The 144,179-nt window shown below is 35.6% G+C and overlaps 1 protein-coding gene across 2 annotated transcripts; it reads left to right on the top strand.

Annotated features, from left to right (window-relative positions):
- The first annotated feature begins 21,265 nt into the window (after positions 1-21,265).
- On the top strand, positions 21,266-109,894 carry LOC128679385 (TWiK family of potassium channels protein 7-like). 2 transcript variants are annotated; one of them, XM_053761578.2, is made up of 4 exons: positions 21,266-21,410; positions 61,384-61,418; positions 108,116-108,751; positions 109,011-109,894. In XM_053761578.2, the coding sequence occupies exons 3-4, from the start codon at positions 108,211-108,213 to the stop codon at positions 109,739-109,741; spliced, it is 1,272 nt and encodes a 423-aa protein (XP_053617553.1). In that variant the 5' UTR covers positions 21,266-21,410; positions 61,384-61,418; positions 108,116-108,210; the 3' UTR covers positions 109,742-109,894. The 2 variants fall into 2 exon arrangements, with proteins under 2 accessions (XP_053617553.1, XP_053617554.1); XM_053761579.2 differs by lacking the exons at positions 21,266-21,410; positions 61,384-61,418 and adding an exon at positions 106,658-106,762.
- The last annotated feature ends 34,285 nt before the right edge of the window (positions 109,895-144,179 follow it).

The raw sequence follows: 144,179 nt of genomic DNA on the forward strand, positions 1-144,179 counted from the left end.
CAATAGGACTGGTCAAGGACTCGTGCGCCGAGGCGTCCGTACTAAATTGTACGTACATATATCATTGCGGCTTATATAAAGCAGGTAATGCCTTATCTGATAAGTCAATATTGTTAGCTTTTTATGTTCTTGAACAATATCTATGGTCGTAATAAATTAAACTCTTGTGTAGTGGAAATTAAAATGTAAATTTATATTGGAAACCAAAAATACAACTCAACTATCGGCGGCAATTTTCTTGACAGTGAAAAATATTTGAAATTAGAATAACGTTGTCAACTTATTTCTCTAATACAATTTTGGTGGCCAGTGCAGTTATTTTATTGTTAAATCCTGGACAGTTCTACTAACTGACAAGTCTACTCAGTAGTACTACTATAAATTCAACTGCATAAGAGTAAATGACGTCACTCTATTAACAATAATGTCGCCACATGAATTTATCACTAGCACTGTCACTATATATAACACTTTCATTAAAGCAATGACATACAGCTGTTTAATCTAACATAATAATATGCAACATAAACAGAAACGCTTACTTTATGCCCTTGTTTATAGATATTTTATTACGGGTCGTGTGTAATGCCTTTTTTTATGAAAGCGGAGTATAAAATAAAAAATATTACGGCGGGCGTGTTCCAATGAATGGCTTGTAACATTGGTTAATGGATGTCTTTTTTTTATAGCAGGACTTGTATTTTTATAAGTTTTTATTTAACTTGTCCTGTTATATAGCACAAAAATTGAAGCCATATGTTCGTATGGGTTAAATTTTGTATGCTTTGATCTCTTTAGGAAATCATTTTCAAGACGAATGCTACGTGGCTCTCCTCAATTCAAAATTTAAATTCAAAATTATTTTTCAAATACATCACTTATTGTCGTTAAAAATTTACTTTATGTCTACCGCCGACTTTCGAAGAAGCGGCGTAACAAACTTCACCGGAGCCATTTCTCGAAAGACGTCAATTGACAATAATCAAGGATTTTATCTAATCATCACAGCTTCGCTTAAAGTTAAATTTATAAAAAATTACTACTTTTATGGCTTTTTATAAACAAATATCACTACTATTCAATTTAAGATTGAAAATAGGGATACGAATATAAAAACGAGGCGTTTCATCCACCCTCGCCTTAAACTGTCAATTAGTTTAAAATTGGAACTCCTTGTGAGTCAGTTCGTGAGTGCAATTGAAATCGAGCGCTCTATACAGAGCTCCGTTTGCACTTTGTTACACTAATGCTTAGCCATGTTGGTTTTTATACTAGAAATACTCTATCCGCTAAAAGTTCGAAGAAAGTGGCGATACAACGAACATTGCTGGGTTTACCTTCCGATAATAAAAAGCTCACATGCAAACTATACAATGTATTATTGATTCGAGTCCGCACACGTCGAGTGCAACGATATCTGTGTGCTGTGTGCTTTAGTACCTACTAGACTTTGTAGACGTGTCTTATTTTCAAAATGACACAGTAATAATAAGATTGTGTTACTGATGTAGCGTATAACGCTACATACATGTTGTACAGAATTACAAAATATTAATTATAACTCAACTAGCGGCTCGTCCCGGCTTCGCTCTGTTAAAACAATAATAAATTATACACCTGAACCTTCCTCAGGAACTACACTATCTATTGGTGAAAACCGCATGAAAATCCGTGCAGTAGTTTTTGAGTTTGTCGCGAACAGAGAAACAGACGCAGCAGAGGTCTTTGTTTTATAATAAATGTTAGGATGTTATGTTATTATCTTTGCATACCCGGTAAAACATGTATATTTAATTTCTTTTAGCACCAATTTGTATGTGTAATGTTATGTATTAAATAATAAATGGTAATAGTACTACAAATTATATTATAATTTGTGTTAACAAAATGATACTACTTTACAAATGACAAGCGTGTCCCTTGTCCATACAAGCAGAGGGGGGAAGAGGGGCACATACTAAGCTGCGTTTAAACATTTTATTAATGATTCGTTCCAATACAATATACTTATCATGTTTTTGCAAATAAATTTTTATTTCGTTTTGTCTACGACTTCTTACGGTACAACTATAATATTTACATAATATAAGCAAAATATACTCATTTTTAACCTCTATAATATTAAAAAGAAATTGTTAAAATTAGGTTTAAAAAGCAAGTACTTTAAGACTTTCAGAATATTCAATTACTTCCATTCCCCACCTGACTTAAGTCGGTCTCTGTTATTGCTTGATCATGTTAGTGAAGAATAGAATATAATAACAGGGCCAGACAGGGGGTTGGCTTTGTGGAATTCTATTATTATACAAAGAATCTAATATTGCATGTTTATTATATTAGATTAGAAAACTTAATTAATTTATTAAAATATGAAATAGATTTTATCAAGCATAAAATCTAAGTGCGACTTGTATTTACATGACGATTCCGGAATTGAATTAATAAATGAACATTTATTGCCAAAAAATAAATCTATTCCTTATGGTTTATAGATCTACTCAGTTAATCACAAAAATATAAAGCATACTAAAATGTTTTTATAAAGCTTAAGTGTGTGTTGTCTCAATGCCAAATTTCGTTAAGAGCGATATTGACAAACACACTTTAGCCTAGGCTATCCTTTACATAATTTATCTCATATGCGAAAAACTTATATCAAACAAACAAATATGATTTTGCCAATATATATGAAATCGTACTTTTCTATAAGTGCTCTAGTACTATGTATTCTTTACACAGTTCGTTTCAAGGAAGCTAGTCGACCGAACTACTTTTATTTAATTTGTCCAATTGAGCTCGCTGTTACATGCGCTATTCTCGGGGTGGCCGAGTAGAGCTGTACTCGGCCAAAACTTTTCCAATAAAATGGACACGTTTCTCTCACTAAATATCTCTATTTTGTTCATACGTTTGCTAGTTATTTTATTATATTATTAGTTATTGATTCAGGGCTGTGACATTACGAAACCCGTGGTCAGCGTAAACCTGAAAATTTGACAATATTTTTTAATTTAGAATTTGAAATAAAACAATGGCTGTGAAAGTCTAATCCCATCCCACCATTTTCCCATCCATGTGTTACGTCAAGCTCACACGGGAATTTTTAGAAATTTGGTATTGAACTTTTTATCTTGAAAGTACGCAATTTCCGTGAGATTTGGTCAAAAGGTTGGGCAATGGTGTTTTATAAAGTAGACGGCGCTACTGTGTATAAAATTAACGTATTTTTAAATGTAATTAGAACGAATGATAAATTGCGGGTAACACCGTGTGGGTTGAAATAGTTTCTGATAAAATGTTTTGACTCTGAATGACAGCACATGTCATTCTGTGTGAGCGAAGTAGATGAAGTCGAAGGCAAAAGCGTACGTTTCATTTAAAGTTGGGAACACACCGGGACGCTGTACGTGACTGCAAACTGAAATAATTGACAACTGAAACCTTTTACCTGTAAAAGTTTAAAACACGGATCTTCGGGCTCCAATGACGCTACTACTTTTCATAGACTTCAGAATGTTAAGACATTCTCTCTCTTTTTCTTCTTCGAATTTTCTTGGTTCCATTCTCGGATGTGCAACACTGAACCCCGTCTTCGCTTTTAAAAATAAACCTTTAAACCTGTAATTTTACGACCGTCTAGCGTCTATCTAAAACGAACCACCGTGGCAATAGTATTGTTAATGGCTATAAGATGTTAAAGCTGTTTATCACTTTGTCGTCTAGTACAGCATTTCTAGGTTGATATAGTTCATACACCACTAGGTGTAACTGTTCCACTAGGAATAGTTTATTCTATTTTAGGGCGGGAACCACAAGCATTAAGGTTATGGCATTCAATTGGAATATAAGCTCGAGTGTGTTTTCGACGCACAAATAAGTCATATTTATCTACTAGACTTCCTCTTTTTTATTTAACCGAAAGTTCATATTGTGATAGAAATCAGATACCTTATACCGTATATGGGTTAGTATTTAATAATTACAAATAGGTTGCACCAGTCAACTTTAACTTTAACCTCCGCACCATCTTGTCTAAACTTCGTTGGCACGCAGGTTAAAACGAACACAAAACTAGTTAGTTGTTAGATTGGGATTACAAAAAATTGACAGTTCTAAACATTTGTTTCTCTAAAGTGCCTTCAGTATTTGCTAAAGAGTTGCCTGGAACTACCAAGGACTTATCCAGCTTATCTTGAGGGAGGGGCCGGGGGGAGGGGGTGGGTTTCAAAGCGTACAATTGGATCTCGGATTTAAAAATCTCTTTTTAACATACTAGACTAGTGTTTAGATATACTTACATTTATATATTGTATTCTGTTTTCTCCTTTCGTATAACTAGGCTTGGTTGAATATAAAGTACAGTGAAGTACGCGTACGATATTATTATTCAAATATTACTTTAAGCATTAAGTAATTTTTACTATGTTCAAACGTATCAGGACACATGCGCGCAAGCGTCTTTTCGCGCAATAGTCTTATGCGCGTATGTTTTTCGCGCAAAAGTACCAGATTCATTGAAGGATTAACAATGTTGCCCCCGGTAAACTTCCTAAGTTGGATTCATAATGAGTTTCATTATAGCAGTTGATTCGCTGTTTGTCAGAGGTTAATTTGTTTTTTTTTTAATAAATACAGGTTTTTAGTCTTTTACCGTTGTACGTGATTATATGAAATAGTCTTTTTATATGTTCGTAACCATAACCTATATTCTACTCTATATTGACGTCAAAAAGTGATGTATATCATCCTAAATTGAATAAAGAAATTTGAATTTGAATTTGAACTCTGCATGCTTCGCCATCTGGTATATAATAGTATCTAAATTCCGAAGAAATAAAAAGCACTCGAAACAATAACAAAATCACTTTACAAACAGTGATAGTTTACAAAAATAAACAATATAATTCAATTTGGAACTATTGGTAAGCGGAAGGTATTGGCGAGAAGTTTGGCGGGAACCTGGACAGGTCAGATTGATAAGCATTATTTGTCTGCGAGGGTCGCGACCGCATTCGTCAGGCCCCGGTTGTGACTGAGGTGTAAAACTTAGAGAAGACATAGCTATCGGGGATTTAAAGGCTATATAGAACATGCTACGAACAGAACTAGACAAAATATTTGTCCTTAAAGGAAGTCCTCCTGTCGCGTCTGTATGAACGTGATACTTAAAAACTTAAAACTTAAATCTATTACTGGACTGATTTTTGTACGATATTCACAAATAAATAATGTGATTCCAGAGGAAAAAAAAATTTTTTTATTATGGTTTTACTCGAGCGAAGCCGTGTGAGACCTTTAGTTATAACTAAAAAAAAGGTATTATGTATAGATTTAGTAAGAGCCGTTAAAAAAGGTTAATTTTAATACAAGCTTTCCGTTTCGTAATACAAGCTTGATCGATCACTTGGCTACAAGCTACGAGTGTGCTACGACAGCGCTACGAAAGTGCTTCGTGACTGCAGTGGCTCGTAGCGCCTCTGCGACACACATGAATGTAATTACATCGCCAGTAAAATTGCTATTTACACGTGAAGTGGTCACCATATCCGTCCGCTGTCTAGGTTCTAAGTTCCACTATAACAGATATTTGTCTGAGATTTTGGGTGTGTCGACGTCGTTTGAAATACTAGACGAATACTATTATATAATATTACATTTAGTCTATAATAGCAGACTTAAAAAATCCGCTCTGCTTCGCATAGCACAGTGGGCTGTGATTGGCCCAATTCAATCACTATTATGATAACAACAATAATGTTTTTTTTTTAAATAAAATAAAATCACGTGAAATGAAATCGAAAAATATAACTCGCTTGCGTTCCTCGCTTCGGACGCTCAATGGCTAAGGAAGAAACTGGGAAGACTGTCAGATGAGAGCGAGCTGCACATAGCTATCATGCCTCGCAAACTTCCGACTAAAATTTATCTCGCGTTACATGTATCAGAACAACTTCAGGTAGCTACTTTATATTTTATGCGGAGTTTGCTAAGTTCACAACTTGTACGAGCTACCATCAAGTTATCAGGTTGTGAAAACATAAGCTAAATGTTATTACTAGAATTATATTTATTTACTATTCATTAAGTAAATAAGTAAATTAATGAGGACAAACCACACAGATTGTGTTAGCCCCAAAGTAAGTTCTATACTTGTGTTATGGGATACTGACTCAACGATACTATATTTTATAACAAATACATATATAGATAAACATCCAAGACCAGGGCCAATCAGAAAAAGATCGTTTTCCATCATGACCCGACCGGGGATCGAACCCAGGACCTTTCGGTTCAGTGGCAAGAACTTTACCACTGCGCCACCGAGGTCGTCAAAAATTGCATAAATTAAAAGTGCAACAGGTGTCAGCGGACAGCCACATCTACGAATTGATCAACAAAAAGATATAAATAAATATTCGGTCGAATATGGATGTAAAATTATATGACAAATAAATAACTAATGACTAAACTTTACACATTCTTTTATTAATCAAGATTTGATCAATTATTCAGAAATTTGACCTTTATAGGCACTTTTTCACGTCATATTCTAAATTAAATAATATTTACTAAAGCTACGAACTACTCGCATTTTGGAACTACTACTACTGAGAAAAAATGCCAAAAGAATTTATACAGTGTTGGTCCCTAGAATACCGAAGAGCTTACCATTTTTTTATATAAATATGAAGTTGAATATATGTATAAACTAATGATATAGAAGAAAAAGTAAGAACGCGGATTCTTTGCTCCGAAGTTTTATGGCTGCGGAAGTAACCGAGATTTAAGCTATAGCATAATAGTAACACAAAATCTAATTAATTCAGTCAAAAATCAGTTTATTAATAAAAGTTTTTTAATGTTGGACTAGAGACTCGCATGTGGTCGAAAAGTCCAAGGTTCAAACTCAACATGAATTTGTATGGTATTCCTAGACCACTACTAATGACGGAAAACTTTGTAAATACTAATATTCGACCTAGCGAAATTTCATTCATAGTTCTTCCGTTCATTACTCGTGTTGATTGAGTCCTCAAAACGAAATGGCTGCGAGTCCCGAGTGGACACAACTAGTGCGGACCACATACACCCGCGTCATTCACAAACTGAATTCATAACTTCTCGTCTAAAATGGAGATTGTTTTGTATTCTACTAAGCAGACATTGACGTCTGCACATGTATGTATGTGATTTTGTTTTGTAGGTAATATTTTTGAATTAAAATCTAATTAAATTAATGCTGTGACTTTACAAGCGGTAATTTTCTTGACCTCGATCCTCCTTGGGAATGTTTATGTTACTGATCAACTGCCAAGGTTTCACCTCGTACGACAGGCACGGGAGGTTATGAAGTGGCCCTCTTTTAGGGCGAAACCACATGCCTCATATATAACATATCTACATTTGTTTACAAAATACAGGGGCTATTCTCTGAAAGTACCCTTCTCAAGAAGCTATATTATTCTTGACTGACTTGGAATGTTATAATCTAAAATTGTAGTAGAGCCCCGAAATACGGCTAGTTAAAATAACTAACTTACAAGATTTGAATACGCGAAAACGGAAAAGATTTTTGTAAAGGAAAAAGATTAGACGGGTGTAGTGTTAGTTTCATACGTACTTAAAGTATGAAACCTTCAACTTAATATGACACTCGTCGTGTCTTTCTGATTCAGGACACGCATCGTATTCAACGTCCAAGTCATAAACATTAGCCGTTTTCAAGCGGCGACCTACATAAAGCGGTCGAGCGCAAATTATATATAGTCTAGATTTGGTGCTTCACAAAATATATAAATTACTTTACCCTTTAAAGAGGTATTTTAATTCCCTCGGGAACAGTTTTTTCTTAATATTAAAATGGGATGGGATAGTTGAATTAAAATATACATAGCGTTTTTATATTTGGCGCTAATTATAGTTAGTTAGTCAGTTTTTCGCAAATCCCACGGAAACAATAGTTTTTTCCGAGTTGAAAAGTACCCTATGTCCTTCTCCACACTCTTAATTATATATATTAGACATTTCAAAAATATTGCTTGAGTATATAACGATAGTAGATCATGAAGAGGTAACAAATAAATATAAATAAATAAATATATTCGAACAAATCACACAGATTGAGCTAGCCCCAAAGTAAGTTTGAGACTTGTGTTATGGGATACTAAATACATATATAGATAAACATCCAAGACCCGACTCAATCAGAAAAAGATCATTTTCCATCATAACCCGACCGGGGATCAAACCCGGGACCTCTCGGTTCAGAGGCAAGCGCTTTACCACTACGCCATCGAGGTCGTCAAACGGTCGATTAACAAAATCAAAACAATCTGAAAAGGATCATTTACCACATTGACCAGATCGGGGATCGAAACCAGGGCTTCCAGTCTAGCAGAGACAAGATGACCATTACGGCTACTTGAGGTCGTCACATAACTATCTGTCCGCTAAATAATATATGCTCTAGCGTTTATTTATTCAGCGCCTATTCAGGTGACGCGAAATAGGGCGCGCTGTAAATGCCACGGTTAAATGTTTTCACTGTCGAGTACAAAATGAGGGACTTAATTTTTTTTGCTACAAAATGCAGATAATATTGCTTGAGAATATTGTTTTTTGAATTTGTTTTCACGACATTAAATGAAGGCTAAACACAATACCACCACGCAGATATATTCTGCAAATTTTAAGACGAAACTGCTTTTCCATAGTTGGTCTTATTCACACGCAAACAATACTCCAGACTTATATTATAAATGCGAAATTCTGTCTGTTTGTTCCGCTTTCACGGCTAAACCACTTGACCGATTTTCATAAAATTTGTTATGCATATGATTAAAGTCCCGGTTCAAACACGGACTAAGTTTTTTCTCCCAAAACTCCCAAAAGATTACGAAAGCTTGTATGAAACCCTGATACATTAAAACATCATTAGCAGTTCATAAAGAAAACTTTGATCAAATGACCAATTCTAATATATTCTGTTTGTAATAGTTTCTATAATCTGGCTCTAAAGATTAACCTGATAGTCGAGGTAGATAAATACTATTAAAATTATTAAATGTATGTGTGTGATTGTGGCAAGACATATAAATAATCTATCAATTCAAAAGGTAATCTAGGTAATCTCCGAAATCATCTCTCTTCAACTTAAAACAATTTCTTTAATTTAGTGAATCAAACATCGTGACGGATCGAGAACTTCCTCTTTTAAGTCGATAAAAATTAAAAAAAAAATAGCCTCTGGGCAGTGAGTACGAGTAAAACACTGATTTGACTAAAACTTCTAAAAATATTAAGTCAGAATAAAACATTTGCGATCTGAGATACGCTGAAACTACTTGTAAGGAAGTTGTAACTCCTTCCGACAGCGGATGCAGCGCACGGGACTTACTTAAGCAAATCGAATCCATTTCATCTTTGACTACTAGCGCCCTCTGGAGTCATTAGGATAGAGCTAAAGCTACTGATTGAGTTACTACACGTTCTTCAAGAAAGTTTATATATATAGTACTTTCCAGAAAAAAAAATATATTAAAATTTGTAAAACAATTTAAAGAGAATAAATTTCTCGTTGTCATAGGAACTATACCTATTCTACCCTTAGGGAAGGATTTTCAGAAATTCCTACAGGATATTCCATACGGAAGGATTTTTCTATATCGTTCTTGAACTGTTTGTATAAGATTTTAATTAAGGGCAGATTGTACAACAAGGGAAACACCGCGGTTAAGCAAAACTTATGTCTCCGCGACGGTCATTGAAGTGTTCCTAAGTATGCAAACAGCTCTGCTTTTAATGGCCAGAGTTTTACCAAAATATTGTAATTTTGTGTACATTTTACGGCCATTATGCCTCCTAAGCGAATTCTCCCAGATGCAAATTTTATTACATTTATTTACATGCGGTTTGATAAGATAAAGTTCTTAAGACTGACGTTAGAGCTGTGATTAAAATAAAACTTACGATTTTTTTCAATATGGAGACACTATTGCGTTTTTATATCCGACAGAGGTCGACAGAGCCTAGAATTGGCTACTTTCCAAATCAATTTCTTCCAGGGTAGGAGAAAAATTCATGAAAAAATAGTAAATTGCGTAATTGATAAAACTGATCAATTGTAGTGACGTTCAAATAATGTGTTTGGTTATTTAAATACCATCACGTATTTATTTCTTAAGTTAGTCAATCACACAGAGATTGTGAAACTTGAATGCCTACATATGACTGGAAATCGGAAAATAATCCACAGTTTTTGATTATTTCACCACCTTGACGCTATGCGCTAGTGTGAAGTCTCAGTGTGAAGGTAAGCCATCGTTTCAACTGATTTTACAATAATGTTTGGAAGGAAAAAGGTAGCTGGCACATTCTTTATTTTTCTTTTGACTTTTTAGAGATATCATCAATACGGATTTTTTTCAGTTTTGATTATTTTTTTACATAATTACCGATTCTTTGGGTTTTGTTTTTCTCAGTCTGTAAGTGGTCTCTTTATATTATGATAACATTTTTTTGTATACATTACCTTCTAAAACTATTTTTAGAAATTCATTCGCGTAACTCAGTACAAGTACATTAGTAAAATACGAAAATATAACTGTGTAAAAAGGATAAAAAGCCTTTCGCATTTTCAAAAGAATTACTCGAGAAAAAATTCCTTATTATGGAGACAGTATTCACTCTACTACGTGGGCCACAGAAATAGACTCCTATGACATTGAAGTGAATACTATTATTCTGCGTCAACATACAGTTACTGGATTCACAGAAAATCACAAAAAAAAAGTAAAGTCGAGAAAGTTCAATCGAAAGCATCGATCGATTATGAAATTATGAAATTAGGATCAGGATATCTGATTAACTTATTCTTTCTTCGTCATATCTAAAAATAGTCTATGTAGCGGGTGAGACTGATTGCTATTGATTTGTTGTAAACACATAATTATTAGAAAGGCATTCAATAAAATAGTTCATGACTTATTTTTCACGAAAAACAGCACGTGCACTTCTTTTCGCGTTGTGATTCTAAGCTCTATGTCGTGGCGTGCGAATGTAATTTATTGTTGTCGCTTCTATTGTCAAAAATATTCATTGAAATCATTCTGAATGCATGCCATAATATGCTCTACGTGAATCATAATAATATATTATAACTCTTTTAGAAATTATGTGTAAAAAATATTTAGGTCTATTTATTACTTTTGTATTTATTCTTTACAAATGTTGCCTGATAATGCTTGTAACATTATGAGACAAACCCATAATGTACGATCAACATCACGCGGCTCTCGTCGGTGGAGTTTCTCCCATAGAATAAAAAAATTAAATTCATTTATTTCTGATGTCAAAGATAAAAATTAAATTTCATTGAATTATTATAAAATTATAGATAGGTACATCATACATTTTACATCACCGGCAGAGGTACTGTGAGACTGCTGTCCATTGCTCTCTGTCCATAGCTAATTGCTGTACCTCTTATATTAGCCTGCTCTAACTATCTCTCGGTCTTCTTTCTTTTCGGGTCCTTTTTTTCTTATAGCTTAGAATCTAAAATATATATATACAGAAGGCATCGTGTGTTGGATTACGTATTCTACATTTTTAAATGAAAATGGTGGAATGAATTCTGTTCTTAGCATCATTTTGTTCGTTCATTAATAAAATTAGCACATTTTTTCTCCAGACACGATGTTACCAGTACACGATGATATATCATCGTGTACTTGTTATTGTAATATTATTAATGGTGTTTATTTGACAAACTAAGGAATATAAATAAAATAATAATTATCTTAAACTTTAAATATTAATCTTAAATTTTATTTCAACCGATTACAATTCAAATATTTTCGGCTTAAGCTACGTAAATAATATCATGGTAAGGATCACAAATAACATAAATTATTGTTATTCTCGAAATAGCCATGTTCTACGGCCATCTTTGGTGCTCCAACGCACAAATAATGGGCTGCAAGCAACTACTAGTAACTGGATCCCGTACTAATCCCACTGAACATAATTAATAGTCCGGGAGACTGTGCCCTTCTCTATTATATCTTACTGTTCGCTCGCTAATCTTTACAAATAACTATCATGGAACATAATAATAAAACTGTAGGTATATATCCAATAGCCACTGAATGTTTTATGCAGCTCCCAAATAGACTGTTTATTCTTTCTTATCGAGTGTTTTATTGATATCACTAGTGACAGATTTTATTAAAAGTACCTAAAAACATATTGCATTACTTCTACAACGATCTTCCCCAATCTTGTGACAAGTATTCGCATACATATTTATGAATTTAACATTGGGCTGTCCATGCACTTCCTTGTGAAGGAAATCCCTTCACTGGAAGCAACTGTTGGTTTATGAAAGTCACTATACATAACATACGAGTAGTATTCTAACCTGGGACCTTTCTATCACAGGCGAGCGTCTAATGACTGGACAACCAAAGCTTCGTTTATATATTTTTGAAAGTTCACCGCTGCTTAGAACTTGAGATTACGCTATCGAGTCTATCCGCGTGGTTTGAATTATATACAAGTGACAAGCAACAGCGATATATTATCGTCCTTTTCTATTCTCTAACAAAGCGCAACTACGTCGTGTAAGCTCGATATTGCGCGGGTAGTTGCAAAAAGTATTGCAAATGTTTGGTGCCATTGATTTATAGTTGGGTAGATGGCATGTCGCGCGACAGAGCACGTTCATAACTTGAAGATAGTTTCGAGCAATCATTTTTATCTATCTATTACTATAGTTCGTGTTCGATATCGTAGTTCTACTTATCGGAAACAAAGTAGAATATTAGCAAATGTAAATAGTGTCTTGTATTAGATTCTATTAGATGAAAGTCGCAAGTCGTGTATGGATGATAGAGGCACAGGACAGAGGGTGGCGTACGCAAAGAGGCCTATGTTCAGGATGGGCGGAAAAGGGCTGAAATAAGAATGATGGTAAGCAGATACTACTTATAGTAGTTATATAATTAACTATTTTTACTATAACTAGTTTTATTTGCACACGACCAATGCAACTTATAAAAAACATATCAGGCAAATGCAATACACAAATAACATTTCCGTGCCGTTAGGGCCATAAATATATTTCACATCAAATCAAATAATTTTATTTCGGAAAAAATACATCTTATCGTGTTAGTAAAAATATATATGTTTGTAATAATAACTTAATAACTTATAGTTTTAGTGATTTATATGAACAAATGTAACATATTGAGTTAGCCCTAAAGCAAGTTTAAGACTTGTGTTGTGGGATACTTACTCAACGATACTGATGTCAATCTGAAAAAGATCATTTTCCATCTTGACCAGACCGGAGATCGAACCCGGAATATCCAGCGTAGCTCCGCTCAGCGTAGCTCCGCCATGATGACCATTACACCACAGAGGCCTTTAGAGTATTGATCGTACGTATCGTATTTTTAAGACGCGCTATCTAGGTAATATAAATCTGTGTCGAGTGGCCTTGTTAGCACCGGTTTCATTGTTTCCTGCAACTTCGCCAGTTATAGTTTTACTCCTTGAAAACTATATAAGAATTTAAATTGGAGTTTTGTAAAAGAATATGGCACAATCGTGATACTATTTGCTAGTCTTGAACAAAACAATTGGACTCAAATAATAATGATGTGTTTTATAATTTTCGTGTGTATGTATGCAGCAAAATGTCTGATAATACAACAGTCATCATCAAGGGGGCGCCATCTTGGAATTGAAGTTTGGAGGTCAGCATCTGGAAACCCTCGCGGCTTTGGGCCGCTATTTTCAGTTGTTGGTTGTATCTAAGTCCGGTCCAATCCTTTATGTCATCAAACCACTTTCGTCGAGGGCGGCCAGGAGGTCTTTTGCCAGGGATTTTGCCTTCAAGAATCAGTCTTAGAAATTTAAGCTGGGGTCCCCTTTGTATGTGGCCAAAGAAACCAACTTTCCTCTTCCGAATAGTGGTCATCAGTTTAGATACCTGATGGGCTACTATCATCTCTTAACGAGATCCACTTTACGACTTAATCTGAACTGGATCGCAAATTCGTACCATCGACATAATTTTTTGCATTAATGCGATTCATTTTAGGTTCCTAAATTGAACTGAGTTGCATTGGAATCGTTCTGTAAAAGTTGATGGTAGGCCTGCTGGGCCGTTACTTTACATCCACTTTAGACCACCAAGATGAAATAAAATGTAGGATTGGACAAGCAAATCGGCTTTCGTCAAAATGACCAAGGTATTGTGTGACCCAAAAATCCCATTCCCATTAAGACACCGCATTACGAAATACAACAGTAACCGATGTGAAACAGTGACAGAATTACTTGCGTGATATGACAGCGGGGGAGTGTGTTTCATTTGACTTGACCAATGAGTCCAACCAGTATTAAAAATAACTTACTCTATAAGGAAGATGGAACTGGTCACTAATCTCGCCGCGTTTACCATTGTGTAAATATTTATGATTAAAAAACAAGTATACTTCATTTCTCGTGGAAAAATAAAAGTGAGTATTGGAAAATATCTGTACCAGCAAACATCGGCGGAGCTGCGTTCTTCATACGGAATGCAGCGGGTCTAAGACTAACAACACATGTAGACTAAAAGAAATAGGTCATTATTGAGATCATCTTTTATTGTCGTCAGAGAGATCTGATTGCATTCAGTTATGAGATAAAAAAAATACATTTAATGTCAGACAAAAATATAACGTCCCAGCCATAAAGCATTGAGTATTCCCCTCGCCAGCAGTTAGATCCTAGGCGTTCCACCAGGTCGTGATTATTATAATAATGCATTGTTATTCAAACTTGAAGTATGTACATACAAAATATAATGCTCATTGGAAATATCTGCTTCAAAATGGAGTTGAAAGATTCCACCCGAACAGAGTAGGTCAAAATGTGTGTATCTATTTGTATTTACGTCAGTGGAAAGCTGCATAGTTTTCCGGTTTTATAGTTTAACTTCGCCGGCTTGAGATGTTTTCGAGATAGACAGTAGATGAGCCTGAGGGAATGTGTGGAGTTTTAATATCCCGTATGCGATAATAGTTTCGAAATAACATCTCATTAACAAATTCCTCAAGACTAGAGTCTAGCGATCTGATTTTAATTAAGTAGTTCAACTTCTTCCTTGTATTGGTGTCCTTGGTGTACTCTTGGTGTGTCTGATAAAATTGTATTATCGAATAATCTACATTATAATGCTACTTATATATATATATATATATATATATATATATATATATATATATATATATATATATATATATATATATATATATATATATATATATGTTACAACTTTACATAACAAAAAATTAATTTATTATAATGTCTTTGTTGATAATGATAATATATATTGCTGGATAATTTATTGCGATTAGAGGCGAGGATAATGAAGCGGTTTGTGCTTGTGGTTGCGGTTGTTATAGTGTTGGTATGACCGCAGGTATCTATATTCACAGTTAACAGGCGTCCTAGGTGAGCGGCAAATGATGTAAGGCAAAACGACGCGACGGCTCCGTTGCAAGAGAAAAGCCACGCTGGCCCAGAGCTTCACTAATCCCAACTAATATTATAAATTCCACCATTGCGAAAGTTAAGTTATTTTATATTCATACTTTATCTACTATCTCGACTGATGTTCTTGAAATTTTGCAAACATGTATTAACAGAATATAAATAAATAAATATATTAAGACAAATCACACAGATTGAGCTAGCCCCAGAGTAAGTTCGAGACTTGTGTTATGGGTTACTAACTCAATGATACTATATTTTATAACAACTACACATATAGATAAACATCCAAGACCCGGGTCAATCAGAAAAAGATCATTTTCCATCATGACCCGACCGGGTATCTACCCGGGACCTCTCGGTTCAGAGGCACATTAACAAGAAGGATACAAAAACACTGTTTTCGTGAGAAATTTACACTGGTGGAGGCGCGGGCAAAGGCTAGTAGCTAATAAAAGGTCAAATAAAATAAATTACACCAAAAGTATCACATTAGCTTAACGTTAAACAAAAGAAGCTTTTACTAAAATTACATCTAACCTTTAATTCTTACGGTAATCAAACAGATCACAGAGTTGAAAACAAAACAAATTATTCCAAGAAATCCACCCACTTTGGGTGATCTGAACGATTGTTCGGAGCTGATAATGGCGTATTGGAAAGTATGGTGCTCGTGGACTATTTAATTCTCGACGCTCCTTCTGCATATTCTTTTAATTTTTACTATGTATATGAGTTTAATTACGAAGGAAAATAAGTTCTTAGATTGTTTATTCATATAATATCATCTATATTTGAATAACTATCATAACAGGCTAAAGTGCAAGGTGTGCGTTTCCGCCTTAGAATAGAACCATTTCGTGGATGTTAAAAGGGGCCTCGGGTTCCGGACATCATGGCCCAGAATAAACAGGAATGTGAAAAGAGATTAAATTCAATGCCATATTTTCAACTAACATGTTTAATTATAAACATCTTGTGATGCATATTGTCTTTTTAATAATAATAATATTTCTTCTCATTTTTGAAATCTGCCACCCTGGGCTTCAGCCTAGTCTAGTCATCCTGATAAAAACGCCCCTGAGGGCTAAGCAACTTTCAATCGAGACCCCGGACAATCCATCTAAATCAAGTTTAAGATGGGCGACTTAAGGTATTGTTAAAGTTAGTCACTTAGATTAATTGGTGTTAGTGATTGTGAGGGCGGGAATAGTCGGGCACTAGTCTAAATTGTGCTGGAAACTTAAGTAAGAAATACTGAATGTAACCTTATGGTTACATTCAGTAACCTCATCTTTACATAAAAATAATAAATATTATCTCATTTCATCGACATCTGTTTACAAGATTTTGTTTAGTTGTTTGTCTTTAATCAATCTTGCAAGTTAAATTTTATCTACTCTAGTTTGTCAGAGTTGAAGTTTTCCAAGTCGCTTCAGTTTCCGTGACAATGCATTATTACAATAAGCACATTATTTATTTATAAAATTTTTAATCGTTCCTTCATTACCTTTTGTTTATTATTAGCTTTGAATATTCCTAATGTGTGTGTATTATACAAATAAATCATATACTTTCTCTCAACTGAGCGTTAACGCAGTTTTATTTTTCTCACCCGAAAAATTTAGGAGTCCAGGAATCGCTTCAATACTTTTTCTTTTTCACAAAAACAAACTATATTCTATTCAATAAATTATTATTAACATTTCATTACAAATAGTGAGGCTAAACACGAGCATCACTCCATTAATTGCCAATACCGTGAGCATTACACCGACAATCCATACGCGGATTAGACTATCGACAAAATGCATTACCAAAATGAACCAAACATTTATCATTCGCACACCAATCGATTGCAACACTAATATACAACGGCTTATTGTCAACTGTACATGGAAAAGTCGACTTTAAAATAAAGGGTTAGACGTTAAAATAGAGTGCTCTGGTGTACTTTGCTTATGTTTTTAATTAATTACTGAACTCTTCGTTTCCTAATTAGAAAAGCCTGTAAAAAAATTTAGTTTATTACAGTACTACAGAAGTTGGTAAGGAAATTATTATTTTTCAATTATCATCATCATTATAGCCTCTTTCTGACCTGTCAGTGTCTGCGATGTATTTTGAATATCAAAGATCTGAAAAAATCCACGCTAAAGTCTAATTTCTGAATAAATGATTTAGTTTTGAAAATTATTATGTACTAGCTTTTGCCCGCGGCTTCGCCCGCGTGAATTACATAGTCAAATCAAAAATCTCAGTATTTTTTTTATCGCGTACTCTGTGAGACTGGTAAACATATATGATTCAAATTCTCATTTTTTCTCATATTTAGTTCAATTTTCTGTTTCCCGCTGCGTATCTCGTCTCGTAAACTTGTCCAATCCCGCTTCCTGCTATGTAGTGTAAAGTAGATATCCCGTACCGTTTCCTACATATTATGCCATCATTTTTTTGCAATGTGTCCCGTCCTGTTTCCCACTACGTGTCTCCTTCCCATTTCCCGCTCCTACTCTCACTCCCGCTTTCTACAACGCGTGCCGTCCCATTTTCCATGATGTTTTACGTCCCGGTTTTTTATTAACCACAAACGTAAATTAAACATTTTTTGTATTTACTATTACTGTTACTTAATACAAAAAGTGTCAATTTTCAGCTTTTTATCTTGAAAATTGTATTAAGTCCCATACAATCTTTTACCCCCCTTATGAAGGAGTTGAGGGTTAATTTTCAGAAAAATCTGAAACACGTATTCATTACTATATTGTAAACAACCAAAATCCAAATTTTCAAGTCACTAACTTCAACGGTGTAGAACTTTCATATTTACAGATTTCACCCCTTTCACCCCCATCGGAGTAGAATTTCCAAAAATCCTCTCTTAGTGCTCACCTACACTCACCTACATGCCAAATTTCAACTTCCCGCCCAGCAGTTTCGGGTGTATGTTGTCTGTCAGTCAGTCAGTCAGTCAGTCACTCAGTAACGGAAGAGTTTTATACTGATATATTGATACATACTGCGCCCATTATATCTATATCGGACTTTAATCGATAAAAACAATCTGTTTATATTCTGTTTACACCTCTCTACAAAATTTTAAAGTAAATCGGCTCCGTGGTTTGTTATTTTAATTTTCCTACAGGACCCTCCTCATTTTCCGGGATGAAATGTCTATAAGATGTTAACCCGCGATTCTGAGGTATTTTTGATTCATTATTAGTTTTTCAATTATCCTACGGGAACCTGACTATTTACTGGGATGAAATGTATCTAAGATGTTAACCCGGTATATAAGCAAAACGGTCCAGTAGATTTCAAGTGATGCGCATTCAGACAGACAGACATACAGACAGACAGGCAAAATTTTCCGAAACTATATGTTCGTCATCTATAAAATAAATAAAAAAATAAAATAAAATTCATTTATTTCGGACAACAAAGATCCATATACACGACTTTATAACAATTACATAAAAATAAATACAATCTAATACAAATGAAAATTAAATAACCATAATTTTATTTTCATTTATTTTTTTATTTATTTTTATTATATGTATTGATTTTTTAAAGTGGTAAAGAAGCGTTGTATTGCATACGATTTGGCTTAAGATATAGTATAGTATTGTATTAGAGCGTATAGATTTCATTACAGAAAACTATAGATTAGTATAAATTTATGCCTAGTGTGGAGTCATTTGTTTTAATGTGTTGTTGTAATCATTAATAAATCATTTTTATGTTTGTATCAGAGCTTTCTAATAAAACTTATTTCAATTCACTGACTTATCAGGAATTGTTATCATAACATTACGTGAGCCAATTCCAAGAATAAGATTTCTATAGAAAGAACATGTTACGCGAAAAACGAACCCGCGCGTTGTGTTTAGTTCACCCTCCGCGTGCAGCGCTCACTATTTCCTTATCGAATACGAAACACGACCGAAACATTTTTCTCATCTTGAAGAAAGACTTGCAGAAAGTCACTTTCGCATAATGTTACGTTCACAAAAAAACATTTTCAAACAGCACAATGCCACTGACGCAAATATCTTTACTCTTTAAAGAGAGATCTAACACTGATACTCTGGTACCGTGCTACAGAATCGGAAAAGTAATTCCTATATCAATACTATCATCATTATTTCAGTAACGCTTTACTTGTGGTAAAACTAGCGCTCCCAGCGTCGGTCCCCTATGACCATAATAAAAAGTAGCCTGTTAAGTACTCCTACACATTTCGTCTATCGCTGTGCCAAATTTCACCACAATCGGCACATTAGTTTTTGCATTGATTATTTTTATAATATTATAGTTGTAATGGTTGACTGTAAGATAATACTTTATGCATTAAGTCCACCTTTTTTACTTTTACAAATTGTATTTTGTTCAATAAAGTTTGTAATAAATAAATAGTATGAAATAAATAATAAGTACGTACCTATTTATCGAATCATGGGAAAAAATGAATTAAACATATGTAATATAAATAGACGAAGAAATGTGTCATTTTGAAACTGTAAGGGACAATAATGAAAACATTTTTCCCGCCAGTCTAGCACATAATTTAAATGTCATATGAAATTCACAAGTTCCAGAGCTCGCTAAAAGCGATTGGGTTTGAAACATTCGCTTTGCTTTGCGTAAATTGTTAATTGCTCCAAAAAGGCCCTTATTTCCATTTTACACGGTCCCTGCGGTTTGCGGACAACGGGATTTCATTCCATTTTTGTTTCTTTTTAAGCGTTTTGTAATAAAAATTCGTTTCGTAGTTGAAAATGTTTAGTTAGGGGAACCGTACTTATATACACGAAATTCCCACATAAACGGCAATTCATACTAATATTTTTAACATGAAAGTGTTTGCTCTTTTTTGACATCAATACCTGCTATTAGATTTATTTTATACTACTGAGCAAGCAAACAAGAATGTGGCTCCGATAGGATGGATGAATGCATATTACCAATACCCTATTCATCTTGGACTGAGACAAAAGGTAAAAAAGAAACCTTAATGAGAAATAATGATTTTTTGTTCAAGGTTTGTTTACCTTTTGTCTCAGTCCAAGATGAATAGGGTATAGTAAGACATACAGGAGTTAGTAAATAAATAAATAAATACGGATAAATCTCACAGATCGACTTAGCCCCAAAGTAGGTTCGAGACTTGGGTTATGTACAGTCAACAGCACAACAATTTGCCCTGCATGAAATTCGCTGCGAGTTAGGATTTTGGTAGGTTTATGTGCTATTGACTGTACTAATAAATCGATGTTATAATCTATAACATATAAAAATATATATTGGATGTCATAACATATATTGGATAACATATTTTGGATGTCCTATTTTGACTTGTCAAAATCGAAAATCGAAGTCGAACTCGGTTTCTCCAGCGTAGCAGTCCAGCGTGATGACTGCTACGCTGGAGAAACCGAGCTTTTCTATTGAACTGTAGAAATATGTTTTTGCATAGATATTTATATAATAATAAGGCTTATGTATTTACCTAACTAATTCGAAGCATCCTCCTGTTTTAACTCCCAAAAGATCCTCAACTTTTTTATTTTACCAAAACCCATACAATGACGAGGGTTAATCACAAATTAAAAAAAAGTTTTCCACCATCTCGGCTAATCTGGCTGTGTGAGACATGCGCGCGCAGTTTGCCAAACACGTACCGGCTCACCGGCTCTCAGTGCCCAACGAGAGTTCGGCGAAGCTGCACGCGAGTGTGTGAACTGACCTTTATATTCCCGCGCACCACACTGTTCTGATCACAAACTGATAAAAAAGTGAAATTTTAGTTTAGTTTTCTTTATGACTTGTGTAGTGATGTGACCACGGAGGAAGTTTTTGTAAGTGGATTTTTATTTTATTGCAGCGATGAGTTTTTTTGATGATTTTATTGCCAATTTGTCATATTGTATGGTCTTTTACGGTGCTCTGTTGGGGCATTTTGCTTGGCGTTTAATTTGGTGTTGTGGTGAGATTTATTACCTTACGTTACTGTCGTTCTTTAGAATATTAAGAAACAAAGTTGTAATTACACTATTTTTATTTATTTAAATCATGCTTATGTGTTGAATATTTTAATAGTAAGCTTGGCGGGTAAAAATGTAATGGACAGAGCGTCTCGTTGATATTTTCGTATGATAATACCTTAGTTTAGATATTTGGCCATTGCAAGTTTATGATATTGAAAGCAATAAAAATAATTTTAATTTTATTGAGTGAACACAAGGTTATTGTTGAAATTGAGATTTGTAAAGTGTCATGTGATTGTCCGTTTGACTTTTACAATGTATGTGGAAAGAGAAAAGGTACACAAATAGTATTCATGTTTTTAAATAGCTCAGGCAATCATAGGTTACATGAAACGTCAATTAAAATATTTCTTTTGGAACTTATAAAGTTTTACATGAAAATGACTATTTCCCAAAATACATGCCACATATGTGTGAATAAATAAATGTCACATTTGATTACAATTTTATAAGAAAAAGTGTGTTTGTGTGCTACTTTTAGTAATAAAATATATTTTTCTTTAAAAAACTTAAGTTATGATAAGGATCTTGTATACATACCTATATTTACAAAATAAATTCATAAAATGTCAAAAAGTAACAATAATTAAACGTTAAAAACTTTTTAATCAAAGTTTTAAAAAGTTATAATCCCACAACCCAGTGGAGCTTTTACGTGAAACTTGCAAGCTTTTGCCGCGTCGCGGGAACACGAGCTCCCTTTACGAATATGTCTGTAAACTTCAGCGTATTGATGTTTTCAAACACACAACATGGTAAGTATGTGATAAAACTTCAAACTATGTATTATAATGATTGGTTTTATATAAAATACTAGCTATATCCTGGGGCTTCACTCCCGTAAGAATTTCGCGATAAAAAGTACCCTATGTATTATTCCAGGTAATATTCTACCCACGTACCAAATTTCATAACAATCCATCTAGTAAATTTTGCGTGAAAGAGTAACAAACAAACACATATGCATTCTCACAAATATTAGTATTTATAATATTAGTAGTGTTAGTAGGAAGACTGTAGTAAGCAACTTGTAGCGCGTAGCGTCTCTTCTCATAATTTTTAGACTCTACAATAAACATAGATAAATTAAAAAATAAAAATAAAATACGTAATCGTTTCGTTTTTCCGACTTCAGAAAGGATTACGAAAACCTACGTTTTCTATCTCGCAACTGTTTCATTGACTTAAAAACTGAATTGCGGAAAATTTCAAAAATGTGCACGACTAGCGGACTGGACGGCGTGCGGCAGCCTCCACGAGTCAACCAAATGGATGGATAGAAAGGTGGTGTGATAAAGTGTAGATTTTTTTAAATACATACAATTCAAGATTTATATCTACTCCTCTACTTTTTTGGAAAATTAATCTAAATCTCGAAATTAATCTGAAATACCGCTGTACATAGCGGTATCATATATGTGGATGTGTTAAAAAAATCTTATTTGGATAACGATGTAATTTTTTACCTTTACAAAAACTCTGATTTATAATCAGACAAAATCTTAATCGAAACAAACTATCCCAACTAATATTATAAATGCGAAAGTAGGTAAGTTTGTTTGTTATCTGTTCAAGTATTATCTACTGCACCGATTGTTATCAATCAAAGACCAGGTGCCTGTTCGCTTGCTAAGTAGTATATAAAAAAAGAATTGTAATTAATAAATCAACAATAATATGACTGTTATCCCATAAATCAGGGCTCCCTGCCACAATCGCCGTAATACCTGGTTCCGTATAACCTGAATCGTAAACCCACGTCAACTGTGACATTTATATGAATACTGTGACGCGGGAACAATAATGGCGGCACGGGGTGGACAATGATAGACAACGCTATTTTTACACCAAACGTGCAAAATCATTACTTTTAGTCGATATTTTTAGGTTAGAACTTGTATCCTAAAAACTTTGTTGTAATTACTATTTTTTTTATTAAAGTTTTCAAAAAGTACTTCCTCCTCCTTCGGTCGTGTGCTCACTGTTGAGTGTCGTGACTGATATTAGCCTATTCTAGATCTCCGGAGACCTGCAAATTGGAAGCAATTGGTGTTCAGGAGACCTTTCACTTTTTCGGACTAATGTACCGGGCTACATGCACTGCATCTTCCTCCGTCCACCTTTCCGGTGACCGCAAGTCTCTCTAAATCTAAAAATGATCAGAAAATACGGGATTTTTAAATTATGTATGTTGAGCTATTTTTTCGATATTCTTGTATTTACAAAAAAATATTTTTTGCTCTGTCTGTGCTCAATCAAAATAGTTCTTGTTGTGACACAAAATAATATAACATTCATACATATAAATTCCATCTAATTATAGAAATACATATATAGATCCGCAATAATATGGCTCCACAAACCACCATTAGATTTCACCACACGATAGGATATTTTCATCGAAATCCCTTTCATAGGTCCAAAGCGGATTTAATTATGTTTCGGGGTTTTATTCCATATTGGTAAAGAGCCAAATGCATAGAGTTGACTTTGTCAAAAAAAATTTACATAGTTAACTCTGTATGATATAGAATAGGATAAATAAGCATACAATGACAGAAATGGAAATAATGTAGAAAAATATATTTATGTTGTACCTATCTTAGAACAGAAAAGCTACATATCTAGTTCAACCATTTTCTTTAACTATATGTAATTTTGTTCGGCCGGAAAATTAAGAAAATATTTTCTGTCTGATAACATCATGTGACAGCATAGTTCCCAGCTATGTAACTCATGGTACCAATCTTTACAGTAGACTTCACATCTACCTACTCTATTAATTGAAAATTCTTCTGTAAGGCCTCAAAGTGACGTAAATATAAAATCAGACAAGAAAACTCATACCTGATGTTTCTTCCTGATAATCTTGAAAAGCTGAAAGAATGGTTGGAAGTTTGATACTCTTTCACTCAAATATTAGTTACTACACGAACTTTCTGAGTTGGTTAATTCGGAACTCAATCCAATGAGAATGAAACTTAGAATAAGTCATATTTTCTCATTTCAAATTTCAGCGGGGTTTGGAGTACAAAGCGCTACTGCAAAAATAATTTTACAAATGAGATACCATAGAGAAAAATATAAAAATAAAATACTAGTCAGCTGTTTTTGTCAAACTATCAAAGTCTACTCCATGCTATTTTAATCTATACCACATGCGGCATCTTTATCGGGTCCTCATAATAATTACTTTCGGAGCCGGCTCGTGCCGATGTATGCTGCTGTAGTGTGGGTTGATGGCCTGCTGCGTTCTAAATACATAGAAAAGATTGGGTAGTTGTAGCACGTGGTTCCGCCCTAGAATTCCTCCATTCCATAGTCTCCCGTGGATTTCGTACGAGGCGACTAAGGGCTAGAAGATTATGTTGATATAATAGCAATAACTGACTACAAATTCACAGGCGAATTTTAAAATTTTAAAGTTTTTTTTTTGACCCTGACACTGGGCTTCGTGGCACCACAACCTCGAATAAAACTGGCAACAAGTAAGTTGAGGAAAATAGATTTAAAAAATTAAATTATATTCCAAATATTAATGATAGGGCGCTTACTTTATAGTCATTTTTCTTATCGTAATGTTTAAAATAATAATACAAACACAGACAAAAAGTTAAATCGTTGTCCAGTATTGGGACATAATATCCAGTATTTTGCTAATATAATAATACCTGTTTGTAAATAAACTTATCCTATAATATTCTCCTACATTGACACAATATTGTCACCAAGTATTTTTGTGAATATCATTTCTAAATCTTTATCATTCCGATCGTTGAATCAGCCAATTTGTATTGACAGGTTTTATTGATATATTATTTGACGACCTCGGTGGCGCAGTGGTAAAGTGCCTGCCTCTGAACCGAGAGGTCCCAGGTTCGATCCCCGGTCGGGTCATCATGGAAAATGATCTTTTTCTGATCGGCCCGGGTCTTGGATGTTTATCTATATATGTATTTGTTATAAAATATAGTATCGTTAAGTTAGTATCCCATAACACAAGTCTCGAACTTACTTTGGGGCTAGCTCAATCTATGTGATTTGTCCTAATATATTTATTTATTATTTATTTATTTAGATTATCTTTACGCATATGTGAGTTATATCAAATTACTCAGCAAAAAGAAATATATTTAATTCTATATATTTCTAAAAAGAAATATATAAATATATTTATTCTATTGTAATCTGTGATCCTTCCCTTTAACGTAAATTTACTAAAGAAAATATTTTTTACTAATGAATAAATTTATTTTAATAACACCGTATTTTATTTATCCTAAATAATTTATCAGCTTCACGTGTTCTCAGTTACTCTGACAAGATTTTCTCAGCAGTGGTCGTTCCCAAGTGCTAGTAGTTTGTAGCTTTGATAAATTTACTTATTTTTGAATATGACGTCAAAAAGAGCTTATGTGGGTCTAATTTCTAGAACAAATGATTTGATCTTTCCGGTTGTGATGTCCTAAAACACAGATAAAAAAAATGTTATTTATTTTTCATGATCTACACGTGCTTTTGAACTGCCTGATGTCGAAAATCTCTTTGTGTATGCTGTTGATGCTAATTCACTGTCAAGGCTTTTTATCCCATAAAGTCATATCCCATTGCGCTCCGTTGCGAAGACGAAGCAGATTTCAACGCCGTCAATACTCCATTGTTATCTATATATAGGGTTGGAAACTGACGTGCTGTATGATGTATGTTGAAACTCTATACAATGTCTACGGTGTTCTGCGTTTATCAGACAACGAATGTTACGGAGGACTAAGCATGATTAGGCCTGGGCTTTTACGATATTTATTGTACGAGGCAAATATTTATCAAAATGTTTTGTATCATATTTTCTTACTACAATAGACAAAATTAGGTACTATCGACAGTTGCAATTAGCGATAGGCACGAAAAAGGAAAACATGAAAGAATCAATCGGTGGTCAATGGTGCGTAGCCGGTTATTGCCGGTCGTAGCCGGTTATAACCGGTTATAATTGGTAAGTCCTCCAGGGAGCAGCTATGACCCGGTAATATGTATTCCGATTCACTTCACAATCGCTTTATGTAACGCGGGTATTCAGGAACATTATTACTTGTGTTTATTATTTATATTTATACAAAAAATATAACATTAATTCTGTGAGGCTTAGGGCATGGTTTCCACTTTCTGATAAAATATTATATTGTAATCTGATAGATAAAACTAACAACTAAATAAATCTGCCAGATGTGATTGGCCATTTTGGCTTATCGCGTGTGAAATACAATTTTTAATCCTATCTGTTCTGTTACTCAGCAACTTCCGTTATCAGCAAGCGTTGAAACTGGCCCTTAATCGTCGAATATAGCACCTATCTAGTGTCAATTTAATTTATGTAAAGTAAATAAGTAATATTTAAATCTGTGGTAAACATCTATCATTTTTGGAAATAATATTTTTATAAGTTATGTTTTTGCGTACAGTTCATAGCATATGTCTCTCATAAAAAATCTATACAAAAGAAGAAATATTCAGAAGAAATATGTATTTATTCATCATGCGCTAAAAACTTAACACTGCTTTCCAGTCGAGCAAGAAACGCGATCGAATATTACATTTAATAATGTTCAAAGCTCCACCGGCAAATTGGAGGCAATAACAACCAAATATCATAAATAGGATACATTACATTCCCTTTCACGTAAACAAGCTAAGTCAATATTCGAGTACTTTCCCCGTATAGCGTTTGCTTGTGGTGAGAACGTAGAATAAATAAAAATATTTTTTTTAAGTAATGGAGAAAGTTTTGGATTACTTTTTGAGTTGATTTAACGAGAATCACTTTTATATATTATCACATAATTTTTACCTGTGGTAGACCTTACCACCTGTGACACCTCTAGTGTTGCAGACGTTGATAAGCTGCGGTAACCACTTACCATCATGTGAGCCTCATGCCTGTTTGCTTGCTTGGTAGTATAAAAAATGTAAAAACGCACTTATTGTTAATTAGTCAAGGCAAATTTTTAATATGAATTTTTATTTTACATGCACGTGAGATGATCTTTCTGTACAGATATTTAGCAAATAAACCATTTTATTATTTTATTAGTAAACCTTTCTATTCACAAGGTCACGCCCAAATGCGAACAGTTAAGCTTATACACGCGGTGACGTCCATCAGCTCGAGTGTCAGGTCGGGAGCGATCGGAACTATCTCGACCCAACTCATGTTTTGTTTAATTACTGTTGTTTAGTTTTATTATTTATTTAAATAGTTGGTGTGCATGTTACAACGACAATAATCATACTTAGGTTAAATATATATATATATTGCTAAAATGATTGTAGCTTGTAGCATTGAAATAAGATACTAGCATAGTAATTTAAAATTTGACATAAAAAGTATTTGAATAAATACATCGATTCCGAACATTTATAAATACTGTGTGTGTCATTAAATAAATTTTGTGCATGAGCCCATAAAAGTTATATGGCAATTATTATACTACAATTTATACTCGTATATAAATATATTATATAATATACCATTTAGGCAATTAATATCCCCAACAGCAGTGAACCCACTTTGTAGTGACATTCCACTTCGATGGCGTGCATCAAACAAGATTAATATAATTTAGTCTCCTTGACACATTCCTCCAAATTAGCTTAATTGTTTTATAATCAACGTGACGATATTGGATGCGACTCGCTATGTAGTTTAATAAGAGTGGGTTTCTCTAGACAACTTTGATGTTAACTTCAACCTACGCAGAAAACTATAACAAGCTAATGCTTGCGGCTTCGCTTACTTCTGAAATAATATTTATGTTTCGTACAAACTTTCACCCCTTATCACAACGCTAGGGGTTAATTATTTAAAACAAAAATAGCCTGCACTTTAACTGTATTATTGTAGCTCGGGTGTTTAAACTCTATCTTACTCTCTCATCTGTTATTCTGAGCATTTTCCAAGTTGCTTCCCAGCCACTGAGCGTCGGAGGCCGTTATTTAAACTATATATTCCATATTTCATCAAAATTCGTCAAGCGGTTTAGCCACGGAAGCGTCACATGAAATAGATTTTTTAATATATTTTTTAACATATTAATTACAATATGGATAAAGATGAGATTAAATAATTATTTACAAAATGTAAATATTAATTTCAATAATTAATTATTCAGTCACATCAGTATTGATGGTTTCAGTAATTTAAACCCAACTAATGAACCAGTATTGGTCCAGAGATCTCGCTCTGTGAATTGCGAACGCACACAATACATATTATTATTGTTACACAATATTCACACAGTGTTTACATATCTACGTATTACGAAATTTCCTCAAAATATACATTTAAAATTAATTAGCAGTGATTAATAGCAGGCACTCCCGTACGCAGTAAAGCCAGTTTGGTAGGTATAAATATGAATGCGTAATTTGATTGTCTCTCATGGAAATCCTACTTAATATTATAGTAAACGTTTGTTGTCATGTTCGCGTGTCATTGATCAACAAAAAGATAAACCTGACTCATGTACAATTGATTACAATGTATAATGGTATGTTTACACCCAGATACCGAACGTCACAATGAATGCTATTTTATACAGGGAATTTCTGGTTGTATACAAAATTAGTGGTGTTTCGGGTAGCTGCTCCCAAAATTGTTTTTCATTTAAAATCTTTCTATCTTTCTTTGCTGCACTAAAATTTCTAAAAAAAAGCGTTTGTAGTATGTCCGATTTTACTTTATACTCAATTTATTCGAAATCTCTTTCGAAGATTTTGAAATCTTTAAAAGGGATTTCGCACTATATATATATGCACATACTATGTATATTTTTCACGGTAACTTATAAATAAACAAATATTGGGATAAATCACACAGATTGAGCTAGCCCTAAAGTAATTTCGAGACTTGTGTTACGGAATACTAACTCAACGATATTTTGTAACAAATACATAATATTATATAGGTCCATCCAACACCGGGGCCGATCAGAAAAAGATAATTTTCCATCATGATCTGACAGGGGATCGAACCCGGAACCTCACGGTTCAGAGGCAAGCACTTTACGTCGTCCTAACTATTTGAAATTTGTCTATGAGTAGACAAAGGGTGAAGAGATCACAAAATCATTTTCGCATTTTTAATATCAGTATAGGATGTTTATTTTCAATCAAAAATAATTAACATAAATTAAACTTGTAATTAGCAATGCTCTCTATCCAATAGCTACAGCTGAGCTGCTGCAAATGATTTATTTAATTAATAATCCCGTAGCGGCAGACGGAGCGACGTAGTTTAATCGAACTATCTCGTCACTGATATTATGCTGAATGCGCTCTATGGAAAATGTATTTCAGCTTGAGACTCTGTACAAAACAATGATAATTTACTCCGCTAAATTTAAAATACATTAGAATGTGAAAAATCAACAGTAGCGACGCTCAAAGCCGGTGTTCTAAATTTGTTCTTCGATATGACGACCTCGGTGGCGCAGTGGTAAAAGTTCTTGCCACTGAACCGAGAGGTCACGGGTTCGATCCCCGGTCGGGTCATGATGGAAAATGATCTTTTTCTGATTGGCCCAGGTCTTGGATGTTTATCTATATATGTATTTGTTATAAAAATATAGTGTCGTTGACTTAGTATCCCATAACACAAGTCTCGAACTTATTTTGGGGCTATCTCTTACTGTGCGATTTATCCTAATATATATATTTATTTATACAATGTACTTTATTCAAGTCAATTCAAATCATATATTTAGAAATTACACCGTCACAGGCACTTTTTCACGTCAAATTTTAAATAACATATAGGTTCAGAGAACTTTAGGTAGTAATTTCTAAAAATGCTACATATTACTGATGCTGATCACTGCTGAGAACAAGTACAGCATATGCTTATTATAATACGCATCTTTACAATATCACAGAATTAGGAAGTATTTATATTCCAAGGTTGACTGACAGAGAATGCCATATGGCATTGAGTCCAACACATTTTAAGTTGTGTTAAACATTTATTTTGAGTGCGAATCTCTCCTCTTCTCTATTCATGTTACTGTGCCCGCCGGGGTCCAAATATGTGTTTTTTTATATAATTGATAACACCATGTCAACTTTATGGTATGCAATAAAAATATTGCAAGTTTAAACAAAACAAAACGCGCCTATAACGTACACAACTACTGTTGACGTGATTTTTGGAACGTTACATAAATTTTATTTCTAGCTGTTCACACTGTAACGCGCCTTCAACGTGTGCTAGCCTAGGAATGTAGTTTTATTAATAGTGGAATTTTTATTTGACTTGTTGGTATATGTGAGGACGAAATTCAGAAACTAGGATGGTATGCACTATCTAGTATGATATAAATCTATGGATGTTGCAACATATATTGTCTATTGTTAAGTTACTCCAAAAGAGACTTTAAGTGGCGGCAATAGCGAACAATTTTGAATGAATTGAGATAAATGTTGACTGAACAAAAGTTTAATTAGACACTAAAGTTTTGACTATTTTATCGTAACTGCTGGTTAAATTTGAAACGTTTAATTAGCGCACTGGTTTGTGCTTTTATTCATAAATTAATATACGATTTAAATGTTTGAATAAAAGCAAATTTTAATGTATATTAATGTTGGGATTGGGACAAAATTAAATGTACAATTCTATGAAATCGAACTTTGATGAGTTATGTATATTATGTAATTACGAACTGACTCACTCGTACTCAATCACTATAAAAAAAAAAACCTTTTAGTTTTTTCTTCAAAACCTTATAAAAATTGAGATTAAAAATTGATCTAATGTCCTAATTGAGTGTCAAAAGAGACTAGGCTGCTCGACGCGGTGCGCACACATCGCATCAGCGTGTATCATTCCGCCACCACCACTCAACCAGGTCGCTTGATTAAATATTATTTATTACTAACGATTAAACTGAAACACGTCGTAGAGGCGCTACGAGCCACTGCAGGCACGTAGCACTGTCGTAGCGGTCTCGTAGCACCCTCGTAGCTTGTAGCGGGTAGCTAAGTGGCCGGACATTGAATGGGATTTTGACCTTTTTACGGCTGTTTGAAGTTTTCTTTGCCGTTTTCGAATTCAAAAACGGGGTTTGTTCATTTTCGGTAAAATATTATTTATCTTTGATCTTTGTTAAATACAAATACGCAGAATTTAAATTTTGCAGTCTAAATGATCATTTATTTGTTTACTATCAAATTTTCTTTTCTTCTTATATTCGTATCCCAGTCTAAAATGTACTTCTTTATCGCGTGTCGATGGCGAATCTGGGAACTCAGGAATCATATATAATCTATTGGTGAAATGCGAATTACAATCCGTGCAGTGTTTTTTGAGTTTATCGCGAACAGACAAACGCGGCAGAGAATTTTGTTTTATAATATAATATAAGGATGTAGATCTATTAACTCAACAGTTACTAATAATAAAATCACTACAAGAACAGAGCCACACAATCGCACAAAGCGTCGGAGACGTGAGCGCGATCATTACGCATCTCCGGAATATAAAAAATTGCGCATTATCCGCGGGACATATAAAATTTGCGGGAATTGCCGCAACAATGGAAAGAAAGGACGAGTAAAGGATAACGCCGTCGTTTTATTATTCTCGTGTAAGGCGCTCCGGGGAGAATTGAAAACGGGAAGTGTACTAATGCAATATGGCGCTCGTAAGCGTTTTTTTGTTTCGACTTTCTGTGTCCATTTAACTTATTTTGATTAAGATGCAAGTCAAAATATATTTAAAATTCTATTCAATAAATCATACCATAATCCATACTTCCAGAGTAATATTCTAAATGCGGAAGTCTGTCTGTCAGTTGTGGCAATTAAATTCATTAGTCTGTCATGCTCTCTAGGCTACACAAGCTTTCAATACTGGACAGATTTTGATCAAATTTAGAATAGATATGGGTAAGACTTACAGGTCAAACACAAGCTAGCGCGGGCGATGTAGTGAACATAAGTTTAGTTTATTAATTAACTAATTAAAAATAACGCATTGCGCGCCTTTGCGCCGGGTGGCACACGCTTTGAAAATGGTCGTCTAAAAATCGAAACTAAAATCGACACCTCCGTCATTAACACGTCGGCATAAAAGCTAGTTCGGCGATAGTGTGTGACAGACATTAGGTACTATATTTCAATAAATACTTAAATAACATGATAAAGCCAAGCAAACATGTACTTACATGTGTATGAAGACTCGGTTTATTCAATCAAAACCAATTGCCGAGGTTCAATATTATGCCAGCGACGGTAAATGCCGGCATTTACATAATTCGTGTTGATATAAATGTTATTTGCGCTCGAGTTGAAATTAATTAATCACTAACTCGCATCAATATACTCGTATTTTGTGCTAATCTCTAACTGATCCTAACTAATGTTATAGATCCAGATTGTTCTGGAATATTGTTACGAAGTGGGACATTGTTTGTGCCATTCGATTTCGTCCTAGAACAGGCGGACTGTATGTAACTTGACGACCTCGGTGGCGCAGTGGTAAAGTGCTTGCCTCTGAACCGAGAGGTCCCGGGTTCGATCCCCGGTCGGGTCATGATGGAAAATAATATTTTTCTGATTGGCCTATATACATATATATATACTAACTCTCTATATACATATATATATTTTATATATTATATATATTTTAAATATATATATTATATATATATATATATTTTAATATATATATTAAAAATATATATATATATATAATATATATATATATATATTTTATACATATATATATTATATATATTTTATAACTAATACATATTAGTTATAAAATATAGTATCGTTGAGTTAGTATCCCATAACACAAGTCTCGAACTTACTTTGGGGCTAGCTCAATTTGTGTGATTTGTCCTAATATATATACATATATTTATTTAACTTCTCATTAGATTTTTTTTACCCTGAAAAGGATAGTGACGTCACTCGGATTGTCATAACGATCAAACGAAATAAGCGTTTTGTTCGAAAGAAATATCTGATTTATTTTCTCTCGTTCAATCAGTAAACACTGAATTCTCCAAATTCTAAAAGTTCATTCGAAAAGCAAAATCAAGTAAATATTATTTTGAAATTCATTCTGCTTTTGTTAAATAAACTTGCAGGCATAATTTGGAAATATTGTAAAATTACGATCGCCTTTCTTGTTTTATGTCAATTTTGCGTTATTAAATTTAGTTGGCAGTTGGAGAATTTAATTTTTGTTTGAACAATAAGTCTAGCAATTCATATTACCTTTGTATGCTTTTGTGTATTCGTGTTTGAAAATTTAAATCATCGTCATCCTCATATCTTACTATTTCTAATTATGTTAAAGCATTTGAAATGGTTCCAGGATAGAAAAGAGTAATTTTTGTGGTGTGTTGATTCTGCGAGGTGTGAAATCCCTCATTAAAATCACAGGCTTTACGACCGTAAGAGCGAGAGAGATGAACAAAGTCTATTATTGTTTTACAAATAGCAAATTATTGACTGTTGATGATTGACAAGACAGGAGTAATATTGTTGCGTGTATTGTAATGTATTTTTCGGGATTTTATTGCATTAAATGTGAAATTTGACTTCAAAATGTAGTTACAGAGGAAATAAGTCTTAATTTTGAATATAATTTAAAAAAGTATTTATAATATTTTATCAAAAAAGAAGTGAAACCAGACTCTGGATAAAGGATATAATGAATACCTAACTTTATGAAACGCGAAGCTCGGATACATCAAAGCCAAAAGATATTTCATCATAAAGACAATGACAGATCCGTACATCCAATACTCGGAACTTCATCCATTCATATCTTTTCAGAACTCGAAAATCTTTGAAGTCGGAAAAATCGCAATATCTTAACAAATATTGCCTTTTATCTCCGTGCCATATACATTACTGTATTTACACTAAAATCAGCCTAAGAGCTATTAATCTACTTTGACGTATGAAAGGGCAAAGTTGAGTGCTGTGAATTGATTTTTTATTTTCTTGTTTCGTGAATTATTTTGGTTGAGTTTGCGATCGATAAATAATGTGTCAACAAGAGAACGGGTGCTGCTAGGATGGACTAGTCTACCTTACTGTTTCGCTATATTTTGATGTATTAAGATTTTTGTACGGTTTTCACCAATAGATAGTTTGATTCCTGAGGAAGGTGTAGGCGTATAATTATGGTTTTATCTGAGCGAAGCCGTGACGGGCCGCCATAGTCAATTAGTCATAATATAATGTGACGCGCGCGCTGACGTTTAGACAAATAAGCGTAATTTGCTTTTTTTGAGCAGGTTAAAGTTAACGTCAAAGTTGACTGGACAACAAGCTCTTAAACTAGTATTTTGAAGTTAGTCCTTAAAGAAAAGTAACACTTTCTTTTTTGTACGCGTTTTTTTATTATTTTACTTTTTCTCGTATGTTTGTTTCCTTCGTGCAATAAAGAATTAACAAACAAAAACTATGTAAGCACAATAGTCACAGTATTGAAAATACCCTGAATGTGCTTAAATCCTTTTCCAGCATGAAGGCAAATAAAGAGTTCGTAGCTTTTAAATTAGCATACCCCTTTCATTCTGGACCCAAAAAAATAGTGTAATGTAATGGAATTCATTTTACGGAACATCGCATATAATATTCTAATTCTTCTACAAGAGATAATAACATAATATGTTATTTCTTAAGACAAGTTAATTACAACTTTGTGAGATAGATTCGTTAATTAATAAGTCTGGCGCAAAGACTTACCAACCAACACAAACAGATAAACTATGTTTTGCGGCCACGTGAAGTAGGTCATATTATCTGACCGGTTCTTGGAAGTTTTATTGCCTGTTCAGGAGTTACGAACAGAATTAGGCGCGAGAAGTTTGAACACTTATGTTTGAGTGATAGTGATCTAAAGTTAATTCCAAGTAAACAAGTCCCTTGTAATAAATTCATCAATAATTTCATCAAATACCGTCAGTAACTAAGCGATTGAGCTCCGCTCGGTATTTCCTCTTCGGGAAGCTGACGCGGTTTATAAGGACAAATGAATGTAATTTATAATTCGTAATATTTATAAATGAGGCAGATTTTTGTCTAGCAGAGAAACAACGTAGATTAAAAAAAGCTTATAACTTTGATAAATAAGCTAACCACAATCCTGACATCCACAATCCACAATTCTGCAAGTAATAACAGTAATTAGCTTCAACTTCTCATTGGAAATTGTGGTAAATATTCATATTTATAAAAAAGAATCCAGTTAGTATTCTATCAATAAAAAGATAAGTAAACCCACTCCAGCCACGATGAGTATGTAAAAATTGTACGAAATGAATGAATGAATGAATGACAAGGAGGAAAAGGCCTCCCAATTTCAATGTCAATGCTAGGGTAATGCAAAATCAATTCGATCTACTTAAGATGATCAATGGACGATCTCATATATAGTAGCTTTTATGAACCACTGCTTTCCTTCGGTAAAGGAAAACATCATGATGAAACCTACACTCTAATAATAATAAATAATAAATAAATATATTAGGACAAATCACACAGATTGAGCTAGCCCCAAAGTAAGTTCGAGACTTGTGTTATGGGATACTAACTCAACGATACTATATTTTATAACAAATACATACATATATAGATAAACATCCAAGACCCGGGCAAATCAGAAAAAGATCATTTTCCATCATGACCCGACCGGGGATCGAACCCGGGACCTCTCGGTTCAGTGGCAAGAACCAGTGCGCCACCGTGGTCGTCACTCTGGTTGATTATCAACGTATGTGGAAAAGGCAATGGCATTTCACTCCATTAATAGTGCTAGGAAAATCATTTGTTTCATTATACGTAATAACCACGACCCTCGGCCAGTCTATAAAGTTCATGTGGAAGAAAAACTCCTGCAGTGTTTCTAGTTTGGTAAAAAAAAATCAGTAGTTTTATAATAAATTCCTTTTTTAGTACATAGGTTTTTTAAAAACAACATCAAAGCTATCAGTTTAATAATGTTTTCGACAAAAATATATTCGTAACGACTCATACACCGCTCAGCAATCTGAATACTATTTCGAATAACGAATATATTTTTACAATATTTCAACTTATCCTACATTGAATGAGAAGAAGTATACTTCATTAAATGATATTGTATTTTCATGATGTCCGAAAATGAGAGTAGGCTATTAGGTATGCCCAGCGGACCGCGTCGGCATTCATTAGGCCCGTATGGTAATCAAATTGATTCCTCGTTACATTGCCAATGACTTTCACGAAGACCAAGGCCTCCGCCTTCTGACTTTTGCGAGTTACGTAATTATATTGTTACTAATTTCCATTTTGTTATCATGAATACGAATTAAGTGCTTTGGAGTCATGGCTGGCATACTGTAAAATATACGTTACAGATTGTGCTAGGAAATAACGTTACTCGGTTTGAGTCGAGTGGGATATATGTTAAGATCAATAGTACGTCACTGGTACAGCATTAGTGTGCATGTGATAACGCACGTAGGGCAGGAAAATAAGCTTGCCATGGTTTGGAACTGACGCGATTTATGCAGGCGGTGTCAGAGCCGTAGCCCCACCTAAATAAGTTTTGTTTGCTTCAGTCACCTTGGGTCCTGAGTATATATACTTCCACAACAGCAAAGGTTAACCTGACGGACGGTGCTCCTACGACGTCGTCGTAATCTCGTTTCATAGGTTAATGTTTAGCTTAGGCTTACTTAATTGTAGTCAAAAATTTACTTAGAACTCTACTGACAACTTTTAGCCTACGTTCATAATAATTATTTCCCTCTCAATTAACATATGCGGCACTGAGGAACCCGCCGGATATTGATTTATTCGGGTTTCCCAGTGCCGCATTGCGTCGTGCAGTGTTACCTCGTTCACCTAGGACCAGATAAATCAGGATTTCGTAACAATCCAAGTATGGTTTGACTTTGATCTTGATTTCGTCTTGGCAAGCGTGTCCCCATTAGCATAATCTGAGGACCGGTGGGTGGCGTAGTTCCAAAGAACTAGACGATGTACCGTTTCTGGGGTAAAAATAAGATCCACATTTATTAATTCACGTCCTTCGTGAAAAGGCAGCGGTGAAGTTATCACCAACAACGTTATGTTTGGACCGGTCGAAAAATCATTGCCAATCATCAAAATTGAAGAGTATATTTTTTAAGATGGCTTCAAAACGTCCGCAGCCGTGAGTAGCAGGTTCCTGACCTTTTTATCGTCGCACAATACCAAGTTGTTTGATTTTGAAGCGTAACTTTATTTAAATAAACGCGTTCAATCTACGTTTGCACCCGGGCATAAGGTGGTTTAGCTACGCCACTGCTGAGCAACGTCTGCCAACTATCGATGTGGCTGGTTTATAGCCTGATGTGATTTGTGGTACTTTCATTAAGCCATCATACTATATTTATTGTACCATTTTATTCCCAACTATATGCTTATGTATACAGTAGGTAGATTAATCATATTAGTCTGGGTGCTTGCGGTTACGTTGGCGAATTGGAAATAATTTTGGCCGGGATCTATTTGTTTTACTCGAATATAAAATTTCATTGAAATCAGAATTATATAATACAGGGTGTTACAAAATACCTATTCACAATACATGCAAAGTGGTATATACCCTTTCTTGGCTAGACCCTATAAGTCAAGTTAACATTTACACTTCTAGGAGGTTTTCTTATTCGTAATAGTGGACGCGAGTGACCATAGTTTTTTAAAGTATTCCCTTTATATCTCTCTTTTCTCGTTTCCTTCCTCAACCGATGAGCATCTGAGCCCAGAGGCCGCTTTCTTAGTTTTTGTCTCGCAAGGTCGGTTATTTTTTAAAGTATTAATATCAACTTAAACTTTTCTTAAAGGACCAACCCAGGGTACCGTATCTTAGCACTGCGCCTGTATACGAATAATAATAATAGATTGGATTCGATAATGTAATAACCGGAAGACAAAGGAATGATTATAATGAACGATTTGTACAAAAACAGTGAGGAAATAAAAATACAGTACCTACTTCAATATCATACCAACGCCGAGCCAACAGAATCCGCACAAACAAAATAATGCCCTTTGTTTTGATTGAATACAATAAATAGTTTGCGTTCGAGCTAAAATTTCAATATTTTTAATCAACAATAGAAAGTCAGTTTTGAGCGAAATTGTAGGCTTCACATCGGACGAGAAGACCTTTAATTCAATTTATTTGGGATCAATACATATGCATGTTAATTTTATTCCATTACTAGCTTTTGCCCGCGGCTTCGCCCGCGTCAATTTCATAGCAAAATCTCAGTAATTTTATCGCGTACTCTGTAAGACTGGTAAACATATATGATTAAAATTCGCATTTTTTCACATCTTTAGTTCAATTTTCTGTTTCCCGCTGCGTGTCTCGTCCCGCCAACTTGTCTAATCCCGCTTCCTGCTATGTAAAGTAGATATCCCGTACCGTTTCCTACATATTGTGCCATCATGTTTTTTGCAATGTGTCCCGTCCTGTTTCCCACTACGTGTTTCCTTCCCATTTCCCGCTCCCGCGTTCTGCAACGCGTGCTGTCGTTTTACGTCCCGGTTTTTTATTAACCACAAACATAAATTAAACTTTTTTTGTATATACTATTACTGTTATTTGCTACAAAAAGTAAGTGTGCCAATTTTCAGCTTTTTATCTTGAAAATTGTATTAAGTCCCAACCCATTCAAAAGGGGCACCCCCCTTATGAATGGGTTGATGGTTAATTTTCAGAAAAATCTGAAATACGTATTTATTACTTTGTTGTAAACAACCAAAATCCAAATTTTCAAGTCACTAACTTCAACGGTGTAGAACTTTCATATTTATACAGATTTCACCCCTTTCAACCCCATCAGAGTAGAATTTCCAAAAATCCTCTCTTAGTGCTCACCTACACTCACCTACATGCCAAATTTCAGCTTCAGCTCAGCAGTTTCGGGTGTATGTTGTCTGTCAGTCAGTCAGCCAGTCAGTCAGTCAGTCAGTCACTCAGTAACGGAAGAGTTTTATATTGATATATCGCCCATTACCTATATCAGACTTTAATCGATAAAAACAATTTGTTTATATTCTGTTTACACCTTTCTACAAAGTTTTAAAGTAAATCGGCTCCGTGGATTGTTATTTTAATTTTCCTACAGGACCCTCCGCATTTTCCGGGATGAAGTATCTATAAGATGTTAACCCGGGATTCCGAGGAATTTTTGATTCATAATTACTTTTTCCATTATCCTACGAGAACCTGACCATTTACCGGGATGAAATGTATCTAATTTTCCTACAGGACCCTCCTCATTTTCCGGGACGAAATGTCTATAAAATGTTAACCCAGGATTCTGAGGCATTTTTTATTATTAGTTTTTCAATCATCCTACAGGAACCTGACCATTTACCGGGATGAAATGTATCTAAGATGTTTACCCGGTATATAAGGTACCTACATACCAAATTTCAAGCAAATCGGTCCAGTAGATTTCGAGTGATGCGCGTTCAGACAGACAGACAGACAGACAGACAGACAGACACAAAAATTTCCAAAACTATATTTTCGTCATCTATATCAGTAACTAAGTATATTCCATGAAGAATTAAAAAAATATATCCAATGTACAAATTTGAGCTTTCTTCAATTTTATTATATGTATTGATTATCGAACCACATGGCCAAGATTGATGTGACGGGGAGAGTCGATCTCAAATGAAATGTCATACAGTCACCCTGCGGTAAGAAGCTGGTGTATGGCAAATAACGTTTTTCCATCTTTCTTATAATCTCTGAACTAATTTATTTCGCTATTTATGTCGCTGTTAGGTTGTCGAGCTCCCCTTTCTATTTCCAACCAGTTCGGTCCCCACCCGTTGCGGCTCTTCCTCGAAGGCCAACATCTCATCCTCATTTGCATAGACTTACTGTCACAATTATTTACATATATTGAACTAGTTGTTGTCCGCAGCTCCGCTCTCTATAGCCTTTTATTAACTGTATGTACCTATGTGTGTGTGTATGTATGTGCCATTATTAAAAAGATGTAATGATTTATATACAATACAATAATATTTAGCACAAATTCATTCGTAATCGAGTTCATCAATAAAGCGTTCATGAAAATCGACCCTACAGTTCAACCGTGAAGAGGTAATAGATAGATTTTCGCAATTATATTAATATGGAAGTTTGGATGTAGTTACATAACTAGTCCAAACATAAGGCTAACAGAAGTGGAGCATCGTAACAATTTCCAAAAGTGTGCTTCCCGCGGGTCGTTACCCCGAGACCCCAAGGTAAACACTCGTCCCGCGGAGGCCTGTATAAGTACGGTTGTGAAATAATATAAATAGAATTGTACGCGGGCCCTTGTTAACTTATGAAAACATACCATTGAATTAAAAGATATAGGCGAGTGAGGTGAGTGTGGGCGTATGTTTGTTTTTGTCGATTGACCAAATAGGAGTATTATGTACTGTCAAAAACTAAGTAATTGTCCTCCGTAAATTTATGTAATAGTAGTGTAGTACATATAAAAATCGATAAATAACAGTGGATAATTCGTGAACTGCGATAATAAATAAGTGGTAGTGTTATTCTTGACGGAACACAGTGAATTAAATGGTAAAAATCAGACCTACGTATGTACCAGTTTTCATATCACTTATAGGAATATAACGCAAAAGACAAGTGCAAATAAACTAATATAGAAGAACTGTCTTTCTGATCGTGAGTGATTAATACGCCTAAAAGGGACATACCAGGATATTTTTGACAAAACAATTTAACAAAACTGTTGTAATTTCGAATCCATATGTAAATAAACATCGTCGATAAAACAGTATTACCGATATACTTAAGCAACTGTGATTTACTATGGCAACAAACGCCATCTCTTGACGAGTAGCACAAACTGCCGTTTTATGTTACAGTCAACGTTCGGATACGCACCCTAATTGAATGACCCATATTTTTATGACAATTTGGATACACACTATAATTTTATGATTCAGAATTGCGTTTCGTTATAAACAAAACCATTATGGACTCGGAAAATATAACATACCGCAAAATTCAAAAAACTAGTTCACTGGAAAATATTACACAGTCCGAATCTTCATTATTTGATGACACTATAATAAGCTTGAGGACGAAGCAACTACTGAAAATGACTCTAATGTAAATAATAAAACATTTTTTCGTTCGTAAAAATTTTACTGTACTACATCAAAACATAAACGGACTTATAAATAAATCTGATTTATTAGTTGCAAATCTCGAGGACCTATGTAATAACGGTAATATGGTAGATGTGCTTTGTGTGACAGAGCATAACATGAAGGCCGAAGACTCAGCATTTTTAAACATCCCGAACTATTTTCTTGGATCTATGTCCACACGGCTGAGGCGACGTGGCGGTTCATGTATATTAATTAGAAAAGATCATAAGTTTTAAGGCTTTAAATGACATTTCGAAATATAATATTTCCGATGTAATCGAATGTTGTGCTGTTGAATTACTGGATCTGAATAATATTGTAGTGTGCATATAAAGACCACCAAGAGTATCAAATGAGGATGTCGATGTATTCCTTAAAAAATTTCATGACGTTCTTACTGAACATTCATTTAAAAAGAAAAAAATAATAGTTTGCGGTGATTTTAATATCAATATCCTGGTAGAATCAAATGTTTCTAAAAAATTTACAGAGATAATAACTAGTCACAATATCTATCAATGAACCTACTCATCTGGTATCCCAAAGATGTTTAGATAATATATTACATAATATAAAAGGCTCCACTGGTGAAGTTATATGATTTGCTCTGTCTGACCACACAGCTCAATTGCTGTCATGTCCACTACAAACACTACGTTCTCTTAAATCGTGGTATATTTATAGAAAAGATTACTGCGAAGAAAATATAAGAAAATTCTGATCCCACTTGAAAAGCCTTACATTTATGGATATATACGAATGTAAAGATCCAAACACAGCGTTCAACTTATTCCATGACCTTGCTGTATTACTATATAATTTATGCTTACCTCTATGTCGCATAAAAATAAATACTCGTAAGAAGCCACGCTGGATCTCGAAAGGCATAAAAATGTGTTGCAAACACAAAAGAGAGCTACTGTGGCAATATAGGAAAAAAGGTAACCAGGCAAACAAAACCAAATTCAAGCTATATTCGGAAAAGCTAAATAAAATTATCACACTAACACAAAAATCGCAAAATGACTATTATATAAAATCATCGACGTACAAATCTAAAGCGACATGGAACATAATTAACCAAATGAAAAATAATGTACCCAAAGACCAAATACACAGTGTTAAGAGTGGCAACACTGTATTAAATAATCCTGTAGAAATAGCAGAGGCTTTTTAAAATTATTTTGTTGACAAGTTTAGTAAGGACAAACTACCTGTAAAACATAATATACCTGTAACATCTGCCCAAAATTCAATTTTTATGACTCCGACTACACCATATGACATACACAAAATAATTCAATCCCTTAAAAACACAAATAGTACAGGATACGATGAAATATGCACAAAAATATTGAAACGTATATCAGACGTTATCAGCCCCGTATTAAGCCATATTATAAATTTATGTATATCAGAGGGGGTGTTTCCAGAAAAATTGAAAACATCTGTCATAGTCCCCGTTTTTAAGAAAAATGACCGTAAAGACCGTAATGTCCTGCTATAGACCGATTGCTCTAATAATATATAATATAGGTAATATTGGCAAAGATTTTTGAAAAGGTTTTACATAGAAATCTATATGACTATCTAGAGAAATATAAATTACTCTGCAAAGAGCAAGCAGGGTTTAGGAGAAATAGAACAATAAATTAAGCAATTTTCACTTTTTTAAACACTGTACTCACTAACTTAGATGCAAACAAATCCGTTTGTGCAATGTACATGGATCTCTCAAATGCTTTTGATTGTGTTGACCATAATATTCTTTTACTTAAACTCCAGGCATACGGCATTAGGGGAAAGGCCTATGAACTGCTAAAATCATATTTAGAAAATAGAAAACAAATAACACTAGTAAAACAAATATGCCCGAAGTCAAAAACTGAAAAAAAGTACATATCCAAGACTCGAACCCTTCATTATGACCTTGTGGGACTCCACAAGGTAGTATCTTGGGACCACTACTGTTTCTTATCTACATAAATGATTTCCCAAAAGCAATAAATCATCAAGTAGTATTATTTGCTGATGATAGTACCGTTATTTTTATAGGAAAGGATAACATAACCTTACAAAATGAAATAAACAACTCCTTGGAAGGTATTATAAATTGGTTGAAATCTAATAATTTAAAGATATATATGGACAAAACACAAATTATGCGTTTTCGTGATCAAAGAAAAAAATCCCATGCAATGGACATATAATATTTAGGCTCTAAAATTTCTGATGTAAATAATGCGAAATTCTTAGGCATCCACATAGACACTAACCTTGGATGGAAACTGCATGCTCAAAGTGTTTGTAATAGTAAAGCTGTACAGGTTCTCCTATGCTCTCTGCATGCTTGGTAAAGTAGTCAATAAATCAGCGGGGTTAGTTTCCTACCATGCATATGTTTCATCTGCCGTACGTTACGGAATTATGTTTTGGGGAAATTCTACCGAAAAGGAAGTAGTATTTAGAGCACAAAAGAGATGCATAAGAGCAATTTGTAAACTGCAGAAGCAGACCGACAGTTGTAAATCCTATTTCAAGGATTTAGGAATACTTAAAGTAAAAAGTAAGTTATAAGTAGTAAACTAACATTTGTAAAAAGGAATATTCATTTGTACACAAAACGTAGTAGTAGATATCCTGACAAAGTATGTTGTTCAATAAGTAAATCTGGATATTTCCATAACAACTGCGTATTTCAGGCACCAAGATTATGTAACTTATTTACTGTCGTTAAGTTATGTACACTTCAAACGTTGTGTCCTAAATTTGCTAAAAAAAGGTATATTATAGTATTGACGAATATCTCTCTGACATTTTATAAATAGGTATTTTAATTATTATTATTTTTATGTATTTGAAATTGATATAAAATTATTGTATAACTGAATTGAAATGGAATGTGCACATTACTTGACTTATTATCTTACACTTAAAATTTGTATTTATTTTTTTATTAAAATAGTATTTCAGTATTGCACGCCGAAAGGTAAAATGTAGCGGTACTATTTCTATCTATATAAAATCACTGTGTTACCTACATTTGCAATAAATAATTTGATTTGATTTTATTCGTATTCAGAGGGCGAAGTGTGGATGCAGTGTCACAATAGAATGTAAATTAGCCCTGACATATAATGATGACTTATAAATAAAAAAAATAAATAAATAAACATATTAGGACAAATCACACAGATTGAGCTAGCCACAAAGTTCGAGACTTGTGTTATGGGATACTAACTCAACGATACCATATTTTATAACAAATACATATATAGATAAGATATACATCCAAGTCCCGGGTCTATCAAAAAACTTTATTCCTCATTATTTAGGCTAGTTCGTCTTCGTCTCATAACAGAGCTATACAAAGCTATACCCGAGCTATAAACTACAAGGAAACATTACAAAATAAAACCTTGTTATTAAACGGAGAGAATAATATTCAGTAGTTTAATTTAAAATGTAATAAATGGCAGGAGCCCGAATACGGAACGGATCGAGAATAGGAACGTGACGTCATTGTACAGTCACCAGAACATCAATCTTAACAAATGGAATACTAAAATTGGTGTCAGTGATATTCAAAGTCGACTAAAATCAAGGCAGTGATTTTTTTAGGCTTACATCGGGCTTCCAGGTGTTACAGCCCTGGTTGCAACCGGTAATTCGAGAGGATGAGAGAAAGGACTTTTTGAGACTATTGCGTAGCACGGGCTGGCAGTAATCATGCAGAATAGTGAACTAATAATATCGATTAGTATATAGGTTTCTTTTTTATACACTACTGAGGAAGCAAACAGGAATGCGGCCAAGTTATAGGAAGACATAGTCTTAGTCATATTCACACGCCCTTTTTGAAGAACTACGGCACGGAGCTCATGGTTTATGAAAACTGGCTTAAAAACCGTAAGCCAGAATACATGCGTAGCGTCGCTTATTGTATGGAATTGTGGGTGATAGCTGCGTTACGTACGCATGCATATGTATCCGTTAGGCATTGGCCAGTTCAGTATACATACAAGTACCACTTGACTACCATTTCATGCCGTTGACTGTACCCTCAGTAAATAAGAACGGGCGAGACGTGACGTCATCGCACAGAGTAAATAGTGCAGGGGAATGAGTTCGCTGGGGGTTGACTGGGAAATATTGGAGCCGAAAACACTGCATGAAATATGCAAGTACAAATTAAAAGTTCCTTTTTATTCACTTTTATTGCATTTAAGATCATTCTTATGACAGAGATATTCCTCCTCAGCTGAAGACACTTATTTGTTTGTTTGTAATATCTATATTAGTATATAGACATTAAATAGAAAATTAAAAAAATCCCGGCTCCTAAGTTGCTGGCATCCTCTCATCTTCTAGAAAAGAGCTGACGATATCCAAACGGTTAGACATACATTTTGCAAACTCACTCACTCACACTCCGTTTAAATTATCTTTCAAATAAAAGAAAACGGGATCAAATTGGGTCCAGCCGTTTGGCTGTTACGATGTCACGGAAAGACATACAGATACATAGACACGTTAAACTTATAAAAAAAATATGCAGCGCAATAAGAAGACTTATCCAATGAAGAGATTTTTTATTCCTCTCTATCTAATTATTTCCCCTTATACAATCTCTATTCCTGACACAGTTAGCTTCCAATTAATATAAATTATTCAATGTGTTCAAATATAACGTACTCCATTGTCCTCATAGATCAATAAAATAGAAGTTTAGTTTTATATAACACTATGATAACTCATCCACGCATGTGACTTAACATGAACCAAAATTCATTGCTTTACGAGAAGGAGCAAGACAGAACTTACGGTAGATATTTCGATATAGTTCAATTATATAAAGTAGAGAAAACTATATTATTATTTTATCTATGAGAAAACAATATTACTGTTTTAGTATTAAATTACGTTTATAAAGGTAGGGTACTAACAATGCTAATGTGTGTGCCCATATAATCGTGCTACAAATTCCCCAGCCGTAAAACCAAATAGGACACCGCCACAGATATCCGAATAATAAGTAAAACAGAACTGTCACGGTGGCACGATGGTTACATTTGTAAGGTAAGTTTGCAAGCGATCCCGGTCCCTATTGGATGTTCATACAGTACGTTTCATACAGTACATATTTCATTACTCACGAACGGTGCGTCATTCATATTGCATGGCAGTAAATCACATTGTTTGTCAACTTGCATGCCTGTTAGTGTATGCCAGCACGTGGCACGAGACGGTGGCTGGCATGCAGCTGTGGTGCAAACTACTCTGACATTTATATAATCGCTTTAAAACTTTCGCGGCCGCACTACCGCTATAGCAGTCGTAACAATTAAACTTCGAACGAACGCACGTCGAACGCCCACGAAAGTGTTAACATACGTAACTTCGTCGCAGCCCGCCATAGGATAATATCTCTCACAAAAATTTCTTCGGCTTTAATTTTATGGCCGGCCGCCTCCTTGGTAATGCTATTGTTGCCTATCAGCTATCAACGCTTTATATTTCATAGTCGCCTCGTACAACATCGACATGAGGACATCTACGTCCTACTTTAGGGCGGAATTCACACGCCACCGCCGCAACTGAATGCTGAACGTCAGTGTTTAAAATACAACAGATGTATAGATAGCATTTTCACATGTTTGTATTTCTAGTTCGGTGCACATGTCACATCAGCCGTCCCGCCCGACCGATCGTCCCCGACGTGACTGGAATTATCGCGACCAATTGTTTTGTATCTGACAAGCTGAGCGGGTACCATCTCCTTTTTATTTTTAATCTTAGGAGCCAGTTGGTAACTTTGGTTATCCAATCTTTTAAAAGAGGCTACCTACACATTAGATTTATAATGGAAACTAGCATGGCTGCGGCTCCGATTTAGATATGCAAAATAGTTATCTCTAATCTTTTGACGACCTCGCTGGCGCAGTGGTAAAGTGCTTGCCTCTGAACTGAGAGGTCCCGGGTTCGATCCCCAGTCGGGTCATGATGGAAAATGATCTTTTTCTGATTGGCCTGGGGCTTGGATGTTTATCTATATATGAATTTGTTATAAAATATAGTATCGTTGAGTTAGTATCCCATAACACAAGTCTCGAACTTACTTTGGCGCTAGCTCAATCTGTGTGATTTGTCCTAATTTATTTATTTATTCGGCTCTGATTTTATAACCGGCCCATCAAGTGAAGACAAACTTCTTAGTATATATGGTCGTTGCCTATCAGCTGTGGCGGCTCCTCTTGCGACAACCATGGGAGGTTATGAAGAGGTTAGAACCACACGCCTCCCGTAAACGGAACGTTTCAATTTATAAAATTTCCTCAAACTCCTCAGTTCCTGTGAGATTGTTTCGCAAAGTTCGCGGGCTCTTAAGATGTTCCCTAAGAGAATCTCTTTTGTTAAGTTTACAACATTTGAGTGCTCGCCCCAAGTAAGTATATTGTTTTGCAATTCATTATTAAACAGATATCAAGGAATATTCTAGTAGCTTATTAAGCAACTTTCTTACTTGTTAAATTCGAATCGTGTGATTAAGATCAGCGGTTCAGAGCTCTCATCTTGACCTTGAGCCCTTAGGCACATTAAAAGTAGGTTATACCTTATCTGCCCTATATTTTTTTCACTAAAAGTAACAAATAATGTTCGCGGCTCTTTTGAATGTACCTATGACAATCTCTTAAAATATTTTAATAGGCTTGCCTGATTATTACCGCACTAGTGTACTTTTTAGATGTTTTAGTCAGTTATTGACTTCTAGTGTCCTGAAAAACGTCGTATGCATGACGCATACATTTACCGCTTGCTCACAATCTTTACATTACCACACTTGTGTTTTATTCAAGGATTTGATTCTAATAAAAATGGTGCGTTAAATGGAAGCTACTTGAAATTTTGTTTAGCGAAAAAATCATAAAAAATTTAAATGACTCCTGTAATAATAGAATGTCAATATTCTGTCCCTATCAGATCCAGACGTTTTCAATAAAATCACTGAGGCTTGTCCGTTTTTTGTCCGTCGTCGATAAGTGTCAGTTTTGGCGCCATTGTTACTAACTTTTGTCCGAATCGCAGAGAAATGATGGAGATTGCGTAATCGACTTTCAGATTTTTCTGTTTTACTCGTGACAAATTGAAACGTTCGTTAGAGAATTGTACTTAATAATATATTTGTTTTTCTGATTGAATTTATGAGCAGCTTCTATTGTGCAGATCGTAAAAGTTCGAGGAAAAAGGCGAAACACTAATGACTTTTCTCTTAGGTATTGGGCTAACACCCTGTCACGATCCCCTGTATTTCTCTGTTTAGTTAAACGTCGCCTTCGCGTCTCACATTTCTTGGCTCTGTTTACCCCGTAAAAATAAAAACGTGATTATATGTCTAATTATGTAATATTTAAGCGACATAAGAAAGTGAGTATATACCACAGCCAGTTAAATTAAAGTCATCACTCTCCTATAAATCTATAAAACTGGTCAACATGTGAGAATGATCTGTATATGTTGTCATATATTTACTTACAGATTAATACGAGTAACAGTGCATACTATTATCATAATATGTGACTTTGTGAGTTTGCATATTTGAGACAGGTAATCTCTGAAACTACAGAGCCGATTTCAAAAATTTGTTCACCATTAGAAAGGTATATTATCAAAGATTGCTATAGGCATTTATTATAACTTAAAATAAGGCATATATTTTAACTTAAAATTCCCACGGGAGTGAAGCCTCGGGCAACATCTAGTTAGATATAAAGCTCTACTAAAATTACAATAAAACATTCAGCTAAATCGGCAAAATGTTTTATTACTTTTCCAGAACACCAATCCGAGAACACCTCGACCGTCCAAGGTTGTCATTTGGGACCGTACCTGCTTCAAAAAACTTTATAAATAGTTAAAAACGAAACCATCTGAGGACAGTCCAAGAATACACACCGAGTGGGTGAAATATTTGATCTCTCCAAAACCTTTCTGTCATAATTCATCTTTAATATAACCCCACTTAAATCTTATCGTGGTTATGTGGCATTAGGGTAACTGATAGTAACACACGTACTTTTTCATTGTTCACATTCGTCAGTCTAATATGTCAGTATTTAATATGTCAAAAATTTTAACTCAGACAATAAAATTTAGTACTGTCGGCTTCCAAAACGCACGTGAAGTGGCGTACCAAACTTCACCGCAGCGATAACTCACTATAAATATCTCTGTCTGTCCTTATGTATACATAAATTTTTAAATTAAGCAATGTATATATGTGTAATCCGTGTATCAAACGATTTAGGTATATAATTTATTATGGTTATACCCGAGTGAAGCCGGGATGGACCGCTTGTTCGAAATACGTCAATTAACAGTGGGTCTAGAGAGAAATAGTAGACATTTTAAAAGTAATTTAAGTAACTTTATATTTTTGTATACCTATTGCAGTTGAATTTTGGTCCAGATTAGATTCTTTATCTGACACTAGTGAAACACAACAACCACTCATACATTCTACTCGCCCAATTGGAACATTTTAGTGGAAGACCAAACAGATCAGTGTACCTGAGAATATTAATTTATGATCACATTTGATATACGAGTGGATTGTGGGAAAGATTGCCGCTTGTGTGAGGGTCCATCCGACGATTTATGTGGTTTAATTGAGATGGGCCCTCATGAGGTGAATGTATCTTCAATATTTAGTCACAGAATGTGTACGCACTATCATAGCAAAGTACATCTAACTTCATGTTTATTAAATGGACTATCACGGATAAAAGGAATTGTACCTCGTCATCTAAAGATAGATACCGCGAGGACCCAGGGGCAATAGCTGGTAATGTGACAAATGACCAGGCGAGGAGACGGGCAATATCTCTCCCAAACCAATTTGCGCTCGATTGGTCCATCACTCTTAATTGTTTGATTGATAGCAGGTATCGATATTGTTATTTAAAATCCTTGGAATAGTAAACAGTAGTAATATAATAATAACATACGAGTAGGTAAATTATTTTGAAACTCACTCCTTTAGCTAATCGTAAAAAAAGTTTATTAGAAAAAAAAAAATTTTTTGAAGATTTCACTCTAAATAAATGATTTGAATTATTGATGCATAGTAATGTAATTATATAAAATTTTCAACGAGCTTATTGCTTCTATTCATGGAAGAAATAAATTCTTTTAACCTAAGTACAAAAAAAGACAATCAGAATTCCGAATGTCTTTCACGAATAATTCGTTAAAATATTTTCGCTTACATTGTTTTTGTATCAAATTAAATCGAGAGATTGCTCTGTCGTCGTCCTACAACGTATCTCATTAAATATCATCGTCGTTCCGATAAGCCGGTCAGGAATGAACGTGAAATCGAGTGAAATGTTTGAATGATCGACTTTCCAATGTTCGCTTCTCGGACGCGATCGACCTAAAACGTCATTTGTTTCGCTGTTACTGAAAATTATTACGAGAGTTTCTCTCATCTGTACGCGCTGAGTATTAATCTCGGCTATGACGTCCAAAAATCCAGGTTCTTAGTCAAAATTATTGTGATTCAGACATCAATTTTCACAGCTGAACGCCTTTGCTAGCATTGATAGCCTTTCGAAAATTTTCATAGTTTTGTATCTGTGAAACACAACAATTCTGTATGTCATCATCCAGGACACTAAAATTTAAATAGGAAATTGTAATATATAAATTGATATACATATTGTGACATCGTTCAATGTCAAAATCTCGAAATGTCACAGTTATAGAATGTCAAGTTCTTCATTATTTAATGATGATAACTGATTTGATTCTACTCACCGTATGCTCAATCAAGTTATCAAGACTCCTCTATTCTGTTAAGAGCAGTACTGAAAAGTGCGAGTTTGCAGCAGTCGTCTCACAGCGAAAAGTTTTAACAGTCGATATCAAATTGCAAACGGCTTCTGATTTCTAGCAATAACGAAACTCGTTGCCTATTTTATAAATACAATCTATTGTTAAAAGGTCTAAACTTTGACTGAAGTTTACAATTACAAAGAAAGGGAAAAGAGCTGGCACACATCGTACATTTCTTTTGACCAGCCCGGCATGGACTGTTCATATTTAACCTCTCATACTCGAGTAGTGACACTGCATTCACAAATCAGAATCCCAGCTGTTTCTTATCGCTCGACCATACCTTGCATTCTATTTGAAAATGGAACGTTCGGGACAAAGCTTCGCCGGCCAGTCAATTATGATCCCGCTTTAGAAATCACAAGCTACTGCGATGGAGAGGGAATATCACGCAAAGCTCGACCAGCGTACGAGGTAAATATATGCCACCAAAACTCTTATAATGATACTATCTCTCTTACTAACTCTTATAATGTATAGTATATAGTATAATATTTATAAAATTATATTTAATATATGTTATGTTTATATTGTATAGTTATAATATTTGTAAAGTTTGCTTAATTTAGTTTATTTTTTAAGTTTAAAATATTCATTTAGTTTTCTTTTAATTAATGGCACTATATTATTTTTCTAGTATATATAGTCTAATATTAACTAATTCTATTCAAAATTTCATGAAAATTCGGAAATGCTGCCTGTCACTCTCCGCCCCTCTACTATCTCCATATGATTCTATGACTATTTCGCGTCAAAAATCACCTAAATCCAATGCTCCATTTTGACATAAAAGAAAGAAAGAAGGACAAACTAACAGACATACTTTCATGTTTTGGGCTTCCTTTACCTTTTGTTTGCAATTTAATTAACATCGCTTAATTCAGTTTATATTTGGAAAAATAATTATTTTCTTTCTGCTTTCTTTCATAAATAATTTCTGTAACAAATTCTACGCAATATACATGTTTCCTTTGAAGACAAAGCTTATCAGCTAAAATAGAATTATAAATGTTATGGCATCGTGTTCTGACTAAAGCGATGAAGCGATATTCGTGACAGATGTCGTACGAAGCGAATAAGTCATCTGTAACAACAACATTCCGAAGGTTGATGTAAGGCATCCCCCCCGACGGGTTCCCATCTTGTAGCGATGGTGGGACTTAGTAACCGGGGGGGCTGGTCTGACACAACCAGCCACCCCGGGGAACCAAGAGGAACCCAAGGCCTAGAGACTTTGGTGGGTGCTCTGGGCCTGGTGGATGGTCCCCTCGGTAGTACTGCCAATGGCTGGTGACCCGCCACCAGCCTTTGGATGTGGAAACCAGAGGGGACCAGAGGTGGGGTTGCGGGGATTTTTCCTCCGTGACCACAGCGCGGCCGTGGCGCTGAACACGGTGCGGTGGGGTCGCAGGGGAAGGGGAGCGTCCGTATGTCTCTCGACGATCCCCTGTCCTCTGCGGCCGAAGGGTGGCTGCCTCTGTATCGGGTGCAATGTGTGGGTGTCACCTGCTTATCACCTCTTGCGCCCGTACAGGGGCAGACTTAGGTGCCCTGTGGCACCCAAGATTTTGTGTGTGTCCTGTGTATGGTCGGTGATGCCCGCTCCCCCCGTCAGCTTTCTGACTGGTGCGCGGAGCGGGCTTGATGGTCAGCGCCACGTCCGCGTGGCGTAAGGGGCGGGTGGTTAGCACTTGTGCTTGCTGCTCGCCCAGGTCGGGGCCGAAAGGCCGGCCGGGGGGGCGTCGCGGTGAAATGCCTAGCGACCCCGTGACGTCCCCCATAACGGCAGCGTGGAAACGCCCCAGGGGTTTAGTGGGTAGGCTGGGCCGACTAGCGGCCCAGGAGTCCCACACTCAGTGCGTAACAAGCATTCCCCTGGGTAAACAAAAAAAAAGGCAGGCGGCTGTTCTTATCACAGTCGCGAATGCAACCGAAACACGCGAGGATGAGACAGTTAATAGTATTCTGAAGCTACAACAACAGATAACTATATCCATTCATACAATAAAGAGCAAAATTACCACATTAACGACTGTGGCGCCCTCGCCGGCACGTGATGGAAATTAATTTCAAGATTGTGTTACTTTGTCGAGATAACGCGAGCTCCACGAAATATGCTTATCTTCGACGCTGACGCTAAATTATTGTGTTCACGACGTGAGCCGCTTCTATGTGTTTTATAGTATATTTTTTGTAAATCTATAGGTATATACTATATCAAAGAGGATAGGTTTATACATTTAAGTGTCCTAGCTTGACCTTTTGATCTGTCTGACAGATCGAAATGGATGAAATTTGTGGCTGCTCTTTGCCCCGACAGGGGGATGGAGAAATAGAAGAAGAAGCTTGACCTTATCTACAGATTTAAAGAAAACATAATTAAATTATTTCAAATGACTTTATTTTAACATCATTCATCGTAGTTTTATTTAAAACTTTATAACACAAAAATTAATTATTAAAAGTACAATAGACGGTCATAATGATAAATGTTTTCTGCAAATTGTCACATACTACATCTGATACTCGTATTGTCGTAACGCATCACGTTGAATTGCCTTACTGTATTTGTCGTTCAACAAAAATGCACCGCAGATAATTACCAAGATTTTTGAGAAATTTTTCGTCCATTCACTTATTTCTAGGCTAATGTCGTAGCTAATGTTAACCTAGAATACCAATGTTGTACTACGTTACCTCATTACTTTTAATAAAATTGTTTCAATATTTTCAAATTCAAATCATTTATTCAGAAATTAGACCTTCACAGGCACTTTTTTCGTCAATTTTTATATTTATAGTTATTTCTCACAAGCTACAAACTACTGGCATTTCGGAACAACCACTGCTGAGAAGAAATGCCGAAAGAAACTCATTTGAACAGTGTTTGTCCCTATCATGCCAGAAGGGCTTGCCATTATTGTTTCTTACAATGTTTTTTTCTAATCAATATCAATATATATAATAAAATTGAATAAAGGCCAAATTTGTACATTGGACATTTTTTTAAATTTCTTCGTGGAATATACTTAGTTACTCATATAGATGACGAGAATATAGTTTTTAAAATGTTTTTTTATCTGTCTGTCTGAACGCGCATCACTCGAAATCTACTGGACCGATTTGGTATGTACCTTATATACCGGGTTAACATCTTAGATACATTTCATCCCGGTAAATGGTCAGGTAGCATAATTGAAAAACTAATTATGAATCAAAAATGCCTCGAAATCGCGGGTTAACATCTTATAGACATTTCATCCCGGAAAATGAGGAGGGTCCTGTAGGAAAATTAAAATAACAATCCATGGAGCCGAATCCACTAACAAATTTTGTAGAAAAAAAAAATTCATATTCTGTTTACACCTTGTAAACAGAATATGAATATTTTTTTTTTATCGATGAAAGTTTTATATAGATATAATTAGAAGGTATCAATTTTCAATTTAATTTTGTTATTTTTTAGTTTTAAACATGATTGTATGGGATTTAATACAATTTTCAAGATAAAAAGCTGAAAATTGGTAGACTTACTTTTTGTAGTAAATAACAGTAATAGTAAATACAAAAATGTTTAATTTATGTTTGTGGTTAATAAAAAAACCGAGGCGTAAAACGTCATGGAAAATGGAACGGCACGCGTTGCAGAAAGCGGGAGTGGGAGTCAGAGCGGGAAATCGGAAGGAGACACGTAGTGGGAAACGAGACGGGACTCATTGCGAAAAACATGATGGCACAATATATAGAAAACGGTACGGGATATCTACATTACGTAGCAGGAAGCGGGATTGGACAAGTTTGCGGGACGAGACACGCAGCGGGAAACAGGAAATTGAACTAAAGATTAGAACAAATGCGAATTCGAATCATACATGTTTACCAGTCTTACAGAGTAAAAATTACTGAGATTTTGCGATGAAATTCACGCGGGCGAAGCCGCGGGCAAAAGCTAGTAATACATAAAAGTACATAATGTACATAGTCAAAAGGTATATCAAAATAGGTTATGATTGTGATCCGAGTACTGATTATAATATATATATATATTTCGAAAGTCAAAGGTAAAGTATAACAATAAAGGATACTGCAAATCGTCAAATGTTAGATTAAAAAGGACCACCGATCGGGACGGTTTCCAAAAGCTATCAAAGGAAATAATTTGGTTGTGTACAGTGATCAGCACGCCAAGCTGCCCATATTCATTGCAAATGCGTCTCTATTACCGCAGCATAGAGATCTATGCAGAGGAACTAGTCATGCGGTCCACTCTATTGCCCCGCTAGTGTTAACGAACCAAGTTTGATTTATATTTGAAACGAACTTAAAATCGACAAAATTTTGTAAGGTTTCAAATATTGCAAATCGATAATATTCGCTGTTTACTGATCACGATGCTTGGTTCCGGGACAAAATTATTTTCACAGATGCATATGAATATGATTGAATGTTGTGAATTTATTTATTTGATTTTACATTAACTCGGGAAGAATGTCCATCTCTTTTTGATATCAAATAGGACCACCGTATGGACTTATATCATTCGCACATCATAGAGATACTATATAGTGAGATACGTAACTAAGTAATTACATTTTAAATTAGTCCAAATCGTGTGAGAGATGAAAGATAAATAATATATATAACTAAAGTGCTTGTATATATCAAGTTATCTGTCTGTGTAATCAAACAGCAGAGTCTATACAAATATAGATCTGGAAGTAGAAAAAAAATACGTTAAAAATATCGCGAAAAATCCAACTATATGAGACCAAATAAAATTAAACTGCTCCATTTTGACATAAAAGAAAGAAAGAAGGACAAACTAACAGACATACTTTCATGTTTTGGGCTTCCTTTACCTTTTGTTTGCAATTTAATTAACATCGCTTAATTCAGTTTATATTTGGAAAAATAATTATTTTCTTTCTGCTTTCTTTCATAAATAATTTCTGTAACAAATTCTACGCAATATACATGTTTCCTTTGAAGACAAAGCTTATCAGCTAAAATAGAATTATAAATGTTATGGCATCGTGTTCTGACTAAAGCGATGAAGCGATATTCGTGACAGATGTCGTACGAAGCGACTAAGCAATAAGTCATCTGTAACAACAACATTCCGAAGGTTGATGTAAGGCATCCCCCCCGACGGGTTCCCATCTTGTAGCGATGGTGGGACTTAGTAACCGGGGGGGCTGGTCTGACACAACCAGCCACCCCGGGGAACCAAGAGGAACCCAAGGCCTAGAGACTTTGGTGGGTGCTCTGGGCCTGGTGGACGGTCCCCTCGGTAGTACTGCCAATGGCTGGTGACCCGCCACCAGCCTTTGGATGTGGAAACCAGAGGGGACCAGAGGTGGGGTTGCGGGGATTTTTCCTCCGTGACCACAGCGCGGCCGTGGCGCTGAACACGGTGCGGTGGGGTCGCAGGGGAAGGGGAGCGTCCGTATGTCTCTCGACGATCCCCTGTCCTCTGCGGCCGAAGGGTGGCTGCCTCTGTATCGGGTGCAATGTGTGGGTGTCACCTGCTTATCACCTCTTGCGCCCGTACAGGGGCAGACTTAGGTGCCCTGTGGCACCCAAGATTTTGTGTGTGTCCTGTGTATGGTCGGTGATGCCCGCTCCCCCCGTCAGCTTTCTGACTGGTGCGCGGAGCGGGCTTGATGGTCAGCGCCACGTCCGCGTGGCGTAAGGGGCGGGTGGTTAGCACTTGTGCTTGCTGCTCGCCCAGGTCGGGGCCGAAAGGCCGGCCGGGGGGGCGTCGCGGTGAAATGCCTAGCGACCCCGTGACGTCCCCCATAACGGCAGCGTGGAAACGCCCCAGGGGTTTAGTGGGTAGGCTGGGCCGACTAGCGGCCCAGGAGTCCCACACTCAGTGCGTAACAAGCATTCCCCTGGGTAAACAAAAAAAAAGGCAGGCGGCTGTTCTTATCACAGTCGCGAATGCAACCGAAACACGCGAGGATGAGACAGTTAATAGTATTCTGAAGCTACAACAACAGATAACTATATCCATTCATACAATAAAGAGCAAAATTACCACATTAACGACTGTGGCGCCCTCGCCGGCACGTGATGGAAATTAATTTCAAGATTGTGTTACTTTGTCGAGATAACGCGAGCTCCACGAAATATGCTTATCTTCGACGCTGACGCTAAATTATTGTGTTCACGACGTGAGCCGCTTCTATGTGTTTTATAGTATATTTTTTGTAAATCTATAGGTATATACTATATCAAAGAGGATAGGTTTATACATTTAAGTGTCCTAGCTTGACCTTTTGATCTGTCTGACAGATCGAAATGGATGAAATTTGTGGCTGCTCTTTGCCCCGACAGGGGGATGGAGAAATAGAAGAAGAAGCTTGACCTTATCTACAGATTTAAAGAAAACATAATTAAATTATTTCAAATGACTTTATTTTAACATCATTCATCGTAGTTTTATTTAAAACTTTATAACACAAAAATTAATTATTAAAAGTACAATAGACGGTCATAATGATAAATGTTTTCTGCAAATTGTCACATACTACATCTGATACTCGTATTGTCGTAACGCATCACGTTGAATTGCCTTACTGTATTTGTCGTTCAACAAAAATGCACCGCAGATAATTACCAAGATTTTTGAGAAATTTTTCGTCCATTCACTTATTTCTAGGCTAATGTCGTAGCTAATGTTAACCTAGAATACCAATGTTGTACTACGTTACCTCATTACTTTTAATAAAATTGTTTCAATATTTTCAAATTCAAATCATTTATTCAGAAATTAGACCTTCACAGGCACTTTTTTCGTCAATTTTTATATTTATAGTTATTTCTCACAAGCTACAAACTACTGGCATTTCGGAACAACCACTGCTGAGAAGAAATGCCGAAAGAAACTCATTTGAACAGTGTTTGTCCCTATCATGCCAGAAGGGCTTGCCATTATTGTTTCTTACAATGTTTTTTTCTAATCAATATCAATATATATAATAAAATTGAATAAAGGCCAAATTTGTACATTGGACATTTTTTTAAATTTCTTCGTGGAATATACTTAGTTACTCATATAGATGACGAGAATATAGTTTTTAAAATGTTTTTTTATCTGTCTGTCTGAACGCGCATCACTCGAAATCTACTGGACCGATTTGGTATGTACCTTATATACCGGGTTAACATCTTAGATACATTTCATCCCGGTAAATGGTCAGGTAGCATAATTGAAAAACTAATAATGAATCAAAAATGCCTCGAAATCGCGGGTTAACATCTTATAGACATTTCATCCCGGAAAATGAGGAGGGTCCTGTAGGAAAATTAAAATAACAATCCATGGAGCCGAATCCACTAACAAATTTTGTAGAAAAAAAAAAATTCATATTCTGTTTACACCTTGTAAACAGAATATGAATATTTTTTTTTTATCGATGAAAGTTTTATATAGATATAATTAGAAGGTATCAATTTTCAATTTAATTTTGTTATTTTTTAGTTTTAAACATGATTGTATGGGATTTAATACAATTTTCAAGATAAAAAGCTGAAAATTGGTAGACTTACTTTTTGTAGTAAATAACAGTAATAGTAAATACAAAAATGTTTAATTTATGTTTGTGGTTAATAAAAAAACCGAGGCGTAAAACGTCATGGAAAATGGAACGGCACGCGTTGCAGAAAGCGGGAGTGGGAGTCAGAGCGGGAAATCGGAAGGAGACACGTAGTGGGAAACGAGACGGGACTCATTGCGAAAAACATGATGGCACAATATATAGAAAACGGTACGGGATATCTACATTACGTAGCAGGAAGCGGGATTGGACAAGTTTGCGGGACGAGACACGCAGCGGGAAACAGGAAATTGAACTAAAGATTAGAACAAATGCGAATTCGAATCATACATGTTTACCAGTCTTACAGAGTAAAAATTACTGAGATTTTGCGATGAAATTCACGCGGGCGAAGCCGCGGGCAAAAGCTAGTAATACATAAAAGTACATAATGTACATAGTCAAAAGGTATATCAAAATAGGTTATGATTGTGATCCGAGTACTGATTATAATATATATATATATTTCGAAAGTCAAAGGTAAAGTATAACAATAAAGGATACTGCAAATCGTCAAATGTTAGATTAAAAAGGACCACCGATCGGGACGGTTTCCAAAAGCTATCAAAGGAAATAATTTGGTTGTGTACAGTGATCAGCACGCCAAGCTGCCCATATTCATTGCAAATGCGTCTCTATTACCGCAGCATAGAGATCTATGCAGAGGAACTAGTCATGCGGTCCACTCTATTGCCCCGCTAGTGTTAACGAACCAAGTTTGATTTATATTTGAAACGAACTTAAAATCGACAAAATTTTGTAAGGTTTCAAATATTGCAAATCGATAATATTCGCTGTTTACTGATCACGATGCTTGGTTCCGGGACAAAATTATTTTCACAGATGCATATGAATATGATTGAATGTTGTGAATTTATTTATTTGATTTTACATTAACTCGGGAAGAATGTCCATCTCTTTTTGATATCAAATAGGACCACCGTATGGACTTATATCATTCGCACATCATAGAGATACTATATAGTGAGATACGTAACTAAGTAATTACATTTTAAATTAGTCCAAATCGTGTGAGAGATGAAAGATAAATAATATATATAACTAAAGTGCTTGTATATATCAAGTTATCTGTCTGTGTAATCAAACAGCCGAGTCTATACAAATATAGATCTGGAAGTAGAAAAAAAATACGTTAAAAATATCGCGAAAAATCCAACTATATGAGACCAAATAAAATTAAACCAAATGAGTCCTTCATTACACAATCATACAAAAACCAGAACCAACGAACCAAGGAAGATGGCTCCACAAGATTTTCCTTCTAAAATTAATCATTTAGGGAGCAATTACGTTACAAAATACCAAAAAAGTGGTCCCGCTTCTTCCATTATTTTCTTCCTCCGAGATAGAGCTATGGTCTGATTTACGGCGATCAATTTATGTACTTGTAGATAAGCGTGGAGTATCATACAATGCGTACGAAATATTTAATGGATAAATTAAGATCATTCTGTATTCGCGGCCCGCCCCAACTTCGCTCGTTTCAAAATTTAATAATAAAATAGCCGCAGTAGCCCATGACTCCTGAACGTTTCGTCTATCTCTGAGCCAAATATCATCAAAATCGATCTTTGAGTTTAATTTCTACAAACTAAAACACAAACCTTTTCTCTTTATAGTAACTTTATTTTATTTTATAAGTAGCTTGTACTCATTTTTATAATGTAATTTATATTTTAAGTTTCTTGTGTGTACATAAATTGATAAATAAATAAATAGAAGTGAACAGTGAGAAGATATATAATAATATTCAGATGCCTCGCTAGTTCGCTCCGACTCAAGCCGCCTCCAACAGACCGACAATTCCCCAACACTTGAAATATCAAACCTTTTCCGCTCGAATTTTAACATTTGTTTTTTCCGAATACTGAATAAGTTCGTCAGGAAGCCCTTGTTATCGCGGTTACCTCGATCCGATGCCCCTTGCCGTTCCGTTTCCAAACGGCCGTATTTTTCTTTGAAACTTGTAGAGAGCTCTGATTGAAGTCCTGTGTTTATTTTTCACGATCAATCTTCTGTTGCAGGTGTGAAGTTGGGCCAATCAGGATCGCGATTGTTTGTAAGTATTGTTGTTTATTTTACCTCATGTATAAATAATGCGGCTGTGATAAATTAACTTTGGACTTTTATTACTTAAGAATTTGTCCAGATTCAGATAAATGTTCACTGAAATATATTTTGTGATTTATTAAGCTGCAGCTTGTTGATATCTTTATATATTTAAATAAGAAATCTACTTCTTGTTGTTAATATTTATACTAAAATATGATTGTGTACATTCGACAGAAGTTCGTCTTTGGCTTCTGTCTTCGGGTCTATTCCCCGTCCCAACCTAAGGTTTAAATTTACTTTAATTTAAGGCTTCGGTCTAAATTTACTTTTGGCCGAAGTATTCACAAAAAATGTTAATCAGTTGAAACAAAAACAATCAACCATGTATTTAGTAAGTACTTCATTGTACGGAGTACATGCTAATAGCATGAAATCAACTAGATCTTGAATAATAACGCGCAGTAAGAATTTGTAGTGACCTACCTGCCTAGTGTCTCCAATGCACTTAAAGTTTTTTGGAGTAAAGAAGCAGGAAACCGAATGTCCTCATTTAAATTAGAAAGATTATCAAATTAGTCCTTGAGATATTGGAAACGAGTACAAAACAAACAGAATCGGCGAAACAAAAGAACATCGATTCTGTCTCGATAGGCTGCCGACAGCGCTGTTACTTTTATCAAGTTAACAAAATGTTCTTTTTATTCTAATTTTCGTCCGAGGATTTTCTCAATTTCAAAAATGTCTTCGATCTTTTTGTGAAGAAATTGGGAAATTTCTGGGTAAACCTTACCTTATGTTGACTATTAATAATGAATAAAATTCTTTATTTCGAATTGCCCATAATGTGTTAGTAACAATTTATCTTACGAACAATGTTAGTAAAAATACAATATCAATTTCCATTCAATAATAAAATAAAATACAATATATATATAAATATATTGTTTATATTTGGCCTCCTATGGACACCAACGTGCAGTGCCTTAGTATGGGACAGTGAGGCCGTGTGGGCATCATGCTTAGGATGGAGTTGGCGCTGCCCGCACACGCTGCAACAAAGAGGCGGACTTTTTGCGCATGATGGCATTAAAACCGTCTGTGCGGCCCTCCGCAAACATGCCTGACGCACTGCATCTACGAGACAGTCCCAACAATATTCTAAAGATGTTATTGCACTGGACACGCAGGTCTCTGTTATTGTACCGGACGTCGCATGGTTCGACGTTTATATTGTGTCCATAGACTACTAGTGTAGAAACTTTGACAGAAGGCTTTGACAATGGTAATTTTAACCGGCGTAATACATCGTCTAAAACGACGCGCTACCATATTTCTCCTAACCGCTAGAGCTCTACGTTTCCTCTGAATATCAGCATCGTCAGTTAGAGCTGAGTTCACAATGTGTGCCAAGTATTTGAAACTAGTAACCCGCTTTAGTTCATTTTCGTACATAGAAACTGGTGGCGCGAACTGGGGCTCCTTTGTACCAGCCTTGAATACTAACAATTCGCTCTTTTTGCAGATGTACACCAGCCCGAGACTCTTAGCGTAGGTTTGACATGTAGTTACTTGTTTCCTTAGCCCGCTAATAAATAAATAAATAAATATATTAGGACAAATCACACAGATTGAGCTAGCCCCAAAGTAAGTTCGAGACTTGTGTTATGGGATACTAACTCAACGATACTATATTTTATAACAAATACATATATAGATAAACACCCAAGACCCGGGCCAATCAGAAAAATATCATTTTCCATCATGACCCGACCGGGGATCGAACCCGGGACCTCTCGGTTCAGTGGCTAGAACCTTACCACTGCGCCACCGAGGTCGTCAAATTAATGGACTCAGCGAAACCATGTCATCGGAAAAACTTAAATTATTAACACTAGTACCGTCAATATAGCACCCGACATGATCATCGCTGAGTTCAACAATAAACTCATTGATGTACAGATTAAACAATATAGATGAGGATTAATTAATAGATTGAAATTTTGTAAATAAACTGATACTGCGTGGCGTAGCGGGTTGTTCTCGAAACGGCTCGGAAAGATATTAAATTAATTGACGTATATGTCCAGTATCCTATATAGTCGCTTTAACAATCTATAACGCGACCATTCTCGTATCGAGTCGCATAGCATCACGTCGCGAACTTTATCCCAATGAGGATGCGGGGTAACACCAGCTGACGTTACGAACGTTACGATGTTCTCTGTTTGTATGAACTGAGTGCCAGTTTCATTTTTGGTTCGATATAATAGATGAAACAGAAAAATACGATAATATGTACTATGAACTTAATTATAATAAACATTCTAGCCAACCAAACTGAGTAAATTGTCTTATATATTTCATTCATTGTATTTAGTAAAATATCACATCACTACACAAGTTCGTACATCAACACATAACCAAGTTTTGGTAGCCGTTCAACTTTTAAAGTGCCACTCTACAAGACGAAATATGCAGCCGTACAACGACCAATGATCGTGAAGCACTAGATTCAATTTTTTGACGCGTTATATCTAGCTTACCGTAAATCTGTGCCACCACTTCATAATTCTCTCGCAGCGATGACAAATACGGTGTATTCTTCGCGAAGTGACGTCATTTGTTTCCATTCCCGGCTCTGCGCAAGATATATTGGTATTAGTAATGGAGTCGCACTAACACGAGTAATACCCACTAGTTACACTTACCATGAGAGATGGCGTGTTTTAGTACATTTGATAATCGTAGCGTTTGTTCATTTTTAACGCGCTTTGCGTGGGAATAGAACATTTGAGTATCATGAATCTGATCAGTTGATCACACGAGAATGTTTGTTGTATAATTTTGTTTAAATTCAACATGTTAGATGGTTTTACATGTATGTCACTTTTGTGTAAAGAAATTATTATAAGGCCACATTCCAGTAACTTTTTTACTGTTGTGTACTTGTCCTTCTTTTTCGTCGATACGTATGTTCTAATGGCATGCAACATAATGTATTTTGTTTTTTCGGAATAGAAGCTTGCTACGGCCAGCATGTTATTCGTGCCCGTTTTTTAAACTGTTAATTTCAACGACTTTAAGGTGTAATTTAATTACGAATTTTAATTACGAAAGGTTTTATAAGAAATTTAGACCGAACGATACTACAAAAAACTCATTATCAGCTATATTGCCTAAGGGTCTTTTATATTGTTTTCAACAGTTTCTAAACAGGTATTTATCTTGGAGAATAATGGAAGTAGCTAACATATTTCAGTGGGAATTAAAAAGCCGCAAATGGCTGGCTAATGATTTCCCTCCGCAAGGTATTTACATAACGACTTTAAAATGTTGGCTGAAATGTAAATTACCAGCAGTTTTGTCTTGAAACAGAATACGCTGCGAAGGGCCTTTTTCAAGACTGTTACGAAGCTCTATTATATTATCTTCTACTTGTGAATAGAGTTTTCGCGAAAATGTAATGTTTGACACGAGCTTTTTGTTGTGAACTTGGAAAAAAACATCATATCTATGCAGTAAACCGTAGAGGAGTTCCATCGTTGGGAGCCAATCCTGGGTACACCATCAAGACTTGTATGTCATATTAATTGATCGATATATAAACTAAACGCGTGTATACAACTAGCTGCGCCCCGGGACTTCGCTCCCGAGGTAATTTCGGGATAAAAGTACCCTATGTATTATTCCAGGTTATATTCTACCCGTGTACCAAATTTCATAACAATCGGTTAAGTAGATTTTGCATGTAAGAGTAACAAACATACATACACAAATCCTCACAAACTTTCGCATTAATAATATTAGTAGGTTCATCGGCTTCAACATTTAGTTGCAAGATTCCATCTGAATAAACCGCTTTAAGCTGTTTATCGCATACATAAGACGCCATATACCATTATAAATACTTCCATACTAATATGATGTTATTAATTCGATTAAACTGTAACACGTCGTAGAGGCGCTACGAGCCACTGCAGGCACGTAGCGCTGTCGTAGCGGTCTCGTAGCACCCTCGTAGCTTGTAGCGGGTAGCTAAGTGGCCGGACATTGAATGGGATTTCAACTTTTTTATGGCTGTTTGAAGTATCTTTATCGTTTCCGCATTTAAAAGAGATGCTTTTTATTTCTTTGGTGTTTGTTTTTGTTTATCTGTATGATTTCTATATGTTATCTATCAAAAATACAGATATTTAGGATCAATATCTCGTGATATTTCATGTGTAATTTTTTTAACTATGTGTGTGGTTTCTCCCTAGAAAAGTGCCTTCCTATAACCTCTTGTGGATGTCGTACAAGGCGTAATTACATAGCAATAGCTGCTGATAGGCAACAATGGCATTCTCAAGGTCGTTTGACGTCAGGCAGCCGGTTGTAAAATCACAGCTGAATAATTTGACGTTTATTTTCACGCTGATCTTACCCCCGATTTTATGAAGTCACAGCTCTGATTGCAACTGACAATTTTATAAAAAACTTAATTTATGTTCTTCTAAAAGATTCTAAAAGTCACTCATTATTTTCCAAACCAGCAATTTGCAATAATAATCTCGAAGTGAGTTAATTGAGATGCGATACGAAGATTAACGATGATGCCCGACGTGATCCGATGTCTTGTACCAGTTTTTGCGTCATCCTATTAATTACCGCGTCTAATGAATCCTTTCTCGGAAACCAACCCAACCCTATCGATTGCCCAATCGAGTTACGATCGGCGCTCAGATTACAGATACAATGAGATGTGGTCATTGGTAGAAACATTTTTTTAAAAGTAAAATAAGTTTACCCTTATATAATATTTATATAAGGATAAATATTTATTTATTAAGGACCTCGGTGGCGCAGTGGTAATGTGCTTGTATCTGAACCAGGTTCGATCCCCGGTCGGGTCATGATGGGAAATAATATTTTTCTGATTGGCCCGGGTCTTGGATATTTATCTATATATGTATTTGTTATAAAATATAGTATCGTTGAGTTAGTATCCCATAACACAAGTATATAACTTACTTTGGGGCTAGCTCAATTTGTGTAATTTGTCCTAATATTTATATTTATTTATTTATATATATAATATTTATATAAAGAAGTCCCCTGTCACTTTTGCCTGTACTCGTATTAACGAGATAAACTCAAAACTTGGTTAGAATTCCGAGAAACCAAGCAGAAACTAGTTTATATTAATGTTCCCACTCATGAGACCGTGATATGTAGCTATTTTAACTTAACATATAAAATACTTTCGACATTTATAAAATGGCAAATAAAAATAAATCGTTTTCGTAATAAGTTTAACTATAATTAGTTTTAATTATTAAGTTAGTCTTATTATTATGTTCCATATCTAAATTTCACCAATTAAATATAAGTAAAAAATAATAACTGACTATCTATAAGCAGCCATACCAGCAGACCGAATAAATTGTTTATATTGTTCGATATCTATATCTGTTGCAAATTAGTCCTCATTCAGATAACGGCCCGAGCATCATCCGTAAACACGAAGGAGATATTTCTACCCAACATTTTTTACATCCCCCTTTCTGTTATTGCTTCTAATGACTTTCTTATCAGTCGTCGACCCCGCCCTATCAATTTCCTCGATTCAGTTACAAGCAGATCCTAGGTTATCTTTTATTAACGGTTTTTCAGTACCGTTAAATAAATAAATATATAAGGATTGAGCTAGCCCCAAAGTAAGTTCGAGACTTGTATTATGGGATACTAACTCAACGATACTATATTTTATAACAAATACATATATAGATAAACATCCAAGACCCGGGCCAATCAGATAAAGATCATTTTCCATAATGACCCGACCGGGGATCGAACCCGGGAACTATTATTTATTATATATTTATTTAGTTCCGGACACAATTTATTTTCTTAGTTATCAACCGAAGCTATCGATTTTCTCAATCGAGTTACAAACAACTGATCCTGAGATCATATATAGAGGAAGATATGTGGAATGTGTTATTTTCTGACAAAACCTGGTAATTATATGACTTTTATGCCTTTGATTTAAGTATTGAAAATGGATAAAAAATTAAGATCGATATTTACAACAAAATATCATGTAACATGTATGCCATATTCACGTTTTAAAAATCAACCTCGTTTAAATTATTCACGTTTTTGCTTAATCCAATCTTTTAATATAATTATGTACATGATTGTAAAGCCTGCTTTAAATATGTAAGTATAAAAAAGACTTCAATAATAATAACAGTTTAGAAATAAATATCAATAAATCTACACTTACTTGCTTATAGAAGATAATTTTTGGAATACAAGGTAATTTTTGGAACAACGTAACAGATTTCCGAAATTCTTTGTTTAGTAACTACGCTGCATATTATTTCTGATTGTAATAGAGAAGATTTTATTTCCGCGATTTCCACAAAAGTCAGCCTTATGGAAGAAAGACCTCTCCCTTTTTTGTTCAGCACCGGGACGGATACTAAATCATGGAGCGTAAAAAATAAATGTATATATCCTTCTTCCCTGATCTGAGTCCCGCAGCTCATCCTATCGAAGATAGCGCAAATCAGTCAATTGAGGTCGCGTCCTAATTTCTTTAGAGTTTTGAGGCGGACTCAATTTCGTTCATATCATTCGTCACGTCGGTCTTTTTTTCAGTTCAGTGAAGTGAATGGAAAACATATTAGAAACATAAATTTTATTTTTCGTCTCATCTCGTTTTGAAAATATTCTGTGTACATTTTGTATTTGTTCAATGAAATAACAGCCAAGCAAGACACGAGGTTTATGTGACGGAAAGTGATAACTGAGTCGCGCTCTCTCGACCTTAAACATATATTTCTGAAAGTACCTTTATTAACACCCATGATCCAAACTAATATTACACTTGCACCGTGCTAGCTCGTTAGAATTCTGAATAAAAATACCTACTACTATCTATTGCCCTAATTTGAACATAAACAGAACTCAGATTAATTATTCGAGGTACACAAAAGACTGAAGATGATTATATCTAAATAAAACAATCTTTAAAGTAACTTTAACCGGGACCAACGGCTTAACGGGCCTTCAGAAGCACGGATGAGCTCAAGATAATTACTTGGTCACCCTTCCAATGAACGATCATTGAGTGTCTCAATTCGCCACTATCATCGGCCGAGCGCGCTAACCACTGCGCCATTGATTGCCCCAAGTGATATTTACGTCAAAATTGCTAAAAATAGTTTCTTACCTAAGATAGATAATACGACTTGTACACAAACATCTTTGTCTTCAGCATGATAAATAAATCATACTTAAACTTAACCTTTTGTCATTGTATAGCGAGACGCAGGTGATCCCACGTCAGCCAGTCCTTGGAAAGGGTGTAGGGTAGATTATAGGTACAACACGGACGTGGGCGGCGCTTGGCGCTCATTTCGTGATGTCTGCTGCGAAGATATTTTTGGTTTATTGTTCAGTTTAGGTTGTGGATTATTTTAATACTTGAACAAAGGACTTTCTCCCTTCCCTTTTCGTGTATTCTCAGATCAGTCTGAAAGGTCTTTCGCTTCGCAATTTATAAATCCGGATGTTGATTGAGATGATGATTTCAAATAAGTGTGTGTAAATTGCACAAATTTGGAGCATTATGAAAGTAACAATTGACTTAGATTTGAAAAAAGGCTTACTTCATACATTTTCTAATAATTCCATTCGCTTTTAATTAGCCTTGAGCTTAATTACTGTGTACTTCATAACACAAGAGCTCCTTCATATAACACAATGGGTATATAAACGTTGTCAACACGAAATATTTAATATAATAATATATATAATTTATTTCAACACAAATATAAACAAGAATAATATTTAAAATCAAAGAGGCAATTGATACCAGCCTGCTGTTATATTAATTAAAATACCCTTGAGAATGTTATAAGGGTGTGAAAACGCACGGAAATAATTAATTCTAAAAAACTCTGAATACGTCGACATTGATTGATTGATCCCACTCGAAATCTTTTCATAACTCCTAAATGACTTACAATCTGTCCATATCTTTCCAGCCAGCGCCCGCGGAGAATGACTTCCGAAAATACGCGTAATTTGTCCTCGGACATTAGGACGTAATTTGGAAAAAATAGCTCCCAAAAGTTTGATTAATTAGTTTGTAGAGTGATAAGCGCCACAAAGTTCGCTAGTCATTGTGGGAACTTAGGTCTTTTATACAGGGATCCCATTTATTTAAAGTGATATATCATTTAGAGTAGACAAGACAATGAAGAAAGACATTAAAGCTCTCACCATTCTCAAAGCGTTTATTTTTTATGTCTGTTTAATGGAGATATCTACTGAGGCACTTCTAAAAAGTATTTTAATTTAAAAGTCAAAATTTACTGAAAATAATTCTGCTTCTGCTGCCAAACAGCAGTGCTTGCAATGTTGTGTTCCGGTTTGAGAGAGATGGTGTGATTACAGGGCGCTGTGGCCCTTTATCCTAGGCAACGCGCGTTTGATACCCCTGGTACTGCAGGGTTTGATAGGCTGTAGTAACCATTTACCAACATCGGCATCATTTGCCTATTAATTAAGTGTTTATTATATTAAGTGCAAACTTAAACAATCTAGAGCTTTTGTTGAGGAGTAATTTTAATTGTAACAAAATAAAAAAGTGTCAAATTCAATATTTAAAAATTCTTTTTAACTTTAATTGTTAATTCTCAATGACTATTGAGTTGCCATTTTTCATTAAAGCGTTTTCAACTGTTAATGAAGAAATCATTTCGTTAAAGTTGTAATCGGGAGATGCTTTAAAACTTCTAATGTAGGTATTATGGAAAGGTATGCGATTATGATCGAGAGCACCTAAAGATCAGACAAGTAGCGATTCCCAGCATTTGTACCGAGCTCGAGTTACATTATTCATGTGGCGATCTTGCGACGCCGCGCCGAGTATCGTGTGAATTAGTCTCTTCAAGTCAAGTAGGGAACACAATTTAGCACGTGTAACTGTAAAGTATGAAATATCGATACCTACTTCTTACTTTAAAACAAGAACCGTTTAATCTCATCAAATCCATACCTATTACCGATGAGAATTATCGCATTGCGTGGAATGCTCTCGTTTCTCGATACGAAAATAAACGAGCAATTGCATCAAAACATCTCGATCGAATATTAGATATGGAAACTTGTGCGGATAATTATCCAAGTCTTCGTAATTTTTTAAATGTTTTTCAAGAAAATACTAAAGCTTTAGAAATGATGCAATTTCCCGTCGAGGAATGGAATTTTTTATTATTAAATATTTTGTTGCGTAAAATACCGAGTCCTATTCGTAAACGTTTCGAGTTATCTTTAACAAAGCCATGCGATATACCTTCTGTGTCAAGATTAATTAATTTTCTCGAACGAGAACTCTCGGCAGTGGGAATGGTAGATGTCAATAGTAATAGTAACGCCCCATTTAAGAAAAAATTCAATTCGGTCTCGAAACAGCAACCACGTGAACCACGTAGTGGAGCGCCATCTACCGGCAACTCCACTAGCCACGGCGATGCCTACGCCCGCCGAGCGTTGGTAGCTAATGTCAAGTCGGACAACACAGGCAATTCACAGCCTTCGGCTAACGGCAATAAGGTGAAAAATTGTTTGTATTGCAACGCTCCATACGTCATAACAAAATGTTCGGATTTTTTGAACTTATCGCCACGCGATAGATACTCATTTATAAAAAATAAAGACATTTGTTCGAATTGTTTATTTTCGGGTCATGAAATAGGTCAATGCAAATCGAACTTCGTTTGTCGAACATGTTTTAAACGCCACCATAGTTTAATTCATTTCACAAAAGTGGATAGTAATGTTGTCTCACTCTCTCCCGTTGCGCAGGAGACGGTTACTCCTCCTCATTCAATTTCTAGTGCGGACCAGTCTTGTGCTATGTTGTCGGCCGTCGACCACTCGACACCTAGGTTGTGTGCGTTATCCAATGGGCCCGCAGTGCGTGTAAATACCGTTCTACTATCAACCGCACGCGTCGATGTATGGGTGGACATGCAAAAGCGTGCTACCATTCGATGCATGATCGATACCGGCAGTCAAGCGTCGTTTATTACGGAGGCATGCGTGCAGCGCTTAGGATTAGAACGTCATAATGTAAACATACCGGTGTTTGGGATAGGGACAGACCGTCCAGTACAACCTAAGGGAAGTGTTTCGTTGTGTTTGACCCCTGTCAATGCCGAACAACCCTCCATACCGGTACAAGCATTAATTTTACCGAAATTAATTTCAAATATGCCCAGTGTAAAATTACCCTACAGTGGTTGGACACATATTAACAATTTAAAATTAGCTGATCCGACCTTTCACACACCGCAACCGGTTGAGATGCTAATAGAAGCGGATATACTATCCCACATACTACTAGGCAATGTAATAAGCGGTTCGCCGGGCACTCCGATAGCTATAAACAGTATCTTCGGTTACCTATTACTAGGACAACTCACTTGCGAGTCTACCACCGCATCCCCCATTCAAGCCTGCGCTAGTTCATTCTACAATGACGGCGATTTAAAAAGGTTTTGGGAACTTGAGTCATTATCTGAAGAAAAAACTCTCACGCCCGATGAACGTTTATGCGAATCCTTTTATGAAGCCACACACACTCGTGACGTGACCGGACGTTATGTGGTTTATCTCCCTTTCAAACCTGATTCCCAACCTCTTGGGGAATCTAGGGATATCGCTCTCGCTCGTTTTCATAAATTAGAAAATCGACTTGAACGCAACCCTAAGCTAAAGACGGACTATCATGATTGCTTACAAGAATACCTTGATCTTAAGCATATGGAACCCGTCGAAACCAAGCCAGTTCCAAGTAAGGTGTACTATATTCCTCATCACTGCGTGGTGAAGGAGTCCAGTGAAACCACACGCACTCGAGTTGTCTTCGACGCTGGTTGTAAGTCCGCGAGTGGAATTTCACTTAATGAAAAATTATTTACCGGTCCTAAGTTACACCAGGACATTGTTGATATAATTTTAAAATTTCGTACACATCGCATCGCCTTTACGGCTGATATAAAACAAATGTACCGTAATATACTAGTTCACGAGGCCGACAGAGATTTTCAACGCATCCTATGGCGCAAATCCCCCGACGAGCCCATAAAGGAATATAGGCTATGTACTGTCACCTTTGGGGTAAATGCATCACCTTATTTAGCTCTTCGCACAATTAAACAGCTGGCTCATGACGAAGCCTCGCGTTTCCCTCACGCATCTGCGGTGCTGTTGGATCAAGTCTTCGTTGATGACGTTATTTCAGGCGCTGACAACGACGACCAAGCTTTGGCACTTCAGAAGGAACTTATCTCCATTTGCGCCACCGCTGGGTTCCAGTTACGTAAATGGCATAGCAACTGCGCAGCGATACTGACTGCAGTACAAACGCCAGTAACTTATGGTGAGCGGCAAAACAGCGTTCCTTTCGCTCCCATGGAAAGAGATACTCAAGCTAAGGTTTTAGGATTGCAGTGGGACCCTCCCTCTGACCAATTCACATTTAGCATTCAATGCGATTCAAATAAAATCACAAAGCGAACAATACTTTCTCAAATTGCCAAGATTTACGACCCGATGGGTTGGCTGTCACCTGTAACTGTATTTGCAAAGTATTTGATGCAGTTACTTTGGCTTTCCGGCGTTGGATGGGATGACCGCCCCCCGGTCGATATCGTAAATGCTTGGGTTGCTTTCATACAGGAGTTGCCACTCTTATCCCGCGTTTCTATACCTCGACATGTCTTTTTCGAAACATGTAATATGCAGCTTCACGGTTTTTCCGATGCTTCCGAACGTGCGTATGCTGCATGCGTTTATCTCCGTCTTACAGACAATAATGGAGTAAGTACCGTTCATCTTCTGATTGCGAAAACACGAGTTACGCCTATTTCGCCGCGGTTATCAATTCCGCGTTTAGAACTTATGGCGGCATTACTCTTATCCCGTTTGTTAGATAAAACCATCCGGGTTTATAACATAAACATGTCAAATGTACACGCGTGGTCGGATTCGTCGATTGTATTGGCTTGGTTACGTTCTCCACCCTATGAATGGAAAATATTTGTTTCTAATCGCACGAGTGACATACTTACCTTAGTTCCTAGTTCGCACTGGAGGCACGTTCCATCGGCTCATAATCCAGCTGATGCTCCATCACGTGGTATGCTACCGTCAACATTCTTAGAAAATGAGATGTGGTTTCATGGTCCCTCATGGCTGCGACAGGATCCTAGAACCTGGCCGACGCAAAGGGAAATTCCCCCTACAAATGAAGAAAAGCGTAACCTACCCTTAGCTTCAGCTGCCACTAGTTCATCATACGTCGAAGATAATGACATATTCTCCAAGTTTTCAACTTTATCTAAATTAGTGCGTGTCACTGCGTACATATTTCGCTTCTATGGCATTTTAAAGGCCAAAGTCAACAAGAAAAGTATTTTATTTGCACAGTATATTTCAGTTCCAGAATATACTCATGCCTTAAACCGATTAATTTACATCGTTCAACAGTCCACATTTCAAGATGATATTAAAAATATTTCTCAAGGGAAAGCTCCATCTAATCAGCTGAAGCGACTCAATCCCTTTGTAGATGATAATAATTTTTTGCGTGTCGGTGGACGCCTACATAAATCGCTTCTTTCATATGAATCGAAACATCAATTAATCTTACCGAAAAAACATAGCTTCACGCTCTTAATAATTGACAACGCTCATATTTTAAATTTGCATGCTGGACCTCAAACAGTTCAATACTTCCTCTTACAAAAATATTGGATTTTATCTAGTCGTGACATTATTCGTAAACGCATTCACCGATGCCTTCGTTGTTTTCGCTTACGTCCTGAACATCCACAGCCCATGATGGCACCCTTGCCCGCTTCGCGCTTGAGACCTGAGCGTCCATTTTTGAAAACAGCTGTGGACTATGCAGGCCCGTTCTACGTTCGCGCCAATAAGGTCCGCAATGCCAAAGTCATTAAATGTTACGTTTCAATCTTTGTATGTATGTCAGTTAAGGCAATACATCTCGAAGTTGTATCGGAATTGTCTACCGAAGCCTTCTTAGCGGCCTTACGCCGATTTACTTCGCGCCGTGGTCTATGTTCAGATATTTATTCAGATTGTGGAAAAAATTTCGTGGGATGCAATAATCAATTGAAGGACTTATATCAATTTCTACGTAATGATTCAGTTCAGCATGTATTGCAATCCAATACGTTACAACAAGGGGTGACATGGCATTTCCAACCTCCTTACGCAAGCCACTTCGGCGGTCTGTTCGAGGCGGGTGTGAAAAGTTTTAAACACCATCTTTTTCGTGTGTTAGGTACCCAAGTACAAACGTATGACGAAATGCATACTTTACTATGTCAAATCGAGGCTGTCCTCAATTCGCGACCTCTGTGTGTGTTAAGTGCTGATCCTGCGGATCCCTTGCCCTTAACACCCGCTCATTTCTTGATCGGTGCTCCTGTTACGGCCCTACCGGATATTCCCTTGACGGATATTCCCCCAGCACGTCTGCCCCGTTGGCGCTGGGTCCAACAGTGCTTTCAGCATTTTTGGAAAAGATGGAGTAGTGAATACTTGCATGAACTCCAACAACGGAGTAAGTGGTATCGAAATCACGGTACTCCTATTCGTGAGGGAACCATTGTTGTGGTCCGCGATGATAACCTTCCTCCACTTCAGTGGAAGCTGGCTCGTGTGCATGCGCTTCATCCCGGCTCTGACAATATCACCCGCGTAGTTACCCTACAGGCAGGAAAAACATTTTTTAAGAGAGCGGTAGTCAAAATCTGCCCTCTTCCTTTTGAATAATTTAAATTATTTTTCAATTAAGAGTTGTTCTACGAATGCTCAACTGTAGTTTTCAAGAAAACAGAAAACTATTCTAATTTCCTATAATTTAATATCCTAGATAAGTTAAGAAGTTCATTACTTACATAATCGTTAAAAGAATTACATTCTTTTAAGGTGAGCGGCATGTTCCGTACCGGAATATGTATTTTAGATTCTTTTTTTTGTTTTTTGCCTAATATATATTCTATGTACTATTTTCAATCAACACAACTAAATATAAATAATTGGTGAGTTGATCTCGGGCTTCCGGGTCAACTACCGGATATGCAAAGCAATCCGCCATTGGTTCTGCGCCTGGACCCCCGCGCGCGCCCTCTACCACCGCGCGTTTTTTGGGAAACCTCAGTACAAGTGTTAGATCGGCACGCGACTCTTGAGTAGCGGCGTTGCACGCCCCTCTAAAAATACCTATAAGTGATAATCGTAATATCCTACCAATTATCGTGTCTGGCCATCCGACTCGAGTATAAATACACCCAGTGCCTGTGGATTTGTGCGCTCATGGTAGAAGAAGATCGAAGGCGCCTTAGCATACCCTCACCACGCGAAGCCCGAGGAGCGCGAAGCTGTACGGTGTTTGCCAGGTAAGCCCGGAGGCTTCTCACCAATTAGCATATATTATGTTTAATTTAATAGTCGCATTTTTCGTTTTTAGGCATTTAGGGGGTTGTTTCCGAAATGCTACAAACTACTAGAGTTTGTAGCTTTGGTAAATATCATTTAATTTAGAATTTGACGTGAAAAAGTGCCTTCACAGGCAGGCCTAATTTCTGAATAAATGATTTGATGTCGGGTAAAATTGTAATAGATTAAATACCTACACTTTCGTTACCGACATTGGTAACGAAATTCAGTTAAGTTTTTGAGTTTATCGCGAACAGACGCGGTGGAGAATTTTGTTTTATAATATGTAAGGATTTTATTTACTCAACAGATAAATGGAAACCTCCATTAGATACTTCATGTATTCGTAAGGTCTAGAGGTATTTTATGTAATTTGGAATAATATGAGGGCAAAAATAAGGTACGGCTTTATCATTTTATTAGCTACGTTTGACTGGTCTGCAGATATGCGAATTCAACAATGTACTTCACGTGACTTTTTAAACAGGTCCGGGTCTGACGTCGTCACAAGCATCTTTTGTCCGCCCTCGCCTCCGCGGCATTGCCTTTAATTCCCCTCTTTATTTACCTTTGTCCTTTTAATAAAGTTTGTTTGATCTAAACCTTTGTTCTGATACACTCAAACATACGAAATGTTTATTTCTGATTGTCAAAAAGGCGGGATATTATTTTATTTGTTACTTCCTACCTTTTGTGCCTTTTGGCTCTTGTACTGTTTATAATGAAACATATGTACAGCGATGGATATTTTTAGATTACATTATTTTGTATCAATATTTTTGGGAATGTACATTAATGAAGCCTTCTCCACTACTTTAGGACCCAAGAAAATAGGAACATAATTTTTCTTCAACATTTAGTGGATTGCAATTTCAATTGTACAATTTGACGTTAACTTCAACCTGCGCTGAATAAGCAAAGTACGCCATTTTGATAAAATGTCAGCGCATGTATAAAATATAAATTCAACGTCTAACTTAACCGGTGCAATTTTAAGTAAACTTTTAACATCTATAAGTGACGTACTCATCACTCATCTTAAGTTGAATAAATTTTTAAATTTGAATTTTAAGAAAAATATCCGTTTAACCATATCTAAATGAAGTATAATAGCCATAAAGTCTGTCGACGTTAAATGTAATCCCTTACTTGACTTTCACAATCTGCGCGGGAGGAGAATAAGCTAGTTAATTCTATAGCAAAAAATGTTACATTAGGTACATATCTGTTGATGTTCAAATGTTTCAAACTATACAATGTGATTTATTACATTACATGTATGGTTTGAAACGGATGTTTGTCGGAATTTCCACAAACCAAACTATTTCATATACCAAACATCTCAAAGCGAGCATCCTGTACCACATCCGAGCATACACTATCTCCGTACGCCCTGGGACCTGGGTGAGCGACGGAATGTTGTACGACGCGTTGCGACGTTGTGCGACTACTTACAAAGACTAAATGTAAAATACGTGCAAATATTTGAAATTCCTTGTCTTGTTTTTGATGTAACGCATCCTTCTCATTTCAGCTGAATGCTGTATAACGCGATGCGACACTATGCACGTATAAATAGGCCGACATTGCGCGACAGCACAAATAGGCATAGAGTCTGCGCCGGTAAATAACAGTTAGACCACGTTGTTATTGTTGTCAATAACATTGTGGTCTAAAGCCGCGTCTGCGGGATTTGTCACGTAGCGCGGCCTTGTGTCCCCGCGTCACGTCACTCTCGTATTTCCCAGCTGTGAGGACACCTGGTTGGATCATAGCATACTTCTATTGCAGCGCTTCCATCCAGCAAGATGTTGAAAATGTGATGACATTCATTGAAAAATGAGTTCTAAATCGAGGTATGTAGACATATTTTACATTGTCAAAAAATTGTAAACTGCTAGCTGTCAGCTCTCGTCTTGTCTGGGAGGGATACGATAGAAGTGTGACCAAGCTCGGCTTGTGTCCCCAAAATCTATTTGGCGACAACTAAAGTCGGGGTTCGCATTGCGTGATCACATCGCGGCGTGTAGCGCTCCGCCGCTCAGTGAGGACGGACACCAAAGCCGCTAGATAAGGTTGGTCTCACATGAAACCACAATATTACGCTAATATATCAAGTTCAGCTGTTATTTACCGCGTTGAAAGCCAGGTATAATTTTGTCATTAATTAAACACATATATCATAGCATATAATACTAAAGTAAAGAGATTCATCCTGTTGATACAATAATCATGAAATTTTGTGAGAACGAAGGTAAACGAACGAAAGGAACGAAGGTTCTTTAGTCTAATTGTCCACAGAGCGTTTGTGTCAATCTGTCATCGAGAAAAATTGGACAGAACGTATGCCTCGTCGTCTAATAAACGCATTTCAATAATTTGGTAAATGGATAGAATAAAAATTAACTTAGTACATACGATACTTTTCATCTCAAAAATCCTGCGACGACTTTGCGTCAGTTCGACGCAGTTCCAAAATATGTCACTATATTTCCTTACTTCCCGAACAATACCAACGGCAACCCATAAAATCATCAAGTTTAATGCCTCAAATAGGATTAGATTATTCATTTGTGAATACAGCGATATGCCTTAGAGCACCAATTAAAATAAACGGCTTAATATGAATTTGTAATTTAGACGATTACTTGTAAGGAAGTGAATTGTTGTGAAGTTAGGATTTACTGCCAAGGGGAGGTTAGCGGTTGCTTAAATTGTCTCATTCACTGTAACTCTATTATGTTGGCTGAATTAGATTTCAGATTGTTTTCAGCACCGATAGCATATATTAATTATTATACTGTTGTAGTGATGTAATTTCTATATTTATTACTTGCTATACCTACTGTCGAACTTATAATACTAAGCTATTAGTTCCTGGACGTTACGGGAACTGCAGCCTCCATTGAAGATGGTATTTTTTAATAGTTTTCTGATAATTTGTTTTTTTAACGAACTTGATATTATGTAGGAAGTTGAAGTATGGAGAGAATCAAACCTACATTTCCCATAATAGAAATTAGAAAGACCTAATTCCCAGGTCTAAAAAAATATCATTTTTTACATTGAAGTGACCAAAGTTTGGACCCGGATCCTCCGGTATGACAGCCGGGAATGAGGTCACACTGCTTGTCAGAGTAAATTGAAATACTACACTAACAATAGAAATTAAAGTCTATCTCGAAAGGTCTTCGAGTTTTTACATATTCGAATATTCACGCTAGATTGTTACGAATTCAGCAAGAAATCTTATTGTTTTCAAAGATTAACCCACACCAGGTCCTGGAGTTGGGGTAAAACTTTTCGCTGTGGACGAAGCCGCGGGCAATCTTCTCTAATACATGATATAAAAACAAATAATATCGTAAATTTCTTATGGACAATCCATTCAATTCAATTCGTTTATTCCGTGAACAAAGGTTACATAATAGGTATAATACATTGGAATGAGCTTCTCTATGTCCCGCCATAAGGCATACGAAATTTTTGTCATAGATTTTACAAAATAAATCCAGCCTTTATGAACCCTAAAACGATTTTAGTAAGTCGTATTGGTTTGACACACCACACGAGTTAGTGAGCGGGCGATAACGGCATACCGCTTCCGTACTCCCGAAACCGGAACTAAGTATTTTAGAGCCGAGGGGTGAGGGGTTGGGGGGTTCAATTAGCAGCTAACTGGGCGCTAAGTGAACGACCTGGACTTTGGACAGAAGTTTGTTCCAGAGCATTAGATTAGGCTTGTTCGTGTTAGAAGTGGAATGTCTTCACAATACGAAGAACTTGTAAAGTGGTGAAGAAGTGTAGCCTGGGCTGCGATATTAAGAGACTTACTTACAAGAGTAAAATACTAGTATTCCATAATTATATAGAAATGAAGTTGAAATATGTAATGATAATGAAAGCATTGTATGTATTATTTATTTTTTCTACCCAAAATGTAACACGCACCCGAATGGCGGCACGTATGTTAGCGTAGTACATGTTACGCTGATGCCAGGCCAGGATAACCGAGAAGGAGAAAGATATCACTATTTACTATCACTATATTACTAAAGTTGAATTTTCAGCAACAAACTCCCCTAGCGTGGTCACAGACAAGGTGATTCGAGATAATTCGCAACAGCGCGACCTGGATTACACCCGTGTGATAGAACTTTGACATTTTAATTGCGAGCTCGATGGTTAATGAGTTAGGTTTTACGTTAATTGCTTTTGATCAAGTTTCTTATACGAATGCTTATGCGTTAGAGTTAAAACTTAAAAACTTATGTAAAAAGAAACAATCTGATGTGTTCCCAACTGCAAGACTACATAATGTATAAATTCGTTGTTATTTTTTGGAAAAAAGAATTGAATTCGCGATCTAAATTAAATATTACCTACGTGCTTAAGTTGACGCATTAGCTCCAAATCAAATGAAATATTGCTATCTGATCAAGACATGTATAAATCTGATTCAACCATAAATCTCCGCGAGCGCATTCAGAGGAACTAGTCTTCAGATGTAAGTGAGCGGAGGCTATTCAATATGTATGAACGCAGGTCGGGGCTCGGATTATAATGGCTCTTGTTAACTCCACCATTCTTCTGAATTAGTGATGAGTGGCCGGCCGCCGCTTCTGATTCGCCGTTCACTAAAACGCGATAATCGATTTTATTTATTTAATCATCTGTAGGCCAAAGAACTAGGGCTATTTGAGACCTTTATGTCACATGATAAATACTTAAATGTGATTGTATAAACTGGTATTTCTAAAGTGATTATTGTATGTTTATAGGGCACCCATCACGCTATGTCCGGTCAAAATCCAGATAAAAGAAACTTATTTATGTTAATTAATTTGTTTGTTTTGTCAACTTAAATCACAAGTTATTACATTGGTTAATTAATTGATGAGCACAGTCATGTAACACATAACACATATTCAACAGTGATAGAAGGGTCGGTCTGTAATGTAAAAAATAAACTTTGTCTGTCTGATGAGATGATTTTCACCTGTCCACAATGATTCGCAATTGATGCTGTTTGTGCTGTAACGATTTCTCCATACGTCATGAGAACTTATACCGGACAACATATTTCTTAAACTTGTCTATATTTTGCTTAACCAACTTCACAGTGAGCATTGACATACAGATTATATACTCTTTATTGCACAAAGAAATTACATACAAAGAAGGCAGTAAAAGAGTGACGCTTACAAAGGCGGACTTATCCCAGACAGGGATATCTTTCTAGTATTATGGTGGGGAAATAAATTTACTAGACTAGACCTATGCGACGTATAGGTAAAGATTCATTAAAGATATTTTGTTTTGAGAATGAGGATACAACACAGACACAAACAATTAGCACAAGAAAAAATCCAAAAAATAATTAGATATTTAAAAATCATCTGAAGTGTTGTAATTAGTTTGCATTAATTTAAAAAATGGTGAGATGAAATAACTTCATCATCCTGACGAGCCTTTGTATATTTTGCCCCTTCATTTGCGTTTGATCAAAGGAAATTATTCGGGGAGGTTTCTTTTAATTTTTAAGATTTCAAGATTTATTAAACAAGAGCGTGTACATAAGAAACGGCAAAAGCCTTGTCGGTTAATAAAATTAAAAATATAGGCGGTTGGTCGTGAAAACTATAGCCGAAACTTAAAAAAATTTTAGTGGGACCTCACAGTCACAGAAGGTTTAGTGCGGGTATGCTATATACATCTCGCCATCTAGTAGATTCGAAGTGAAACGCAGACAACCAATTGTGATTGGTTGTCTGCGTTACGGTGTGGTTGTCGCTGCGTCACAATAGCGCAATGTGATTGGTTCGCTGCGTAGCAAACCCGCACTAAGCCTTCAAACGAGAAAGTTTCATACAATACAATGCTAGCATGTTTTGCTTTAGGAAATAGGACAAACATTTCAGAACGAACAATAGATAATGACTAAACGAAGTACACAATGACGTAAGATATGCATGATGTACCGAGGTACGTCAGCTTCAGTTTATGACAAAGGCATATTTAATGATGTCGGATTGTGGGCGTACTGTGTAGTCATCAATTAGCATTGTTCCGTAGTTTGCTGCGAGGAAGTTGCAATTATTGAGAATTAGACTGACGCAACAATATTTGGGAAGTTACAGTATCTCATTCATTATCTCTAAAGAAATTTACTGCATATGATTGAAAACTTTAGATAAGAACTCTCCACCGCCAAATCCTCTTAGTCTAGAGAGAATTAAAGAATGAATCTCGGACAATGATACTCAATTTGTCCGGCTCGTAACGATTCCGTTTTGTGACGCTGACTCCGCAGTTACTGACGCCGAGCTCAATGTGATGACCGAATCTACTTTATGAGGGCCGTAATCTATACTACTGATCATTTTACAAGTTTTTTGAGCAACGTCACCCTTTGCCGGTTTTCCGATAGATTCGGGTTAAGTTTAATATAAGAAAAACGAGACAACAAGATTTTATGTAATTATGCTTTGTACAAATATTTATTTAATTGAGTGATATAAAGCATCTGCCATCAAACAGTTTCCATGTACGTAACTACTTTCAGAAATACAGGGAAATACTATGTGAGAAAGCATTGGGCAATCATTTTGCCTTCTAAATGAAGAAATTACAAATTTGTGTTGACAACAAATATAAGTAAAGTTACACAAAACGCTCAAAATTCACTTGCAATTTCTTTGTATATATTTAATAGCGTAATATTATAGTTTGTCAGTTTCATGACTCCAGGACTATGTTCCAGGGTGCTGACTCACGTTCCCCCGCGACTCCGCCCCTCATTACCGCTAACGACCCACACATTCTATGTCCGGATTGTTGCCGCGTGGACGCACAATAAAAAATGCACTTCCTTTCCCCTTCTGGAGATTTTTTTATAGCATAGTACACAAATTAGTGAAAACTCCATCTAGAGCATACTGGCTTATGAATATGATGAAGATGAAGAAGCATGGTTGCTGGCCTGATGGTAAGAGTCACAGATACGTTGCCCACTTACTGGCCTTAGGTATTTTGGCCTTAGTACTTTACCCTGTAATTACACTAGCTCTCTTATCCATCAAATGACGACCTCGGTGGCGCAGTGGTAAGGTTCTTGCCACTGAACCGAGAGGTCCCGGGTTCGATCCCCGGTCGGGTCATGATGGAAAATGATCTTTTTCTGATTGGCCCGGGTCTTGGATGTTTATTTATATATGTATTTGTTATAAAATATAGTATCGTTGAGTTAGTATCCCGTAACACAAGTCTCGAACTTACTTTGGGGCTAGCTCAATCTGTGTGATTTGTCCTAATATATTTATATTTATTATTATTTATTTAAATTAAAATGAAAAAAACTTTATATATTAACAGTATTAGTTTTATTAGTATATGATCACTGTGCCACATTATTGTGGCACAGTGATCTATAGTGCTCCAGGTTCGTATATCTAGATATACTAGGATATACGAACCTGGAGCACCGTTTCATCTCATCTGTTCAGTTTCAACAAAGGCACATCTGTAAAGGCATAAGGCCTTTACAGATGTGCCCCAGGTTCACAAGATACCGGGTTTCCCTAGTTTGGGAGTTGATGTTTATACTAATTGTGTACATTTTTTTTGTTAAATAAACAATTTTTTTATTAAATCTGAACACAACAATGAAGTTACTGTTGTTTGGTGGTAGGAATGGATGGGAGTGAGATACTCATCCACGCAGGTGACACATAGATCGTATCGTATCGTCGTATCAGCGCATCGAAAATATATTTGATTATTCAGTTGATTTAAAAGTATACCACATTCTGTTTTTGCGTTATTTGTAATAAGTACCTAGGTTGTGTGAAATTGAAGAATTGTGACAAAAGAAATCCATCTTTTTATAACAGTAGGTTAAAGTTGTCCAGGCCGAGCGTTTTATTTTAGTTACTTTTTGCTAAACTTAAGTGGTTAAAGTTAAGTCTTTAAGTAACTATACACTTAAAATTAATCTCAAAATTTTGCTGAGAATTTTGTTAAAAACTTTTAAAAAGCGGTTAACATTTTCAAGTTTGTTTAAGTTTAACGACTTTCATCTCGCGGCGACAGAGGCGAGCTTGACGTGCTTCCCGAAGCTCCGAGGAGCTCTAACTTACTGTCGTTAAAGGAAATAGTTTAATTTGGCGTATTTTATTAAATTTTTAACACTTCATTTGAAAGTCCTTCATTTCTTTTATATGAGAACACTTATGTTAGAACTCCGCACTATCTGAAAGACAAGTTACGAACGTGACATAAGAAATTGAACATGGAATAAATGTATTGTTGTATTGTCAGCCAGTATTCAATATTTTGTTTTAAACAAAAATTCGCCAGTTTGCTGTATAAACATAAATTTATGTAGGGTCAGTTGCACAAGTCAACTTTGATGATAACATTGACTTGACTTTTAAACTAAATGGCGTCCATTTCGTTTTGTTGCGCAGGTTAAAGTTAACATTAAATTGACAACCTAGTTTTGGAGGTAAAGATTAATCTCAGGACAATCGTCTCCATAACAAATAATTACGATTGCCTAAGTTTCGTTCGACTTTGGACTAACATTTTAGACTAACGTGGGGGCATAACTTTTTCTCCGTTTTTGATAAGAATAATTAGGTTATTTAGATTTCGATGCGGCGTGTTCTTGACCTGACCGTGGATGTAATAGGTTGAAATTCTCTGTTATTCTTCACTAGTAACAAAAGATATTGTTATTCCGTCCGTATGACACACGAGTAGCCTCGGCGAGAGGAAACTCAATTATAACATTGCGTTAATGTCTTCTTCTGCTCCGTACGTGTCTGACAGTAATCGTTTCTATTTGTATTATTTCTCAATTTTCGTTATTTGTTTTATTCGTACCTTTTAGCTATTGAGCCACTATAACATATGAATTATTGAGAATGATAGCTCTGAACTTAGCTGCATAGAAATGAATATTTTTATATCTACTATTCAGAATGGGCATTCTAAATTCACAATATATTATGGAGGAGGACGCTATAAGAATTGTATGAATGAAACGATTAATAAGTACTGTTTATTCAAAATAGATATATTTATCTATTGAAAATTATTTTTTGTAATTAATACAACTTTTTGGTCTTGCTGTCGGATAGAAAGGCTTAAATTTTTTTGTAATTAAACAAATAAATTAACTTTAAAAACGCAGGTAAAGAAGAAGTAGCGGAACAAACTATTTTTTTTTCAAATACGTCAATAATTGAACAATAGTGGACTAACAAAGAATACCGTATTATCGCAACACTAAGGCGAATAATTAATAGTTCCCACACAAGTACCTATTTCCCAAACACTTGCCTCATAATAAGTTTACCAAGAACATTCACGAGGTGATTGTTAGCCCCAGTTAATGAGAGCACGTGACTCCACTCAAAATCGGACCAAAGGTTAAGGGATATAGATGGCGCTGGTTTATTCTCAAATGAATTAGCAAATTAGAGGTTTTTATTTACGTATTTTTAAGATTTCCACATAATTTTATTCTGAGCGGAAATCCATAATATGATGAATGAAATGATAGCAAGAAATTTTGTTATAAAATTAAGAAACGAATCGGCGATTGCTCTCTCTCTTTTATATTTAATTTTCTAGTTAATTCCTGAGACACAAAGCGGCGACCTGAAACACAAAGACAGACGAATCTGGAATCAATCCAGGGTTCGTCTTCATACTATTTTGTCTCCACTTTGCTTGCTTGTTGTTGACGTCAAACCAGAATTTCTGGCACATCTTGCCACGGCAAAAAAAAAACGAAAGAATAAATGGTTTTGTATTAATACAGAAGTCAAAAGTCTTTTAGGTATTCCGATATATTTCAACGTATTTTAGGTAAGTATTTGTAAAAAAAATAAAAGTAACTACTTACAAGCAATCAACGTAGGTATAGCCGCGTCTGTGCTATAAAAAGAACGATCATCTTTCCATTAAAGATCTATTTTTATAACTTCATTCGTAATTTAATCCATTCAGACATACGCACTCGGATTTCGTTCGACATTCACGCACGTAACTTAATCGATAGCTCTTAGGGTTGCTACCTTAGAATTTTATAAACACGATATAATGTAATTTTAATTGATCAATTTTATTCGTTATCAGATTTACGAGTAGTATTTTGTTTAAACATTTTTGTATTTTAAATCATGTGACACGAACAATTATATTCAATACGCCCCATTTAAATTGTTCTTTTTTACCGTTGGATAAAACTATTTGATTTAACAAGATAGCTTCTAAATTATTGTAATGTAACGAAAGAAAATACGTCTCAAGTTTTATTCAATTTCATCGACTACGTATCAAGAGGATTCGATAATGAAAAGTCCATTGCATATCCGCTCAAGTTGTACAAAGACTTGTAACAATAAAGCATCTCAAATCTTCAACAGCCCTCGAAAAACCTGAAGGAGGTTAATGCCGTTTTTATAGCTCCAGGGCGGGAAGGGCGGCAGGGTGTTACAGACAGATTAACAAAGGATCAAGTCTTACTCAGGTAGAGCGATCAGATAGACATTAGTAAAGGGCGATATCGGGAAAAGGTCGCCGATTGAGAGGCGTTCCATTGAGAAGGGCAATTGACTTTCTTGCGACACTGTTTTATTAATTAGTTATAAGTAGTTACGGAGAAATAATAATAAAATGGTTAATTAATATTTTCTTTTATGACGGGAAAAAATTTTGTGAAGCTCTTGTCCAGGAGTGGGACTTATATAACTGGAAAAAATGAGACCGCTCGACCAATAATGATGAAATTAAGTATGAATATAGCTAAAAACCGAAACATAAGCCATTTGTGTATATTAAATCAACCTTTAGTGGTTGCAAAGGGGTTAAAAGTTGTTTAAAAAGATGTATAAAGTATTAGGTACTTTATTGTTATACGAACTGCCGATAAAATTTAGTAAGAATAGACATTTTTACTAAATATATCAACGTTGAAATTAACGACCACCTGTCGAAGCTGTAATAAAAACGCGTAAAGTTTAGATCCGCGTTTAATCGATCACCACTCCATTGCCTTCGCTTAATAACTTATGGGTTAATTCCAAGGGCTTTGAAGTACTCTTATTAGGTGGATTAATATATTTTTACACTTTGAAATATTAAAAAACAAAGGTTAACCTATTTATTGTTAAATCATGATATAAATACACAAATTCGTTCGCCCCGTGACTCACTCCGTTCACTCAGGTGGGATTGCGGGATAATATTGTCATCTCAACATTCCAAAAAGTGTTAGATTCAGTAAAATACGGTTCCGATATTATAAGTCACTACTGAATTATGTACCAAAATAACACTTTCACATAAAATGTATGCAGACCAGCAAGCAAAACACCACAAACTTCACAATCGAATTAGTTGTCACAATTTTAATATAAACTTGTGACAGTAAATCCCCACGAACCCTAATCACAATGTCGTATATTTCCATCCGAACTCACATAAAATTGTAATATATCACCGTATAAAACTCACGCAACATGGCCGCTTATAATTATTGCTCTTTACAACGATGTGCCGCGGGAATTGATGACTTGTGTCGTGTACAATGGGAGATACTCGCACCAGATTGATGACTTATAGAGTGAGATCCTGGATCTACCAAATCTTACTTATTTTCTCAGATATAAGGACAGAAATATTTACAGATATCGGAAAATCTATCTCTGAGTTAGGCATAAGTATGATTTCGGCATCAAATTACAAGATCGAGTTTGCAACCTAGAGATACGTCGTCGAACGAAAGTTCAAGACGTGGTCTCCAGAGTCGCGACATTAAAATGGAGTTGGGCTGGACACCTGCCTAGAAGGAATGATGGAAGGTGGAGTAAAGCTGTAACTGAGTGGTACCCCAGAACTGGAAAACGGAGCGTAGGACATAGACGGCAGCTAGATGGGTCGACGATGTGAAGGAAATTGCTGGCAACAACTGGATGGGGATGGCCCAGGACAGAGATAGTTGGCGGAGACGGAAGCAGGCCTATGCCCAGTAGTGGGTCACGGAGGGCTGCAGATGATGATGATTTTTATGTATCAAAATATATGACATCCCTTGAAACCTACGTTCCACATTAACTGATGTCAATAACAAAATTTCAAATTATTCATTCTTGATATCAATACTGACGCGGCTCGTGTTGAAGGCCAATGCTGGCTTCATACTATCGCGGAAAAATTCGCCAAACTTTGACGGATTCAGCATACATTGCTGGTTGTTCATTGGGATAAATAAAAGCACTCATACAAAGTACGTACTGTTCGCGTCACCGCGTGGCGCCGGCACAAGACTTATTTTAGTAAGTATGTAATAACAATAGAGAAGATTTCGTGCCCGAGCTCTTCGACTACAACAATGAGAGATAACGCAACTCAGTTTTACGAGTACGACGAGTATGAAAAATTTGACGCTGATTACGCCATCAGTCTCCCCGCCTACCGCCGATGTACTGCCAAAGGGCAATTTGTTCAGGAATGCGTTTGTGCTGTATTTGCAGACGATTTGTTGAATTCCGGACATCGACTGGGTATTTCCAGTAATTTGGTTGTATGTAAAATGTTTTATGTTGTTTGCTTTAATCTACTACCTGTTTTATGTTTTCATAATTTGTATATTATTATAAGTTACATCAAGTAAATACTAAAAGAAAAAGTGTGGGTCGTGTCCGTATTAAGAAGAGAGACAATGGGAGGTTCCTCCCGACAAGAGAGCCCCGCTCTTCAATTACATGATGATTTTCTTTACTGGACAGTTGACGAATGCCCACATATCCCACTAATATTATAAAGGTGAAATATTGTGAATATGTTAATTCTTTACGCTCACACAGCTGCGCAATTTTTTATGAAATATGGTGTTGGAGTAATACATAGGCTACTTTTCATCTCAAAATTACGCGATACCTGTAGACTTTAGCCAAAAAGTCTGACAGTCAATGACGCTTTATATACTAAATGGCACTACTGTGCATATAAACGTAAGCATTAAAAAAAATATTGTTGGACCGAAAAACCATCGGCAAAAGCTAGTTATGAATAATAATATTCGGGAAAATAATGAAATTTATCTCATTAACCCGATCTCAAGCGCCTCAACAATCGCCAGCAAGTAATTAGGCTCGCAGCCGGCGTGATCACAGCTGTGAGGTTGTGTTGAGCTGAGTCCGGGAGATTTTAACGGCTGCCCGGAGGCATTGAATTTGTAAGTGTATTGTCTGAGACGGTGCTTGGTTGCTGTGCGATGGTGGGTATATTTATAACCATAATTTCTTTAATATTTTATGCGGATATCACATGAGGCTGACTGTTCATTCACCATCATTTTTATAATTTACCTTTTACGTCTAAAATATAATAATTATAATAATATCGTGTATTATTATAATAACAATAACGTGGTTAAGTATTAACTAGAAAATATTGAAAAAAAAATGCAAAATCCTGTCCTCACCGTGTAGAGGCTCTACGGCGCACCGCCGTAGAGCCTCTACGCCGTAGCACCAAATGTAGCAGTTTCCCAAAAATATGAAGATTATAACATGTACTTTGTCCCCATCTGGCTTTGTCCGTGGCTTCGTTCCCGTACATATATCGTAATACTAGTAGTACGTAGTACTATTCTAGATACTATTTTATTTATTTCAATAATAAGCACAGAAAACATGCGATTCTCGTCATTCTGCAAACGTATGATTTGACTGTTGAAACATTAAGTCCATACTAAAAATAATTTTGTATGGATTTTACCCATATATTCGTACCAAATTTCATCAGAATTTATACAGTAGATAATAAACAATATCAAATATTTAAATACAATATACACAATTATCCAAACTTTGGCATTTATAATATTAGGAAGACTAGTAACATATAGTCCTGTGCGACCTTTAGGGAATAGCCCTATCTATCAAACGCGATAGGGATAAAGAAATAAAGGCAGAATAATATTGATATACAATATATTATGTATACATGTGGGTACAGCGAAGCGAAGCCACGGAGGGAGGTATGAAGCCGTTTAAAAGTAAAATTCCTCCGGGTGTCGGCTAATAGCTCGCTCAGCATTCCGCGGCTCGTGGTCTACATAGATTCATATTACTCTAGATATCGCTTCTTTCCACAATCAAGAATTTGTTTAAAAATTAGACATTCAAGAGCCTTATTCAAGCCAAAAATAAAGTTTAATTATAATATTTCAATATACATATTTATTTATTTAAACTTTATTGCACAAAAATATAATTTGCGATTTGGTTTGGGTGGATTATCTAAAGGTGTTTTTTTTATACCAGTATTGTAGTATTTGATTTAGATTGATGGCAGCCACGCACCGCAGGCCATTGACACCAGTAATCTAGTTATTAATTCTTTTTTACCGTCCAAATCGATTACGTCAGTTTTTACATAGAAATTCTCTATAAAGCAGGGGATGAATATACACTAATGTCTTTTATACAGGTAGGATAATAAACTTTATTAATCGATTATATACACGCATATAGGCACGGTATAGGCACGCTGGGTTATTCGGCGTGCGGTATCTAGCCAAATATATATCTGTGGTTTTGCATCTCACGGGATGATCCGTACATTTGTTAGAGTAAACCTGCATTATTTATTATTTTAAAGCACACGGTGGTTGTTAGAGAATTTTACGGAAGAGAGAGAAGAATGTGAGTTTACCTTGTTTTTTATTTAAAGGAGTTTGATCGTTTGCTTTAAGACATTTGATAAGTGGATATAAAAATCTAGGGACCAACCATAATTATGTCAGTTAACGCTGGTGTCAGAAATTATTCCTTAAGACATGCGACATAACTTTTAGTAGGCAAGTAGTAGCATGCACGTACACACTTGTGAACTGAGCAGTCAACCAGTGTGCAGGTCTTCTCCAGAGTTTTTCTTCACCGGACGAAAAGGATGAAAATTTAGTAAATGCGAAGAAACGCCTAGACTCCATGAATATTATTAACTGGCGGCCCGTCCCGGCTTCGCTCTGGTGAAAACTTTATAAATTATACACCTAAGCCCTCTTAAAGAATCACATTATCCATTGGTGAAAACAGCAAGAAAAAATTGTTTTTGAGTTTATCGCGAACAGATAGACAAACGCGGCAGCAAACTTTGTCTTATAATATGTAAAGATAAATCAGATAGATATACAAACTCATCGTATAAGGCGTATAAGATTAGAACCGGGGACCTTTCTATAATTACGGCCACCACCGAAATAATATTCTTACTTACTTCATCCGGCAAATGTACAACAAATTAACACGAGAAGCGGCGATCCCCGTAAACGCGTCAAAATGTTTCTGCAGCGGATTATCTCAGGATGCGAGTGACGCCCAACGAGCTCTGACACGCTGCTCCGAGGCTCTGTGTACAACGCTCTCTAGCTAAAATAACATGGCGAATTTCTTGGAAAACGTTGTGGAAAATGTAATAACACTACATGAATAAAATTTGCTGAGCTCGCGGCCGCGGCATCGCTCGCGTGGAGGGTTGGATGGCTCATCACCTCCGTCCATTTAAATGGCGAAAAAAAAAATTTTTTTAATATTACAGTTAAAATAACCAAAGTCTTTGGCTTATTACGTACTATATTTAAAATAAAAATATCATCATCTGAAAATATAGAAGTGAATCAGGAGATTTCTTATGTAGTTCTGGATGATTAAAATGCTTCTTTTTCATCAATCTTCTTTGCATGTTTTCCTTTCATCAAGATGGTAACTGAAATTTCATCAACATTTCTGTCTCTAGAGAGTAATTATGCACTGTACTGGGTGAAGAACCGTGTAACCCGTCGCTTGACAGAATATTCGGAGCAACAGAAGCGGCGCTAAGCCTCTACTACGACATCGAGAGGTAATCCCCGGTTAGCGAGTATAGTTACTCCGAGAATATCAGTTTAGGCGACGATACCTGCACCATGGTAAAATAACACTCAATTTACTTTTGTACAATATAGATGGAATAAAATAAAGTAATTTTATAACCAATGATAAAATTCTTACTAATAATTTGAAGGTATACAGGTTGAGGTAATTTTTGGTGTGGAGTTAGTTGAACAGGTGGAGAGTGGAGAGGAAAACCGCAAGCAACAGCTAGTCCACAATAACACAAAAGTGTGTTGTTAAAACCTACGCCTAACTGTGACTCGTGGATATATTATATGTGAGAATTTATCATTTTTACTATCACATAGAAACAGAACAAAAAATTATTTAGCTTTAAAATATCTTGTGTCCTCTTATTTTAAAGAATTTCCACAATTGTTTTCTGTGAACATCGCTCTGGAGTGCATAATTTAAAATCAATGTTGAATAGGCTTCGACTCTGTTTTCATACCAATCAATACCTGCTTTATAATAATTATGAAGATTTGTATTTATGAAATAAAGCGTAAATAAACCTCTGCAACAACTTGGCAATACAATATAGTATAAACGTTTAAGAACAGATACTGCGTCTGCCAGTTCTCAGAAGCACTCCAAACTAATCGAGTTCGATATCAGGACCGCATGTATACCAGTCTGCGAGTGGAACACAACTAGAATTATTACAAGATAACGGAGTTCCCAACTTCGAGCAATCTGATATGCAATCCTATCACAAGGACCTCTCTTATCTAATATTAGATTATGGTAACAGTTCAACTATTAAATACCAATCACAGAGTCTGTAATAACAATCTAACAAACTTTGAACTTGAGAAATCAATTTGTTTATTGTTTTAATCAAAAATAAGCACTTTCGTCTGAATTTAAAAGGAATTTTAACAAAAAAAACGTGACTTTAATTTTACTCTAACATTGGTAGCATTTTGTCATCAAAATGCTTCAAATTTTATTGATTTCTCAAGTTCAAAGTTTTTAGATAGTTATTACAGATTCTGTGATTGGTATTTATTACTTCTTCTTCAACTTTTTGTTCACTGTCACATTCCATATTTTAATTACTATTTCCTATTATTTGGGGTTGGGTTAATTTGTCTTCCATCAATTCCTTTAATCACTTTTGTCCATATGTTTCTTTCATGATCTCCTTCAACCCCTAACCTTATCTGTCTTCACTTTATTAGTATGATATAGATATCATACTATTTTATAGATACTATTTTAACATACTATTTTATAGATAAAATAGTATGTTGCACCTTCAGTAGCTCTTAGCATTATGTTCAGCTAGGCCTGCAGTCCGCCTGTTGTATTCTATAAATATTTTATTTGTGTAATAAAGTGTAAAAAAGAACCGCGTCCAGTATAAGCACTAGTAGGTCAGTGTTCCTCCACTCGCATATTCCCAAAGCCGATGCCCTGAATAATTACCGTATTGATGCGAGTTCCGAGTTGAAATAGGACTCGCAAACTAAGGTGTTCAGATGTTATCAAGTTTTACTTCCTGGCCGCAGCAGATTACTTCTGTATTGTAGGTAGGTTTGTTTATTCAATTGTAATTGAAATATATAATGAAATAATACTATGAAAGATTTAATGTCTTCTTTGGATATAAAAAGCGGAAGTTTTGAAGCGGTGGTGGAATCCTACTCGTGCCACATGCGTTTGTATATCAATCTGACTCATGCGCAGTAGTTTCCGACGAGCAACACTTTCTTCCGGTGAAGGAAACCTGGTTGGTTGTCAACTTGTGTGTGAAAAGGAGAAGGCGTTGGCAACCATTTATAGTGCCAAGAAAGTCTTGTATGTGTTTCGTTCCACTTAACGTCTGAGGTTCGCCTCAGCCATGAGGAATACGACTATGAAGAAGAAGTGTAATTAATATAAAACATACTTCTGTCCTCGACTTTGTATGCACGTAACAGTCGAAATAGTTGATTTTCCGAATTTCGTACGGAATTTTAGGAAATACTTTCGTACTATTCTCCCCTATATTACTCCCCAAGGAACCTAAACAAAATTTCAACTTTACGTCCAGTAGTTTTGGGTGTATCAACTATCATTTTATATGATTGATAATATATAGGTATTATTTTAACTTACGTCAAAGGAGCTAATTTGGTTAAAAATAGCAAATTTTGCTAAATATCTTAGCTAAGATCTCCGGTGAGAAGAATCTCTGGGTAAAAGTTCCATAAGATAATAAATAACGTCACTGATATCTCTATTATTATTTAAAATTCTGCACCTTCCAAGTTTGTGACGGTAGAAACCATTTATATCAGCACAGCAACCTTGTCAAAACAAAGAGATTGCGCCCGACCGCACTCCCGCGAGCGCAATAATGCAGCTTGTTATTGCGAAACGATTCTATCGCAGTTTGTACGAAGCGATTTAATATTACTGCATTGTCTTGTAAATGTTTCGTTTATGTAAGTTCTGTATGTATTCTTGTTGCTTGTGAATGCGAAATTGTCGCTATATTTTTGAGTAATTGTGTGTATTTTGAAAGAAGCTTTCATAAAATATTACGATCCTTGCATCCTTCAAAAATGGCTTCCATCTTTTCTCGTTTTTAACTAAAAATGTACGGTTAGCACATAAACCTAAAATCGCCGCATAGAGTTTTACAATGGGTTGATAATATAACATATATTAGAACCTAATAATATAAGATATAAATAAAATAAGACACAGATTGAGCTAGCCCCAAAGTAAGTTCGAGACTTGTTCGACTGTGTTATGGGATACTAACACAACGATACTATATTTTATAACAAATACATATATATAGATAAACATCCAAGAACCGGGCTAATCAGAAAAAGATCATTTTCGATTATGACCCGACCTCTCGAACCCGGGACCTCTCGGTTCAGAGGCAAGCACTTTAACACTGCGCCACCGAGGTCTTCAAAATATATATTTATATATTTTATATATATTAATTATAATAAATGGTTTTATAATGGCATGCAGTTGAAAGTCAGGGAAAGATAAAACAAACCTCTAAGAAATTTTTATGACAAGGGGCCAGGTTTATCTACTCCTGTATGTAGAACTATGGTGTATAAGAGCTCGGGTTATTAACTATATCTACGCATTACCCACTCCACAGCTTAGCTACGCATAACAGACAGACCGATAGGCTTTTGCATTTATAATATTGGTATAGATATGGATTGCCAACATTTTGTCCACGACGGGAGCAAAGCCTCGGGGTGCAGCTAGTATATGATCTATCCTAACTAAGCCATAACACTCTATCTATCGCATACTTTCGTCTCAGGCAATAACCTCCAAACAACGCGTGTCGGCCAGAATTACAGAATAAATCAAACGCGAACAAAAGATGGGCGAATCGCAGATCTGATGGCAGCCGATTGTACCTGTGGGTGATTCCCCGGGGACATTTGTTTTATGTCTAACGGTGTAATATATGTTGGCAATTCTCGACTCGTTCTTTTTTTCGTGTGTTATTTACATTTGTTTAGATAACTGTGCTATGTAAATAAATATAGAATACGCCTGCTGCATTTCATCCAGAACATTATTAAAGACAGGATTATAAAGTGGTCTTATACAAAAAAAAAGGAGTCGAAAGAGTGGCATAATCCACAAACACATAACTCCTATCATAATAACAGGTTACTAACCTATGAGAAGAATATTCTTCATATTCTTCTCATAAGTTAGTAACCTGTCATTATGATAGGAGTTATGTGTTTGTGGATTATGCCACTCTTTCGACTCCTTTTTTTACGTTGCTGTATAATTAATTAAAACTAGACATAAAACTCGTTTAGGAAACTTGTGGCGTATACATTTCTGTACACTTTTTGAGGCAGCTACTTAGACTCAACAATGGACCAAAGTGAGCTCGCCGCTTAAACAAATGTAACCAAGCGAAGTTAAATCTCATACTAGTCTAGAAAAACATCCCGAAGCTATTCCTCTAGCGAATAGCTGTAGTTTGCATTAATGCAGCAGATTTAAACACATTACTACTTTGTTTAGAAAGTTGGTAAATGTACGCGCTATTTAATTACATCGTTTGTGCTAACGCTGGTATCTCGCGGGCAGTAACTGGTTAGGGCACAGAACTTGCAATAGTAAAGCAAATAGAAGGGAAATATGGTAAATAGATTGTAGAATGAATGCGAAATTCTTGCCGCATCGGGAGATCCGTTACAACATTTGAATCTTTCAGAAACAAATCTTCAACTTTTTGAAAGGTAGACATCGCTCCTGTGATGCCTAGCATTTGCAGTTGTCTGGGCGGTGATCACTTACCATCAGTTGACCCGCTTCTCTTCTCTCTGATCTTTGATGAACAAGAACGAATTTAATTTTATATTTTACTACGCGTATTTGATTTGGCATAATTCAATTGACAATGACACTTCTATTGTCTGTGTGTTAGAAATTCTGTGTGTTAGAAGTTATTCACTGTTATCTGCATTGTTTTAATATGAGAGTTACTTGAAAGTCTAGTTTACATTAGAGGTTATTTCTTTGAACTTTTTTAATACAAAGTTCACGTAACTACTTGTAATTCGAAATTATGGAATATTCCTCTTAATTTGTTGTTGATATTAGTTTTCAAATTCAATTTAGACTACTTATCTTCTTCTATTTTCACTCCGTTCGTTTCATATTGCTTTTCTGTGAGATCGGCTGTTTCACTTTTTTCCATGTTTTCACATCGTGTGTCTAATTTCAGTAAGTCGAAAGTTGGCAATGGACATAGTATCTGAAGATGGTCAGTCTTTCACACCATATATATCAGGGATAGCTTTTTTTTGTAATATAAAGATAACGATAATGGCTGTATTAAACTGATCGATTGATTAAGATAGATTTTAATTCAACTTTAATTCAATATCAAATGTTACTCCTGATACCTATGACTTTTACTAATTGTGATATTTTAGCTGTCGATCTTCCGTATACAATGAAATAAATAAAAATAAATAAATGTTTTATTGAATAACACTAAATCGATGGAAGACATTCGATTCATGTGATATGATCCACAAAAGACAACACAACAGAGGTACACTGAAATGAATCCACCAACAATGACCATTTTCAAAATGAGTTCACCAAAGGTTTGTGTAGAATTTCCAGTGATTGCGTTGGTACAGCCAACCGCACGTCACGTCGCTCTGCGTGGACTCTATGCGGTGGAAATAGCGGCGTATTTGCAAGTAAATTATGCCGGTTCATGTGCTGTACAGTTAGAATTCATTCCATTTAGCCGAGCGTGAATGAAACCAAATCAAACAGTTTTCAAATAGAGGTTTAATGTTGTCATGATTTGGTGACTTCGAGTGGGTTGCACCAATCAAATTCGACGTTAACTTTAATCTGCGCAGTACGCTATTTTGTCTAAATGACGAAGGCACGCAGGTATCCTAATATCATCAGTGATGAATTTTGAAATTAACGGGCAAATTTGACTTATTACAGAAATCTCAAATTTTACTGTAGTCTTTTTTTTTTCTTCTCTATATTTTTTTCAAAATTAATTCTTCAATTAAGTACGACAGGTATGTCTGGCTGGGTGAGGGCATCGTTGCTTTTGATTTTTTTATAAATATGTTTTTCTAATTAATTTCAAAATTCCATTTTTTCACAGGTTCAAGTAATCTTAACATCCTTACGTATTTTCGAAATATATTCCCTGTCACGTCTGTCTGTATCGACGTGAAAAATTCATAAACCTGTCCCGTAGGGTCAGATTTTAGTACGGTTTTCACTAAAGAGTAGTGTCGTTTCTGAGTAGTTAAAATGTATATTTTTTATGGTTATACCCGAAACAAGCCAGGACGGACGATTAGTGTAATATGTATGTTCTGTTTGACATTATTTAGCAAAAATACTAACATAGAAACAATACTTATAATTTAAATTTTGTTCTTTATCTGTATTTGTTTTGTATGCCTAATAAATAAAGAACTGAAAATGAACCAAAATTTTAGAATAACAGGCAGAATAAATATTTTCTTTTCTACAAACGTTTATTTAGGACCAAAGACCATATCAAAACAAATCGAACAAGCCCAATAAATGGGGCAACGTTGTTTTGTTAGAGTTCCTATAACCTGCTTATGGCTACATCAATAGATCGGAATGATAACAACACTAGGCACTCGTATGCTGTCTCTCTCTCTCTCTCTCTCTTCTGATTAAGAAACCGGTTGCTTTCTAGGCTGGAATGTCCCGAAGACAGAGGTTCCCTTTACTACAAATGTATAAACAAATTCTCTTTCCGCTCCAAATTCTCCATCTTTAAAACTACGTAACGGATTTTGATGCAGTTTTTATAGATAGGGTGATTTCTGAGGAAGGTTTAAGAGTATATTTTATTATGGTTTTATCCGAGCGAAGCTGAGTAGGGCCGCTAGTTAGAATTTAACTTCTAAATTACGAAGTGTTAGTTGAGATTTAACGATCAAACGTTTCTTGAGATTGCAGTAGTTATTTGATAAATGATAAAACCAAAACAATCAAGTATTTGTAGATATTGTTTGTAACAAAGTAGCGAGCGAGGGCAGCTGTCAACTCTCTGAAAGGTAAACTGAACTCAGCAACATTAGTTAATAAATAATAATAAATAAATATATTAGGACAAATCACACAGATTGAGCTAGCAACAAAGTAAGTTCGAGACTTGTGTTATGGGATATTAACTCAACGATACTATATTTTATAACAAATACATATATAGATAAACATCCAAGACCCGGGCCAATCAGAAAAGATCATTTTCCATCTTGACCCGACCGGGGATCGAACCCGGGACCTCTCGGTTCAGTGGTTAGAACCTTACCACTGCGCCACCGAGGTCGTCGTCGTCGAGGTTTTATCCTAATTATATGTAAATAATGTCCCGAATAGAGTCCCTCAATTCATTATAACTGTTTCAGCAAAAACAAAGGACCCACAACTAAGTTCTGATCACATTTTGGTTGTAAACTAATCATTCGAGAAGTTACGTGAATTGTTTATATCTGTTAAGTTTGGCTTTACTGATAAGCGTGTATTGTAATATTATTACGGCGAATAAGTATTGTATTTCTTTTTATGAAAATGTTTTCAAATAAACATAATAAAATATACGAACTCATTTTATAATTTTACAATTTGATGGGAGGCCAACAAGATGCGGGAAAAAGCTATCAAAGTATACAACATGACTAGCTGCGCCTCGTGGCTTTGCCCTATATACTACGTTGTATTTTATCTATTAGTAGGTTTGGCGTGATGGTGTCAGATATCCACACTCGCAGGTTTATTATGTATAAAACTTAACTTATTAGAAGTTTGTACATTTTTCTTACTAAGTATTACAAGTATGTAATTCTAAGAATTATAAAATTTTTTACAATGTAAATTTTTAAGTTTAAACTCGTTTCAAGTGAGGAAAGCTATTTAAATGCAAAAGCAGTCGCGCCGTTGCCCGCACTCCCTCGCACATTACCTAGAATCCGCTCCATTGAAGGGCTATCGCACGCATCCGCTCAAAAACTGCGTTGGAGATGGAAAAAGTAAAGCCGCAGTGAATCTACAGATGAGAATTAACTAGCATAGAACGGTACGGGTTACAGGTATCTAAAGCATAACCTTCCAAAGGCGCATAAGGTACATAGATACTAACATTTTTTTGTTCTAAGACTTTTGTCTAAACCTAATAAATACAAAATTTTTCCTTTTTTTAGTTTTAATGTCGTTTCTATAAAACGTTACCTCTATGTTCGATTCCGCTATATAACGCTACTGTACTGTCTCGTGTTGCTTGGCTATTACATAGAGTTAAGATGTGTAGAATCGCAAATTAGATTGTTTTTTTTATATATGAAAAATACAACTACGAATCACGAAAAGTCGTAGAATAAAAGTTGCTTGTTTTGATACCTGTAGCCCTGTATAAGTAAGTTTATAAAATTTAATGGATAAATTATAATAAAGTTTCTTGAGACTAGATTATCTCAATGAGGCAAGTTACATCATGCATATTCCAAAAAAGGAACAGATAATACTCAAGCTTGACTCACACCACTTAAGTACTATTTTGGATCATACATTATTTTTGATGCTAATTTGAACAGCTCGGTTCGGCTCACTTCACTCTTAACAAGGATTAAAAGTAACCTAGCTTTAAGTTAAGTTTAGCCTAGCTTTAACTTAAAAGTTAAGAGTTAACTGAACACGCGTTCTAGTTTTAGACTCTTTTAAAAGTAATATGTAATATTGTTTTTTACATACGTCCCGAAAAAAGTGTCTTTACTTTTTTTATGATCAGCGATAAAATTAGATGGTTACGAGTTCCTGAAGCGGCAATATGAGGAAACTCGTGTGAATTCGCTAAATGCGTACTTTTCCCCCCTTTGAGATAACAGTTATGTATGTGGCAATAAGGTCAATTGGTTTTTAACTTTATATACATATAAGCCTATTCAGCTACAAGATACAGTCGTAAATCACAAAAAGATTTTAATTAAATATATACCTGTACAGCTGTGAGTAAAATGTCGATTATGCTAAAGTTAAATCATTAGATCATGTCTCAATATAGTTAGTTATTATCTGAATGACCCAATGATTTTGCATCAAGTCAACCTATTTCATTTTAAGATATTGCATTTTATGCAAACATTCAAATTAAAATTTTACACAAAATAATATTATTTAAATAATAAAATTATTAGTCTATCAATAGTAGTTTATAACAAACTAGTGGCCCGTCTCCACTTCGCTTGTGTGAAACCGTAAAGAAGTAGCCAATGTTATTCCCGAACGTTTTGTCTATCTAAGCTTTCATTAATTAAAATCGGTCCAGTAGTAAGTTTATTCATTACAAACAAGCATTGCATTCTCTCTGTCAGACCTGACCTGAAGTCTGAAATATATTTGTTACTCATTATATATTATTAATTTATTATTTTTGTATAAATACGTCTCTTAAGGTATATGCGTCACACGGTTAAATAAACGGTAAAGTTCTGTTTATCCGTGTACCTTAGGCTTTAGAGGCAAAACAAAAGATTCGAATGTAACACCGGAGTCCGAAACTTTTATCCCGAGACTCGTTCTGGGACGAATTGGACTCATCGGAAAGTTGGGATACGGATACTGTGACTGTAATGAAATACCTTTTATTGTGAAAGAGCTTCGATAGCCAATAGGTAACTAGTGGCTTGTCAATAGCTTATCTTACTCCTGAACGTTTCATCTATCGCTGAGACATATTTCATCAAAATCGGGCCAAAGGTCACTTTTAGCAATCCCTAGGCGTAGTATTGACGTCTGTAGTACTTTTTTGTTTCGAGTTCCAGCTATTTTATAGTTTACAGTGATTTTGTGAAATAGGACGGAAGTAAGTAACAGTAAGTTGGGGAAACGTTCGTGCGAATATTTAGTCTGGATGTCAAGTGAACGAACACTCTTTAAATATTGTATTGTTTATAAATACTGTTTAACTTTATATATTTTCTTATTATATCATAAATATAAAGAATTATAAATCATAAAGATTTATTTCTAGACCACTGTACTAGAAAACACAAGTAAAACAAAAATAAACTTGCACATTTTCCCTTAATAAATAGGTAACCTGATTTCTCAGCCTTGTCTTTGTGTCCCTATTTTCTTTAGCATTTACGACGTTTTTATCGCCAGTAAATTGTTTATGATTAATGACTTAGTACAATCTGTTTTGTTCCGATAGATTGGATTACAAAGAGCTGCGAAACAAATTGAGATTTCAAATAGAATTTCACTTCCTACTTACATATTATCTCTTTGTTATAATATAAAACAAACAACAAAAAGCAAGGACATTTGTTTAATATGTCTGGCCTGTTTGTTAGCAGATTTTTGAAAAGAGAATTTATTGTTTTTAATTTTTCGTTGCGCAAGGTTTACTCCGTTCATCTATAAGCCGACCCCAATGGACCCCCTGTTTGACATTTATTTAATTTCGCTGGCTATCAGATGCTCAATTAATCAAATGAGCTCGTTTGGGCGCCGTTATTTAGAGCCAAAACAAATGGGCAGATGTTTTTGCGCAACAAATGACGGGTTATTTTGTTTTTGAACAAACATTTATTTTGACATCGATGTGACAAACGAGTCGGGGGAGTAGACTGAACGTCGGCGATTTTTATAAAATATCTAAATATTTTGTCGTTTTTTTATATTAAACATTTTTCGCAGCTGGCTTAGTAGTTACAAGTGCAATTTTATTTTATTTCTAAAAGATATAATGATGTCGCATTATCATCAATTAATTTAAGAACTTTGTTCTTGTCGGTGGAGTTGTCATTTTCCATCTCATTCTGTCCTCAGCCATCGATTTCACCTGTACTTCTCTTTCATCTCATCTAGGAATGCCCTTCTTGGCTTTCCTTTTGCTCTTCTTGCTTCGATTTTTCCTTCAATCAGATATTTCATAAAGTTGTCGTGACGTATAAGGTGGCCAAACATCTTTCCCCTTCTTGTCTCTATTTCTATTGCTTTCAATAACGTTCTTTTCTCTTTGATCTTGTCTTCTTCTTCTTCTGTACTTCTTCATACAAGCATACGTGTGTCACCGTAAACGCTCGTACTTTGAACCGCCGCGCAAGTCTTCGTCCGACCCATTTGAATTTTGTTCATAGCTCGTCTAACCGACATAAAATTGATGTTATTTCTAAATAACACAAAGCTTTTTCTATCGACGACATCAAAATGCGGTGTGAGCAAGCTTCTCGTGCCTCACCGACGCGACGTCGAGCCGAATAAGTTAGCAAACTTAAAAAACGCGTACATACCACAATGCCCTTTCAAAATTTTCAAACAGCTTCTTAATGGCGGCCTTCAGAGCACTTTGTGACGTCATCAGTCATCGCCATTGTATGCCAATCAAGGAAAAATCCCGGCCAAATGGCAGTTTTGGCGTAATGAACAAAATAATTAATGGGACATTGAAAGCGGGCTCATTACGCGGCCGCCGTTTCTTACGAGGCGTGCTACTTCGTGTTGGGCGGCCCTAGACATTTATTGTTTTCATAAATGTGAAATGTATGCAATACATTACAATATATACAACAATTTAGATTATTTTTAATAAAAAATACTGTCAGTTTTTTTTGATTCAATAAAATAATTAAAATTCAATGGATGTATGTAAGTTTATTCTTTAATTATGCAAAATATGTGGGCTCTAAATATTTTCATGAATTTCCCATATAATTTTTGAAATTTATGTTGGATGAATGAAATTATGAAAAGGAACAAAATTGAAATGAATTCTTCCATAAACGGTTTAAGATTTAATACAAATACGTACCTAAACAGGTTTTCAAAAACCACAATAAGTAATAATAATATTTTTTTACCACAATTTAGAGCCATGCCCCGTTGTCACGTTTAGTTGACGTTGCGGCTCCGTTGTGCTCTGTTGTTTTCCTTAGGTTTTGACACTGACGTGCGTTGAAGTGTGTCGAAACACCATACAATTACTGTGGGTGAAGTGCGCTAACCCGACTATCGACAAAAGTCAAATCGACAGAGCACGACTGACCAATGGAGCACGATGGCACTTAAACACTTATAAAAGTAATAACTAATACGCAAACCAGTCGTATCTTTAATAATTACAGCAAAAAATAAAATGACAATTATGAATATCCAAAGCAAGACCACATTTAATAAATTGGCCCACTCAGAGAATAAAGCGTGCTATATGCGCGGGTAAACTCTCAAACGACCTTTATTAAGCCTATCTTCATTAACGGATAATTCCTATCGGGATGATGAGCTGAGAAATTCGACTACCTATTAGACAATGTCTGGGGATTCATTTGGCGAAAATCTCGGTGAGATTATAACATGAGTTGAAAATAATTTAGCAATCTAGAATTCTATACGAACCGTTGCCGAATTAACGAACAAATATCTTAAAAACCTGCTTATTTGACATTTGTTACCGACGTTCTGTGAGCACGTCTAACAAAATACAAAATGCGAGACTGTCCGTAATTTCATCCAGAATTTCCAAACTGAAACCTTTTGTGCGATAATACTAAAAATTTTTAAAGAAAAATTCTCAAATTCGCGGGCACACTTCCAATTTTCTATTTATTATATTTTCGCACCAAAACATCTGCTTATAATTGTCAACAAATATTTTCAAATTGAAATTAAATATTGCTAGTCGAAATCAAATTATTTGACGTTCGCTCTGGCATTTAAGATTATTAATGTTATTCATATAATAAAATATTAATACAAATATTGATTAATTAGCAAACAAGGAATTAATGAAAGGCGATAATACTGAATTCAATTACTGGAAAGAAGCCTCCGGTGTTATTTGTACACAAGTTTTCTAATAATTGTATTATTTCTATCAATCAGTACAAACATTTATCTTGATTAAAATTCTAATGAAACATGTTAAAATTCATTGTTAATTTTGTCATATTATTATACTTGTATATTGTGTTGTAGCTGTATTACCTATGTAGTGGGATTTTTGTACCATGTTTATAGAAATAAACTATTCATGAATTCACGTCGCTTCAGTATCCATGACAATCCATTATTATGGTACATATGATGGTGTAACGGCAATAAAAAACATTTTTGTTAAAAACTTGTTATTTTATCTAGGTATGCCACAGCCAATGTCGCAGGTGAAGAAGAATCAACACAAATTTCTTAAGCAATCAATTCAACGAAGGTTGAGCCTAACAAGTATAGATTGCCTTCCCGTTGCCTTGTGCATAAACCAGGTCAATTTGTTTTCGATCAATTAACATGCAGCAGAAATCGAGCCCAGATGTAAGTGGCATACGTCTGGGAGAGCAAGTTCCGCAATCGCTCGAATTCCTCCGCCCTGCGGCCGGCGCCGGCACTCCAGACATCCAGCGATTAGACTCCGCGAGGAGCCAATTACCGCATTCCTCTTGAAGCTCACACTTGCTCGTTTATGACTGAAGTACACTCTGTTTGATGTAGTTCAAAGTATAAGTACCTGGGTGACCGTGTTTCATTTGTATTTTTGTCAAAATTTCACTGAAAATAAGGGATTTTTCCAAATATATGACCTAGCTAGATCGATTTTTTGGCCCCGTAAGCACCTTCAAATTTTATCCAAGTCATTAGAGTCGTTTTTGAATACAATGAGTATACTCTGATAAATACCTACCGGTCAACGAGTTTGATTCACGCATCGAAGGTTCCAACTGTTAGTGTAGTCTACCTATCTTATAAAAGTTGATCAACTTGCATTCCTTTTGTATGAAATGAACTACCTAGGTACATATAGGTTTGTTATAACTTTTAGTTAGTTATAACTTCTTTGATTTAATTGAAAGAATTTGCAAATTTAGAGGGTAGAAGCAAGTTTTGTTAAAAAATGAAAAGTGTATAATAAAATAACGTCGGTTATAAACATAATTCGAAAACATTTTTAATATTAAATTGCACAAGCTTCCTCGTGGGGCTCTGTGTACGTAATGAATCAAATTGCTTTCATTATTCCACGCAAAGAAATATAAAAATTAAGCTTTTATTATTCTTAATCAGAAGTTGTAATTTATAGATCAATTTGTAAATAACAACGTTTAAAATATGGCTTGTGTTTTAAAGGAAATAATAGGAAAGGAGTTTTAGGAAAATTTAAATGGGAAGATGGTAGAAAATATTTACAAAGAATACAATGTAAAAGTGAACATTAAAATCAATTATAATGCCCACGGAACCTATGTTCTCTCGATCTCGAACCGACTGGTGGTCAATTACCATATTCACTAGTAGGTACTTCATATCTTGTGATTCAAACATATACCACAAACTACTTGCATGGTTCATACAGGAATTTATCGTGCATCTACCTGGATTATCTTCACGGATTTGAGAGGGCAGATTTCATTCACACAAATTAGAAAAATATAAATCAATTTTATTTTAATGAGACTTGAACCATCATAATGTATCAATTAGTGAATCAGGTAAGTATGATTAACGGGCCATTGGGTAATGTAAATATAAACTCAATACGTCTCTAATTGCCGACGATAAATAGACGAATTAGGTTTCGTACAAAGCAAATTAATTGGTTCGTTGCCAGTTTGAACTGTACCTATTGATTGGCGAGTTCGATTGTGGTGAAGGAATAGGATTATTTCGTATATAAATATTTGGTTTGTGACTATGTCAAATGTGAAATAATAAAATTAGAATATATTTTATCATATTGTATTAAATTGGCGAATACTGGCAGGATCAGGGGCGGTGCCTGAGACGTGGCGTTGGAGACGGGGCTCTTGTGTTGGAGGCTCTCATTTTGGGTTACTGAGCCCGGATACCAGTAGTAGTATATTATATTGATATATTGAAACTTTACAAGAATAAGTTATGTGAGCAGAAAATGATAATTCAACAATATGCACAATTGTTTGCACATTTTATGCGTATCATAAAATAATCTAAATAGCATCATATTTGCAAAATACAACAGCAAAAGCTCAACCACACCGGATAACCAATCAAAATTCATTATCGAATTTCAGTAAAAAGATAAATGTTTCCATATAAAAATCAACGCCACTTTATTGGGCTCCGCTTGCGTAAAATTCGACATTATTTTGCATGTCCAGCGACTATAAAAAAATCGACGCAACGTGAAGCCTTAAAAATTTAACTGACCGTAAAAGTTATGCGCCAATAAACAAGGAAATACAACTGTTTTGTTTATAGCCGTGTAAACAAGAGGTTTTCAGCCACGAAATTGTCCAATTCTCATGCCCACGTAAACGTGTCCAAATTTAATAATTTGCTGCCCCGTAGGAGTAGGTACTGTGGAAAATATAGAACGGTAATTCACTGTTATAATTTTAGCAAAATAGATATATTAGTATTTGTATGGTGATTTAACTTTACAATCGTTACGAGGTATTCTAGTACCTAACGATAACGATTCTCTCACTGATAATTCTCACATGGCTTCGCTCGGCAAGCTCATGATGACACAATAGGAATCTATGCTCATGACAAGAAAATAGTCCGACCCTTGCAAACATGCGACACGCGATCGCGTGCCAAAACAGTATGTCGTTACTACTATTGGGCCGTATGTGAATCTTCTATAATCTTTGCATAGATGCTCTGCACCATTAAATAAATAAATAAATATATTAGGACAAATCACACAGATTGAGCTAGCCCCAAAGTAAGTTCGAGACTTGTGTTATGGGATGCTGACTCAACGATACTATATTTTATAACAAATACATATATAGATAAACATCCAAGACCCGGGCCAATCAGAAAAGATCATTTTCCATCATGACCCGACCGGGGTTTGAACCCGGGACCTCTCGGTTCAGTGGCAAGAACCTTACCACTGCGCCACCGAGGTCGTCATTGATACACAAGATCCGATTTCCTATAATTTTTCCTATTACTTTGCATTGTTAGTACGTACCTTATGTTGCCAGACCATTGGCACGGATATCCAATTTTTTGTACTATAAAGCAAGGCCAAGCAACCTTCTGAATGGACGCCTGCAACACCAGGATGTCATAAGTACGTTGCTAACCCTGAATGAGTCTATTCACGCACTTTATGCGTAGGTGCGATATCTATGCTTATTTATATATAAATATATGAAGGCCCCTTTTAATCCGGGAGAGAAGAGCCGCATGTGTTAATGTGTAAAGTTCGACCGCTGGGAATCACGGATTACGCTCCGACTCGCGGATGTGAGGGATCCAGCGGAAGGATACGTCAATTAGATTAAAAAATGGCTCCAAACTTTTGTCTCAGTTCTGAAATTGGGGAATTTAATTTGAGTTCCTGTTTGTTTTTGTTTGATTGATAGTGGGTGAGATTTATATTAAAAAAAAAAAATTTTAGTCTCTAACATGTATAAATTTGAGCTGTACATTAAGCCCGCATAACTTTAGGAACAATTCAAACCATTAGAATAATATGTAAATTTAAAGAAACTTTATAAGATATTATAAATTGTAGATAAACTATATTGGCAAAAAGACTATGCCACCCTGGAGTACTAATATAGCCTGTATTTTTTTTGTATTCCTAAACGTAAACTGTATTCCTAAATGTTACAATCTATTAACGCTTTAAAAGTCTAACGATACCATGTATGATGCTATAAAAGTATAGCGACACTATGTACTCACGTATATTTTATCATTGTTACAGATAACACAATAATAAAACAATAGAATGCCAAGAGTAAAGAAGCGCAGACACCACAAGAAATACAAAGTGCGGTGAAGAATGTCCAAGCAGTAAGCATGCTCGAGGAGGGCAGCCGCGACCTGTCCAAGCGCGCGTACTCCAAGGACGCGTTCACTGACGAACCCAAATGCTGCTTCTCCAGACCCGGCCTCGACGATACCAAGGTCTTCTGTTGTCGCTGCGCCCACAAACGAAGAGCCTCCCCCCTAACATGCCTGGCAATATGCTTCCTCGTACTAACCTACAACCTCCTAGGAGGCTTCCTCTTCCTAGCAATAGAAGGCAACACCGTCACGGAAGAAACAGCCGTAGCAGCATCAAAACCAAACTTAAGCCAACCCCAAAGCATCAGCTCCGATCTCCGATCAAAGACCGTGGAAAGACTCTGGTCTATAACTGAAGATCTGAATATTTTGTACAAAGAGAACTGGACCAAATTGGCCGCAAAAGAGCTGATGGACTTTCAAAAGGTTCTCATAAAGACTATAAAGGGAGGAGTGGCGATAGAGAATAGACCGTCGTATGATTACGAGGGAGATTACAGGTGGACGTTTTCCAGTAGCTTTTTGTACGCGTTGACACTTATTACTACTATAGGTAAGCGTTTAAATTGCTTTGATTATATATAAGCTGTCAACAACGCAATGTAACTAAAGATTCGCTATTTGGATGCAATTCGATTTTACTATATAGCTGCTGTGATATCACTGTCTGTACCAAGACAATCTGGTATCTTATAAACTTATTTTTTTGTTTTTGACAATAACAAAGACACAAAAAATGTAATTAAAAATATATTAACAAAATAATATATTTTTATAATACTATTTTTATTTATATTTAAAATTTTCCACAGGTCACGGCAACATAGCGCCACAATCATCAGTGGGCAAGATCGTCGCGGTGTTGTATGCCTGCGTCGGCATCCCAATCATTATGCTGTACCTGTCCACCATCGGGGAGGCTTTGGCGAGGAACTTCCGTGTCCTCTACTCCAAGCTGTGCCCCTCCACCCTCAACGCCGGCGGTTTCCATTCCAAGGCCGACTGTCTCAGCCGGTACAACCATGAAACCGAGCGCAAGTTCAGTGACTGTGATAAAAAAGACTACGACAGACAAAGACGAACCCCGTTCCAGGCAGCGCTAAATTTGGACAGTTTCAGTGGCGGTTATCATTGGACGTGTCGCAACCACACGCGAGTGCCCATTGTACTAAGTCTCCTCCTCATAGCTCTGTACATAGCGTTAGGGACTGTCGTGTTTCACACAACTGAAAAATGGAGCTTTATAGACGGTTACTACTTCTCATTCTCCAGTCTCGCCACAATCGGATTTGGGAACTTAAAACCTGGATTGTACGCGAGCACAGTGTCTGCTAAAGCAGAAGACATAGCTGTTGGAGTGTGTTGTATTTATATTTTAGTCGGCATCGTTGTCATTGCCATGTGTTTTAATTTAATTCAAGAAGATGTGAGTTCTATTGTAAGAAGTTTTACCGCTCTTTGTACAGGGGGTTCGAAATCCCGCGCGGTGCATAGTGTAGAGAAAATTTGCGATGATAAGATTGCTATGTCTGTAGTGTCCTGACATAGGGAAACGACTGACTCTGGCCCGTCAGTCGCGTTCAACTGCCAGGAGAAACGGCAGCAGGTGACGTTTAAAATAGACAGTCTTAACCCGACAAAATTCAATAGTCTCCCGCGGCGAAAGTCGTCCAATTTTGGTGAAGAGGGTTTCCAAAGGAACACACCCGTACGCAGATCGGCGGGTCACGCCGAGAAGTGTGTGGAATACTTCGTGCCGAGGAGTTTGAGCGAGTTTAATTTAAGTGGTGTTGGGGAGTTGTATGACTTGTCATTCGGGAAGGGACAAGAAGGGAAGCAAAGTACGGGGAAGGCTCGGGACAAGATGGTGACTTTCGAAGACGATCGGCCACAAAACAAGGCCCTTGCGGACGATGTCTTCATGTGACAAGTAGCTGTAAGTTTGTTGGTTTCCACACAGTTTGTTACATAATAAATACATTTTACACATAATGCGCTTCATTTCTTTCCACAATGGCTCATCTTTAAGGGCGTGGTAAAGTTGATTTATGTTATACCCTACCGAAGCTATAAAGAAAATTTATTTTGTGGTAATTCGGATAAAATATCTTTTATCGCTATTATTTAAAGGCATTTAATAGAAGTTTCAGCAAAAATTGGGAATCTTTGCATTATACGACTTTGTGTTTTTTAATAAAATATTCAAAATGGCGTTATAGTGTGTATAAAAGTACAGTGTATAAAAATATGAGATAGTGGACATTGTACAAAAAAATATTTTATGGGACAAAATTTTTACAATGACAATTTTGTACGTTTTAACATTAGATTTAACTTATTAGCCAAAGAGGCAAGAATTCAAAAATATACAGTTAGTTTGGTCTTGCCACAAGACCATATTTATATATATTTTGACCATTGCTATATATTTTTGAATTCTTATGTTGAAGTTGAAATGTGGCGACAGCATCCGCTGAGATGAATAACGAGGGCTTCAATGAGATAGTGATTATAGTGTCTACCTGTCCGAATCACTTGTAAGTTTCCGCCATGTTTTACTGAGAAATAAAATGCCTTGAAAACTAAAAGGTCATCATCATCATATCGAGTGTATTATTGCTAACACTGGTGTCAGATTTTATTCAAGTCGCCTACGCCTAAAGGCATCTGACATGACTTTTACAACTACTTACCTCCATCTAGTGGCAGGTAGTTGCATACACACTAGTGAACTAACCTGTTAATCAGTGTGCAGGACCTGCACACTCGTTAAAAGGTTAGTTCACTAGTTGGTTTCCTCAGATGTTTTCTTTCACCGGAAGCAAGTGGTGGTCGATGAGAACAACTATATATGAGTCAGATTGGTATACAAACTCATATGCCACGAGTAGGATACGAACCTGAGACCTTTCGATCCACAGGCGGGCGTCTTAACTATTACACCACTGAAAGATAAAAACTAACTTTCCGGAGCCGGTCCTAAAACAAGAGGCTTTTTGTACCATAAGAAACTTGCCTCAGGGACGAATACTACAGCCGAGTTTTAAAAAGGTTTATTTGTAAGCATACACAAGGCTTCCACGCATCATAGCTGCAAAAGAAACTAAGAACACGCTATTCAGGTAGTATAGTGTCTGTCTATGTGTCCATTCTAATGAGATGTATCCCGCTATGTTTGAACCCACGAAATGACATTACGTCATCGGTCGCAAACTACCTCTTTGATATGCTAACAGCCAATTAGCCTAATGGACGCCAAATAAACCAATTAATCTGCAGGACCTGGCCGGACGGCACGCCGTTCTAAATTTTCAGTTTTTACAGACAAAAACATTTACGTATGAAATTACGTTAGCATGCATTTTATAAGTTAAATTTTCCACTGATAGCTGATTGTGGCTTTCAAAACAAAATAACATGAAACAGGTTAATGTTTGGAAGGCGACGGGGAGACTGTGCCCAGCAGTGGGATAATAGCGGTTAATTAGAAAAAAACACATCAAAGTCCAGGAGTGATAAGAACGTTCGAATAAATAAGTAGCATTCTACTTCTAAAGATCTCGTACGAAGTAGTAAAGACGTAAAGTTGTAAAAAACAGATCCCGGGCTTGACAGCTGAGAAAATAGCAGGAACTGAGCAAATGAAAGACAGAGACAGAAAATGTACTGTAAAAGCAATCACAAAGATTCATGGACATTATATCCATATCGGTATAGATAGTATCCAATAGTGTGCAACCCATTCTAAGAGTGACTTGCACCAATCACTTTGACGTTGACTTTAAACGCACCACCATGTCGTTAAGATAAAATTACGTACAAGGTTTTTTTTTTCACGTATTACTGCGCAGGTTAAAGTTAACGTTTAACTACTACCTAACAATATAAATACGTAACATACGAGTATGTAAATTATATTTTAAAACAAGTAAAAATTATTCGGTTAATTCCAGCGGGCTCAAGCTAAATGCAGTTTCATTAAACCTTTTGACGTGAGTGCCGCTTGTGCAGCTCCTCGCCCACAGTTACTTCAATTAGGATCCAAGTGTAATTTTATCTTGCTTCGTTTTAATTTCTAATGTTTTATTCGTCCAACTTCGCTTTTATATCTAAAATAAAATAACTTTTTTGTGGACGCTCTGGGATAAATCTTCCTTTTGGAAAGAGCAATAGTAACATTACGCAGTCATACGTTTAACATTAAAATTACACGTTAAACATCTTTGTTGGTAATGTTAACTTTAGGCCTTCTCGGTTTCATATCTTTGGTGCTAATTGTCAACTGTGCTGGTTACAACAAGTGCTGGTTTCCTTATGATCCATGAATTTTAGATAGATTGTTCTAAAACAAGGAGGATTTAAATCTGAAGATGAGTCTTTTTTATTGAGTCTGCTATTGTTAACCTAGTATCAGATTTTGTTCAAGTCGCCTAAAGGCATCTGTCATAACTTTTACCATACCATACCATTTTAGAATACCGCCACGTAGTGACGGTAGACGAATGTACAATAATCAAATAAACTGTCACTGTAGTCCTGCACTGGAAGCAAGTTACGGTCTATGAAACTACTACTCATATTCATAGGAATATTAGTGACTATGAATATGGTGTAGTCTTATATATGACTCAGAAAACTGTCAGTTTTTTATGTAACTAAATAACAAACTATAACAACCAAATCTAGGTTACGTAAGTCCATAACAAAATAAACATAATTATTACCGATAACAATCGAAATCCCATGTCCATTTGGGGCGATATCGAATTTCCGACCTTTATTAAAATTATTAACACCGAAACTAAAACTAATAATGTATACACGATTGGAAACTGTTGCTGACATAAACTAAAAAGAATTAAGACTGTCTTCGATAAGTAGACTTTGTATTCCAATTGGAGGTAGTGGATTCGAATCCCATAGGACATTTTAGTGCGCGCTTATTGTTACGATTTTCATAAACTCTATTCATAGGGAAGACGCCAAATTTCACGAAACATGCATGTAGAGAGTACCTGTGCAACGCAATGCGACCTGATTTGAATTTTATGTATTATAGTCGTATTCCTCACGGCTGAGGGTTATGGTCATGCAACTATTATCTTGGCAACATTAATGTGGTGGTCTTCTATCACCGTGTCTATTTCACAAACTAGATGGTAATTTATCAACTTGTGTACAGGTTTCCTCATGAATACACAATGTTTTTCTTCACCGGAAGCAAGTGGTGGTCGATGAAAATGCTACTTAGAGTCAGATTGGTTTACAAACTCACGTGGTAGAAGTTGGATTTGAACCTGGGCCCTTTCTCAATCACTCCGCCTTTAAATATAACGACTCCAATACATACATTGTATTGTACTACAATAAAATATAGTAGCAGAGTATCAATTAGTATCATGATTGGCCAGGTGACGTAATACTGTGATCCGAGTATCAGATCACTTTTTACGTTGATTAGATGGACTGGACGTATATATGATGAAATGCTCAAACTACTACATGTACAAATTAGTACTGTTTTTATGTAAGAGTGCAGAGTTTTCAAAATAACAAAAAAACAATGTTTTAGCTGAATCCTTCTTTTATTTCATTTACAGAATAAAATATATCACAAATGGTATGGCCACACTGTTGTACACTCGTTTTAATTTTCTCAAAACCCCCACAAACTAGTTGAAAGCAGTTTCCACCGGTTCGGCCCGGACATGCTTAGCAATTAAAATGGCCGCGATTGACTTTCGACGCTACCTTTTAATATGCATTTAGTTTTAGTTTGAGTTGGCCGTTTTAGTGGAAACTTTGTAGGGTGACTAAAATTTGATGGTCACGAAACAAAAACGGATAAGAATTAATTTTTTTGTATTATTTCAAATACATATCTAATTTTATCGAAATTTAGTCGATAAAAAAATTGTCAGGGATTTTTGTGAAAACAAAAAAGTAAAGAAATAATCACGATCGCGTTCTACCAGAAGTTTACGATTTTAAAGAAAAAATATATAAACATATATATATATATATATATATATATATATAGAGTTCATACATAATATATAACTAGTTTCACCCCAAGGTGTTACCCGTGATTTATCATTCTTGTATTTATTTAAACGTTGTAATCATTTTCGAGAAAACTTATGGTTTTTTTTTTATTTTTTTTTATTTTATAAACAGTAATGCCATCTACTTTATAAAGCGACATTGACAATTACACTTTTTGACCAAATCCCATGGTTAATCTTTGAATCAATAAATGAGGATGGCCTTAATACTTTTAATACTAGGTATATTAAACCAAACCAATATCACAAACTGTGATAGCAGAATCAAATGTTTGGTTTTCAATGTAGTTTAATCAATCATGTCTCGGTGTATAATATCGTCATTTGCATAGCCAATGCCGGCTGGAAGCTTTAGTGCGCCATTCCACCGGAAACTGCTCCGATTGGCTATACTTTATACATTAGGCCAAATTAGTTTTAGCTACGCGTATATAATATACCTTTATGCCATTGCTAGCTACTCCCCGGGGCTCGCCGCGGCGGGATTTTTGAGATGCTTTTTACAAAAATGTCATTATTGACACAAGCTTCTATATTGTTGTCAGATATATTATATATTTATTATCAATTAACAAATATCTTTACGAACGCCCATACTTTCGCATTTATGATTAGTATAAATGATAGTAGGCTAAGATCAACAAAAACGAAAATATTACTCGGAGATTGGGCTTTGAAATTCTTTTCCAGTAGTGTTTATGCTACTTGCCGCAGATGTCGGTAGACAGTCGTAAAAGTCAGGTCAGATGCCTCTAGGCGATTTGATTAAAATCTGACGCCAGTGTTAGTAACAACACATTAGATAAGAAAGAAAGATTGCTTAATACAATATCGCATAGTTTACTCAATAACTTATTAAAGCGACCAACCCCAGCATTCTGTCGTCATTTACATATTATTATTCATCACCGGCTAATCACCAATTTGCCGCCGCCACGTGACGGCCGTCACCTGACGTTTACATTAATATCCGATGCCTGGATGATTCTAATTAGCGATTTGACAACGTCGCTTCTAGCTGCCGGTAATTTCGCAGTAATTCGCGGGAAATTATTTATGAGATTCTAATTATAGTCCATTCAATTTCAATCGCTAAAAAAATCATAATGGTGAATATTGAGAATTGTATATATACAGAGCTCTTCAGAATAAAATAAATATTAGAAAAAGTGACATTTGTAGATTTAACTAGCTTTTGCCCGCGGCTTCGCCCGCATGTGTTCTTCTCCATACTTCAAATTACATGTATGCAAAATTTCATGAAGATTGGCTGAGTAGATAAGCCTGAAAAGGTAACTAACGAACTCACTTTATTAGTAAGATTAGAACTAGATGTTGTCCGCGTATGTTTGACTTCTAGTCGTTATCTAAATCTACTCCAAATTTCATCAACATCAGCCCAGCGATTTCGCCGTGAATGTGATACGAGAATGAAAAAGACGGAAGACACAAAGACTTAGGTATTTATTATATTGGACGGAAGTATGTATAAAGGTAGACATCATAAAGGACAAAATTGATGTCAAACGGACTTTTGATTGATCGAGAGTTCGCACAGAGTTAGTGGGGAGAAACACGAATACGTACAATACTGCATGATCTGTGTAAAAATATTTATAAAAGCAAGTTGACAGTTTTCTATGTGGTTAGGTTTTATATCCTTGTTTGTCACGTGTGACGATATTTTTGAGTTCTAAAATTCATTTCTTTGTTTCCATAAACAAAAACCAACACGACGATTTCTAATCAGTGACAGTTTCATAAAACTCATTATCTGCTTTATCATTGTACGCTGAAGGTTGACATTAGTGTGACTAACATCTAGCTATAATCTCGAACCAAATGCTAACATGCCGCTTGCTCCGATAATCCAAATTTAATGGCTGGCATTTGCTACCACGGATCTGTCGTTGACATTATGTACCCCATTGCTAGACAGATCAATCTGCTATCTAAGATTGCCTGTGTTTTGGAACAATAAATAGATCGATACGATTCTGCCATTCTGGTTTTAATTATTATTATATTTACACATTTAGGGAATCTTAAAATCAATATTAATACTCACAATTATCAGAATAATATAGCCGTCGAATTCAAAAGAAAACTAGCATAATAAAAATAGGGTATTAACCTGAGATAACCGCATAATGAAGAGTAATTAAATTGAAGGATTAATTTTTCTTTCAGAATTTAATCATTTGTTTTCAAAGCGAAAAGTCTGTCTAGCAAATAGAAGCGTGTGGGATCTATGCTATGTGCTCAGTGCAGGCTTCAATATGGTTGCATGATATGTTGACAGAAACACAAATTGTTTAATCCTAAGCTTCTGTTATAGAATTATGATCAAAGTAGCAATATCCTTAGTACTCATCTGCATCAAAGTATCTAAAATATGTTATGTATAAATCAGCAAAAACCTCTTCACGACAATTTGGTAATCGATAGGTATAATTACATCATATATTTTGACATAACATAGCTTGTTTTTTTGGGATAAGTTAAAATCCCAACAGATGCAGTGAAGAATGAAAAGCGAATGTATAAATAAAGTGTAGTGATTTTGATGCAAAATATGGGATACCAATCTCTTCTTCGCGTGTTCTCAATTGCATTTGAAGTTGTGACGCTGCGAAGATTTATACGACCTGCTGCTTGCCTTGTGTCAACTCCCTCCACATCTGAACGTAATCTGCACTCATAAACATCGCCATATCTCGACGTTGTCGCCAAATATCAGCGAAAGTGCGTTGCTATGTTGACATTTCTCAAGCCCGAGTGTCTCCCAAGGTATGTTACGAGCAGCATATCTTTATGTTGACAACACTGATTATATAAGGTTACTGCAAGGTACATTTACTTTACTGTGAAGCGTGTGGTGATGTGTTTGTTTATTTTTATTAATTCATTTAAAGTGGTAAGAAACCATCGCGAGGAAACCCGTGCTCTGGTACGCGTCTACTACTGCGTAGTCGTGAAAGTCATGACACATGCCTTTACGCAACTTCTATATAATCTGACACTCTCGATATTTATTCTCTCTCTTTTTTTTCTGAGCGTTTTCCCGATATTTTCCTGAGCCATTGAGCATCGATACTTATGCAGTCGATAAGTGCCCTCAATTATAAACCGAAATATAGAATTATAATTTTTTTAAAGCTTAATATATCAGTTTAGGCACATCATCATCATCGCCACAACGATCAATCATTCTAATAATTATATAAATATTTCCTCGTTCCTTGTACAGAGTATAAATCAGTCCGAGTAAGTTTCCGGTGTCCGCCGCTTCCGGTTCCGGTGTATGCGAAAACTTTTCTTTATTAGCTACGATCAACTTTATTTATTCGCTATATATCTTGTCAGGGTCCACGAACTACCCTCGCGCGGTAGGGTTAGCACGGTGCCAACACAATCCTTTATTGCTTTTATATTGAACGATTATCTGCGCTTTTATTCATAGTATTTTTACATGTCATACATATATAATAGCAACAAAATAAATTAATTGGTTTTAAATCATTTCTACAAAAAAATATATACACAATTCAACTTCTCTATAATAATAAATTCTTTACAATAGGAATTATACGAACTAAAACTAAATAAAAACAATATATAAATAAAGGCGAAAGTGTACGAGTACTTGTGTTTGTTATTCTTCGCGCTCAAATCGCTTGGCTAATATTTATAAAATTTGTTATTGACGTAACTGCCTTGTATTAACACAATATGGTACTCTTTATTCCGAAAGTACGGGATTCCCGTAGCATTTGATCGTGGTTGTTAGCTAAAGTCTGATAGTCAGTGGCGCTTTATAAAGAGAGTATACTGTGCATAAAAACGCGGGTAGTACCGCGGGTTGCAGCTAATTAATTATAATTTTAATGATTTGCATTATTTTTTAAGGCTTCAAAGATAAAATTGATTGAAGCAAAAAGCTGACAACACGTCAACATAAAAGTGATTAGCAATGACGCTAGGTTTCCTTAAGAAATCTTTTTTTTCTTTTCATTTTTGCAAGCTTAGATACGACAAAGCCCATTTGTCGAAAGCTACGCCGCCCGTGGGAGACATCGCAGCTCTCCAAAGCTCCATAAAAAACTTACACAAAATTCTTCACAAAAATGCTGTATAACCACATTACTTGGCTTCATGCTAATAACATAATAAATATAAATAGATAACACTCAACGGCCAACACTAAGCACTAAGCTTGTATCGCGGGTTCGATGGACACAAACACAGAAACGGGCACAACACAACTTGAACTGCAGACTAACATTTACACTATTTTATAACAAAATTGCCCAATAGATAAGTTAACCAGTCCTTAAAACTTGTATTCGACGACTTTGACGACGTCGGTGGCGCATTGGTAAAGCCTCTGACCCGAGAGGTCCTGGGGTCGATCCCGGTCGGGTCATTATGGGAAATGATCTTTTTCTGATTGGTCCGGGTCTTGGATGTTTATTACAATATCAATACATGTATTTGTTATAAAATATAGTATCGTTGAGTTAGTATCCCATAACACAAGTCTCAAACTTTCTTTGGGGCTAGCTCAATCTGTGTGATTTGTCCTAATATATTTGTTTATATTTTATTCCAAATCACCTTATAGTAATACCGTTATATTTCATCAAATGTATTTGCATAGCGTCATGTCGCCAGAGTCGGGGCAGACTGACCCCAATTTATTTACTCGGGGCCACTGTGATTTACCCAGCTGAGTTCTGTTTATTCTACTTTATTACTTTTCGCGTCAACTGCAAATACCTATCTGTTGTTTCAACAGATTTATGGGGGAAATTCTGCTCTTGGAAGAGAATTGCTTTCGCAGTATGGACCTTAATTTGTTGACTTTATAATTCGGTATAGCAAAGTCGCACTTTCCTTATAGTTAGTGTCGTTTTCATCTTATAAACGCTTATAAAGGCTCCTGGGGATAAATTGGTAAATTTACGTTATATTGAAACATTAGAGAAATTTGTCTTTCTCTTAATCTCACATGTCCTAGGTTTTATTCGAGACAATGATGCCGAGAAGCCCTGGGCGAGCGTGACGACTACATCGCGATCTCTGTTAGACTAAATTTTAATTTAACTATAATCGCAAATTGACTAAATCGAAATTGAACGATATCTCAGAATATAAAGTTTTTGAAGATTTGGCTGGGATTGAGCAACCAGCTACCTACTGACGTCCTTAGTTCCATGTGCCTTAATTTTCGACGCATTAGATGACTATGCTCAGTAAAAATATTTAATGATTTTTAGAAAGATAAAAAATCTGTACCTAAGTATGTGTGTTATAAATGGTTACATTGAGCTTGATGAGTCAAAATTACTACCACCAGTTAAATGTTAAGTAGCTTGAATATATTTTTTGCTTGAACAAAAACTCGCGCCAAACTCGAATTTCCGCTCGGGAACACTGCAGCAAAGTTCGCCTACAGAAATCTAAATAAGATCAACCAGTTAGAAATGTCGTCTACTTACTATACATATAGATTTCTCTTTTAATGAAAACACGTAGGAGATTCGCTGTCGACATCGCTCGTTAAGTTTCATTTACAAATAAATAAATGATGGTGATGATTCCAGCTGCGGTACTCCGGGATGAGCGATAGTTTGAAGATTCCGCTGTGACTTTATGACCAGTCATATGTCTGCCGTCAAGGCTCTTTGAGAATGCTGGCATTGTCTATAGTTGTCAAAGCTATTCCTTGTACGACATCTACACGAGGTTATATATAGGGACTCGACCACCACACGCTTCTCTCTCTATTCTAACCGTTATCCCAGTTCCAGCGAATATCATTTCTGACACTTCATTTGAACGAAAACTAGAGTGTGAACATGAGTCTTCAGTGAAGTTGCTATAGGCATACGATGCATTTTTACAGACATACTTTATTTAAAACCTAGGTATATAACTGACACTTTGTATAACTGTCGAGCAAACTATGTGTATACGCCTCTTCTATCTATAAATTGTCAATTTCTGCGGTTGGCGTGGACAAATTCTGCAGCTAATGCATTTCCGTATAGTACCGACTGTGTGTGCACCTCTATTACTGTGGGGGCTGTGATTGCGAATTTGGTATGACTTCGTAGGTCGGTGCGCTGTGGACTATACATGGACGAAATATTTTTAATATAAACTACGCTGCCATTTGACGAGTCTTTGATATGGTAGATCGCCATGGTACAGATTAACTTGATACTAAGTTCAGTTACGAGATGGATTATGTTTTATCTGCACCAGATTGTACAGTCGGCTGGACTTCAAGTTTCCCGACTTCTATACATTGAGTATAACGGTCAATATGCAATGAGTTTAAATAAATTAGTGTGCTGTACATCGGAAGGAAAAAACAGTTTTTTCAAAAATCAGTATAGTTGTCAGTTAATAAAATGTATTCTGAAAATAAAACCAAAAAGCGATGACCAACGATGCCAACGCCGCGCAGTTTACATAATTAATATCAAATTTTCGACTTAAAAATACTGCGGATATAGTGCACGCGACGAGTTCAGTTTGGAGCGCGGGCAGATGGTGATCTTATTTGATACAGCTTTGCCGACTTTTTAAAGTTTTGTACGAAATTAAAATGTCTCTTATTTAAAAAGACCGAATTTCATGGCAGACGAGAATTATCTCGTCTGCCACATTAGTGTCGAACTTCAAAGTTGAAACGCTGACAGGAAGATAGCAATTGTTTTTTAATAAATAAATTTAATCACAAAATTATTTTTAATAAATAAATTTAATCACAAAAAAAAATGTTTTTTGACATTATTTTATACTCAAAAGCAAAGAATTAGGCTTCTAGAGATACCGGAAAAATTCAAGGCGCACAGACTTACCATTCAAGTAATTATGTGGATGGACTAGGAATATTGCTTATAAAATAATAGGTACATAAATCGATTGTGTTCTATTAAGGTCGCCTTACGGAATCAACCGGCAGTGCGCTCAGTTGATAGAGATGGGATGGAATTAGCGCAACTTCTGTGTTGTAAATATTTTACGATAGTTTTCGGAACACGAGCTACTGCACTCGCTCATAATTTAATATAATTAATGGCGCTTTGACATTTTAAATTAATTGTTCGGAAATGTGGATTGAAATTTCAAAAATTGTGTTTAATTTTATAAATGTTGCGTCCGTTTTTGTCTTAGGGCACGGAAGGAAGTCTTGTCATTAGGAAGGAAGTCTTGTCATAAGGAAAGAAGTTTTGTCATAAGGAAGGAAGTCTTGTCATAAGGAAGGAAGTCTTGTCATAAGGAAGGAAGCTTTGTGATAAAGATTTTAAATTCAGAAATCTATATAAGTATGACAATATTTTTACACAATTTTATTTATTGTTTCTTTAAACCTAGCCGTGCTTTCTCAAACGTTAGTTTTTGGCTCAAATAAAATTGTACATGTTTGCTGATAAACTAGATTATTAGTCAGTTTTCCTAAACAGAAAGAATTTTGTGAAATGCAACTTATGTCACAAAATTCTTTCTTACAAATGAATTGATGAAATGAATTATAGACTTAGTATAGGTACATAGATCAACAAAAAAGGAAATCATCCAGCAGTACGCAATGACGGTATACGATCAAAGGATTTTTAAAGAAATTCATTCAAAAAGAAAAAAGCTATGTAATACTAATGGTTCGTTTAATACCAGAAAAAGCTGCTTTTTGGTTCCTAATATAAACAACTACTTAAATTTACGTTACTTTTGAAGTTAATGGAGATATCATGAATATGCTAATCCTGTCACAAGTAGCCTAATGTAAATAATACTAAGTACACATACATTATTAAACATGTTTCAAAAAGCTCTTATTTTTACATTTACTTGAAACACTATAAATACATATATTGCCTCTTTCGGCTCAGCAGCGCTCGTCTCGAAGACCGCAGGCAGTGGGCTCGCCTCCCCCGGGTCGCATTAGCAATGAAGAAGATACTATAGACTTGGCTCACTTTCATATTATCCCGCCATTAGCGGCTGTGAAGCCCCGAAACTGGAACTCGGTGTAAAAAGTTAAGTAAACTTTTGCAGTGGTTTTTTTCTATAGCTTTGGTTTTCGTAGTTCCATGAAGTATTTGTGTTTTGAGCATTCAATCTGATACAACCATTTCTATTCGAGTTTTTGGTTCCCAGATGGATATTTACATAAATATTCGAAGTTCAGTAAATAAAACAATGAATAAAAAATAAGTTAAATTTAAAAAATATTCTCTTTACATTCTATTTAATCACGTAATAGAAGTAGCAGTGCAGTATCCATAAAACAACAACATTATTTGCATTTATTTGGTAAACAAATGCATTGCGTTAAAAATATTACATCAATTAAAATCGTCATAAATCGCAAAGTGCCAATGTGTAGTATTTATGTTGATCTATGATGGTAACACATAATGTTTTGTGCAGTAATAACTAGCTCAACTGTACCAGAAAATATTAGAGAGACGACTATCACCCACGCCCGACCATATACTAAGAATGTTTCATATTGCACACAAATACTAGTACAGATTGAGATTAAGTTTTTACTGAACTAACTAATTGAAAATTAAAGTTTTTTAAAAAATATAGCAAAACTAAAGGATGTTGTCAACAAAAAGGCGCTCGCGCAGAGCTGCAGCGGACTAGTTGCCAACTAGTTAAATTAATTTGTAAGCGCGACTGTTCTGTGTCAAAAGCTCGGGCGCGATAAAAAGCTTCTGCAAGTTTCAAATTGGCACGGGCGGTAACTTTTGCGTCGTGAATGGTTGCACGCTTGAGCTGGGATACCCACTTGTCTCAATATTAAATGCCGTCGTCGGCCCCTCGAAGGATGTTTAGAGGACACGGCTTGTCTAAATGCAGATGTCGTTGCTAGAGCAAGTAGGTATGCACACAAAATACTTTACAATAAAAAATTGACAAATCATTTAATTTTATACGTGTGAGTAGTTCTAAATTGTAATCCAATATGTGTGATAGTTGTGATAGACCACTCGGTTCCAGAACATCATGAAGACACTGATTGACACCAGTGTGTTTGTCATGTCAGAATCCGATACAGAACTTGTTTCAGATTCGACTCTTACGAAGAATAAACTGTATGAAGTAATAAACTGGAATGTTTCATAGAAGTGGAGCTCCGACGCGCTACTAGTAAACTTATAAAAGCTCCCTAATCGGAATAATGGCAATGAATAATGACTATGACACAAAAGGATAGGCCAATCTGTAAGTTACCGACATACAGAGTAGCACTTAGCCGAGTCTATTTATTTATTCAACTTCATATGATCTAAACATATTATATACACATTATAAATTAACTTAAAACTAAGTTTATTGCTGACTTCCAAGGCAAGGCAGGTTGTTCGGTGGTAGGGTAATCTCAGGTAGGGTTGATAGGCAAAGGCAGACAGTTGTATAATAATATAATGAATAAATAAAATACAGACCCTGTGAACAATAAAAAAAAACTATAGCACTAAATCACTGTAAAATTTAGAACACTTTTCCGAAACATATTAAAACACTTACCCTTCAAGGGTCTATAAATAATTTAAGATATTTTAATTTTATTATTACAGCGTACGTGTGGTACGTGCCGATATCGTTATGGTAATGAATGAGTCAAAATGTGATTTCTAAATATCAAGTGGAACAATAATTTAAAATTTTGAATTTAGAATGAAAGAAATAAAAATCATGCCAGCGCGCACGCGACATGACTAAAGAGGTCATAATGTGTGGCGTTACAAGGTGAAGAAGAATCGGCGCAACAAACTTCAGTCTTTCAGGCGCAGTTTTTTCTCCAATAGACGTCAATTCACAATATTAGTTCGAACAACCATTACACGATCTGTCTTCCAATATATTACTCTACTTCCAATACATATCTGTAATTTACTATAATGGTATAATATATATTTTACATTACAGAAAAAATATAAAAAAACAGCCAATTTTACATATAAAGGATAGAGGATAGGATAAGGGATTTACACACAAAACGAAACCAAGAGAACTTCGAAGAACTTTACACTTTCTTCACTGTTCCTACCTTTAGCAAACTGTAATCTGACCACGGCATATAAAGGTAGATTAGCAGCAACAAGCCGAGTGAAGGCGGAACAATTGGAACACGTAGCTCTCCCGCGCCGAGGGCAATGCTGTTTTTTTACCCCAGCACTTCGATTCTATTGGCTCGCGATATTGAATCGAGAGCACTTCTACAGAGAAATAAAAAAGCAATCGTTGGTTTAAACATAATGTTGGATTAAGAGATTTCGTTCCTGATTTTATGTGAAAAAAGTTGTATTGTACACAGAAACCCAAATAATCTCATTTTTCAATCCTGCCACAAAATCTGTTAGCTCAAATAAGATTCATACTGGACTCGAGCGTGAGTGTACCTGCACGGCTTACGGTGTAATATAATTTAGTATTTGGCTTAAAATAAAAACGGAAACCGGCTATAGCATAAATCAATGAACAGAATGTTAACGTAGGCTAGTCAGGTCATATATTTCGGATCTACTACGCCACAGCCATGAACACAAACAGTATATGCGGTGATGAAAGAAAAAAAAAAAGTTCATCAAAATTGATCCAGCGATTTAAATGTGAGAGTGACAAGACTGACTTTTCCATTTGTAATATTTGTATGGAAGTATTTTATAAAGATGTTATGTGATAGAAGCAGTGTAAAGATGTTCAACTTCTAGTATTAAGTTTACTATGGCCGGGCTGAGGCAAACATTTGAGACAATGTCGCTTAGAACTTCATTTTTATGAAAGCATTGCCGTCTCACATCCTGCGATGCAAGTTGCAGACTTTCCAGCTGCAACTTTAGGCTTTTCCATCTGAGTTATTTCATTTTGCTCGGTTTGCTGTTAACATGTATTATAAAGTGTTTTAATTATAGGGAACATTTACATTTATTATTTCTGCTTGCCAACGTGGTAGTCCTCCCCAACACATGACACATGTACTGTCTCGCCCACCTGCACACTGAAGGACCTGTATCGCCACAGATAGTGTGGTTTCGATGGCGATTTATTGGTACCTATTCCCAATTTTAGTAGAGTCGATACGTTATAAAGAATTTTTAAAATTAATTTATCAAAGACAAACAAAATTTATTAGAATTTATGCTCGTCTACTATGCTATTAAAAACACCGGTTACTCTCATATTGAGTTGTGGTATCGACAGACTCGTCGACTAAAGTTTCAAACTGTTCAGGAGATCAGCACAACTCAATTATAATTATTAAGGCGAGACATTAGCAAGTGGACACAACAAGGTTCCTTTGATTCTCAGTATTTGGGTTTTCTGTTGGCTGTCTGCTAGGCTGGGTTAGGTTTTAAGAGGTTTACTTTTAATTATAGATGTAAAATTTGCGGTCATTCTTTTAAATAATTGTATTCTTTATTTTATTCTTCTGACTTAAGTTTAACACAGTACATTTTCGGAAAATCCTAATTGGGCCTGGTCTTGATGAATTTTTCTCACGTTGCATGATAATCATAGGAATATATAATGTGGGAAGTAAAACCTGTAAATATAACTCACCTTATTGAGCAGTCGTTTCAAAATACATTTGTCCATCCTATGGTTCATTATTCTGGGCATCCTTTATTTATCCTTTATCTCAATATTAAGGCATTATTCCCTCAAGGTTGTCCTCTGTCTGAAAGTCAAGTTGCAGACAAAAATATATTGTTTTTGTCATCACTCCTTGATTTGTCTACGATTTAATGAACGTCTGCAGTTTCTCGGAATATTTTATTTTATAATATGTAGGTATGTGTACGTTGGACTTTATGATGATCACCGTGGGAGCCGTCTAGAGCGACCTGACCGACATCCAAAGATACTTTATAAAAATTAACTCATGGACATAGCGGGCGGCGGTTCGAGGATTCTGCACGAGTGTGAGGTTCTGTTCGACATTTTCTCAGTAAATGCTGTATTGTGTTATACTTATATAATATTGCAAATATAATTATAAAACATTGTTTAGTATAATATATCCCACCAAAAACATTTTCATGTAAAAATGTTGCCAAGACGAGTCTTGCAAGTCGAGTTTTCTTCACAAACTCTACACTTTATTCAAAATGTATGAAAAAGTGGTCAGATCTCATGTAGAGCCAAGATTCTTCATATGTGCGCCCTAACTTTACCAGACCTAACTTCACATACTCTACATTCTAGTTAAAACATGTAACTTGGCCGTTTTGTTACTCTAAAAATAAGATTACGAATGCCTATGATATCTACGTGACGGTAGCAAAACGGCCAAGCCACACGTTTTAACTCAAGTGCCCTTGCGCTTCACTGGGCTCGTCTTGGCGGGGACACTCGTGCCCCTGGATTTATATAATATGACAAATCACGAAGGAACAAATTGGTTATGCCGCTTCCGCCTGGTCCTGGTCAAAATGGTCTTGCCATTCTGCTCATATGAGAGAAAGATGGCGATGATATAGTCAAAAAATATTCATCGAAGCTATAAGCACATAACGGAACCGTCTATTTGAATTTTTCCAAACATATTTGTGTTCGACTAAAAAACAACGAAAATAGAAAACAAAAGAATGCAATAAAATCAAACAAAGGCAGTATTAACACATTCCTGAAAAATATTCTTTCAAAATGCATTGATGCAAAATAACTAGCCAGTTATTTTTTTACTATCTGCGCTGCGGAGCTTGGCTCCCATGGGAAATTCGGGATACAAAGTGCCCTAGGTGTTATTTCTAGTGAAAACGAGTTAGACAAACAGACTATTAGTATTGACGTCAATGAAGAAAACAAAAAGTTTTCGCCCACTCCCTTGACCCCCGCTCCGCAAGATATATGGCAAATAAATAAACTCGATCGAAGATAATAATGAAAAGTTTTCTCACACACCTACCTCCGGGGACGTGGAGTGATTTACACAATGTTGTGACAGTTCGGAAGGTCAATGTCTTTTTAAACCCGTTCAGAATATAAAGTTGGAAAAAAATCTCTCTCTCATTCTCGCATGTTGTCGGTAATGTGCGGCCGCGAAGCTCGGGGTCAGCGTTTAAAACATCATAAATTATACACCTAAACCTTCCTCAGGAATCCCACTCTCTATTGGTGAAAGCCACATGAAAATCCGTGTAGTAGTTTTTAAGTTTATTGCGAACAGACAGACAGACACGGCAGATGACTTCATATAGACATAGGCATCGACCTAGATTGCCGGAAAATTTAAGAAACATGCGCGGATCAATCTCAAAATGATTGTTGGTAATTGACATCATTCGAGTAATTAGTTTATGTTGAGTTCACAAGAGTAAACTCATCACAAACTGATTACTGGTTACTAACTAATCTAAGTAAGAACTTAGTTTAGTTATTAAATAATCTCAATAAGATTATTTGGATGAAAATTACTATTTTGAATCAATTCGTTTTTTTCTTCCATATCGATTGTTGATGTTGATTGTTATTACCAACATTTGTATCAGATTTTATTGTTTTACTTGTCTTTTACAACAACCTATCTAATCTAATAGCAATAATTACGAGTAAACGAAATAGTGAATCATATGAAACCTCCTCACGGTGGCTTCCTCCACCGAACCGCAAGCAAATGATGGTCTAGAAAATTACAACAGGTACCCAAGGCAGACTGATACAAAACTCATGGCGCACGAGATCTCAATAACTACAAATCATAAATGAGTAAATTTTGACATGGCATTTAGCCCATCGCTGTCCAAAATTTATCATGTAATTTTTTGGCGTCAATAATTTGATGTATTTCACCCCGCACTTTAAGTCCCGCGCAGCTAGCAGATTAAATTATAATTCATAAATAAACTACGTAATCAAACATTTGTCCGCTGCGATATCAACTCCCAAACCCGTTATTGCACCATCTAACTCACACATATCACTTTGACATAAATTCCGTCGCTAATGCATCGCATATTGTGTTGCAACTCGTCTGTCCTAGCTGAGCGACAATCGTGACAAAGCGGAACACAGACAGATGCGGCATACTGGTTTGAGAGCGAAAGAAATAGATAAAATTTACCAGCTGCTTCTCCTCTCACGCATATTATAAAATTCATTCAAGGGAAAGACCAAAAAACTGGAGATATCTTAATATTTACTAATGTTTAATCTCCATCCTCCAATAAATCCGCCATACAGCTAAAGCATGATCTTTGAAGAATATATAAGGACGAGATACTGAATCTATTTACTTATGATGAATGTAGATAATTGAATGTGTAATGAAACAGCGTCGCGATGTTACGGTCGATCCAGATTGAATTACCTAACTTTTCAGAAATGTGTGCCTTGTTTTTAATTTTATGCGGCGGCTATGACGCTATGAGAGAGAGTTTTCGAAGCTGGTTGACTACTAAATTGATATTTGTTTTCTATTTTCTAAAATTAAAAAGGGTGTTATAATGTATAATGGACAGATAAGGAGTATAGGCCATGACCCACCACGCGGGCATTGAAACTTAACGTGACTTCCGAAGCACGGAGGAACTCAAAATAATACATTTTTGGTCGCCCACCCAACATGATCGATCATTGTGAGACTATCACAAGCCGATCGCCTTAACCATGGCGTCATTGAGCTCTGCATGTAACATAGGGGAAAAACTTTTGTTTTTCCCCAAAATCAGACTGTCATTGAATTAAAATTTTAGAAGTAAAGCTTTACAAATTCAATACGCTCACAGAGTTCTTCTCTCAAGTCCTCGCGCTGCGGAATTGGCTCAATACATTTCTTTTCAGCGCTGTGATTTGTGGAGCATTTGCCGGCCCATTGGGTCCCGGCTGAAGTGAGCTGTGTTATATTGTTATTTGCTAACCGTACACAAACTGCAGATTGCACATCGTCTGTCTTTCAAACGGGTACTCTTGTGATTTGTTGTTGTTACACCTGTTGTTCGTAGTCAAATCTTTTTTACTCAGTTACACAAACAGACAGTTGTCAAATCAAATAATTTATTTAGAAATTAGATCTCACAGGCACTTTTATACTATATACAAACTATATATTATATAACAATTTCTAAAAAAAATACAAACCACCGGTATTTCGGAACGACTAGTAGAAACTCATTTAAACAGTGTTGGTGCCTATCATACAAGAAGTGCTTACTTTTTCTTTTATTAGGTGTGTTATTGCTGACACTAGTGTCAAACTTTACAGACATCTAAAATTACTTAGGCGAATAAAATAAAATAATAATTTGGTATTTTATTCTTCTAAGTCTAAACTTAAAAAACAGGTCAAATTACTTAGGAACGCACATAGTTTTAAAATATATTATTGTTTTAAATATTTACTCATTGATAAACTATATAAACTAGTATATCCCTTGTTGTAAGGACAGTAATATATCAATTACCCTCCACGGGCCCATATGTCTTGGTAATAGTAACTAAATTCCAATAAACACGAGCAACTGAATGTACGCATTTACGGTTACCCAAGTAAATATTTTTATTGAATATTTTTAGTAATGCTAATAAAAATAGGTGATTGTTAACTCAAGTAGTGGTGGACCAGAGACGGATTTAACGTGGACATAAATTAGGCATAGCCGTTTATGCCCGGGACTGCCTAGTTGGATCAATCAATATAAAATTTCTAAAACTAAAAAAGCAATACAACTACAAATATAATTGGGGTATACACTGGAAATTTTACCAGAAGTGTAAATAGTTTAATTGAGTTAAAAAAATACAATATCGTACTTAAAATTCACATCTAATTTGCTCTTGGAAAAGAAAGCTAAAAAGCATCTAAAAGAACTGAAATAAAATGTGGATACGTAAAAAAAATTCCCTGATTCTCCCTGATATTTATTGGAGGAAAAGGCCCTTAGAAGTCTCCCAGTGATAGATATTTCCTTGTAATGGATATTCGGTTGTAAATAAGTCTTAAGTAAATCGAAATAAGTCGTATAATCCATGGGCAATGTTATCTCGCTAGGATCAATATCAAAATAGCTTTGATGTTATATTATTGTAATAAAATCCGATACCTTCGAAGAGAGTAAATTGTTTGCGATGATTTGGACTAATTAAATTGAAATAATTCTGATTTGAAACTACGACGACATTTTGAAGACACACACACACCCATGGGTACTCATCACCGTAGGGGAACCATTAATATTTTATCTGTCTAAACAAAATTATTTATTGACATAATAGAAAAGTAAAACAAACGAAACAGTCCCAACACTCTCCCACATTTACTCAAATAAAATGAAGTGAACATTTTTTCTTATTACAAAGTTATGCGTGACAAAACTATTCAATCTCCCAACCTTATGCGAGTTATTGTTTCACTGAATATTCTTTTTTCTTGGACGAACGAGATAGGAATACAACAGGGCGGCCAGCATTCTTTGTGTAATAGCTGAAAGTAGGGTAAAAATAAGAATAAATTTGCATAGTCCAAATCAGTTTGTACCTGGTTTGAACTTTTGCATTTTAAATGAAATCATACTTTTCAAATAACGAAGGAATACCAGCTATATTTGAAGTGGGTAGCTAACAAAAGGAATAGATCGTTTTCTATTTCCGAACACCGAGAAGGAATATTTATCTCGCATTTTATGCTCCAAGTTATACTCATTGGCTTTGATCGGTCATAAATAAACTAAATTTCAATAATTGTCATAAATGTACATAATCATAATTATTATTTACTCGATTTATAAAAAAATCTATTATTTTCAATCAACATTTATAAGCAGAACAATAAAGTACCTTATATAATTTATAAGTTTATATAAGCGTCACCAAATAAGAAATAAATGACGCGAACCTGTCCTTTGCAAATGAACGAGCTAGCAACTAATAAAATTATGAAGCACCCCAAATCAGTCGCCACAAATGATTTAATTTACATGTAATTTGAGCCCAATGCATCATCGCGCCGGAAAATATGCAAAGTGCGCCGCGAAAGGAATATTCTGTTGACGTCTCGATTTTGTACGTGAAGGCATAAAATAAATATCTCTGTCTATATATCTAATAATATATAAGATTCCAATTTCAGAGTAAATTTTTAAATTTATATTGCAAAAAGATTATAAAACATGGACAATTAAAAACAATGGTAAATAATAACTACAATAGAAATATGACAAACATGAACGTCGATTTAACGATTACGTCGTCATGAATACTGAGCATTGCGCAATAAAAAAAAATAAATAAATAAACAATTGTGTTCATCAATCAATTAGTAGACGTTCGTAATAATGTTTGTCTGTAGCTTTCCCAGAAATAATAATTGAGGATGTTAATTTCCAAAATAAGCCCTTGTTCCCGCCCGCCCTGTGACCGACGGTCGCGGCCGCCCGCCCCACATCTACATAATGTTGTTACATTGAGCTTTTCAACCAGCAAGTAAAAGTTATACGCCATTCATGTTATAAAAGCTACAGACTAAAAGTTATTATCCATCAAGTTTTTAATAAAAATATGACAGCGGTGGAGTTTATTGCGCCGCTTCTTCTTCACCAGCGTCGTCAATAAGTGAGGTATATCAAGTTCAACACATCATTTTAATTTTTACTAGTTACCTGATTGGTGCATCAAATTGCATTGCGAGTGCCAGTGCCATCCGAATAAAACTCTACATATCAAATTACAAGTTAAGTGGATTTTAATCAGATTGCGATATTTGATCCAAACAAACGCCACATCATCAAGAACGTATCTGCGACTCCTGAAGGGCTGACAATAACGCTTCTATGTCTCTTCGCTTATCTCATATCTCGCTTATATTACCTTCGCTTGTATTGTCGAATTTGGGCCAAAAAATCTATTTTTAAATTATTTCAAAGGTTTGTCTGTGAATTGTGAACCCTTTTTGGGAATGTTATTGTTATCTTTGCAAAGTTCGCTAGTTTCGTTTTGATGATCAGTGAGTTAGTGAATCAGTTAATTCTAAAACTTTACTTTCGCTCTGCCATGGAAATATATACAAGTTTAACAGTTTGAAGTTCTTGTGTGTACTTATAGCTTGCTAAGTAATTCAAGACGATAATTTCAATGTTCTAACTAAATCGATCCAGAGGTTCTCAGACATGAAAATACGCCGAATGGTTCCAGAAAATGATGGTATGGCGGTATTTGCTTCGCGCTTGACTTGGCAGGGCACTCAGCTCTTGTCCTAACAGCTTGATCTATAGAATTAAGCTGCATCTGTTTCCAATAAAAATAAGCAGTCTCCTGACTTGCACAGAAAGCTGTAATCATAATAAGACATAACAACCTATTTGCCACAATTGTTTTGATATATCACTTTGTTTACCGTGGCGCTGCCCACTGGTGCGATGTCCGCTTATTTGTGGAGCTAAATTAATGCGGCATTCGAACAATATAGTTTTATCGCATTAGCCACTGTGCAGCTGCGGTAATGAGAATTACGTTGTTGGCATATTATGTAATTAATGGGTACTGTCATTGCATTTGAATATTTAAGTACAAATCTCATTAATTTTCATAATTTCAACGTTTATTTTAAACGTTGCACATGTAAAGTATATCGAAGGCCATGTCACCTGAACATAAACTGAACAAGTTAATATTAAACCAGTGTGCAGGTTTCCTCACGATGTTTTCCTTCACCGCAAGCAAGTGCTGGTCCATGGAAACTACTATACATGAGTCAGATTGGTACGAATATACGAAATCATGTGGCACAGGGCGTCTTAACCATTACACCGCCACCGGCTCCAATAACTACAATACTTGACGTCAATAAAAGAGATATCTGAAGTTGAATAAAGAATTTTGAATCTTTCTGAATTAACAATTTGCAGAGTTTTTGAAATAAATAGTGATATATGGCATTGTTTACTGCGACCGGTAGCCCACGAACCACGACTCAATGCCGCATTCACAAACAAATTTCAACTTCGGCGTCTTCGAGAGGAATTGGGAAAAACCCGCAGGAGCAAACTTCTTTCGCCTTTTACAAATTTTCAAAGAGAATTTTATTCCCCTTTTTAAGTCGGGCAATAAAAAAAATTTCCAATAATTTACTTATACTATAGCTTTTACCCAAAACTTATATCGTGTGAGTTTTCCACGGGAATAGTGCACTTTGCCGAGACCTAAAATAGCACAATAATCCTTAGACGTATTTTTAACAATTTATAATACCTAATATTAAAAAAGAATGATTGGTTGAGTAGTGTATTATTATGTTGGTTGCGATAGACTAGTTGCCATTGATTTTACGCTGCATTCCATTGGGTTCGTTGCAGTCAGACCATTGTTTCACTACTAAGAATGCCCAAAACCGTACAAAATAGAGAAGAAAAAGTAGAAAAGCGGATTCTGCGCTCTGCCGCCTGTCATGAGAGATTTTTTTATTAGGCTCACAACAATTCGTGAACTAAGTTTGGATCGGGATTACCACAAAATCTTTTGGATACATTTTGAGGATTGACATTTAAATTTGTGAAATTAAATTAATTCGTAATTCCAGTAAAAAAACTATTGGAATTATATTTTCCCTGAACGAAGCTGCACAGGTTTTACAGTTCTATGCGAAAACAAGTCTGTGTTTCTTACTTTATCATTATTGGATTAGTGAAATAACTTTAATTATATATTCTTTGTTTTATATCTTCCTTAATTACATTTCTGAATAAATTTAACTTTAAACATTTTTATTTCTTTGAAACACCTCCGCATCGCTTATCCCCGAGCCGCCCTTATAAACAAGCTCGCCTTCTCAGACAAAGAGAACCGGTTCCCAAACGAATTGCCGACACAAAGGCGTCAGATCAAAAAATTATAACAATTTTAATTACACGGACGAAGCTACGGTTGTAATTAATTATATTAACGCTGAAAGGAACAGATTCGAATAAATTGAGATTGAGATTTGTGGCTGTACCCTGTTGATTCATGTTAATCGAAAAATTGTAATGGTTTTTATAATTGTGAAAGATTTGCAGCTTAGTGGTTTACTGCTTTTGTTAAATTAACTACGACTTGGTTAGGTGACTAGTATAGTACTGTATCAGTAGCCTCTTAGATCTCAAAAGCGAGACGCTGAGATTTTTGGGATATGTCGATTATTGTGATAACTTGAATTGGTTTATTACATTTAAACAAATCCAGAAGACCCGAAGAAGAAAGGGTGTTGAGGATCTTGCAACTAAAACCAACCCAAAAATTACATACCATTATATATTTATGTGCTACTACTATACCGTATACATCTCTCTGAATATTTTCTTCATAAACTGATATTGATGTATTAGAGACAAGTGCATCGTATGGCAGAAAATTCCATGAATCTCATAGCTCTAAAATGGTAAAATGGTGAGAGCTCGCAACTGGATAATTAATTTAATCAAATAACATTTAATTTTGTAAATTATGTACATTCGATCACGGGCGAAGCAAAGGTTGCAGGCGAATAACTTGAGTTCTAAAATTTTTCGAGCACTTCAGTTTTAGATAATACTGAAAGAACCTCTCCCCAAAATAAATATTGAGACTAGTTCTCAAACTTCACAAGTATTTGCAAAATCTAAACGTTTTAGCGAAATTAAAACGCAAGAATATTTTATTCGACGTCTTATGAAATTGCAAAACCCTTTGACAATTTGTTTTATGCTGAAACCACATCTTGAGCAATAAATACTTAATCTAAATCTTGTGAATAAATGTTTCTCATGCTTTACTTAAAATGAAAGGTGCAAACTGTAAAGTTTACTGCTTTAAATTCGCTCTTATTATCAAGATAATGCTATTCACTTTGTATAATTTGTGAATTGATCTTAAAGGAGCTGTTATTGACTATTGATCACAGATTTAAAAACATAATATTTTTATATCTGTGCTATTGACCTGAATCGTTTTACTGGTTTTTACATAAGTGCTGCGTTCTACCCGTTACCATAGTCACGAGTTGCATCAACATACTTAGCCGAATTTTCATGTTATAGCTATTTTCCCATGTAACGAACTTAGAATAATCTGTTAGCTGATGATAAACGTAGCGTGAAGCAGGAAGCGCAGGACTGTATTTTCAGTGACGTCTAGACCGATAGCAGATTTGCTGAATGTCAAAATGCGATTTGCTGAGGTAGAACGAATACGAAAATATTCGCCGACGTGCCGGAGCCGATTATTCAAATGACTCGCAGACATTCAATAGAATCTATGTTATGTCATCAGGATTATTGACAGGGTTCAAATAAGATGTGGAAAAGGATAAAAACGTTTTCACAATCGTCTTTTTACATACTGAATAATAAGCCCAAAATTGCCTATTTAATAGCGACAGTTTTCTAGATACTTTGAATTAGAGGGCTTTAAAAGCGTAGACAAAAATCACTATAAATTTTCGTTTCACCCTTACAAGAAAGAGAAAAATTAATGCAAAAACGTCTTTAGGCGCCTTTATTGATTCACTTGAAATCCACTTTACGAGTGTTTGATTACAGCTTGTAGATACTGGAGTACATGATACTCTGATCTTACTGGATATCTTGTTTGCTTATTATTATACTTGATTTGGAAGTTCGTAAATTGTACAATAAATTACTCCTAAATTGAGCTGAGAGGATTTGGGATTAATTTTATTGCTGAAATTGTAAGTAGAGCGATTTGTGAGGTAAAGTTATCTACTTCGATATATCAATTTATCAATATGAATGGCAATATGAATACTATATCAATTTGAATAGCAATAAAATAAATCTTCCTTCCTTCATGCTCCCGTGTTTGCCATTATATTCCCAGCTGCATGCTGTGAGGTCAGAGGTCCGCGTAAAAATTAAACTTTTTTTTAAGATTCGGCTGTTTTTTTACTCGTATATATTGCCATCTGTGTGCAGTCAACCCTCTTTAGAATGCTATTGTTGCCAGGACTTGATTCAATCATATTTTACTAAAATCATAAAAAGAGATAAAAAAATGTCCGACAGTTATTTGCTCAGAAATAATCCATTAATCACTCGAGAATTGATAGTCAAACAGAAATGTAAATAGTGCGGTAATACTAAATGAGTTTGAGAAACACTCACGAACAAGTCCCGACTGAAATAGAGCTAGAGCTCACCGCGAACTATCAGACAATGAGTTGCAACAAATGTCCGTTAGCCTTTCTGTCAGTTGTAACAACTAACAACCGTTGTGAAGTTATCTGCCATTTCTGTTACATCGCTCAAACGGATCCTTGTTTATCCTTTTTACCCATTACTTGCAGTTTCTAATTACAACATGAATATCCAATAATATAATTCCGACTTTAAAATAACTTGATTTAGGTTCAAATTCGCTTACCAAAAATCCTTATTTTGCGTTATTTACCATGCTAAAGAAATTTCAACTATAGATTACCGTGATAAAGTTGATATTAGATTGTTATAGAACAAAACCCTTGTCTAGAGGATATAATTAGTGCAGACAGACAGACGGAACATCCCTACTGGATTGGGGAGGACCGATGGCAGGTGTCGTAAGCATGTTAAGTCAGAAATAATTAGTGGAGGAAAATCGTCGCTATATTCATTTTCTTACAAGTGGAGATTCAATCCTATCCTTGAAAAGTAGGGTTCAGTAAAGAAATAGAGGTGTTAGACTCCATGTTAGACATTTTGTCAGAAGTAGGAAGCTCCAAGGTACAAATTTTGAGGACTTTGTATAATATTATACACGATGATAGCTTTAAAAGCCTCTTGTTTCCAGTGAACTGGTCAGCGCGATCTTTTATTAAAAGTTTTTTTTGTTTGGTTAATTATACATATATATATATATAAGTATATATATTTTCCTTTCATCAGCACTTGATCACAATCATAATATGTTTCAGTATACCTTTTGACCATGTACTTTATTGTGTACTTACATGTTATATTACTGATAAAAAAATATACATAAATTTATATTTAAAAAATGGTAAGCCCTTCTGGCATAATAGGGACCAACACTGTTTGAATGAGTTTCTTTCGGCATTTCTTCTCAGCAGTGGTCGTTCCGAAATGCTAGTAGTTTGTAGCTTTGGTAAACATCACTTAATTTAGATTATGACGTGAAAAAGTGCCTGTGAAGGCCTAATTTCTGAATAAATGATTTGATTTTGATTTTGATTTTTTGATTGAAGGAATACCCTGTGCCGAATTCTCTAGTTAACTGGTATATACATTACTGATGGTAAAATATTCCCAAGAAAGTCTTAACAATTCACGCAATCATTCTGAAAAAAAGACTTAAAATACCGCGAAGCCATTGTTATGAAAATAACAATACATTAATGGTATAAGTCTATTATGCCTTGGCAACCATCAGTTTTCATTCAAACAGCAACAGAATCCATAAATACATAATTAAATCTTTAATAGGTTCTAATTACAATTTTGAAGATACATGACACGGGAAAGTTGAAATACAGCAATCAAATCAAGTACCTACCTACTTTATTTAATTGAATAGGACAGATTCTTATATCGAGTGTCTATGACACGAATATTGAATAACAAGATAAAAATATCAGTTAATCAAAATATTCCATGCTTTGCATATCTTTCCCATTTTTCAAGATTTCATTAAATGGTGTTTTTAAATTTCTAATTACGATCCAAAATAAAATAGTGAAACTAAAAAAAAAATTAGATTTTTTAACTATTATAATTGATGAATATGTTATGTTCGCAACACAGACGAATAGGGATAAGAATCCAGTAACATCACAACACACATTCCAAGGGAATGCTCCCCGCGGCTCCAGATAAATAAATTACTCCGCGTTACAACGCACTACGCAGATAAAACCCAAAACAGATATGAAATTCGGCCATTTCCCGCTCCCGGCCGCTATTTTTTGCGAGAATTGCAAATGGCCGCTCTATATCATAGCGACTTCACAGACATACCCTTAACATAAAAATCCTTCCAATTTATTTATTTCTTAAACAATTTGTAGACACAGAAAAAGGAAATTATTTCAAATTAATAGGACAAGCTGAGGTCAAATCTTATAACAAATACTCCTTCTGGCAGTAGTAATATATACCTATCGGAATATTTGTTAATGTCTACACACAAATGGCGACTTAACTCCTTTATTGTACAGCGCATGTGCAATTGTTAAATAAACAAAATGTAGTTTGAGCTGATCACGCAATATTTCTTGTGTTTCAGCTAATATTCAGAAAGTAACCTAAAAGTGTAAAAATAAGTTACCGATAAAGATCAGCGGGCAACATTAACGACGTTACCTAATCCTTCACACCCGTATGATGTCTGCATCAATCAATGTTACGCGCCGAGATCATACGAGTTTCTGCCGCTATCGCGCGCGCACGCTACTTACTGCTCTGTATTGTGATAATAATGAAAGATGTGGGCTCATTCATTTTTTGGTTTGCAGAGAATATGTATTGTTGTACCACGTATGCAGAAAATATAGAAAATAATGCTATTTAAAAAAAACTTAACAGGTTTCATCAATGTAGAGTTCTGCGAATTAATGATTAAGATGCAGATGTACCTATATTAATGGAAACTTCGCAAATTTTTAAAACTTTTTTCGTATAACGACTCAACTTTTTTATCATTACTGATAAGAATATCTCAAGACGATTCAGATTTACGAAGTTTTGAGTGAATGTTAAATGAGTTTCTTCCCAACAAATTCTACCAAATTGAATTTATACCATATCTATACGAAAAAATATTATTAATACATTAAAAGCTCTACCGTAAAGCGTAACCGTAATTTACAGCACGCTACTTTTCTTTGGCTCCACAAATAAAAGTAGCGCGTGCTGCGAATCGGAAACTAAAATCGTGATACCATGGAAATCGAAATGAACAACAAAAAATCTCATTTAAAAAATCAAATAGTTGAGATTTAACACCAGCAGTTAGCCGGCTATGAATATCGAGCAGGCGCTCGGCCCGACAGCCATTCTATTAATATTCATACACTTTTTAATTCACTTCTTGCGATAATGGAAAGCTAATGCGCTGAAAGATATTCCAGGAAAATAATGATCATTTCTTTCGAAATAGAAAAATTCATTATCTTACCAAATTGATTCTTCATTTCTGTAAATTACGGCTGTGACACCCAAAACTCGATTCCAAAAAAAAAATAGTTTTTATACTTTGGAATGTGGGAATGCATTTTTCTACTTATATATGAGTGATGGTGTTAAAGTTAAGTTCCAAAATAGATAGAACCTTTTCACTTAATTGTTGAATAGGAAAATGCAATATTCGGGCATTAGAGTGCATAATATAAAAAGCAAACACGTAACACCACAGAAAACGGTAAAACTGAAATAGCTCAATGGATTGTTTCTGCGCAGCGCTACGAATTGACACCATTTTTTTAACAGAAAAAATATGCAATATTTATTTTAAACTCACCGGAAAGCTCAAAGAACTTTCAGCAGAAGCTCCACAAATGTTCAAAGTAAAGCTGCATGAATTTATTAGAGCCCCATTCCAGAACAATACCGAAGCGCTGTAATTACCTGCAAAGGAGAGAATGCTGCATGAACTTTTGTTGAGGCCCGACTGGACTTGCACGTGATAGGTAACGAAAAGTATTACTATTGAAATACCTACAAATATAGTTTTAATATAAACAAGTAAGTAAGTACACACTGGAACTAGTATTATCGGCCCAAAATTGCGGCCAGTCGTAGTGTGAAATTACTTGACACAATAATTTTATATCAACAACTTCAAATAATATTATTAGGTGATATTACCCGTAGAGTCTCCATATTCTTGGACGACAAGACAAGATTGATTGTCATTCATCATATTGAATATGTTACAATTTAATTTAGGGTTGTCACCTGAACCATGACGTATTGGGACCTCATTCGTCAAATAATTTTCTTAATATCAAAAAAATACATAAACCCATAGAAAACTTCATAATTGTTTAGTTGGGTTACAATGTTTTATAGCACAGTAGGCAAACAAGCTTGCGAGTTGTCTGATGGCAAGCAAACACCGCAATCCATGGACAATAATAGACCAAACAATAGTTGAATTATATGTTGACTTTAGCGTAATTTTATTTATGTTGAGCTTCTGTTACGTTACAGATTAGTCGGAATTAGTCACTCCGAGCTCTTAACAAATGAACCCTAACGATTGCAAGTCATCGAGTGTCACCTCGCCATAGTCTGCAGTGAACACCAAGTCCAAGTTGCGGTGTGTACCATCTTCTTGAATGGGATTCAATTATTTTTCCATCAAGTTTTCTTCAATGGGCCAGGAAAATGGCTGGTCCATAAACAGAGATTGACCTTACAGCCGCGGATGCCGCGAGTACAAGCTAGTTCTAAATAAGTATGCAATGTAAAATACCCATAAAGAATCAGTTAATTAAATGAAAATACAATTTAACCTACATCACGGGGAGAGGCACGGCTTCCGGATCCGGCAGTAAACACTAGGCGCGCGTTAATGACCCCCCTTAATCAAACTGAGAGCATTTTATTCGGCAGCGCCTCTCGCCCTACTGGGTAACTCGCTACTTTCGCCTGTGAACTTGTCAATAAAAATAAGTAGTCTAATTAGTTAATTATTTGAAGTTGCTAAATTTCTTTTCTGTGCTAGCAATATATTTTTTTAATTTTTTAAGTCGTTGTATTTGTCAGCGACATTCCACAATAGAGTTAAAAGAAACTATTCAAATGAGATAAATCACTTAATGTATAATTTGGGCAGAGTAACATCTCACGCAGTTCAATAACATGTACCCGCCACTACCTCGCTCTCGACCGTCCCCCGAGTCACGTGAATCATTTTACATTACAATCTTCAGATAAAATTATATAAGACGAAAAATATGATAAAACTATAAATTATAATGAGATACTTTGCAACAATGATGAAAGTATATATATATATATATATACTTACATACTTTAGTGCAATAAAGTATAAATTTTATTATGTGTTTGTATAGCTCAGATCGAATATCAAATTAATGTTAAAATATAGCGTTATTAGACTTTTTTCATTTGAAACATAAACTATAATTAATTTTTAATTAGATCCAGAAAAAAAATAATGAAATATTTTTACTTTTCACATTGTGTAAACAATGTGAAAAGTAAACTGAGCTTGATGTTATTGTGATCGATGAAAATTTAATTTTATAAAATATATAGTAGTTATAAGAGAACTCTCCTAATTACACGCAAGCAGGTCCCTAGTTACACAAAAGTATATTCTTTTTCGCACTTTGTGAATTGAAAACAAAAGCGTAACTCATTCATTGATGGAGCACTTCGTAGCGCTCTCGTAACACTTTCGTAGCACTTTTGTAGCGTTTCGTAGCAAAGTTAACAGACCGTTTCGAACCGTAGATGGACCAACACGAACTTACCTCGACTAGCTGTATATGTGTTAAAAGTCTGCTTAATGTACTTAGTTGTGAAATTTAATTATATAACGAATGTATTTTTTATTTCACTCATACATCAAGTGATATTTTTAGCAATAGTAATCCATTTTAGCACTTAATAATACAATTACATATTTAACTGATATTTAACATTTATAATCTATATTTATATCGCTGTATAGATTATTTTTAATAATTCTATTCTCAATAAAAATATGACACCTTTTATGCCTAAACTAAAGTAAAATAATGAAGATCACATGTCTTGTACAGACACATTCATACACAGTCGCAACACTAAAAGGCTAGGGGTGTGTCACCCCTGTTGCTGCAGGCGATCATAGGCTGCGGTGACCACTTCTCATCAGGTAACCACTTATCTGATTGCTTTGTTAGTGGTATAAATTTAATTAATTGCCGGGACACACCGGGAGTGCCGGCAGAAGTGAAAACTTGAATGTTAACGTTGTGCATTTTTGACGTCTTATGAATTGTCGATCAGGGTCACGTGTCCTGACGCGAGTTTAACATTTTTCACCCATCACAAAAAGTGCACAACGCCGCTTAAGAAGTTTTCACTTAAAAAACTTCATAAAAATGAAGTGTTCAGTCAGTTTCGTGGCCACACGTTTCTTATTCCAGCGGTGAATTCTTGCGGCTAGTAATTAGCATTTTAATTGGATGCATTTCGCGCTGTCATAACGTGCTTCGTAAAAATAGGTGCTTTGTAATTTGTTCCTCAGAAATTGGGGCTTAAACTAAGCATCTCAGTGCGGTGGTTACGTTGACAAATACGATAACTTAATATTAAAACCCAAAAGCTTGGGGTGTGTTTATAATTAACATTTGAGCTGATATTGACCAATGCTTAAAATAGTGCAGTTCTGCGTGGAGCTTCGAAGGCAGCCGTGCCTATTGGTGGTACCTCACGGGAGGACCAACTTGGTGAACAGGTCCCCGCTGGCGCGCGCCATACGCACTCTCAATGTGATCGCGGACAGAATAGACATCTTCCAGTGTACTCTACGTGAATTTACAAAGGCTGCAGTTGGGGTAATAACTTATAGTGCAAATAATTGAAATATATTTAATATTGCTTTTTCTATTGCATTGGGTTTAAACCTGTAAAAATAGAATAAGTTTGGATAATAAATAAATAAATGAATGAATAAATAAATAAATAAATATTAACTCACAATGAAATAGACATAGGTAGCACATATGTACCTTAATTTCTTGTTGACATATAAGCGCTGGACGGCTGGATGTTGGACGCATCGACACCACAAATCCGCTTAACAAGGCTACTACTCTTATAGGGATGAAAACAGTGACTTACAAGCTGCTAAATAGCTGCAACCAACACAACTTATTATCTTACAGACTTCAAGACAAAGCCTTAATGGGAACAATATAACGTATTTAGGAGTAAGCAGTTTTGGGATTTCGCTTTGTCGTAGTTAAATTGTTTACAATTGCGTTTCATAGTTATGCTAATGCAAGATGCCGGCTACGGGAGCTGTTGGCGCGGAATATAACTTTTTAATTTACTGACTTATGTTACTTACGTCATGGTAGAAAAGTAATTCTGTTGTATTTGTAATCACGGTAACAAAATACAGAAAAATAGTAATTCTAAGGTTTATTTCGATGTGCGGAAAAATTGAGGATAATCGAATGCTGTGCTTTCGCTAACAAAAGACCTTTAAAAAATGTTAATCACATTTCTATGGATTTAATGTATGAATTTGTTCCAAAATAAAAAATAAAAAATTCAAAACAATTATATCATGAACTAGTTTGGATTTGCATACTTTCAGCAAAGAATATTATTCTCCTACCTCCCTCCAAATTGAGCGTGTTTCCTTGAATTGGAAATAACTATAATATAATTAGTCTCCTTCTTAACGTACGTAAATCATCATATAAATATCTCAGTAAGGTTGTCAGAAATCCACCATAAATTCCTGTCATGTTGTCATAAAGTGTGGCGTTCTCTGCAGTTATAACTTGCCTCATTACGGGTAATGACGTCATCACGACTCACATGGCCGCGCCTGGTGCGTAATGATTGTTCGGGAAATTATTAAGATATTTTTACTCGACTATATAAAATTATGTGTAAAGTTGAGTAAATAGGAAATCGAACTGAGCTACGTCTGTTAATGGCTGTGAGAGAAACCGGACACACGCCCCAATGAAAGGGAGGGAGAGATAGCAAATGAAATATCAAATTTTTGCTTGTTATTGTAAGAAGAACACATATATTATTACTTAAATATCATTATAATGTTTGTCTTTAATTTCTGTTGCGTGTGAAAAGATTTCCAATCCGTTTCTAATAGTATTATGGCTATATATGTACCTACTACCTATACTATGTATTAGCTAAAAATATTGCTAATTATTTCTGTCTGAAAGGTGTACTCTATGATAAACATTTAACAATTTGAGCAAGAACAGCC

This window comes from Plodia interpunctella, chromosome 21, assembly GCF_027563975.2.
Source record: "Plodia interpunctella isolate USDA-ARS_2022_Savannah chromosome 21, ilPloInte3.2, whole genome shotgun sequence".
In the NCBI taxonomy this organism is placed as follows: domain Eukaryota; kingdom Metazoa; phylum Arthropoda; class Insecta; order Lepidoptera; family Pyralidae; genus Plodia; species Plodia interpunctella.

What these genes read in the sequence shown, in the direction of transcription:
- LOC128679385 (XM_053761578.2), top strand. Translation starts at nt 108,211, where the DNA reads ATGCTCGAGGAGGGCAGCCGCGACCTGTCCAAGCGCGCGTACTCCAAG. An exon ending in GACACTTATTACTACTATAG is followed by an intron (nt 108,752 to 109,010) that starts GTAAGCGTTTAA and finishes AATTTTCCACAG; the next exon opens with GTCACGGCAACATAGCGCCA.